At 45.4% G+C, this 121759-nt stretch overlaps 1 protein-coding gene across 3 annotated transcripts; it reads right to left on the bottom strand.

Moving 5' to 3' along the window:
• Nucleotides 1-4908: 4908 nt before the first annotated feature.
• SLC35F4 (solute carrier family 35 member F4) lies at nt 4909-120614 on the bottom strand. 3 transcript variants are annotated; one of them, XM_059848196.1, is made up of 8 exons: nt 120419-120614; nt 28020-28208; nt 23142-23439; nt 16046-16265; nt 9027-9152; nt 7614-7806; nt 6225-6314; nt 4909-5212 (listed from the first exon to the last, which is right to left on the bottom strand). In XM_059848196.1, the coding sequence occupies exons 1-8, from the start codon at nt 120519-120521 to the stop codon at nt 4971-4973; spliced, it is 1461 nt and encodes a 486-aa protein (XP_059704179.1). In that variant the 5' UTR covers nt 120522-120614; the 3' UTR covers nt 4909-4970. The 3 variants fall into 3 exon arrangements, with proteins under 3 accessions (XP_059704179.1, XP_059704180.1, XP_059704181.1); XM_059848197.1 differs by having other exon boundaries at nt 23142-23436; XM_059848198.1 differs by lacking the exon at nt 120419-120614 and adding an exon at nt 39436-39511.
• Between the last annotated feature and the right edge of the window lie 1145 nt (nt 120615-121759).

The raw sequence follows: 121759 nt of genomic DNA, 5'->3' as shown, positions 1-121759 counted from the left end.
GCTGAGATCCTGGTCAGGGATGCTCATCCTCTTGAACATTTTGCATTAAAAATTATTTAATGCAAAATGTTATTTAATGCAAAATGTTATTTTATTTGTCTATCTGTGAAGTTCAGTGAAATTCCTGAGTGCTGTGCTGTAGAACCACGGGGCTGGAGGAGCTTTGGTCCCATTCAGGGCCTTTAGGGATGGCCCACTGTCCCTGCCAGGAAAGCTGGAAGAATTTTATCCCCTTCTCCCATTTCATTGACTGCTTTAAAGTCTCTCCCAAACTCAGCTGTAACTTGTGATGATGCTCTCACCAGAACTGGATTTTTCAGCAAATGTATTGCAGTGAAAATGAAATAATTGACTGCTAAGGGCTCTGATGCTCTTGATTTAAGGAAGATACTGGAAGAGCTCCAGGGCAGGGCAGTGCCACGACTCGGGGCAGAGTTTGTTACTCCCCTTCACACAGGCAAAGGTGAACCAAGGGGAACTGAGGCATTCACATTCTCTGAAAAATCCCTTCTCCCTGGATTTTTTGCCTGGGAAGCTGAGAAGCCTCAGAGAAAAAGGAAAACAACTCTTATCTCATTTGCTTCTCCTGTGTTTTGCTTGTGTGGAATGTGTTTGGAGATTGTTTACCCACAGGTGATTGTTCCATTGGATTCTGCTGTGAGTTGTTTTAACTCATTGGCCAGTCAGGGCCAAGCTGTGTCAGGACTCTGGAAAGAGTCAGGAGTTTTCATTATTATCTTTTTAGCATTTTAGTAAGTGTCCTTTCTTTATTCTTTAGTATAGTATAGTATAGTATTCTTTAATACAATATTAGAAAATATATATATTTTAATATATATACTATATTATATTAAATATATATTTAATTATATTTTATATACTATAATATATTATATAAAATAATAAATTAGCCTTCTGAGAACATGGAGTCAGATTCATCATTCCTTCCTTCATCTGGGAGCAATGCAAATACCACAGGGAACCACTCAGACACCCAACTGCAGCAGGGTGCCTTAAGGATTCTCCTCAAAAATGAATTTTAAATCACAAAAAAACGTGGGCAGAGGAGGAGATGGAAAGTGGGAGGGATGGATTTTTGCCAAAATAACGCCTGGGCTTTTCTGCCAATCCCCAGTGAGTGAAGCAGAAACAGCCCTGGCAATGCAGGCTGGTGTTTATCCTGCTTGCAGCACGTTCAGGCAGTGGCAGTGTGAACAAATGGATCAGCAAAGAGAGGAAAACATCCCTGGCTGGGACACAAACTGATAGAGCTCGTTGTTACACATCTGTGAGGTCAAGGAACACAGCTTCTTCCCCCTCTGCTGCTTTTGACAGGGGACATTGATCTTAGCTCAGCCCAGGCTGGGGACAGGGTGGTGCTGATAACGCGGCCCAGAGAGGGCAGGCACTGCTGGGGATGCTCCAGAATAGAAAAATAGAAGGATCAGCCTTAAAGGATGTGGATAATGATAGTTTGTATCGTTGCCTTTCAAGTTTGCAGCAGATTTTACAGCAGAGAAATAACAAATATTTTGTTTCACATCTCAGAGCACGTTCTTCGCTTCCAGGATTCTCAGAGGAAGGAAATGCAAGAGCAGATAAATGAACAATGACCATTGTGAGAGCTTTGCCAAACACCTTTGAACAAGCAACACTGAGTCGTGCATGTTTTCATCAAATGCAATCACAGATGCTTGCCCTGACTGTCAGCTTGTCAGGGAGGGATTCCAAAGAGGGATGTGTTCTCTCAGTGATTGCTGTGGAATGCCAAAGGTGTGACAAGCACCCCAATCCATTAAAGTGTGGCTACTTTTTTCCTTGTGTAGGCTGGAATATTGTTTTTATTTCTGGAGGCCCACCTGGTGAAGCAAATGCTTGCAAAAAGTGATGGCAAACATGCTTGGCTGTTCTCCTGTATGCAAGGAGACAAAACCTGCACCTGAAAAGGTGTCTGGTTATATATGGATATGTTTGAATTTCCCAAAAAATGGATATTTCGAGGTATCTGTTTGCCATAACTGCAGGCTCTGCAATCCTCGTGGATTGGCAGCTCCTGTGGATACAGGAGGTTGGAGAAGCTGACACATTCTGTTCTCCTTCCAGTGACAAGGAGAATCTGATAAGGCAGCTGCTGGATCCAAAGTGGCATTTTCCTTGGGAGATGGTGCCACAGAAATGGAGCCTCACATTGCTGGGGAGGGCAGAAGGGGCTGCCAGAGACACCCACAGCAGTGGAGGTGGTGATGTCTGACCCCTTGATGGGGCTGATTTTTGGTTTGCTGTTCCTCTGATGGATCACCAACAGCATCAGGCCAAAGATCCCCTGTTTGTTGTCTGATTTCTTGGGTTTGGTGGGGTTTTCTCCAGCTGAAAGACTGAGCTGTACTCCAGGGAAAATCCTTATGTCCATGTTTAATGAGGAATTTGAACTGGAGGTTGGGCAGAGGGTGAAGGAGGGGGTTTAGGCATTGATGAGGGGGATGAGCCCCCCTGGAAAACATTTGGGAGCAGACTGCCCCAGATGAGAAGCTGTGGCTGCCCCTGGATCCCTGGAAGTGTTCCAGGCCAGGCTGGATGGAGCTTGGAGCAACCTGGAACAGTGGAAGGTGTCCCTGCCCATGTCAGGGGGATGGGACTGGCAGATCTTTAAGAACCATTCTGTTGGAACCCTGGATGCTGAGAATTCCAGAATTTCTGTGCTGACAGGCACTGACCCCCAAGAGAACACTGCACTGACCTGAGGCCTTGGAGAAGCTTCCAAAATTGATTGATATGACTGGGATTGTGGGTGTGGAGTTTGAATAGAAGTGTGTAATGTCACATGGTGGAAAACTTTGAGTTTGGGGTTTTAGAATGTAGTAATATATATAAAGCAAGATGGAGGTTTTAGGGTGGAGACTGCTCCTTCTTCTTCACTTTTTTCTCCATGGGCTTGGGTGGTTTTGTGTAATTGAATAAAAAAGTCCCCATTGTGGGCACAGGTGGTTGATTTTTGGGTTAAAAGTAAAAATAACTGAGGTGTCATTTCTTAATTGGACAGTTTATCCCTAAAGGGCTTTGTAGAGAGAGAGAGATGGGGCTCCATTTTTGGTTTGTAAGAGTGAAGTGCTGAACTCAGGGTTTGTGAGACTGTAACATAGATAAGAACTAATAAACATCTGAGTCCCAACAAGAAATTCCATCTCGAGCATTTATTCCCAACCCTGACAAAAAGAAGCAAAGAATTCACACACCTGAATCATTCTGAGAACATCAAGCCAAAGCAGGGGTGCTGTGCTCAAGCCTTCCTTGCTGGGATCCCAGTGTTTTTAACACCCTGTGCCCCTGGCCATGGAATGTGTCAAGCAGGGGAAAGCTGACTCAGACCATGAGATTTCACATGATTTTCCCTGCAGAATTCTCAGTGAGGTTCCTTGAAGGATCCAGTCCCGGGCCTGAATACGCTGCCATGAGGCTGCTTGCCAAAAAGTCCTCATCAGTGCATGCTGAAAGTTTGTTTCCCCCATGTGTTCAGTTTGGCAGGAGCTAAAATTTCAGTAAAACACATCCCCAAAACTATCTAGCAATGCAAATGAATGTATCAGCTCCCAAACTGTGGGGAGAGGCCAAGCTGCCATGTGCTGGGTGCTTTCAGCCCATCAGTATCTTTATAATTAACATTTTTGGAATGTTTTTTGTCTGTCTCCTCTCAAAAGCAGCAGACTTGGAGCTGTGAGAGGCTTGTGTGTGCATGCAAACCTTATATTTCTGGGTTTAGGACACAGGGGACACTTGGGTTGGTTTTTGCAGCCCTAATTCTGCAGCCATTTGATGAAAGAGCCCAAGTTTGTGGGTTTTTTTAAATACACACAAGTATTTTTTCTGCTCTACTGGCTGCAAGGAACAGTTTAGACATGAACACTAAAAGATTTTAAAAGCATCCAATAGAAGAGTCAAATAAAAAGAGCCAAATAAATTATTATTTACATGACTGTTTTTCCCCTGGCAGAAACACCATCAAAAACCACCCCTAACTACTTTTCAATTGGTTTTTTTCTTCCTTCAAAAAAAAGGTTTGTCTGCCAGTCAAGTGCTCTCAAATACAGACAGTGGTCAATCCCAGGAATGCTGTAAACCAGCCTAAATTACACAGCAGCAGGTCTGGGGAAGGGATTGGGAGGTTGGTTGGTTTGATTTGGCTTTTGAAAGACTTTAAGACAGTAGAGGTTAAGAAAAATATTCATTTGTCCCAATGCTCTAGAAAATAGGAAATGGCATTTCCCAGGGACAGTGGCAATCCAGGGGATTCCATCTCTCCTGAAACTCTGTAGCTCAGCTGGGAGTGCAGCTTTTCTGGGAGAAAACAAGGTAAATAAAGCTATTTTTTTGCTTTACTAAAGGCACTCAAATTCCAGCACCACTTCTAGAAAGGTGGTTTTGGAAGGAGGCACAGCTCAGTGTGGTCTGGGAGGAGAGGCCTCATGTTCTGCACACCATGGAATATTTATTCTGATCATAATTGGGAATATCAATGTGAACATCAGAAATAAATTCTCCAAAATGCTAGGAGAGGGTTGAAATGCTTTTCCAAAACTGCTACCTCGCTGAAAGGGCACTTCATTGAAAGTAAGTCAAGATGTTACATTTTGAGATTTAGCTGGAAATATCCAAGATTTGTATCCTCCAAAATGACTCTACCTCTGCCAGCAAAGAGAGATAAACGATGTAAACTTGATCCACGTTTTAAACTCACCAGCTCAGAAAGACACAAACTTAAACATTTGTTCATTACAAAAGATTTTATTGCAGTTATTTACACCCGTTCCTCGTTAAGTGTATAAATGTAAACATTTATTATAGATGTACTTCTCTTATCTTACAGTTCATCCCCTGCTCAGGTTAGATGACATTTTTTGAAGCATACAGGTGGTGAGGAAAGTTAAGCTATATTCACAGAATATACATCTGCCTGCAGGGAGACTCCTCCAGCCCTACGCCAGCGGGATGGACACTGTCCCGTTGGCTCTGCTCCTGCTCCTCGTGTGCACGCTGGATTCCGTGATGTCCTCGGAGTGATCCTCGCTCTTCTTCTCCTTCAGGCTGTTGATGAACCTCAGGGTGATCTCGTCCCACTCCTCGGGCAGCAGCATGAGCAGGAACCCCATGCAGATGATGATGGTGGCCCCCAGCCGCACCACGCTGAAGATCATTTTGTGCTTCAACAGGTCCACGGCTGGGAGGAGAGGAAACAACAACAGAATCAGAACAGCAGCAGGATGGAGGATGGCACCAGGAGCCATGGCACGTCCCTGTGACCCTTTGTCACACTCTGGGGGTGACACTGGCCGTGGGGCCCTCAGATCTCCCTGAGCTTTGATCTGACAGCGCAGTGCTGGAGGTGCCACAGCTCCTTTGTCCCTCACTGCCCTGGGCAGGGTCCGAGGCAGCCTGGAGGGGCTGGATTAAACCTCAGGAGTTCCATGGTGAAGGGGGCTCAGCCTGGAGAAAAGGAGGCTCAGGGGGGACCTTCCTGCTCTCTGCAAGAAGAGGGTGCAGCCAGGTGGTGTGGCATTCACATTCTCTGGGGAAAAATCCCTTCGCCCAGGATTTTTCTCCTGGGAAGCTGAGAAGCCTCAAAGAAAAAAGAAAACAATAATTATGTCATTTGCTTCTCCTCTGTTTTGCTCATGTGGAATGTGTTTGGAGATTGTTTACCCACAGGTGGTTGTTTCATTGGTTTCTAGTGTGAGTGTTTTCACTCTTTGGCCAATCAGGGCCAAGCTGTGTCAGGACTCCAAAGAGAGTCACAAATTTTCATTATTATCTTTTTAGCATTGTGTAAGTATCCTTTCTGTATTCATCAGTATAGTTTAGTTTAGTATTCTTTAATATTATATAGTATCTTAAAATAATAAATTAGCCTTCTGAGAAGATGGAGTCAGATTCATCATTCCTCCCTTTGTCTGGGGGGAACCCAAATACAATAAGGTGGGGCTCAGGCTCTGCTCCCAGGGAACAAAGGACAGGACAAAGGGAAAAGACCCCAAGTTGGGACAGACTGGATATTCAGAAAAAATTCTTCTCTGAAAAATTGGTAAGGCACAGGCACAAGAGCAGAGGTTGTTCAAGACTTCAAAACAGGACTCTGGAGTAAATTTCCACCCAACCAATTATTTAAGCAATAAACTGCTTTCTGAGCTCCCCTGGGCTCATTTTGGCAGCAGCAGCAGCTGTGGCACTGGTACCTGCATTTCCAGGGACGCTGAGCACGGTGCCGATGGAGATCAGGATGGGGTAGGTCAGCACCACCCCAACGTTAACCAGGATGTTGAAAGCTAGGGAAAAACAGAGAAAATAACACATGAAAATGGGGGGAAACACCAGAGTGAGGCATTTCTCCTCCACCTAGACCCTACAGGTACAGTATGTAGGTATTAAGTATCCACACCACAAGGAGGGAGTTGTCACAAAGTGATTGATTTTGGGTTTTTTCTGGATGAACATGAAATTAGGGGAAATTATTCACAGGGGAAAGGCTGAATGGTTTTTCACAAACCACAATACTGAGGTTATCATATTCCATGGCTTTTCACAGGCTTTAATCAGGTACAAAAATACTGATCTTTTGATGTTTTGGGGTTTTTTTTGTTACATGACAGCACTCCCAAGAGCTCCAATTTCCTTGAAAGATTAAAAAAACCCCTAAAGTTTGCTTAAGTTTAACTTTTCCTTGAAAGATTAAAAACAAACTTAAGTTGTTGATCACCCACCACCCAGTCCTGCTGCTGAGTCCCCTGCATTAGGCTGGGTTTAGACACTTGGGTGATAAATTATCCCTAATTTTGGTCCCTAGGAGCTCACAGGGCAGCTGCAGGTGTGGTTGGAGCAGCTCAAGGTGCTCCCAGCAGCTCAGCTGCCAGCCTGGCCACATCTCAGGACAGAATGAGCAATGACATTCTCTTTGCTTCCATTTAATAAACACTAGTGAGACAAAAACCTCTTCAATAATGGAATACAAGAGACTTTACCAAAGGAAAGGATGTTGTTATATGTGGAAATTAAAATGCCCCAGGGCTGAATCTAACAGATATTTTACTGGCAATTCTGGCTTAGAAAGAGGGAGCCTTATGTAAGCCCTGCCCAGAGCCTGCAGCCCCCCCAGAAAGGTGCCCCAGCACAAACATCCCCCAGGAGCTGACTGGGAACAAGCAGCCCCTTGAAATTGGATTTACAGCAGTCAAGCTGTGCCAGAGACAGGGGCATTGGTGTAGAACTATGGAAGGGATGAAAAAATGGGCAATTAGTAGTGCTGCTTCATGTTTACTCCCTGCTATTACTGTTAATTATTAATTATTATTAATTATAACTATGCTTACATATCAATTATTAATTGTATCTCAATTAATAGTAATGTTTCATGAAGTGTAATGAAAAATATGAATCATTTCTAAGGAGCACCAGTTTGCACTGGGACCAGGATTAATCTGTGAGAGAGCTCTGCTGCTTAAGGGGACAGGGGGAAATAGTTTGTGCCCAAGGCCAATTTTATATAGGGTTGGAGGGGTAAAATAAATAAATAAATAGTTTTATCACTTACCTAGTAAAATAAATAAAGAAATAGTTTCCTCACTTACCTAACCAGAGGCCAGCTACTCCACACAGGTAACCCCATGGCACAGCAGAGAAGGGGTACCAGTACTCCACTTTTGTGAAGTAGAGGATGATGGGGGTGATGGAGATGAAGATGAAGTTGAAGAAGCCCAGGGTGGACACAAAGTGAGCTGCTTCCCCGAAGTTTGCACTCCCAAGAAACATTTTGAACAAAACCTGGAGAGGAGAGAGAGAGGAGGGGTTCAGATTCCATGCTGTCACAGAAGCACTCCATTCCCTTGGGGAGAGTGCAGCAAAGGCCAGCTTGCCACAGCCCAGCCCTTTTCCCACACACGTCTTGCAATGGGATCTTTGGTGGGATTTCTGCCTTTCCTGGGTTTCAGCTCCATGTCTTTACCACGGGGATGGCTGAGTCTGTATAACAAAGCTTTACACAAAATGCCACAAGGAGCAAGTGTAGAACAACCCAGGAAAAACCAAGAATACACCAAGAACTCAAGGACACACCATCCATGCAGTAAGTGTAGAGGATTTGGGCTGAGTGTGGCAATGCTGGGGTTTGGGAGGAGGCTCCTGTGACTTCCACAGCATCACCCTGCTCTGAGAGGAAATCCAGCCTGGAAGAGCTCTCACTCTGTGAGAACCTGTCCTCTGTGAGCCTCAATTCATGGATTTTGAGTGACTTTTGAAAGGCCACAACCAATTTTTGAGTGAGATGAGCAAAGTCTAAAGCTGCAAGGGCAGCTTCTAATCCTGCCACACGCCACTCCAAACTTGACACACACAGCTGAAAACAAACCCAGCCATGCTCAGCCCAACCTGTTCCTGAGAGAAAACAAACCCAGCCATGCTCAGCCCAACCTGATCCTGAGACAGAAAACAAACCCAGCCATGCTCAGCCCAACCTGTTCCTGAGACAGAAAACAAACCCAGCCATGCTCAGCCCAACCTGATCCTGAGACAGAATCCCTGCCTTTCCCAGCCCTCACCCTCCAGAGCAGCCACTTCTTCCAAGCAGAAGGGTCTCTAATGAACAGCCTGTGCCAGGCTCACACCAGGGCTCTGAGCCCAGCCTGTGCCAGGGGGCTGCAGGGCAGACCTGGGATGAGTTGCCCAACCTGGCTCTCCTCCCTGCTGCACATGGAGAGCCCCTTTGAAAAGTGTGGATAAACTCTTGTTGCCATGATTTTATGATCTTAAACTCCTCCTGGCTTGGCAGTGGAGATTTCATTAAAGGCTGATCAAGAAAAGCCATTCTGGGTAATTGGCAGATGACAACTAATTACCCTCAGGGCAGATTTCCTGACATTGTCACAACACCAGTGACGCAGGAGTGAGGAACACAACACAACATTTATTTTGCAGCCACTCTCTTTGTATTTGTGTCTTTTCAATGTGAATGAATTTAGGAGTGCCAACAAACAGCTGTGACCTACCTTATAGAGTGCAGACGTGGAGGCTGATCCCACGGCGTAGGCCACCCCAATAATTGAATCACCCTGGAAACCATCTGCATATGCCATCATTACAATTCCTGTGATTGCCATTATTGCTGCCACTATCTGCACAGACAAAGCAAAGCAGTGTAAAGCTGAGATCATCACTGGGAGGGGCTTCTCATGAGCATCATTACCCACTTGGTCTGACCTGGAGCTTTCTTGTTTTCCCTTAAATAGGAAAGATTGTGGGAGATATGGAAAGCAAAATGAAAGTGTGTGCACGCTGACAGGGATGTGGATCTACAGCACTGCAAATTCTGCTGGGGCCTGCTGACAGAACATCCATCATTAGGGATTTTGTCAGCTAAACATCCACCTTGGAGAGGCAACTGCAAGACCAAGAAATTTTAAGGCATCAGGCTGTACTGTACAACAAGAAAAATATTTAGCAAAGCCACCAATTTGACTTGAAATGCAAACATTAGATGGCCAAACAGCCTGGAAATTAGTCCAGGGGAATGAGCCCTGTATTTTGGAATACCAGGATACCACAGGAAGCTCTTCCAGCTGTTTTGGCTGTGCCCTGACAGGGTTTTTTGGACAGACAATACCAAATTTCTTCATGAAGTGTTCATCTGTGCTTAGGTTTTTGGCCTCATTTGAAAATCCCAGAGAGAGCATTTAAGGAGCTTCAAAGAAAAAGAACAGGAATCATTAACTACACCACATCTGAAATCCTGGACTCCAAGAACCTTAAGGAAGTGGTAGGGAGCCCAAAGTGTTTTATTCTTTAAAAAACTCCCCCTCTCCACTAATTGCCCTCAGGTAAATGTGGAGTGTGAATTTCAAAGACACTGAATACCCAACTTCCACTGAGTGTCTCCTGAGCCAGGGCACATCTCCTGAGCCAACACCAACGTGACATGGGCACTCTGCCTCTTGAAAACCTCCCTGAACTTCATCTAAGAAATATTTAGCCCTGGATTTAAAACTAAGCTTCAGCCCACAGACTTCAAAGACTTCATCTTGATCCAAACATGTGCCCTCCTGTAAAAGAGCCTTTCAGAGCTCACAGTTTTGCCAAGAGTCTCAGGAAACCACTGACACTCATCCCAGGCAATGTGAGCCAGACTGAGGCAACAAGCACGAAAAATCCCACAGGATAACTTCAGCAGAGCCAGTCAGCAGAGCAAAACTGTGTTTCAAGGGACACACAGGACAGGGACACACAACTGACTCGGGTGAAGCTGTTCCCACACAGGGGACAAAGAGGAACCCAGAATCACCTCCCAGGGCAGGGCCAATCTCTGAGACTCCAGGTAAAAATGTCAGTGGTCCTAAATCCCATAGGCATCCAGACCAACATCTTCCCAGGAAAACTCATCTCCTGGGTGCAGCTGTGAGTCCTTCCCCCTATTTCACCAGCCCTTGAGGCACACAGGTGCCCCCTCACATGGCAGTGGCTGTGCCAAAGCCACAAACCCCACTGCAAGTCTGTGTCCCACCTTACTTCCATGTAAAACACCCCAACACCAGGACACAGGTCAGCAAAACCTGAGGGTATCACTGATACTCAGATTCACCATGAAATGGAGCTGAAATCCAGATCCCCCAGGGCTGTGGTGTCTTAGGTTGGAAATGGGGGTGTTCTACTGCCATCTGTCAGAGGTGGGGCAGGTTTCTTTATCTCTCCCACACCCAATCCTCCCTCCAGGAGATCTCTGCTGTCCATGGCCACTGAGTGTCCCTGCAGGGCTGATCAAATTCCACCATCCCACGGGGAGATGCTCAGCCCAGGGGAGGAGCCAAGCATTCCTACCTGGATCCAATCTGCCCTGGGAACAGCCCAGCAGCCTTTGCCCACTGCATTCCCAGAGGAGCAGCTTTCTCCTGCCCTGCATTCCCAGAGGAGAGCAGGCCCATCTCCAGCAGCCCTGGAGCTGCAGAGGAAAACTCCCCCCTTGTGCAGGATCCCTGCTCCAGCAGAACCACAGCTGGCACTGCAGGAGGGCTGAGCCCCCCTGGGATGGGACTGTGCCACCACCCTGAGCCCCCCTGGGATGGGACTGTGCCACCACCCTGAGCCCCCCTGGGATGGGACTGTGCCACCAGCCTGAGCCCCCCTGGGATGGGACTGTGCCACCACCCTGAGCCCCCCTGGGATGGGACTGTGCCACCACCCTGACACACAGGGGGCAGGGCATGGTCTGGCTCTGGCAGTGGTATTTGTTTTGGTTTTATGTTTTGGTTTGTTTTGGGGTTTTGTTTGGTTTTTTTTGTTGTTTGTTTGGTTTTTTGTGGGTTTTTTTGTTTGTTTGTACAATTACATTTGTATTATTTTAGTTTTCCTAGTAAAGAACTGTTATTCCTATTCCCATATCTCTGTCTGAGAGCCCCTTAATTTCAAAATCATAATAATTTGGAGGGAGGGGGTTTACATTTTCCATTTTAGGGGAGGCTCCTGCCTTCCTTAAGCAGAACCTGTCTTTTCAAACCAAGACACGTGGGCTGGTGTCCCCCCAGTCTCTCAGTGGTGTGAGGAGATCTGGCAGGGTTTTAGCAAGAGGGCACCAGGAGGTTTCCCCCTTTTCCTCCCCAGGATAACAAATTCCAGCAGTGGGGCCATCCTGGGAGACACCACAGAAGTCCCAGCCTCAAAGCATTGCCCAGGGACAGCCAGGGGACAGTCCCAGCCTCAAACATCCAGGGACAGCCAGAGGACAGGGGACAGTCCCAGCCTCAGACATCCAGGGCCTCTCCTCTGGGTGTGCAGAACCCCCCTGCCCTGCCTGGCTGGACTCACCTCAGGCTGCCCTTCACATCCTGCCCTGCAGAGAAATTCAGGATTTCAGCTGCCAGCTGGAGGATTTCCAGCAATGTGTCAGTCTCAGAAGGCAGAACAGAAGAGTCCAATGTAGTAATGCCCTCCTTCCAAGGGCAAGGATGGAGATTTAACTTTTGGTGCCCTCACTGCTCAGACCTTTCCTTGTGTCAGTGAAAATGAGTAGATCCATCATCCCCTTTCTTCCTATTGTGAAAAACTCACTCCCAATCTCTCTAAACCAAATTTAGAAAGCCAGATCCCTAATTTAATCAATTATTTATACAGCCAAGTACTTTTTTCCCCCCTGAAACGACTAAAATGATGGACACATGGAGCATCAACACCTCCTGAGAGTGAAACCAGCAAAACCATTATTTAAATGTCATGCTCAAGGCTCCTCCTGCATGTTACATACCAGGGCATCAGCACAGCTGACCTGTGCCTGCCTCAGGTGCTGGCTTTAGAAACCTGAGCTCACATCTGCAGGCTGCTCTGCAAGGTCACAGGGAAGCACAGGTGGCTGTCAGCTCATTAAATGGGGCTTTTAATTAATGGAAGAGTGTAGGAACTTTCTTTTGGAGCCTCCTAAGTAAGGAATGAAATTAGCTTGCCTCATTTTTTTCCTTTTTTCCCTGAAAGAGAGCAAGGCCAACCAACAGTTTATCAGAAACATTTTTTTTTCCTATGTGGAGCACTGCAGAAAATGAGGTGTAAAGAATCACAGAATGGTTTGGGTTGGAAGAGAACCTAAAAGATCTTCCAGTTCCAACACCCTGCCATGGCAGGGACACCTTCCACTAGGCCAGGTTGCTCCAAGCCCCTCTCCAGGCTGAAGTCAACATTTTCAGGGGAGAAAAATGTCCCCAGACTACTCTGCACCTCCCTAAAACACATTGATTCAACTCCACACCTGAAGCCCAACCAAGGGCTTAAACATGCAAACATATAAGCAAGTGTCTAAATCTAAGCAGCACAAGCCAGCAGAACTACTCAAATATGTAAAGCCTTTGAAATATTTGTGCTTGCTTGGAGGCAAAGCTGCCTGGACTTCCCAAAGTGTAACATGGATGTGTTATCAGTTTGAGAGAGAGATGTTCAGAAGTGTCCAAGCGAAGGTCAGGGTGCAGGCAGGGATGGTTTTGTGTGTCCTTGCCCAGGGCAGGAGGTACTTCATGGTATCTGAGCTCTACCTGCACTCCTTTTACAGGTAAATACAACCAGAGAATTGTTAAAGATGGAAAAGACCTCACTGAGTCCAACCCTTCTCCTAACACAGCGAGACCCACCCTAAACTATGCCCCCAAGCACCACATCTACACATTTCCTGAACATTTCCAGGAATGGTGACTCCACCACTCCCCTGGGCAGCCTGTTCACCACCTGGCCACCCTTTCTGTGAAGAAATCTTTCCTAATACCCAACCCAAACCTCCCCTGGTGCTTTTCTCTCTTGGGTGGGTGCTACAGCTTCACCACTGATGGCACGAGGCTCTCCCTGCAGAGCACACAACTCTGGTGCCTCCAACACAGCCACAGCAGCTGAAACTTTGTGTGCAGCCTTTTGCAGGGCTCCCACAGGTGGGACTGTGTCATTCCACAGGGTGGCCAGCAAGACAGGTTTGTCTTTGGATGTGGCATCTAAAAATCCAGCTCTGCAGCCTGGCTGGCAGCTGCTTTCAGGTGTGCAGGAAGGGTGCCAGGGGATCACAGGGATGTCAGGCACATCCCACATGCCCGTGGGCATCCATGGCCAGTCTGGGGATTGCTGCAGCCACACTGGGCAGACAGGGAGCTGGGAATGTGCTGCAGAGCCACTGCTGCCCCAAGCACTTGGAACACAAACCCTGTGAGGAATGACTGAGGGAGCTGGGGGTGCTCAGCCTGGAGAAAAGGAGACTCAGGGGTGCCCTCATCACTCTGCACAGCTCCTGAAAGGTGCCTGTGCTCAGCTGGGGCTGGGCTCTTTCTCCAGGCAGCCCTGACAGAACCAGAGCACACAGCCTCGAGCTGCACCAAGGGAAATCCAGGTTGGATATCAGGAGAAATTGTTTTACAGAAAGGGTGATAAAGTTCTGGAATGGCTGCCCAGGGAGGTGGTGGAGTCCCCATCCCTGGGTGTGTTTAACAAAGCCTGGATGTGGCACTGGGTGCCAGGGTTCAGCTGAGGTGTTGGGGCTGGGTTGGACTCGATGACCTTGAAGGTCTCTTCCAACCCTGGGATTCTGTGAATTCTGTGAATTCTGTGAATTCTGTGAATCCCCACCTCGATGTCACCCGGATGCGCTCGATGGCCCCGGAGCTCTTGGGCTGAGCTGAGCTGAGCTGGGAGCTGAGCTGAGCTGACTGAGCTCCTTGGAAAAGCTGGCTGAGCTCCTGGGTGCAGATTTTTTCCACAAAAACATGGCTCAGGGTATAGGATTTGACCTTCATTTTTCATGTCCTCACTGCCCAAATAACCCAATTCCTGCTGCTCTCCGAGGGGCTGCGGGCGAGAGCAGCCGAGGCACTCAGGCACACAAAGCTGGGGCTGTGCTGCTCTGCTGTACTTTAGCTCTCCAACACTCTCCTGCGTGGTTATTAACATAACTAAGTGTTATTCTGTCAGGAGAGCTGCTGGAAAACACTGTGAATTACCTCTCCAGCAATGGGCATCCAGGCTCTGCCAGGGAGCAGTGAAATCCAGTTTATGTGCAGGATTTGCTGCTCACTTTTCCCTCCAGGCTTTTTCTGTGTGAACCTCATGGTGTTTACAGAATTCATACTAATGCATATTCATGGCAACCTTTTTTTAGTCAGTGAAAAATAATAACTGAAACCAGCTTTTATTTCTACGTTTCTTAAACAGAGCAGGCCAGGAGAACACAAGAGCTGTGCTTGCTCTGCCAGAAAGATGCTGCTTTGAGATGAAAATTAGCTTAAAGGGTACAAAATGTTCAATTTTTTTAGATGATCAAGGGGCAGAGGAGGGTAGTTATTGTTCCTGTTATTTCTGTAGAGAACTGAGGGTTTTACACCCTATTTATTCTTCAAGTCAGTCAGTGGGCTGAGGGTGGGTCACATTCACCTGATCCTTCTGTATTTTCAGCTGTGTAGGAAATAGATATCCAGGTGTCTGGCTTTACCTTCAAGCACTGGCTCACCTCCTCAGCCTGGCAAGCACACTGCTCTACTCAGTGTCCTGGTGGCTGCTCCAAAAGCCAGATGAGATACCTGTTCAACAGGATGTCTTTTGCTTTCATTTCTGAACCCTTCTATCACACTATTAATCAAAAAAAGGAAAAAAAAGAAAAAGCTCCTGTGCCCATTTTCAAAAACCACACTGACTTGGATGAGTGTCCTGATCCACCATGCTTTCCATGGAACTTAAATCCAGCTGCTGCTGGTCCCTTCTGGTCACAGCCACCACACCTGGCCTCAGCCAGTGCCTAATGAAGTTCAAGGTTTCCAATAATTAAGTCAGGACTGTGTCCAACATGACCTTGAGCCATTTCAGAGGGGAATCTGCATCAATGAACTAGTAGAAATCCTCCCTACTCCTCATCCAAGGTGTGAAGCCAGCAGTTTAAATTGCTGCATGTTGGGAGATGGAAAATTACAACAAGTTTGCTTTCCCCAGACCCAGGGGCACAACATTTTGTTCAAGTTCTGTTTTAAAATTTTGCAGGTCCATTTTACTGCCAGTGAGTTCTGTAACACTTCAGTGCCAAATGCACCTCCACACAGGAGAGCTGTGTTAGTTTTAAAGCAATTTTGACACCAGCACATGTAAATGTGTGTGTGAAAAGTGACAGGGTAGCACAAGAAATATACATCACACATTACAAACATCTGTCTATCCAAACAAGGAATAAAACTGTTTTGGTTAGAACCTAAGCATTCATCACTAAGTTTAAAATAAAATTAACAAAATTTCAGCACAATAAGCCAAGACAGAATAGGTTTCTATGAAACTGGAAGTTCTTCTATTGTAATTCAACAAGTTACATTTGGCTGTAATGGCTCCTTGAAATTCCCACACTGAATTCCCTCTGAAGTTCTGAGGTCTCTAACTGATCCTGAGGCTCCATCACAAAACTGAATGAGAAAGGTTTTCATGGTGCCCCAGTGCAGCAGTGCTGTGGCAGCACCATGGCTGATGGGTTAAAGTGCAATTATGAAAACATGAGAGAGTGGAAAAGGAGGCACGTTCATACCCTTGCTCCCATGAACCTGTCTTTGAGCACAATCCAAGAAAGCAAGAAGACAAAAGCTTTGTTACAACAGAACAGGGCAGAGACGTCTGTGGCTGTGAGCTTCTTTAAAGCCAGTAAATACAGGTAGTTAGTCAAAGTCCACAGAATAGAAAAGGGAGCAGTCCTTTTAAGAAAGAGTTTCAGCGTCAGACCATCTTCACCAAAAATCCGACTGCATTCCCTACGGAAAGAAAAGAGTTTCAGTCTCAGCCAGGGTTTTCCTTACACTGCAGCACAACAAACATTCATTAGGCTTTTATCCTGCTTTTCCTAACTACTCCACACGCCCAAGAGAATCCATTATTGAATTCACATAGGGAAAACAAGGCACAATCTTCTTAAAGCAGCAATTTTGGAAGAAGAAAAGATGCAACTTACCTGGAATAATCACACTGTGCAACAATAATCCCAGGGACTCACACACAGAAATGAAGGTTATCTATAATGTTCTGACAGCTCCCAGACTCTGCCTTCAAGGCCATTAGCACAGGGATTAGAATCACCATTTTTCTCTGCAGCTTGCCAATTTTCTTCTTTTTTTGTATTGCTCCAAGCCCTGTTTTCGTTCTTGCTGAAATATATTTTTATGTATGGCCAAGGAAGCTTTAAGAATTGCCTAAAGATATTCAAAAAGACTGCCAGACACAGCGTGGTGGGGAAGGGAGCCACCAGGCAGTGGGAGTGAGCCAGGCAAACAGGAATGTGAGAGAAGGAAGGGAAAGGGAGGGGAAGGTATTTAACAGCTTCATTTTATTGTACAGTGAAAAGCTGTGCTTTCTAGGAGACATCTCCTTGAGAATTAAATTGCAAACAAAATCCCCAGGTTCCCAACCACTGTGTCCCACACAGCCCAAGTGAGCTGTTTGCTCCTTGGGATTTCAGGAATCCCAAAGTGGGAAGGATATTTTTTAGCAACTCCACTGTCTGCACTCTTGGTTGAAGGCATTCCTGATGATAATCCCAGTGTGCTTCACTTCTTGGCATGGCAGGCACCCTGGCTCTGCTTAAAACATGGGAGGTCCCACAAGTGACCCCAAAAAGCAGTGGGGTGACCCAAGGCACCCTCAACCTGCAGCACTTTCCTTCCTTCCAAGGAAAGGGACATGGAGGGAATAATCCAAATGCCCTGAGGCTCCAAAGTGCTCACAGCCAAACACGGCTGTGCTTGGAAAATTGCTAAAACACTCATTATGCAGAACTAATTAGCAACTTCAAAGATTGAGCTGCAATGGGATGTCAAAAAAGTTTGTTATTTGGGGGTGGTGGGGGTGGTCTGGTAACTATCCTGATTTGGAAAACAAAATTGTTTTCAGGGCCCCTTAACCATTTTTACTAATTCTTGGGAATTTTGCTGTTTAAGACATTGAAGGTTTTTTCCTCTTAAGATAGGAAACTATCACTCTCATTTTGAGGAAATCAGAATAATAACATCTATGTAATAACTGAGATCAGCTACATCTTAATTTTAATAGCTTTATGATTCAGCTTAATAACCACTTGTTTCTTGATGCCACTAAGGCAGCCTGGTGTACAAAGCAGTCATTTCTGGTAAAAATAAATTCCATTCTCAAACTCTGTGTACTCAGGCTGGTGGATCTGCTAATTATCTCCTTCACTCTAGTTGACCTCAACGCTCTCAGGAGTCCTGTTCACCAAAGATCAGGATAAAAATGTTTAAAATACAAAAAAAGAACAGCTACTGGTGTGCATCATTTATCTGAGCTGCAAAGCAAACACTCAGAGAAGCACATAAATGAATGCCTAAATTTGCAGGCTTTTGTAACTCTGATTTCAACAGGAGTTAGAGGTGACAAGGTTCCCTGTGTGAGAAGGGACTCACTGGCAGCACTTCAGTGTTCCTTGGCATGCAGATATAGCAGTTTACCTTTATATATATATATATAAAAAATTCTAAAAAAATTAAAATTATATATGACAACATAAATTATGTATTGTTATATTATACTATATTGATATGTAATATATTATAATTATATGGGCTGTTTAAGCAGGTGGAAGGGCCTCCATCACACACAGCAGTGACCAGACAAAACAGGGGCTGGAGGTTCCTCAGCTCTCAGTGAAGAAAATACAGCAAAGTCTCTGACAGGGTTGGGCTGAGTGAGGTAGAGACTTGATGAATTCACCCCTGTGCCTAGGAGAGCTCCATGAATAATGCTCAGTCAGTGAAGAGATTGGGAGAATACTTTATTTTCCCAGTCAGATTGCCTGAGGCTTTGTGAGGGTTGGTGGCTCAGTGGTTAACTCAGCCTTTCTGACATGCAACTAAAATTAAACTTGCAGGAGTCTTCAGACATGACAGTGATGAAAACCCTGGGCTCAGGAGAGGGGGCTCCCTGGAACCCTCCCCACACAAATAATGCTGCAGGCTGCTGCCTTAGAGGCACAGACACATCTAGGGACAGCTGACCCTGAAACTATGACACAAACTATTTCCAAATGCACAAGAAGTCTATTTAAAACCTGCCCTCTAACACAAATAACTCTTTTTACTTGCAGGTAGTCTCAGCTCTGGGCAGTGTGCCATGCTCTCAGGAATTACAGCACCTCAGGGCAGTCGTGCAGCTTTGCCTCTGGCACCCACTAAACAGCTCTGTGCCCTCTCAGTTATTCTGATGCCAGGCCCTGAACAGGAATGGGTTTGTTCCCTCCTCTGGAATGAAATCCAGCAGCTGGTTTTAAGCAGCTCACAGAAAAAAACAGCAAACAGGCAGAGATCTGGGGCACAGGAACACAGGGAATGCAGTGACATCACCTGGATTAGAACTTGGCACGGCCACAGTGACATGAGGGCAGCAAATAACAAAGCAGCACCTTCTGGGAGCACAAATTCAGTGCTTCTGCCTAAATGATGGCATCTGCAGCAATAAAATACCTCCCAGCTCCACTGCAGGGGTGTCCTGGACTGCCAAGCAAATTGTATTCTATTTGCCATCTGGATGGCAGTGGTCTTCTCTTCAGTGGGCAGTTTTCCTTATCTCTTCCACAACCACTCCTCCCTCTGGGGGGACAACTGCTGATAACAGGCTATTGAATGGCACTGCATGGCTGAGAAGAACTACAGCATCCCACTGGGAGATGTGAGCCCAGAGGGAGGAGCCAAGCTTTCCTACCCGGATATAATCTGGAGATTCTGGAACACCAGCACAGCTTCTCCACTGGATTTCCCAGAGGAACAGCTGCCTCTTCCACTGATCTTCAGAGGAAGACTGCACCTTTCTACAGGATCTCTGCTCCAGCAGAACCAGCCCTGGCACTGCAGGAGGGCTGCAGCCACAATTCCAATGGGACTGCTACCAACACCCTGACCAGCAGGGTGTCACGGTGTGTTCTGACTCTGTCAGTGTTGGTTTACTGCATTGTTTATTTTATCTTTTTATTTTCTTCCCTAGTAAAGAACTGTTATTTCTGCTCCCATATTTTTTTGCCTGAGAGCCCCTTAATTTCAAATTTATAGCAATTTGGAGGGAGGGGGGTTACATTTTTTATATTTCAGGGGAGGCCCTGCCTTCCTTAGCAGTCACCTGTCTTTCCAAACCAAGACAAGGGAGCAGACACCAAACTGAGTGTGGCTGACCTCCCTGGTGAGTTGTGTCCCCAGCACTGGCTGAATCTGAGCTGGCAGAAAGGGCCTGACCAGCTCAGTTTATCTGCTGGAGAGCTGCAGCAAAAGGAAAGGGGATCCTGCAGAGCCTGGCTCAGGAATGCTGTGTCCCACAGGAAGGGTCCATGGAAGGCCAGCTCTGTGCTGATGGTGTTCCTGATGTTCCCCCTGAAAAGCCTCTGCAGAGCAGGTCTGGGTCTGCTGCTCCACAGGTGGCTGAGGGAGCTGGACTGAGCTACTGCTGCAGCAGAGGGACAGGACTGCGGGTGACAAACTTGCAGGGACAGGTTTCATACACAAATACCAACCCATGGCTCAGTCTGCACTTCAGGAGATCCTCACTTCTCCTTAAACAAGGAGTCCAACTCTTCCCAGTGTGTTTAGTTCACATTAAACCTGACCTACCAATGCTTCCCCTGGCCAGTGCCCCAGGCTGGGAAGAGCTGCAGCTCCCATCTCAGCTCTCACACCATGGGTGGATCCTGGCAGGAAGCTGCTCAGTGTCACAGTGCTTGTCCTTGAGAAGCCAAGGTGCCAGATGGGGAGGGAAAATGTACTGACATTGAAAATTTCACCCACCTATTCCACAACACAACTGCATCAGGCTCCTAAGTCGAGTCTGTGCAGTGTCTTCTGCTGTGGTAAAAGCTGGCAGGGTTAAATTTTCTATTTCTGAGCTTCCTGAACTTCAGATCATCTTATCCAGCACTAATGCAAGGAGTTTCAAGCTCTTTATGAGGGACATAGCTTTTATTTACAATACTGAGGGGATACCAAGAGCTGTCTTCTGCCTCCAGACAACCAAGACACTTCACCTAAATGCAGCAGTGAGTTCATAACCATAAGTTATTTTCTCAGACCACAGGATTGAATCTCTAAGTGTGGAAGGTAAGAAACACACAATTTTTAATCTCAAATATTATAATAATAGAATGCTAGAGTGGTTTGGGTTGGAAGATACCTTAGAGCACATCCAGTCCCACCCCTGCCATGGCAGGGACACCTTCCACTACCCCAGGTTTGCTCCAAGCCCCATCCATGCTGGCCTGGAACACTTCAGGGATCGAGGGGCAGCCACAGCTTCTGTGAGCAGTCTGTGCCAGGGCCTCACACCCTCACAGTGAAGAATTTATTTCCAATATTTAATCTAAACCTGCCCTCTCAGTCTGAAACCATTCCCCTTCCCTGTCCTTGTCAAAAATCCATCTCTCTTGCAGCTCCTTTAGGTACTGAGCAGCCTAAACTTTCCAGAAAGCCAATCTAAAGTTGAGGATTGAGACTCCTGTCATTCCAAGTGGGATTTATTCAAGGAGCAGTGGCTCTCTGCAGCTTTGCCAGCCTGGGGCAGCACTCTGCAAGTCACTTCCAGGATCACTGATCTCTGCCAGGATGTCACAGATATTGTTTGTTCAGATCCACTGGGAATATCTGCTGGACAAAATGCCTGATTGTCTTTAAAGCTCCTGGAGAGTAACTACATCCTCCAGAAACATAAAGATAAATCACCTCTGGTCTCCAAGGAAAGCCTGGAGCTGCTGCAAATGGGTTTACTGACAAGAATTAGCTACTGCACAGGAATAAAACAGGCAAATGAAGCAGAAGAAATCCTACAAAATGTAATAAAAAGCCTTTTAACAGGAATATCAAGAATGCAAGTCAAGAAAATACAAAACCAATTAATGCAGGTTTGAAAACACCCCTGTTCTGGAGAGGAGGTTGGGTGAAATGACCTCCAAAGATCCTTTCCAAATTAAATCTGTCTACAAGTTAAACCTACAGGTTTTCAATCCTTTATGTCGTGGAGAGCTCATCCTGAGGAGATGCCCATCCCTTATCCAATCTGTAAGAGTTTGGACAGTTAAGTTGTAACACAGCACTGACCAAGCAGTTGCTCTCTCTGATGAAATCATTATTTACCAGCAGTTACTTCCTCCTTGAGATGTGAGTTCCTGACATATCTGGAATAAGAAATACTCTGGGAAGATTCCCATCACCTCTAACACTGAGTCCACACAATCACTGACCTCCTGCAGAAATTCCTGTGGCATTTCAGATAGTGTCCTCAATTCTTAACAGCTGGGGAAATATATAAATGATTTAAGCACAGGAATTGTTTTATGCATTGCCCCAAAATGTTGCTCTGATAGAGATATGATCAATGAACCAACTGCAGGGGATTTATCTGCAGGGATATTTCTTCTCACCTTCTTCCTTATGTGCTGTGCAATTGTTATTACTTCACCCCACATGCAGAAGCCAAGCTGACACTGTTCATGTTCTCACAAACACTCCAGCAGAAATCTGAATGAGGCATCATTAACAGACAAAGCACCAGGGTTTGCACAGAAGCACTTAATTAAGTGCAACTGTTCAATTTCAGTCACACTGATTTGACAGAAATGATAATTTAGGGCCAAATTACATCCCAAATCCTGGCAAAAAGCAGCTGAGGGAAGAGTTTGGCCCTGCTGCACTCCAGCCAGACAGTCACAAATGGGATTCCCTGTGTGCTCAGGGACAGCAGGAGCCAGGGACAGGCCCCACAGTGGGTAATTCCTGCTGGAACAGACAATTCTGCTGGATCAGGCAGGTTCTTTTCCAAGCAAGCCTGCACTGGAAGAACAGAACTGGATCCCAGCCCAGAATGACCCTGTGAATCTCTTCCCTCCCTGGGCAAGGTGTGGTGTCTCTTGGTGAGCTGAGTTTTGTCCTGTCCTTTAAAGCAGCTCCCATGTCACTGTCAGATCAGTGGAATAACAGAAGTGGAGGAGAAACTGTGAAATCAGTTGTGACAGAATGTGAGGTACTTCCAAGCCCTGCAGGCAGATTAGATGTGGTTTTCCTCAGAACTGGCTGAGGTGAAGCTAAGCTGCAGCACTGGTGCTTGTACTGGATGATTTCTTTGGGTTTCCCCTTAACCTTGTATTTCTCTGATTTCTCAGGAGCTACTGAAAAGGGATTTACACATTTCCAGCAGGAGGAAAAGGCAGTTTGCATCCTGCTGTACTTGCTCAGCACAGAGAGCAAGCCATGGTCTCCCACATGGAAACCACCTCCTCAGCTCTGAGCATCTTTCTTCCCAGCTAGGATCTGGTTTGGTTGTACCCAACACTGCTATTCTATCATAAATGGACCAGGACAGATTCACTGATCAAGGCAAGAACACAAAATATAGAGATATTAGACAACATAACAGCAAGATTATAAGCAGATTATTGACCTTTTCAACTCATTTCAAAACCCCTTTAACAATCAAGTACCCATTTATTCAGCTCACATCACTCATCTGTCAGCCTCCTGTGAGCTATTTATGAATGAGGTTTTCTGCAGCATGACCTTTATTCTGACACCAGGGGTGGAACTGAGCACAGCAGTGATCTCAGCCCTCAGGAATCAGGTTTTTAAAAGGGATACTGCCACGATAAAGCCTACCTGAATTTTTTGATTGGAGACTGCTTTTCCTGTGCAGTTGCAAGGTGCCCGGAATAATAAATGGGAAAAATCATAATGTTCCAGTTTGTTGAGAACCAAGTCATGAAAAAGGGACAGTCAAAGGTCTCAAAAGTGATTTTGACAAACTGTGTGGTCCCAACCCAGGAGGAAGAGACGGACAGAATGATCAGGAATCTCCAGATTAGCTTGAGAAATGTGGATGTGCAAGACTGGCATCGTGTCTGTCCTTCAGCTTCTTGGCTGCTGCTCTCTGTGTGCGTTTGTGTTCCTTCTTCTCCTGAAAGAGAAAAAAAAGGAAAAATAGAAAAAGAGTTGTACATGTAATGAATGCATTCCAAATAGTTCTTGACAGAACCCCCCAGTCTGGTCCAAGTCACAAATCATCCCTTGCCTTCTCCCTGTAACTCCTCTATGTCCCATAAATACTGAAATCCTGAACGAAAGTATTTTAATAATACCAACTCTGTCACTTCAAGGAGGCAGAACCAAACACAAACACAACAGTGAGAGCTGAGGTAACAGCATTACAAATAAGCTGTTGTCACTATTTGCTTGATCAGCCCTTCATTCCCTCTGGCAGCAAACTTCCAGAATAAAATGTTACAGAGGCAAATTACTGGGCATGTGTGCAACAGAAGAGCTCTCTGAGCCTGCAGGTCTGGAGACAGCACCAAGTTCTTATTCCTCAACACTTTAATTCCACAATCACTTTATTTACAAGCTGGGATGGGGAGGAAAGAAATAGTTTGGTTTTATGTACCCAAGCAGAGAAAGGCTTTTTGCAGGAAGGTTGGTGTACTTACACTTCTGAAGTTAACAAAGGAAGCTGGACAAAAGTGAAGCTTGGCATGCCTGGAAATGAAACCTCTGCACACCAACAAGGAGCAACAGGAGAGTTGGCATATCCCATTTCAGCACAGTGGTTTTGGTTTTTTTCCAGTGGTTTTCAGACCCAAGTGCACATTTTCTAACACAAGTGGGGAGAATTTCATCTCACTGACTGGCGATTTGCTCTCCAGAGATGCAACCCATGCTCCCTGCTTTGCTTCCCTAGATCCCAGCTGAAAACAAGGAGCACTAACACTGCTGGTCCTGGGAGCTCACAGGGCAGCACTGAGCTCCAACCATTCACCCCGTCTGACCACATCACAGTTTGGGAGAAAAAACAGGAAAATCTTCTAAAAATCATGGCCTGAAGCTATTCTTACCTACTCCCATCAATTATCAGCCACATTAATACATGATGTGATGTACAGAAGAAACAATATGATTTTGAGAGAAGTTAAAGATGCCCTGAGTGAGAGCATGCACTGTCCTACAGCCAGCTTTTATGTGACAGAGGTATCCTTGCACACTCAGGTACAATTTCCTTTTATATTATTGGGTTTGCAACATTAGCCATAAAGAAATGTCAGACTGGGGTTCCAAGCTATTGCTGTAAACCAACATTACGCATAAAAAAAGATTTATCATAGCAGGGAGTGCACTTGGAATCAAGAATTTTCCTAACTAGGACATGGAGCTTTTTGCAGTTGTAATTGTGTGATGTGGTTTTTTCCTAAAAATAATCTGTATTCAGTGGCTCCATTGTTTAGTGGTGAATCAAGAATTTAAATAAAATTACAGGTTTATTAAAAACATGCAGAGGATAATCAGCCACGGGTCTGAAAAGGCAAGCATCCTTTTAGCATTCTCCTTGGCTGCTGAGAGAAAGTAGATATTTTTATGGTACTAATAATGACTGACATCTATTGAAAGATAAATTACAGTTTATTTGCAAGTTAGAATGGCTTAAAAAGAATATATTATAGTAGCATCAACTTGCAGGTCTTCCTGCCAAGTAAAACTACTATGCAATTAGTCCTTTTTCAACTACCACTTAAAATAATCACACAATGATAGAAGAAAAAAGCACTTTTAGCCATGCTTTCTATTTTCCAATTACACAATAATGATGCAATTGGTGTCATTATGCATGACACCACCATCAGCATTTGATTTGGTTGTTACAGTCCCAGGTCTGAATGTCAGGGAAAGGCACAGAAACACACACTTGTTGCAAGACCTACCTTGGATTTAAAGGCCTGTGTAAGTTTTAGCCTGAATAAATGCACAGTGGGGAGTTGCTGTAAGTTTTTAATCAGTGGGATTCATCCCATGTGATGCAGTTAGCAAATAACTGTGTATTCAGGATGAACATGTTGTCTGGGGCCCCTTTATATTTAATGATAATGGAAAGGCATGGTGAGAGGGGAGCTGATTCCATCCTCATATATCTACATCTATCTACATCTAGGCTCACTGGAGGCACTTAACTCTAGACCAGATATTTGCAATTAACTTTAGTGAAATTGTGATTGATCCTCGTGACAGAGTAGCTTGTCAACTGCTTTCCAAATCCATGGGATGTGCACACCTAATTCCTGGCCAAAGAATCAAAAGGACAAGATAAGAAATAGATTTCAAAATAATGACAGGGAGTGAGCCACAGGGTGAGCAGGCACATGGTTCCTGTTAAAGAGGTTTAGGGATTTCCAAGTCATGGAGGAAGCACTTGTGTTTAGACACCAAATGATAATGAGGAGAAAACAAACTCAAAGTGGCTGGGAGACAGCATTTTACAGCTGGCAAGGTAGCAGAAATCCTTGGGGTCTGCATTTGAATGGGACTGGAACAAACCAAGAGACTAATCCTGGGAAGAGCATAGAAACAAGGCTGAAAGTACAGGTAAGAATGCAGATCACACTGCAGGTGACACAGGGAGATGGCACAGGTAAGAATGCAGATCACACTGCAGGTGACACAAGCACTGGCCAATGGCAAACTGTGGAAGGCAGTGAGCAGAAACAGCCCTGCATGGTGCCTTGGTCCACAGTGCAGTTCTTTCTGACAAGATGGTCACAGAAGAGCCTTCTGCTTGCCGTGTTCAGAGGAGTGAGATGAGGAAAATCAAAACCTACAGCTTTTCATTGGAACTCTTCTGGCTATTTGGCACCTAGACCCTGGAAAATTGTATTCTTTGTATTTGTTTATCTATTAGGTCACTCCTAGCTGATAAGGATGGGAAGATCAGGATCAAAAGGGAAATTATTAAATGCAAAGTAAGTGTTTGGAAGAATATGATGTCCAGACACTACTCAAGTGGCCTAGAGCCCTTTCTTGGAAAAGATGGATTCTGATTTTGGATGCTCCTTAGTGCCACCATGCACAGTTGTTTCAGCCTGATATTTGGAAAAATTAGATTTGGTTTTCTGATTTCTTAGCTATGATCTTAACTGCAAGGTGCTGCATCAGCTCCTGGCAGCAATGATCACCTCCAATACTCTTCTGAGGCTTTCCATCAAGAGAGTACTCCTGGAGCACGAGATCCCTCTGTTTTCCAACACAAGGAGGAAATGGGTGACTCTTGCTGCCATCAGAAGCAAGTGACAAGAGGAAGGTTCAGCTCCCCCAGGTCCAGAGTGCAAGGGACATCCAACGTGTTGTTCCTCCCCTTTTTGCTCACAGTATCTACACAGGCAGTCTTCCAAAGAACTTGGGCAATTAAATAATTTCCTTCCAAAATGTTGGACAGTTAAGTTATTTCACTCATTTTAAAGTCCCTCCTCCTCAACAGTGTGGTTTAGCAGACTCACAAGCCTGTGGCTGGGCATTGCAACTGCTCCCATCCCATCCCTGCAGCTGCTGGATGGACACCATGGTGAAGAGGTCAGTGCTCACCACACCTACAGGTTCATTTGAGCTAAACTTCTGCAGTGAAGTTCTTCAGCGAAGCTGACCAACGATCTGAGCTGTGATGGTCTTCCCTAGAAATCCTTCCACCTGCTGAGAAATCCACCTGCTGCTCCTTCTCCTCCTCTTCATCAGACCATCCATGGCGCAAGCTGAGGTCATCACTGTCTTTGAGAAGGAACTCCTAAGGGTTCTGGCATGTGGCCAGGCTGAAGCTGAGGAGACACAACCACCCTGTGAAACCTAACTGTGTGCTGGGGTTAACCAGCTCTGAGGATCTTCCATGCCTCGTGCTGCGCCGGGCACCTCACGCCCGTCGTGTACCTGCGAATCCCGGCCTTCTCCTCCCGTCTGTGCCACCTTCCTGGTGGAATTCAGGACATCCCTCTGGCTGTCCTGGATTGCTCAAACCCCTGCCACGGGGCTCAGAGACCTTGGCACAGAGCCCAAGATACCTGTGATTTTGATTATGACCCATGGAAAAAATTACCAATCTTATATGAGGATCTGCAAGCCACGAAAGTCTAAGGAGAATAATAATTAGTTTGTCATGGGGTGAAAAATAGACTTTTGGGGTTTTTAGAATGGGGTTTCAGGAGGCAAGATGGAGGAATCTGGGTGTGTCCAGTCTTTCTCCTTCTTCTTCTTGGCCCCCATCTTCTGCTGTGATGCTGGCACTTTTGGATTGGTTTAGAGTAGAAGCTCACTGTCTAACATAGGTGATGGGTATTGGGAAGTTATGGTAAATAATATACGTGTAGTTTTTATTTTTTTTTAGTATAAAAAGATAACACTGCCCCGAGGGAAGCCAGTGTGTCTCTGTCTGACCTGCTGAATGGACCTTGGCAGGCCAGGAGAAAGAATGTTATAGATAAGAAACAATAAACAACCTTGAGAACGAGACCAGAAGAGTTTTGACTCCTTCTTCAGCTGCCGGGCTGGGAAAAGAGACTTTCTAATGCATCTCGGGGTCACTCTGACCAGCAGAAGCCCCAAGACCTTCCCACTCACCCCCGGGCTCGGGAAGGCCCTGCAAGGGGCAAACCAAACCTCAGCATGCTCAAGCCCTGCCCCATCTCTGCAGAGACAGAGGGAAGAGCCAGGAGTGCATCTGTGGGTTCCTACCTGATCTGCTCTGCCTCTCGACTCTGCTGTGCCGACAGATTCCCGAGGGACTTCGATTCTGCAGCTCAAGAATGGGAGCAGCAGAATCTTCAGCCACAGATAGAGGGGAGAGCTGCCTAGTCATGCCTCTGTGTCTGCTGGGGCAGTTGCCTCCTGGCTTGCATTGGATGACAGATGATCGTGAGGCACCTGAGAAGAAAGAGTTTTGCATCAGTTTTGTCTGGAAAGTCCCCGGAGGAACACGGGGCTTTCAAACAGGCTGGCAGTGAAATGCATACAAAAGGAAGTGCACAGCAAAAAATGCAGGTTTCAGCTCTGCTCAGGATAAAGGAAATAAGTAAGCAAATAAATACTTAACTCTCTCCCCCCTTACAGATAAAAAGGTGCTGCATGAAAACCAGTCTTCCCCCTGAAGAAATGAGAGCCCCATGCTGCAGTGTATTCTCAGCCCCACGGCTCCGTCTGCAGGGCCTGCACAGTCAAAGGAATTTGTACTCACGTGGGGCCCTTCCTGAGCACTGACACTGAACCAGGCCAGAGGAGAGCTCACCATTCCCCTCAGGGTGGGAAGGAGGGCTGAGGAACCACTGCCTCCCTCAGCGCTGGGAGCCTCTCTAGAGGAGAGCTTCCTCTTTCCATCCTCCAGAATGATCCCTGAGACTCTCGTATGGAATGAAGCCATGGTCACTCACAGGTCTTCTGGATGAAGATTTCTGCTACAGGATTGAAGATGCTGATTTTAAGTGTTTACAAATACCAAATCAGAATCTCCATATCTTCAGAGAAGTTGTTTTTTCTTCTTCTGCTATGTGCAGACAACTCCAAGATGAGACATTTCACACGGAGGCTGGGCAGAGGCTTGAGATGGCAGGGAAGCCCCAGGTCCAAAAATCACCAGTGGTACCAGATGAGAAATTTTCCAGTGAGTAGGACACCATATTTAATGAGTAAGAGCATGAAGGGCTGGATTAAGAATCAGGAATCAACTGCAAGGAGCGCAGTGCTGGAATCCATCAGTGTGACTGGTGATCAATTGTGCAAGGACTGCCAAATTTACTGAAGGTATCTCTGTAAGAGGTCAACACATGAGCAGCACAAAAGAGTCTTCTTCTCCAGCAGAAAGTGAGGATGACAGGCCATTCTGGCCGATATAAATGTGTGTTCATGGCCAGCTAAGATCACCCACTGCTTGTTTTGCAGCTGCTACTCCAACTGGTGACCGTCTCACCTAAACTTGTGGAAGATACCCACACCCAAAGCAACCACAGACCTTGCTCTGACTTGGAAGAACTTAACATGATAATCCCAACTACTTCATACTGAAAAGAATACAAAAATAGACACAAACCCCATGTGTAAGGTGCCACAGGGGTAACAACTGTGGCAGAAATCCCAGAAGGAAACATTCTTTGTTGCAACACGAGCCATTCCAGTGCACTTTGAGCAAAACACATCAAACTCAACTACTACTTGTAAATATATTCCAAAGCAAGGGCTGTATCCAAGACACAAGAATTGAGACAGGACTCTTGCCACTGGGTTCATGCAATCTTCCATGGACTTAAAGGTGTGTTGGGTTCACCAAGTCTAACAAAGACCAATGTATAAAATATGGAATTATGCAGGGAAAAAAAAAAAATCATCTCTCAGCCTATTTAGAGCCTGCAAGGTTTATTTTTACCTACCAAGTAGAAAAGTGACTCAACCAGGAGCAGACCCCCTCCAGATGATCTTTCTCAGGATGCTCTTCCCTTTCCTCTCTGTCCATTATGAGGCAACCCTGACTCAAGGGGGGCACCCAAGTTTAGATTCCAACTGATGATGAAGTCCTACAAATCCAATCAATGCAGTAAACAACCCACACTCTATGACAGCAGACCCACAGACCCACTTTGAAAAATTAAGACCTACATGATGAGAAGCAAGCTAAGCAAAGCACTGTGTTGCCTCTCCTCAATTTTTGATGAGTATTACTTTCTAAAGAGCATTCTAGAGCCTAACAGATGTTTTCAGACCTTTCAAAAGCTATTCACAAATTTACTTTTGTAAAGTAAACCTTTCACCTTCACAAATTTACTTTTTAATGGAGAAAATAATGATCAAGCAGTCACACAACTCCCTGCTTGACTTTGTTCCACTTATTTCAAAACTCCAAGAGCTACCTCTCCCTCTCGTTTGTTGGTCAAACAAGAATAACATCACCTGCTTTGTAAGATTTAGTAAACATCTTGCAAGTTACTCTTACGAGTTACATCTTCATTTGTCATCTGAAAATTAGTCCCAGCCTCCATGAGGTTAATCCGATCACTACTTTGGGGGCAAAATGTTCAAAAAGGCATTTCTAATTTTTCAGGTCCACAACTTAAAGAGGTTTTATTTTCAACAAGTGTTTGCCAGCTGCCTGTCCTTGGAGAAGAAGTCACCGAGGTGGCTGGCTCCACATCACTCCTCATTTTGATATTCATCATTTAAAGAGATTTCATTATGTTGAAAGACACATGTTATGTCTCAATTCAGTTTAATTTCAGAACAAGATCCACATTTTACTCAGCAGAAGTCTAGCAGGTGACATGCAACCCAAATTTGATGGAAGCCTATTCTTCCTCACGGGCAAAAAGAGCTCTGAGTTATTTGTATCTGGTACAACAGAGAGGCATGAATCTTCTCCTGTGCATTGACAAACTCAGCAGGTGAGACCAAAACTGTAATTCAAGAGATTGCATTAAGCTGAAAGTCACTGCTTGATTTACTGAATTCTTCTTCCCTCATACCTGAAGCAATCAGACAGCGCAGCCATTTATCAATATTTCATTGTTACAGCTAGAAAGCCTGGGACACCTAATGCTGCTCAGTCTGAACATATTTTAAGGATATCTGTTGATAGGAGAGGTGAAGAGATAAATGCTGGGCTCACTTTCCAAACCTGGAGCTAACAAATCACCATCTGCAGAGCTGAGCAGTGAAACCTCCCAGGTGGGCAGTGCTGTCCCGTGGGAGAGGGAGGGAAGGCAGAGCTCATGGAACTCTGGTTCTCTGTCTCACTCCACAACTCTCAGCTGTGGAGCAGGGATCTGCTAAGTCCCTCCAAACTTGGAGGGATCAAGAGCAGCATCTTCCACTGAACTTCCATAGAAGGAATAAGAGAATCATAGAATGGTCTGGGCTGGAAAGGAACTTAAGAACATTCAGTTCCAACCCCCTGCCATGGACAGGGACATCTTCCACCTGATCTTCCAGGGTGCTCAAAGCTTCATCCAACCTGGCCCTGAACAACCACCCTGACCAGAGATGTCAACATGGGGTGGGAATTCTTACACAGTTTGTGGCTTAAGCGGGGATGAATCATAGGCTGAGAACAAAACTACATTTTGGGCATCATTTGCTATCTTAAGAGCATGCTACTGGGAGAGATTGGGAAAAAACAAATGAGAAAAACCTTGCAGACTGTCCGATCTTGCTGCTGGAAGTGTTCCTTGGAGGTTGTAACTGACTGTCAAAGCAAGACTCTGCCAATGGGATTGACCAAAGAGGAAAAGGAGAAATGGAGAAGTGGAAAGTACCTCACACGATTGTATCCAGCACATCTTAATGCACCAAGTCCACCTGGATTATTTTTCATTATTGGATTAAAAAAAAAAAATCCATGCTCTTTCCCATTTTTTTACAATTAATTTAGTAATTGTGATTTTTTTTACAATTACTTTTTTTACAATTACTTAGTTTCTTAATCTGTTCCAGCAAATCTGTTTCCTCACCCTGCAAATGTAGATGCTTTACAGCTTAAGAAGTAAGGCCATTTCTCTGCATATGGAGACCAAAGAGAAACCAGCAATGTGAACACTAACAAAGTCTGTCCCCATCTTGCACTAATTATTATACAAATATCCCAGTGTACTTTGATTTAGCAAGGTAATTATGCTTGTGACTAACCTAAAACATGTGGTTATTACCACTCAAGTCCAGCCTTTCCATGTTCTTTAACACCATTCTGAGTCCCAGCTGTGAGAGGAGGTGGCCCCATCTGCTGCTGCCATCATGTCCACTCAAGGCAGGGAGAAGAAGCACATGCTGGTCTCAGAAGCATTTTCACCACCACCTGTAAACAATGCACAGCTCCCTTGCCCCTCTGAGAGATGCAAGACACCACTTGTGGCTTTCTGCTCATGTCCAGGTTTCCGGATGCAGCTCACACAGGGAGAAAATGCTTCCTTGCCTTGGCTAGAAAAATCCCTTTGCTACTTTCCAGGGGGCTTGGAGAGAATGATTACACCCTGAGGTTCAAAACCAACTCTCTTCAGACTATCTTCAAGTATTTGACACCTTTAGCATGTGACAGCAGCGCTTGGAATAATAAGAACCAACCCATGAAATTGCATTTCAACATGTTCAATGTTTCTGATCTCACAGCTGCTGCTAAAAGCAGATCATGGAATATCCTGAGCTGGAAGGGACCTGCAATGATCACGGAGTCCCAGTCCTGGCCTTGCACAGGGCAGCCCCAGGAACCCCACCACGTGCCTGTGAGCATTGTCCCACTGCTCCTTGGTGCAGTGACCACTTCTCAACCACGCTCTGCATGAAGATCCTTTTATAACATCCAGCCTGAACCTCCCCTGACACAGCTCCACGCTGTTCCCTCTGGTCCCACACCAAATGGATTGCCAGTTAAATAACCAATGCTGCACAAAAATGCAGTCTTGGAACTAAATTCTATGGCCAGATCATCTTAGGATTGATTGTGTTCTTTTCTTTTCTTTTTAATCCAACTGCCCTGATGGAAATTTAGAACCTCTCAAACAGGTAACTGAATTCCATTCCAAAAGCCATCTGTGCATTCACGACACTGCATTACTGACACAAAGTGCTGGCTCATTTAGAGACAGCAACATCTGGCTTGATGGGATGTGCCCAAACACATTCTCTTTATTTGATTACACAACGAAATCGATGGTTAAACAGGTGATAGAAATGAGCTGAACAATTCCTGTGTATATATACTCCCAAAGCCCTGCAGAGCACTGGTCACCTCTGGCTACCACCACAGTCAGGAGAGAGAGCAGCTTTGACAAAAGGCCACTCAAGGCACCTACAATCTGCCTTTCACTCATTCAGTATTTAAACAGTCTTATTTTACTGCACCCTCAAAATCTCAGCTCCTGATTTCTCAATGTCTCTGTGCTGACAAAAGGATGCCTCCATTGCAGTGCCACAGAAACCATTGCTGGGCTTTGACAGATGAATGGAGGCAGGAGTGGGTCTGCTGTGGCACGGAAAACACGTCAGCTGAACCTTCCTGCTAAATTGGACCCTGAAGAAAGAATTGCCAACGTTCCTTTTACCCTGCAGTGGGACCTGCAGGAGCAGCACCCAGCCCAGTGATGGACCTGCTCACACCTCAGTGTCCCCACAGCCTGTGCACGAGCTCCCCTTGAGCAGGGGAGGGCAGGAAGCTCTCCCAGTGAAATTCTGCTCTTCCTGATGCACAGCAAGGAGAAGATGATGTGAGTTTTGCAGCCAGGGAAATACTGGGTGCACATGGAAAGGGTGTTGAGTGTTGCTGCTGTTGGAAGAGGTGAGAAGAACTGCTTCTGTCCATTTTACAACAAAACCTCATTAGGCTGGATTAGCCACAGCTTTAATTGGATTGTTAGCACACAGCTGGTAGCAGGGTATGCAACACCATCAATCCTCAGTGACTTTGGTCCATAGCTTATTTTATCCCAGCCACTGCCTGTAAAATCAAATTCTGCCCTTCACTGCACTGGTGTAAACCCACAGCACACCAGTACAACCAGCCCAGTGGTCTGAGGATAAAATAAGCCTGAGGATAAAATAAAGGGCACACACACTGACTAACTCCCCAACTTCTAACGTGTTCACAGCCAGCAATGTCACCAGGGATGTGAAGTCATGATTACATTTTACTAAAGCCAAGCAAAATCAAGAAAACAAGCACACATGCTCTGCTGGCAGCATGCTACACAGGTTTGAGGAACAAGCATTTCTTGTTCAGTGAAGAAAATTGCTTTCAGCATGTCTCAGGCATTTGGAGATAATGTTCTTCATTTAAACACTGCAATGCTCTCTGTGTATTATGTATTAGTAATGCACAGATGTCTGTTCAGAGTGATGCCTTGTTCATTTATTATTTGCTTGTTCTGGAAGTTTTCATGTTTGAAGGAGATGAGAAGGTTACAGTTTTTTGGTTTGTGGTTTTTTTTTTTTTATCCTAGGGGAAAAGATTTTCAGATTATAATGAAAAACAAATGACTCAGTGATGGCGTACAGCATTTCTCTTGTACTATGATTAACTATTGTCAAGAGCACAAAGCAGAAAAAGTAGATATTTTTGTTGTGGTTTACTAGTGACATCCATCAGCAATTTCTGCCAATTATCTCTTCAGTGTCTGTACACAGCCCTCACTCCAGATCAGCAGACAGCAACTTTGCTTACAACCAGGAATCTCAACAACTTCCACCTGTCCTCCCATCCTTGCAATAAAATTAACAAGGAGAACTTAAATTTCACATCCTGTACCTCACTTAGTGCCTGATCAAGGGATGTGCCACCCTACATCCTTGCACCTCATAACCCTTCAAGAGGAGCAGTTCCAGCCTATTTGAGGCAGTTCCTCCCAAAGGGGACAGAATCCAAGTTAGACAGTCAAAAAAATCCCCCCCAGACCTGCATCTCCTTGGCTTTTATAAGTGGGAAATAGTTGATTTCCCACTTATAAGTAGGAAATATAAGTGGGAAATAGCTAAGTAAGTTGCACAAAGGCATCTCCTCACACACTCCCAGACCCCCACAGTCTCTGAGATGGGACTTCTCTCATTGACTGCTCCAAGTTTGATGCCTCTATGTGCAACCCAGATAATTCCAAGCCTCTAAATGCATCTTTCTGCACATCAGCCACATGTTCTTATGGTGAAGAACCTGCTCTGAGGTGGAAGCTCTTGTGCCAACCAGCCAATGAGCTGTGCATGGTCTGCACCCAGTGCTGTGTCCCAAAGCCCCTGACCAAGGACAGCAGCACCAACAGGATCAGGCTGCAACAACCCTGGTGTGCAATACCTGCAGCTACTAAAAACAACAATAAAACCAGAAAAGTACTTTAGCAGGAAGGATGTGAACATGCTACAGGGTGTAGGCAAGCTGTGGACTGCCTTTTCCAGAGCCTTGGAGCCCAAAGGCCACTCTAGAAGACTTCTCAAATTCTGTTTTTCTGAAGTAAGTGGCTCCTGTATGTATTGGTCTGGATCAAGGCCTTTCCTCATAACATATAAAAAGAATTATTAGAAAAACCCAAAATTCCTGTTCAAATCTTTGTTCCATCTACATTTTATTGAAAGTTTAGTTTAAAACATTTTTTTTCTCATTTTAACAAATGTATCACTGCCTTTTTTTAAGCACAGACAAGGAATTTCATTGATTTGACAGCAAAAATAGCACACCAGCACCAGTGTGGGAGTGTCAGAGCAGACCATGGGAAAGAGGCTTTATTTGAGAACATCTGTGGTGGAACTGGCAGCTGGAATATGCATTTTGAAACACAGTGGATACTCATATTTTTAAGTTACTGAGCATGACAGCATACTTAAGAGTTTGAAGGAATGTAGAAGGGAGAGCTGCAAATGAAGAATGATTTTTATATGTTGAAATCAAAACTTCTACAACACACCATGACCTACCAAAAATAAAGAATATATACAACATCCATTTGGAGCAGAATGTTTTGGACTGAATTCTGCTGTCAGAAAACATTGATAAACACTGAAAAACAAATGCTGTGTAGAAATCTTAGAATTAACCATGACAGCTCTGGAGGCAGAACACACTGACCTCCTGTGGGGAGGGGATGGACATCTCCTCCTTCAGCACAGAACTGTTCCCAGGCAAAGAGGGGAACAACACCAGGACTTAAGACCCTTTGTCTCCTTCCAGGACTTTTTTTTTTAAAGTTTTTGCTTACAGAAACACTCCTCTGAGACCACCTCAGTGACAACTTCTGAGTGAGACCTTTGGGACTCACACATTCAAAGGGATATCCTTTGCAACATCAGACTACAGAACTTCCCCCCCACACCCCAGATATACCTGATACAACATTAATTCAAGCCAATCTCAGGATCAGACCATCATCCCACCACTCCAGCACTGACTGAACAAGATAAACACAAATCATTTGACTCAAAGCTGCACACCATCCCATAAAAACCCCCTCTGCTATAAATTTTGTAATGAATTATATCAGATGTGCTTCCAATTGTTTTGCAATTTATACACTCTACTCCAAAGCAAAAGGTTAACAATCTATTAAAAAAAATCCTCTGAAAATTAATCTTTTCATTGCTAGAATTTGGTGACATTTCCAAAAATAAACAGACACTCCCAGTTAAATTCTCACTTTTACTTTCACTGCTATAACTCAAGAGTAGCTTCAATGAAAGCCACGAGGCTGCTTTGATGTGAAGTTGTTGTGAAGGGAATTTACACCCACCACAGTCCAGATATCACTCAGATGTACCTCATTAATAAATAATCACAATACAGCTTCTACTTTCAAGAAACATTGCAATAAATCCAGGCTGGTTCATGGATGTCCCAAGATCCAAAAAGCAGCTGTGACACTGACAGACACTCAGCAACACTGGATTTGGGTTTGTATTTATTTCCTACACAAACTGTTGCCTCTGCTGGGTGCCTCCAGGGAGTGATTCATCCCAGCTCCCTCAGATACCAATCCTGGGAGGTGAATCACCTGCTGCAGGTGCCCAGCTCTCCCAGATTTCCCAGTACTTACCAAGGCTCACATTTGGATGGATGTGGGTGAGTCCAAGGCTGCCTCAGACTCAGGCTATGGCAGCTCTGCAGTGCACTGAGCACATGCTTCAATTTCCTTGCCTGACTTAGAGCCCTAGAGCCTGGAAAAGAATATTTTCCAGGTAAGCAGCTGGGGGAAAAGTAGGGATTTATCACTGTATTGCTGCATTTTGCAATCCCAGGAGATACTTCCATGTGTTTTCTCCACTGCCCTTGAGGTAATAGCTCTGAGAGGTCTCATCCCTGCCTTTCCATGATGGCATTTTTGGGATAGGTCTCCTCCAAGCAGTGTCCATGCCACACACCTGGCTGATGCTGGGGAGTGGGGGCTGCCCAGGCTGAGGTGAAGGGGTGTTCTCACAAGGATTTGGTGGCTGTGATGCCAGCTTGGCACACACCTCACATCCTCACACTCACCCATGTCCCACCACCCTGAGCAGCTCTCTGCTCCATTTCCTCCACATGAGCAGCACTTTGGACCACTCATCTCCAAGCACTGAGTGTACCTTCCCTACCAAAGGAGTCTTCTTGCCTGGATTTCACTCCCCTCTCCAGGAGCCAGCAGCTCCTGAGGTTTTATCAGGAGGGATCCAGGAAGCCACAAAGTTCAACTGTGTGAAAACTGCCCACCCAGAGCACACTGCTCCCCTGCTCTCCTCCCAGCACACAGCCCCACAGCCCCAGCTGCTCTGGAATCTCTTCCATGTGCCCCCCACCATGCTTGGGAAAGAAAGGAGGGACAGGTGCAGTGCTTTTGGGAAGCTGGCTGCCCTATCCCATCAGGATTCTTTGGGAATTCATGCTAAAATCTTTGCTGATCTGTAAAAACTGGCTGCACACATATTTAATGTATGGGTCCAGTATTAATTCAGCTTGGCCAGGTCCATCCTGAGCAAGAACCTTTCCATTTGCAGCCTGTTGGGTATGACAAGTGCTGTCATGTAGTCATTTCCAGTCTACTGCCCTTTCTTCCTATGAAGACTGGATTTTCCCTCCCTCAGAAACCAGGCAGGGCAGTTCTGGCACTGCAGCTGCAGCCTAGCATGGACAGAAGGTTGAGACAGGTCTAAGAGAGGCACCTGGCAGCAGCTGGACTGGTGAAGCTGAAGGCAACCACAGCTTGTCTTGGAGCCCTGTGAGGCAGGACAACCTTTAATGTTCTGCATTCCCCACCAGGCATGACAAGAGCCTGGTCTGAGCCCTCAGGAAATAAAGAGCAGCAAATCACCCCATTTTACCAGCACAGCCAGCTCACCTGGCCATAACACTGCTCCTAAAAAAGCAGGTGAGGGTATGAATCACAATATCACACATCCTAAAGCCTGCTGCTGTGCACCAGCAATAAGCACTCAGCTCCTCCAACTTTCCTTAAGGCGTTTTCCCCTCGAGGAAGAAACACCAGGTAACTACCAAGCCTGCAGAATTCTAAATATCACACACACAATTCTGAGAAAAACAACACAAACTCCTGCCTGCTCTATCAAACCCCAGCCCTGTCTGTAATTGAAGGCAGCCTGAGCCAGGTAGATCGAAGAACTGCAGGTCACGCTCTGCTGACCAGCACTGGACCGTGGCTCTTGCTTTGTTTTGCTCCTGGATGAATTCAACTCACAAAAAGGAATTACATTTTCATTGCTGGTTGGCTCAAACCACAGACAGTGCACACACCTTGCAGTTTTACAGCTCCAGTCCTCACCACACACACACCTGGTGGGAAAACAGCTCATTTCTGGCACAACAAGCAACTTGGGGAGGTACCAGGCAGCTCTTCAGAACATCTCACACTGAGGATTATAAACTCAAATGGTGAAGTTAAAGCCTCAGATTTCTACAGACATTCAAGTCAAAAACTCCAACCTGAACATCAGAAGTGTTTTTAAGAAAGCTTTCCCTTTTGACCTCTGATCTATACAGCATGTACATTTTCAGCACACTGACTTTTATTTGTTTCACTATCTCCTGCTGGACAACATCACCACATTCCCAGTGACTCTGAGGCGTGATGTGAAGTTGATGGGCACTCCTAAAGGAACAAGGTTCTCATGTCTGATAAAGAGTGTACAAAAGAATTCCCAGTTTCTATCTCGTATTAAAGAATTGCTTAAGAGCTGACACTTCTGAAAATGAAGGGGGGGGAAAAAAGCAGTTTAAGGGGACAACTGCTAAGCTGAGCTGAAGGACAGCAAGCACAAAAAAAGTTGGTGCCTCTGTCTTCATAGCAAAACCAATAAATCTAGAGCACCACAGTAAAATACTCCAGAAAAGCCAATAACATCACATGGACCTAATTTCACAGAATTTTAACAGCCAGAATTGAAGTACAACAACTTTATCTGTTGTTCACATTTCAACATCAGTTTCTTCACCAGAAATCATTCACACAGCAGTTGAACACAGGCAACAGAAATTTAACTGCCACTTATCCCAGATGATATCAAAGTGCTAAGAATGCTATCTGAGCATTAATTTAAAAACACACACAAACACACACGCAACATTCCTGTTACTCTGCATGGAACGGAGCAGGAGGAGCATGCGGAGTGAACTCCTGCCTAGAATGAGATTTACAGGGGGGCAAAAAAAAGCATTTACCGTCTGGCACAGGCGAGTTTAACTCGGGAACATTGTAAGATGGGAGCGGTGCCACTCTTGCCGAATGTTTCTTCATCCTCTGGAACTGCTCTCCTGCTCCGGCGCTCACTCTGGCTCACTCTGCATCGCCCTTGGTCCCGAGTACTACAGCAAACACGGGGCTATGGCTGGTGGCTGGATGTTGTTCTGGAGATGCTGCAGGAGCCTACGAGTACTGATTTGCTGTTTCCCTGGGAAACCATTTGCAACACGCTCAAACAATGCTTGACCCCTGCCAACACTTCTCTTTCATTCAATTGTGGAGCGCGGCAGATAAAATATAAATGTATCGGCGGCGGTGCCTGGCGAACTCGAAACTGTGGCAGCCCCTTTGCAGGAAATTGGGATTTCACATCAAATCTCTGCGCTGAGCTGGCAACGCAGACAGATCTCTCAGACAACTGCAAGGGAATTATGCAATGCAATTTTCTGGTTCCTTACGCTGTGACAATATACGGATGATTATAGTAATTATTTTAAGTAAACTTTGAATAATGGGACTCCTATAGAGCTGCTAAATCAGGAATGCCTTGGGCAAAAGAACAGGTGACATCCAGGTCTGTGTCTGATAATAAAGCAGTGGTATTGCAGGAGGCTCTTCTAACATCCTACAAAAATTGTCACAACCAAGACAGATACAGAAATATATATATATTATATATATATATATATAGGCTATGGTTAGTCTACATTTCTTCCTCACTTCCCCTGAGACAGCCAGGACATGTTATGTCCCTCCTTCCCTGACACCTTCTCTCTCTTCTACTTCCTTATTATTGCTATTAATATTTTTGGAAGTTGTTCACTTGGAGCAATGGAGAAGTTTCACTGAGTGAAGCGGTGTCAACCCACACAACTTTGGGAACTCTTAGAAGATCTCAACCCCTTGTGCAACCAGCACTGTGCTGGGAGCTTCCTTTGCCAGGAAGTGGTTACTGACACCTCTAAAGAGCTCTGGCTCCAGAGCTCTTCACCAAGAGATCAACTATCAAGTCTTATCCAAGAATTTGCAGGGAGAAACATTCACCATTTATATTCAAGGTGTTTGCTATAGGAACAATGGGAAATAAAAAGGGAATGATCAGAAAGGCAGCTTAGCTCTCCCAGAATCAGCTGGCAAAGTTGCTGAATTTTTAAGGGTACTAGATCTTTTATTTAAAATCTTTGTGCTTCTGACAGCAGCTGAGAGTGGAGATTCTCAGCCCAAGGCTTGGTCTTTCTTCCCCCACTTTCCCACCAAAGAGGGAGAAGCCACTTGCTCTAGGGAAGGCCAAAGAGGTTTGAATAGGATGAAGAATAGCTGGGTTAAGATTCTCCATCTTGGGCTTCCTCAAGCAGGGTGCTGGAATCTCACAGGATTTACACAATAATGTGCTATGGCTGGGGTGTGTGTGCAAGGACTGGTCCCTTCCCTAACCCTCAGGGAGGAGAGGGAAGGAAGCAGAGTCCCAGCTGGATCATCCTCAGGATGCAGCCACAGCAGAGGCTGGCACACAGGAGAACTGTCCTGTGGTATCCTCATGGAAGAGGCAGCCTGTGACTCCACTGTACCCAGAGGAGTAGGAGGGCATTCTTGGGTCCTTGCATCAACCCACCAGGACATGATCACTTGATCCTGCCCTGCACATTCCTGTAAAGCTGCTCTCTTCTCCCTCTTTGGGGACTGAGTGGCCTCACTTTTCTCTTGGGGCACAGTGACACAGCAGGGAAGACAGAGTGATCAACCCTATGGAAAGGAGGGACAAGTACCTCATCCCACTCCCACAGCCATTCCACCCTATGGAAAGGAAGGACAAGTACCTCATCCCACTCCCACAGCCATTCCACCCTATGGAAAGGAAGGACAAGTACCTCATCCCATCCCCACAGCCATCCCTCCCAGTGGGACACATCATGGAAGGAGTACAGGGAAGAGAAATGGTCACAGCTGACTGGTTTTCCAGCCAGCACATCATGTCCTGAAAGGCTTGGAGATCTCCTTTAGCATCTTCATTATATCCCTGGTGACTCACAAGGCTCTCTACCATGACAGTCTATTCCAAAGCATCAACTGCACTGCCTTGAGCTAACTGGCTTTTACTGCTTATCTGCATTCAGAGGATTTCCAGCACTGTGTAACAACCACCATTCCAAAGGAAATTATCTTCCCAATTTGCAGAAGGAATTTTATCCTCCTGTCCGAAGTGCTGAGAGTCAGCAGAGTTTGTGATAGAGTAATCACCAGTCAAGTAATTGCTGGCTCCACAATCACAAGGCTCCCTATTAATACATGTCTAGTCCTTGAGCATTTATACAATATAAACAACATAATAATATAACACAGAGATTGCTTTTAGAAAACCATTTCTGCAAATAGGGGTTTATAATGGAATCATTAATGAACCTTAACAATGGTGAGGATGAAACGCATGAGACAATGTCAGGCAATTCCAGACATTTCTTCCAGACAATTTCAGCACTAACAACAGAACGTGACTGAATCTAAGAGTTTCTGCCTTTTTTTATTCAAAGGAGACTCAGCCATTGTTTCAACACTAAGTCAGAAGCCATATTCAGCTCCTCAAAGCAATCTTTCAGATCGTCTCCCCAGCCACTCTGCTTCCTTTTCAGGAAGTTACACAAGAAATAAAGAAGATACAAAACTGCTTAAAACTCTGTGGAATTGGTACTTAGAACTTCCATCAAAGACTGAAGTTTGAAAAGCCTCAGTTCTCAGGCCACACAAGAGTGAGCTCTGGCCATCTATTTCTGCTCCTGCGTTTCTGCTCCTTCCTCTGCGCTCTCTATCTCTGCTCTACATGTGCTGAAGAAAAGAATAAAATAATATGGAGTGGAAGAGAGAGGAGGAAGCTCTGTCCCTCTCTGCAATCCACCCACAAGTGTAATGTGATGACTGACTTACCAGGATGACAAAAGAGTTACTCCAAGTAACTACTGCGAGACTGCAAGTCAATGTAAAATCTGCAGGCCTGTGCCACCTTACTCACCTCGAGTTCATGCAAGGCATCAGAGTGGGAAAATATGGGGGCTGCCCTCCAAAATTCAAGACTAAACTAATTTCCAGTTACCTTTACAACAGCTCTTCATATGTTGCTGTTTGCTTCAAGTTCTGTGCTTTCAGTCTGGAACATGTTTTAAGTTTTCTTATTCTCAGGGTGATGCTCCTCATAATAAACAATAAATAATAACAGGCTCTGGAGCACAAGTCTGAGGAGAAGCAGCTGAGGGAGCTGGGGGGGAACAGTCTGGAGAAAAGGAGGCTCAGGGGAGACCTTCTGGCTCTGCACAACTCCCTGACAGGAGGGTGCAGCCAGGGGAGGTTGGGCTTTGTTCCCAGGGAACAGGGACAGGACAAGAGGAGATGACCTCAAGTTAAGCCAGGGGAAGTTTAGATTGGATATTAGGGAAGATTTCTTCATGGAAAGACTTGTCAAGCCCTGGAGCAGGCTCCCCAGGACAATGAGTCCCCATCCCTGGAGGGATTTGAAAGATGTGTGGACCAGACACCTGGGGACATGGGTTAGTGATGAGCTTGGCAGCACTGGGGGAATGGTTGGACTCAATGACATCAGAAGTGTTTTCCAATTTATTCTTTTATCAATCTACATACCCAATTATTCTCCCTCAGGAGCCCCTATTTCTGCAGTGTGAACCACAATCACAGCAGTGTAACTACACTGTGTAAAAAATAACCCAGGCTGCAGGATTGCACCCTCCACAGCTGCTCCCAGTTAAGGCAAAAACTGATGGGGCACTCACTGAACTCTGGAGACAGACCAGCACCAGCATTATTGGGAAATCAGTGAATAAGGTGTGTCTCAGGACAGATTCCTCATGCCAGCCAAGAGTCCTCGTGCATGGAGGCCTCTGCTCCACATCCCATTCCCTCCTCCTCACAGCACTCTGTGTCCCTGGGCTCAGTAAATAATCATCCAGACAAGGGCAGGGGGAAGCTGCAAGCTTGCTGACTCACTAACCAGACAGCAAACCAGCCCTGGCAGCAGAGCCAGGACTGGGGAGTGCTGAATCACATCCACTAACAAGCCTTGCACGCTCCCAGCACAGAGGGGCTGATGCTATCAAAACTCACTCTGCTCCTTGGCTTACCCCAGCTCTGCTGGCACTAGTTACTCATACATATTTCAGGGACCAACTGCACAAGTAAAGGGTATTTACTCTTCTCTCTGAAGCTGCAATCACAGCTGGAGTTGAACTCCATGCAATCACAGGTTTTCTGATCCAGAGAGGATGACAGGTGTGGTGTAACACACCCAAGGAGGGCAGATCATCACAGCTAAAGGAAAACAGATGCATAAGTACCTGGAACAATTAATTTCCATGTTGATAATGAGATCCATCTCATTGGACTTTGGATGCCAAAGTTTGAACCAGCCATATCAACATCTTCATAAAGTGAGTGCTGAGGAAGTGGTAACGTTAGGAGACAACTCACAGCCTCCTCTTTTGCAGGTGTGTTATAATCTGGTATTAGTAACTCTGAAGGCACCCACTTCTTCCCCCTGGCTGTGATGGCAGTAATGTGACTTGCTCCCACCTGCTCATATGGCTTTTAGATACCCCGGGCAGGGCAGATGCTCCTAATGGGAAGCACAGTGTGGGAATGCCTGATTAAGGCATGAAAGTGTTTCTTTGACTTTACCTGATTTTAGAACAGTGCTCTCATCCAAAACTGTGCTGTTTGCTAGTTTTGAACACCACTAGCTACAAGATCCATCTAAAATCCACTTTGCATATGTCCCTGAAGCCAGCAGGTCAGTCCATTCCCAATCACTAGACTGTAAGACTCTCATAAACAAGACTTTTATTGGCTCTTCCAGGCAGAGCCTGTGTTTTAAGATGACAAGCTAAAAGGCCATTATCAAGTTCATTTAATCCCCCTGGAATACAAATTAGATGCAAGATGCAGAAGAGACAAACAGTCAAACTGAGATCAAACCAGATGTATCATACAAAGGAATTTTTATGTACAGTGAAATCAAGACTTGAGTTTGAACTTTTACTTATTTCTAGCAAAATCAGAAACATGCAGCAAATGCTACTTGAACAACTCAATCCAAAACAACTTCCAAGGCTCGCAGAGAAAAGAACCCTTCACCTCTCTGCTGTGCCCAGTCATGTTACATGGATTTTAAAGAATCAAATTCTCAAGTCCTTACTCTGTCTGAACTGGCTTAAAAACTGTTGGACATCCCTGCTCAGCATTGAGAATATGAGCAAAGCATTTGATTGCCAGGCAGGGGAGGGTCCTCCAGCCCCACCACAATCACACAGGGTGGGCAGGGCTGCTCACACCGTGTCCCTCAGTGCTGCCCTCAATCCCACTGTCCATGTCACCAAAGATGCTAAACCAGATCTAAAAGTGACCCCTCATAATCAGGTGTGATTAAATTGAGAATGTTCATATAGAAGGCACTCTACATTCACATATGTTCTGTTCACTGAGGCAAAACTGGACTTTAACCAGAATTTCCTGTATTTGGCAAGTGCCAAGAAGTAGAGCAACTCTCTAAAATCTCACCTAATGACTGCAAGAAACACCTACTAAACCTGAAGCCATTTGAATGCCCTTGGGGGCTGCATGTTTGTACACTGATCTCTCGTTGACATTAACGTGAGTTGCTACTTTCAGTGAATCAGCCCAAGAACTCACTCTTTAATACCCTGATTTTGTAACAGAAGAACACACTGTGATCTATTTTTAGCCTTCCCTAGCAGGCAAGTCCTGGAAATAAGATAAACAGCACCAGCTAAACATCCACTCCAAGATGACAAAGTGAAGATGTGCAGGGGTGCTGCAGGACAGCAGCTCCCACACCACTGAAACCAGTCCAAAACACTCAGATCACCCATGGGGATTTTGAAGGAATTTTGAATGAGTTATAGATGGGACCTCTAAGTTTTTAGATGATGTGATTTATTTTCTTCTCTTCTACATAGGCAGGAAGGGTGAGCTGGGCTCACATCTTCACTGCATGGCTCAGAAGGTCACAAGATTTTTAGTTCAAGACCTTTTAAGGATTTATTCACCAATAAAACACTGCCAACAAGGATATTTATGTTTTTGACCTAATCCTTAAATATTTAATCTTATGGACTCATGCTACAGTGTAAACTTTCTTAGCCAATCCTGTTATGACACAAACCTACAGCACTGCATTCTAAAGTCCTTGTTTACCTTTGTAACTACTTTTATTTTTTTCTGTATCTTAAACTCTAAACTTTCCTCCACTTAATAAGTCTCTGCTTTAAACTATAAATTCACATTCTCACTTCTAGCACCTAAGTTTGGAAGCCTCTTCCAAGGTCTCAGATCAAATCCTGGATTTCATTCCAAGCTTTGGCTTACAGAACCAAAGTTCTTAGAGTTTTCCTTGCATTTTGGATTCCAACAACCACCCACAGCCAGGGCTCTCTTGGCTACTGATGCCTTGGAGTAGAAGGCACCTAGAAAGGAGCCTAGAAAAGATTAAGAGAATAAAAGTAGGTATTTATTAAAGGCTTCAACAGGCACCCCTTGGGCAGGCAAAGCCTCTGAGGGCTGGATGATGGCCACGAGTTTTTCAGACAATTTTAAGTTTGATCTATTTACACATCAGGGGTTAATCCTTCAATTACAGCTTCAAGTAATGAAGTCATACACCCCCAGTTTCCTTCCCCTTAAAATTCAACTTTTGTTTATACTTTTGGGGCCTGAGGCAGAAGGGTGTCCTTGGATTTCAGGCCTAGAGGGATTGTTTTGTCTGACCAAAATGTGAAGACAGTTAATTAACACTTTATATGGAGTTTAGAGTAATGCAGCACAGAATTTAAAAAATATAAAAGCTAAAATCCTAATGTATCACTACCAGTGGCCAGGTCCTCTGTCACAGAATGGTTTGGGTTGGGAGGGACCTTTAAATCTCATTTAATTCAGCCCTCTGCAATGAGCAGAGACATCTTCAACAGCATCAGCCACATCACATGTTGGTGTCTCAGCCTAAGAGAAGTCCCACCTTGACAATTCTTTGTCCAGCCCCTTCCCCTCTGCCTCTGGGCCTGAGAAGATGCACCTGAAATCCAAAAATATCTGATGATCTCCCCACCCCCTCCCTCCACAAGCACTCAACTGACTTGGAAGTAGCAACATCTTCTGCTACAGTGCTTTTGGGAAGATTTTTATTTACTAAGTGATTTTATAGACCTGACAACTAGAATGTCCCTGGGAAGCACAAGGATTAAATTTTCAATTAAAATAAATCTCAGGTTTTTCTTAATCATGCAAATTTTGAAACATAAACCACCCACCCACAAGGATCAGGAAGTACATGATGATGTCTCCAGAGCTGAAAAAGCAGCTTCTTAGGCCATTTATTCTGCTGGAATATGGAAATATCATACAGCAAGAAATATTAAAGTTTTAATGCAATTAAAGACGGAAGGAAAAATATTAATTGTGGGCATGGAGAGCAATTCTTCAATTTTAATAAAAGTCATGCAGTGTTTCATGGAAGCAGCAAACACATCAACTTTGATGCATCTTCAATATTTTGCATCAAAGAAGGAAAAAAAATGTAAGAAAAAAATATATGGATGTACCCCAAGCAACCTGTGACAGTGGAAGGTGTCCCTGCCCATGGCAGGGGTTTGGAATGAGGTGAGCTTTAATGTCCCTTCCAACCCAAACCATTCTGTGATAATTTCACATTGAAAAAAATATTAAAAAGTTACCTCCAGCATTAGAAACTCATTCCTATTTACAGAAGAATCAGAAGGAAAGGAAAATTGCTCAATGAAAAACCAAAATGGAAATTTTTCCTTCAAGAGGAACTTTATTTCATGCGCACACTGTAACTGGCCTCAGAGCCTCTGCCAGCCTGGATGGCTCCTAATCCTGAAACACCAAGACAAAATGTGTTTAGTACCCCATCATAAATTTCAGCTTAGGGGCTTTATCCACAGCCTCTAAACTGAAATTAGGGGTGGTGAAGAGCAAGAAACTCATGGGGAAGACACAGAAATCTCACCTGGAGCGTGCACAGACTTCATTTGAAAAAGCAGAGGTCACCGGACTCCCTACAAGCCACCCCTCCTGCTGGAGGTGGGAGGATTTAGGGGACCTTTATGTCCCTTCCAGTCTAACCCATTCTCTGGTTCTGTGATCTGATCATTTGAGAAGCAGTGCTGGCAACATGGCAAGGCCATGAGCTTCTGAAAAATTCAAAATCCAGGCATTCCCCAACCTGCATTTCAAACTCTTTCCACGTTTAAGAGTTTGTTCCTGCTTCACCCTGGCCATTCTGAAACTCCCTGGCAGTAAAACACAACCCAAGCAGACAACTAGCACTCAGTCTGCTCAATAACAAAGCATAAATCGAGTATCCATTCCAAATATCCAATACAGCTTTTCCAGACAGGATAATAAAATCAGACGCCCAACACTTCTATTGTGTTTTTTTTTTTCCCAAGGAAAACAGCTTGGATGTAATTGCATGTCAGGTAATTATTTGCCTTCCCAATGTTTTATTAACAAAGCTGCCAAGAGTGAAATAAGCTGTCTCCATTTTCTGGTTCTGCAATTATGAAGTGCCTCTTCTTTACCACAAGAGAGCATTTGAGTTGAGAAAACTTCCATTTTGTGCTTGTCATCGTGACTGTAGAGCATGTCAGCGTGGCAGTAAATCACTCCTCATATTTGCTGAGTTTTGGGTAGCCAGCAGTTAATGAGATGGCTTAGGGCTTCTTTCAATACCATAAATCAGAATTGCATAGCAGGCTAGAAATCCAGGGCTGGCCAGTCCCAAAATTTAGCCACCAGCACATTCCTGTCTAGGCAGGTTCTGAGCTGAGGCAGGAACTTGCATCATCCAACACTGCAACCCCTACCACTCCAGATGGCTTCAGAAAGTTCCTTGGATGAAGAAACATAAATAATTTTTAGGGAAAATTACAAGAGAAGATGAAGTTTGTTGCCATGTTAGTTGTGCTGCATTACATTTCCAAGCCCTTCAGATTTTAAAGGCTGGGTGCAGAATTCCCAGAGCTTTTGAAGCCAGATCTGAAGCTTCAGCAAAGATGTGAAAATGGTTAAGAGCAACCAGAAGTCTTAAAAAAAACCCCACATCTGTGTGTGGGGTCAAACAACTTCAACAAGATAGAGGGGAGACGGAAAATCAGAGAACAGCTTGGGTTGAAAGGGACCTTGAAGATCACCTGCTCCCAGCCATCCTCATGTGCATTTTCCTGCCCAAAAGAAAGGGTTCATTAGGCATGTCCATGCAGACAAGATTAGGACCAGGAGGCTTTAATTGCATTAATGGGAAGTTCAGTGGGACAGCAGGTCAACTGTTCCACAAGGAGCACAGTGAAGCACTGAATGAGATGATGTCAGGCAGAAAATCCCCAATGCTGGAAGATTTTCAGCCCAGGATACCCAGGATGAACGGAGTTGCACAGCTCAGAGCAGGTCCATTTTCCAAAGGGCGCTCAGCCATGGCACCAGGCTGCTCAGGGAATTGGTGGAGTCCCCAGCCCTGGAGGGATTTCAAGGCCATGTGGATGTGGCACTTGGGGACATGGGTTGGTGGTAGGTTGGCAGTGCTGGAGGAGCAGCTGGACTGGAGGATCTTGGAGGTATTTTCCAACCTAAATCACTCAGTGACTCTGTGACTCAACCTCTATTCATGGAGCTAATAACAAAGAGGTGCTAATAATAAATGCCAGCTATTATTAGCTGGGCTGGCAAGAAAAACTAGGGTGAAGGGAGCCTGCTGAGAGCTCAGAATGGGTGTCAGAAGTAGAATGTTCTGTAGAATTCCCAAAGAAGCATCCCACCACTGCAGGTGGTGTTTTCCAATCTCTGCAGAACAGGGAATGCAAGACCACTGTTAAGGAAATGTTAGAAAAGCTGTCAGCAAGTACCATTTATTATTCATTATTTGTGTGTCTTCTTTGGCAGAAATGGATACCTGAAAGTCAAAACAGCCTCACACCCACCAGCACCAGATACTCACCAGCACCAGACACTCAATTACAGAAGATTCCTGAGGGAAATGTGAAGTCTTGGGAAAGGCTTTTATGGCAGAGCACCAGGGATTCACAGGGTAGGACACAAGCTCTGTGTCCCAGCCTGACACTGAACACAGAGTTGTAGCTTTTGAAGGAAAAGTGACCAAATCCTGATTCAGGCTGGTTCTGTTTAAGGCCCTCCCTACATTAAGATTAATTTTCAGTAGCTCTTGAGAGTTAAACATAAAATCCACCTCCCCTTGGTTTCTGCTATTTTATTTAAAAGTGTTTTAATTTTCCACTTTACGTGCTGACTTAATTGAAAGGCGCCTTTGCTCTGCAAAATTCCAGCTACATCAATTTAGTGGTGCTGAAATAACAGCCCAAAATCTCAGCTGCAAGACATCAGCCCTGCTCCTCCACAGCCAGGCCTTAGAGTTGGAGGTTGAATAATTGTGGTTATAAAGGCTCACACAAAAAATTTTCCAGCACCCACAGAGCCCTCTGAAATCTGTGATCTCAGTGCCAAAGTCCACCTGCTCTCATCAGCAGGGAGGATGCTCATGTGTACCTAGTCCAGCAGAGAGAGATCCCATGTGACTTTAATTTCCCCTCTTTTTTTGCCCCTCAAATTGACTTTTTGAAAAAACAAAACAAAACAAAACAAAAACAAATAAAACCAGATGACAAATACAGCTAGTAGCAGCCTGAACATAACCAGTGCTGCAGCTCAAGAGAATTCTTTTGAACAGTATCAACTTTTTGAATTTTCTAGAGGAAATTCTCTGTGAATTACTGGAAAAAACAGTAAAATCCTTGTGCTATAGAAATTAAAAATTTGGGTACTCAGAAATCTCCAACCAATTGTGAATGTTTCTTGTCTAATCTTCACATAATCCTCCTTAATACCTTTCAGTGTAAATCTCTGCTACGTGCAACATCTTATTAGCAAGACAATAAAGATAACACAAGAAAAGTCACTGAGCAGCATTAGGGGATTAAGGGAGGATTAAACAGTCCTGACACAAAGAAAATGTTGAAGCTGAGTATTCACCATAATTAGTCTGGTACCTCATACTCTCCCTGGGTCAATTACCCAAGTGTCTGGATGGACTGTGCTCAATGTGATGAGAGCAGGCAAGAATCAGACACTGTCTCATGACTGGTGATGGTTTCCCAATGTGAGAGAGGGACATGGACTCTGTTCTAAACATACATGACAATCTGAGTGAGGAGGGGACACTTAAACTGGATTTTACGAAGAAATTCCTCTCTGTGAGGGTGGTGAGGCCCTGGCACAGGGTGCCCAGAGAAGCTGTGGCTGCTCCTGGATCCCTGGAAGTGTCCAGGGCCAGAGTGGATGGGGTTTGGAGCAACCCTGGATAGTGGAAAGTGTCCCTGTCCATGGCAGAGATGGAAGTGGATGGTCTTAAAAAGTTAATTCCAACCCATTCTGTGATTTATATCAGAACACAAGTAGTAAAAGTGAAACAGGCTTTTCCTGGAAAGATCCTGCATTTCTTGAGGATGATTACACCTCCTAGTAATGTGGTTTTATGGATACATCTCTTTCCCAGAGAGGAACTGGCAGCCCCATGCACTACAAAACTCTTCCAGGGGTACTTGGACAGCTCACCCTCCCCACAGCCATCCCCACCCTGGGCTGGAGAAGCAGGCACACCTCTACAGCGACAGTGGAAGCCCAGTCAGACCAGATTTACCTGGTGGATATGGAAAGTATTTGTATGAAAGATCTCCCCAGGTCCTCAGGCTACTCACAGAACTGAGTGATGCTTCCAAACAAGGTGGTTCCAAGTGAAACTGCTCCCAGTAAGGAGTTCCCTGCTGCCCCCCAGTTCCCAGGGGAGATGCCTTGTGAAGGCTGACCTAGAACAGAGGCTAGATGGAGCTAAAGAATAAAGCAGGGATTTATTAGGAGGCTTCAATGGATCCACCCTGGGCAGCACAAGAGCCCAGCCAGGGCTGCACCCAAGATGAACCAAAATGGTCACAAAATGGACCACAGGTCATGGGGTCTCTCATTTTGAGAAGTTCTGGTCTGTTAGCATATTGGAGTTAATTCTCCAATTATAGCTTTAGGTTATGCAGTCCCATCCTTCTTGTTTTTCTCTCTTCAGTCCACGTTGTTTGTGCTCTTGGGTCTGAGATTTGGATCATTTGTCTTTGGTCCCCAGCTGGAGAAGGAATTGTGTTGTCTCCCAACTCTGTGACGAGAGCTCACCATCCCCTAATACGAAGATCAGAATTACACAGTAAAGCAGTAGGGAATCTGAAAAATATAAAAGCTAAAACCTGAGGCACTGGGGGAGTGATGTACCCCTGCTTTCACTGGCTCCCTGAGCAAGGCTTTGCAGGAGCTGAGATCTGCACCAGCAAGATCCAGTGGCCATCCACAGCCTCGAAAGGTGCACTCTACCCTTTTAAAAATCCACCCTGAATCCGAAATAAATTCTTACTCAATACTTAAAATCAAGCCTATTTACTGCCACAGAGCACAGTATTGATCTGGCCCTGGTTGAACTTGTCAGAGGTAAATCAGAGTCTGTGGCAGGATTCTGTGGAGTTGTTGCAAAGCCCATCTCTGATTAGGGAACGAGCTGTGCTCTCAGGACTCAGTCCCCAGCAATTAATGTGGCACCCGGGGGTTCCTTTACATCCCCTGCTGACTACTGGCACCTTCAAGGCCCTCTGCTCACAGTACCTGATTGTCATGGATTATCAGAGATTATTTGGCCAGAGCAGGCCAAATACACATTCCCTGAGAGATTCAGCAGGGGAAACACAACTTCCCACAGGCTGTGGGACAGAGCTGCTCACTCAGCTCTAATTTGTAAACACCTAAGGAGGGCTTGCCCCTTTTTTCCAAATCTTTCAGCACCTGAAATCCATGTCAGTAAAAAGACAGGGTCTTTAAAGACCTTTTTTCCTCCCCCTGATGACTGCCTGGCAATGTTTTACCCCAGCCTTGCAGTAAGTCAGAGCACAGCAGCTGAAATCCAGCATTTCTGAACAAGCAACACATCCTGCTCTCTGCACCAGTGCACAAAAGGTCTCCTCCCAGTAAGGGCTCTCTGGGGGACATGGGGACCATGATTAATCATAGAATAACAGAATCAAAGTCATTAAGGTTGGAGCTCTCATGGAGTCCAACCATTAACCCAGATCCACTGTGTTCACCTGTCCACAGGTGCCACATCCACATGTATTTTGAACATTTTCAGGGATGGTGATTCCACTGCTGCCATGGGCAGCCTATTCCAAATCCTGACCACCCTTTTAGTGAAGAATTTTTTCCTAATATCCAATCTAAACATCCCTTGTGACAACTTGAGGCCATTTCCTCTGGTCCTGCCATTTGCTACATGGGAGAAGGAACCAACCCCCACCTGTCAACAGCTTTGTGACAGAAAGCAGCACCCCAGGGATAATGGGAATGCAGGAATATGGTGCAGAGGCCCTGGAAGAGCACACAGACTCTTCTGCTTCCTACAGATGTGTCTTGACAGCAAGAAAACCTTGCATTAGTTTTTCCATGCACGTAAAATGCCTGCAGGCCTCTCTCTGCAGGAACTTGGTACAAATGCAGATTCCTGGCTGGCTCAGTCAGACTGAACACACTTTTTACTCTCTCCACCAAAACTTCAAGAGCATGAAATAAGGAAAAAAAAGGAAAAAGGGAAAACCAGATCTCCATGTGTCATGCTCACCTGAGCCTCCCCAGCTTGCAGCTCACCCAGCAACTCAAGTCTGTATTCAGTGGGCACAAAAACTGCTTTAATGATTCAGAGTACCCAATGAACTTTCCCTGAGGACCTCCAAGTCACCCTGTTCTGCTCCAGCTCTGTTACAAGTGGAGCTGGCTGACCTCCCTCACACCATGCTCTCTTTTGAACAGCAGCTTTTCCCTCAGGGATTATCCCACCTGTGGTATTTTGAACTGGTTTTACTCCATGATAAACCACACAGGATGGTTTTCCCTGCTCCCAGGAATCCTGTTCCAGGAGAGCTCCTCCAGCTCTCCTCTCCTAGGGTTTGAAGCAACTCAGCATTAACTTGTCAATTACTGCAAAAGGATGTTGCAGAGGGTTTCATTTCACTTGTTCTTTCAACAATCCTTTCTCTGTTACATGTGCTGCCCTGTCCCCTGCCCTGTCTGTTGTGGGATCTGGGGTGTTTAACATGACTCTCCTGGATGACAACAGCAATATGTAAAAGTACAGAAGAATCTGGGCATTGCTCTGACCCAGGTACAGCATCTTGCACCTGGTCTAGTTAAACTGTGTGAGATTTCCCTGCCTGGATCAGGTAACCCCAGAACTGAGGAGTGGTGCTGAGCTGGGCTGTGATATGGGCAAAAGGAAAGCTGTTTTGAAACTGATCCCAAATGACCTTGTGATGGCTTTGTTGGGGCAAGAGGGGAGCTGAAAAACAGGAGAAGAACAAACGGCTGAACATGCACAGCCCAGCCCTTTGGCATCAGGAACTAAGCTTGGAAACATCATGAAACACAGCCCTCATTCCTTCCATAGGACCACAAGGTCCTGAGTTCCAGGCTCAGGAACTCCTGGTCCTCACCAGACCAGATCCACCCTGAAGGATCCCAGAAGGAGCAGCAGGAGAGGGCTGGCAACAGAGGAAGCTTTCAGAAACCCCACAAGCCAAATTCAGCTTTAACCTCCTCTTTCTGTAATCTCTGCTTGCTTAAAGTAGCTGTGTAAACACTCTTCCCAAAGAGGGAAAAGCTGTGTTGGGAGAGGGTTTGGGAAATGCAGACTGAGGCAGCTGCTCTTCCTCCAGCAGAGCTCAGAGCAGTGGAACAGGATGCCAAGTACTTCTCTTGGCATAGGAGCACACAGGAGGCATGGAAGAAGTTGGAGGCTCTTGAGCTGACAAAGAAAACCTGTTTTGGATACTCTTTCTGCTTGATACTCTGTGTATGTTCAGATTTTGTAGAGCAGAGCCCTGGGTTACACAGCTGTAAACAGAGAAATGCAGCAACCATATCCTCTGAGGCTTTTAATCATCCTCTACCTGTGCCTTCCTAACCAGGGGCACAATTTAATTACAAAAGCACAGCTGCCAAAAACACAGTCAAAAGCCCAGAACTATTTTTCGTGGTGGCAGGTAAAGCAAGTATTTCTCTTTGCAGTGTCAACAAGCATCTATCAAACTGGCCCCTCTTCTGTCATTCCTTCCCTTCCAGCTGCAGCTGCAGCTCCCTCTTATTGTGCTCCCAGGTAATCCACACGTGGGTTTTTTTCCCTAAAGCACAAAGCAAATTGAAAGACAAAAGTGATGTCAGCACTCTGCTGAGATTTGGCCACTCCTTCCACTTGCAGAGCCCTTTTTCCCAACTTATCCCAGAGTAAGATGAACCCATAAGAGAGACTCCAGCAGAACAAATCCACCACCTCCCTTGATGATGCTCTGTTGCATGAGCTGCCAGGGCATGGGTAAAGTTGCCACAAGGACCACACTCTTTGATGATCATCCTTCTGTGTTTCTAGAAATTCCTGAACTAGAGATTAATTGTTTCCTGGCCCATTTCCCAATGCCTGCCTGGCTCAGCAGCCTTGGAAGCATGAAGGTGAGGGCAGGCTGCAGAGCTGCTGAGCAATCCATCCTTTGGTTCTCAGCAGCATGTGCTGAGAGCTCAAAACCAGGCTGGAAAGCACCAGGCAGGGCTCCTGTCCTGGACTGCCAAGCAAATTGTATTCTATTTGCCATGTGGATGGCAGTGGTCTTCTGTTCAGTGGGCAGTTTTCCTTATCTCTTCCACAACCACTACTCCCTCTGGGGGGACATCTGCTGATAACAGGCTATTGAATGGCACTGCATGGCTGAAAAGAATTGTAACATCCCACTGGGAGATGTGAGCCCAGAGGGAGGAGCCAAGCATTCCTACCTGGATACAATCTGGAGATTCTGGAACACCAGCACAGCTTTTTCTCCACTGGATTTCCCAGAGGAACAGCTGCCTCTTCCACTGATCTTCAGAAGAAGACTGCACCTTTCTACACGATCTCTGCTCCAGTAGAACTACACCTGACACTCCAGGAGGGCTGCAGCCACAATTCCAATGGGACTGCTACCAACACCCTGACCAGCAGGGTGTCAGGTTGAGTTCTGACTCTGTCAGTGTTGGTTTACTGCATTGTTTATTTTATATTTTTATTTTCTTCCCTAGTAAAGAACTGTTATTTCTGCTCCCATATTTTTTTGCCTGAGAGCCCCTTAATTTCAAATTTATAGCAATTTGGAGGGAAGGAGTTTACATTTTCCATTTCAGGGGAGGCTCCTGCCTTCCTCAGCAGACACCTGTCTTTTCAAACCAAGACCAACCAGCTCCCAGACCAACCCAGTCCCTCTGAGTGTTAACACATGGCACTGGCCACAGCAGAGTCAGAGAGTGGCACATGCTCCCTGTGTCCCCAGCCAGAGCAGCAGCATGGTTTAGGTGGCATTCTTGAGTTCCTCCACTCCAGGAAGGAAAATACCAGAGCTGCTGCTTCCCCCAGAATTTCCAGCTGTATTTTGGTTGTTTTGCAGCACAGGAGCAGCTCCCTGGAACCGGAACCAATCCATATGAAAATCTGCACCTCTAAAGTATTTCCCTTTGCACTGGTGCAGTGCTGGCTGGAAACTGTGATTTCAATTAGCTTAATCACGGGGGTAATGCCCACTCTTAAAACACAAACAGCAGCACCCCCCAGCTGAGTGCATTTTCAGGAGCACAACCAAACTGACCCTGTTCTGATTTGCATCAGTTCATTGCTTGTCAAAAATCAAAGACCAGGAATTCTCTCTGTGGGCATTTCTAGTTGTGCTCATTAGTGTGGTAACTCAGTGCTACACACTCGGCTGGACAATTTGATTTGAGCTGAAGACTAACCCAGGAGCCACCACAATATACCCACAGCTGTATTTTTCCATTTGCCTAAATTCCAGATTCTTATTTTAAAAAATCTCACTGAGGCTTCTGACCGAATTCTTGTTGTACTCCCATGGACAGCAGTACTTGCAATGACTGCAAGGGAATGGAGCTGGCACCACTTCAGGAGCATTACAGGGAGACAGAGTTCTTGGTTACCTCCAGCCATAACTCACCAGGAACATTCCCGCAGCAGATCTGCAGATGATTCCCTTTCAGCAATGTTCAGATCAGGGTAACAACTCCAGCCTACGACCACATTTCAAAGTGAAATGATGGATTTTGTGATTTGTGAATTCAAGAACTTGCCATTTGTCACCACAGGGATGTAAGTGACTCCACAGTCACCCATTGAGAACCTCATGTTACCCTTTACATACAGGAACCTCCCTCCCCAAATCCCCCACCTCACTCTGCTGCTTGGTAAGGCTCTGACCTGCAACAAACTTCCAACCTGTCCATGCCTTGATCTCTCCACTGACAACACACTTGTGGAGATCAGGCTCTTCATGCCCAGGACCCAAATATGAAAGTGACCTGATTTCCAGGAGTCTTGAGCATCACCAATCCCCACTGAAATCAAGGATAACAACAGGATCCAGCACCTCAGGAAACAAGGACAGGCACACTCTGAGGTGCCTGGGCACAGATTTAGAAGCGTGGCTGAAAATCTGGCCTGCTAATTTTACTTTCCAACAAACTGCTTCTTATTTATAGCTCAGACTGTATCAAGTATAGCATGTAGTATCCACCCAGGAACTGGGGTGAAAGGCAAGAATGAGGACAAAAATGCAAGAGGTGTTTGAAAAAGCTTTAAAGAAGAGAGGGGGAGGGAAAGCAGCAATTTTGTTCAAGTGAAGATACACTGGATATTTGAGAAGAAGCGCAGTGGAACACACAGAGCAGGGAATGGACCAGTGGTTAAGGGATGCAGAGCTCCAGAGCACCTGATAATGTGAGCAATGCTATTATCCAGAAAATGAGGCTGAGGCAGGAAATATGGAAACTGGGTATCTGCAGAGTTCCAAGAACTGGTGATAACCCTGGACTCGCCCAGCAGCTGATCTGAAGCCTCCAGAAAGCTCTGCTGATGGAGCTGATGCTTACAGAGCTTCACATAATGCAAAATTTAAAGGATTGCCTATTTATGACAGGGAATTACAGACAGGTGTAATTCAAAATAAACAGCAAGGTATAAGCAGTGAAGCTCAACACTAGAATAGCAGGTGTAATTCCACACATCTAACTCATATCTCCACAATGGCATCAGACTCAGGAACAACCACAGATCATTTAGGTTGGAAAAAACCTCTAAATCATCGACTCCAGATGTTAACCATCTATTATTTTTAATCTGTATTCCCTGTGGAAGATGTTTTCCTTCCAACTTCCTCTCCAGATCACTTAGGGTTAACCAGCAGCAAAACCACCCAGGAAGTGCAAGCACAGCAGATGCCTGGTCTGCCTCTCCAGAGGCTCCTGTGCTCCCAGGTTCATTCTCCTGCCCATCCACAGGTGTTTCCATGCCTGGGGCAACCCTGCAGCATCTCAGGAGAGTCCATAACTCCCTCTCGTGCCACTCAGGCTGGCACTTCTCTGCACCTGGACACCTGACCTTTGAGCACAAACACCCCTCCTGCACCACAAATTCCCTGGAAACCCGCTGTGCCTCCAACTCAAGCTGCACTCTCCTGTTTTTCTTGCCTCCTGCTTGCACAAGGCGCTCTCCAGGCTGCAAGTGAAGCCTTGTGAAGGCAGACCTAGAAGAGAGGCTAGATGGAGCTAAAGAATAAAGAATTTATTAAAAGGCCTCCATGGATCCACCTTGGGCAGCACAAGAGCCCAGCCAGGGCTGCACCCAAGATGAACCAAAATGGTCACAAAATGCACAACCAGGCACAGGGTCTCTCACTTTGATCAGTTCTGCTCCATTTACATCTTGGAATTCATTGTCCAATTCCAGCTCCAGCCCATGCAGTCCCATCCTTCTTGTTTTTCTCTCTCCAGTCCATGTTGTTTGTGCTCTTGGGCCTGAGATTTGGATCATCTGTCCTTGGTGCCCAGCTAGAGAAGGAATTGTTTTGTCTCCCTGCTCTGTGCAGAGAGCTCACCATCCCATAATATGAAGCTCAGAAGTACACACTAAAGTAGCACAGAATCTGAAACATATAAAAGCTAAAACCTGAGCCTCACAAGGTCATGGATCAGCATCTTCAGGCAGTGCCAAATGGAGCTGGGATGAAGTCAGCTTCCCACCGTGTGCTCTGGGGAAGACACTGATATATTTGTATCTGGATATATTTGCAGGAAGACAGGAAGAGTCTGCAGTGACATATTGCTGTAATTCAGCACCTGATGAAGTGGTTTGGTTTGGGTTTGCAAAGTACATTTGAAACCAGTCTGGGAGAATTGCATTTCTTGCATGTTATGAGCCTAAATTATTCATTATTCCAAAGAAAAGAGCAATTAAAAACAATATTTTAAGAACTAGGAACAAATTCAGAGAGAGAGAGAAATCAAAGGTGCCCAAAACACCCTTATTTGAAGGAAAAAGTGCTAATTATCCTGCTTTTTTTCAGCACAGAGCTGTCAGATTGCCTGACCACAGCTACACAACAACAGTGTATTTTCACTGGCTCTCCTTCAGTGAGGCTTTTCACTCACACACACACAGAGTCCCCTTCTAATACTGCTCTTCAGATCCAGCTGAATCATTGCCAGGATGCATTTGTATCCATTTTTGCCCATCTCCTCTCAGTTTAGAGCACTAACCAAGTGTTAGCAGAATGTATTCAATGGAATTATGTTGTCGTTGAAAGGCAGCAACAGAAAGAAAAGAGATTTATAGGCTGAGCTGTTCCTCACTGAGCAGACTGACTCTGATGGATTTTAACCAGGTGAGTCACCATCAAATGAAGCTCTTTGAATCACCTGGCCACACAGGTAAGGAACTCTGCTCTTTTGGAGCATCCTGGTCTAGAGGAAGGTGTCCCTGCCCATGGCAGAGGGTTGGAATGGGATGCTCTTTAAGAACCCTTTGAACACAAACTGTTCTATGACTCCATGAAAAAAATGACTTCACAACAAGGCCAGACTTTAAACTGATATTAAGTGACTTTATTTTGCTCCATCCTTCAGAATCTCTCCTCAAACAGGGATTATCCTTGCCAACTCTTTATTACCACAAGCTGTTTGTTATAGCTCTGGAGTATTTGGAAATTTCATCCTATTTCCAGGGCTTTAGCACCTTCCAAAACTGCTCCTTTTTAAGCCAATATTTCTCATGCTGGCATTCAGCCTGGAAGTGAATTTCTTTAGAGAGTTAAAGTAAATCTGTTCAGTATTTTCTTTATGATCATCAGCATGCACAGCAGTACAATCTCCTGGTGACGTATTTAATGCAGAACTGTGCTTTTTGTTTTGCTTTAAAAGGAACTCGAGCACAGAAGACAAGTAGGAGTTCTGGTGAGAGCAAAATCAAGACCTGAATCATACAAAATCAAGAGGCAAAGATGAAAAGCTGCAGCACCAGCTCCAGCTCTCTCCCTCCCAGTGTATCTATTTCATCCCTATGGCACAACAGAAGCAAGTGAATCATGTTTAGAAAAATACTAGAATGGGACAACACTCCTCCTCCAGGAAAGTTGGATATGACTTTCAGCTTTTAAATGAAATTTTTAAACTGTGATTTCACTTTTAAACCAGAATTTTTTAGGCACACATGCAACATGTTGGGCCACTGCCCTTAAAATATATAATTGTGAAAGAACATGAGGAGCACAAGCAGGGGGACGCAGCCACAATTTGCTCTGGGAATTGTTACTGAATTCCATGATTTTGTAGCAATTAAAATATTAAATTATTGACAGAGTCATCTAAATGGAAGTTTCAGACTCGACCAGAGTCTCAGGAGGTTAAATGATTATTTACCTTTCCTTTTCCCTTTAGGAAATTTTAAAGGGTGTTTTTATTTTACTTCCTTTGCACAGTGCTTAGTCTTAGCCAGAAAGCTGCTCTAAACTGCTAGTGTTAATTATTCATACATCATGTTGAAATTCCCTCGAGTATTCAGCTGACATTGAAAATTAAAGCAGAAGCTTAATTATTTCCAGATTTAGGGCTTTTCACTGGTCACTTAACCACTAAAAATACTGCATGGAAGTTGTCTGGCTCTGAGGCTGATCACAGACACAGATTGTGTGAGCCAGAACTTGTAAGAAACATTGGATTTGCACCTAAAGAGTGGAACAACACAACCACAACTCACCTAGAGCAGCCTTGCTGAAGGCTGAGAGCCAGCCCTGGAGAAATATTTAGTGGGATGACTTGAGCAAAACTATGTGGCAGATAAATTCAGAGCTCAGAGTGTGGATGTGTGGCCAAAACCCCAAAGTAAATGAGCATTTTAGGGATATGGAATTTTTCAGTGGTGATGATACCAGTGTGACAGATTTCACTTCAAGAGGAGACCTCAAATCCTACAAATCACCATAAAAGTGAGGTGAAACACATTTCACCTCACCTCTGCTGCCTGCCAGCTCTCCAAGGCATCCCTGGCGGTGGCCACCAACGCTGAGGGGATGGAGCTAAAAGGCTCAGCTTCATAATTCTCTCCTCTGACCCACCCCTGCTGCAGTCCACAACCAGACTAAGCCTTTAAGGGCCTTGAGGGCAATGCCTGCAATCTAATTTCATTTAATTGGACCCCCACCCTTGCCTAAAAAAAAAGTTATTCTTCAAAGCTACAGCTTTGAATGATGAAACAGGGCTAACAAGACACCTCCAGAGGTCACTCAATCCATTTCTCTGGCAGAGGATCCACTCAGCCTTGCAGGAGAATGACGTGAGCTTGACCTGCTGTTTAAACCCTCCAAAAGTGACTTCACAACATGCTTGAGAGATTCACTGCCCTGCAGAGATAACTTAACTCTGCCTTGACTGCAGCTCAAGCCTTTTGCTTCCTGTCCTGCTCCCAGTGGCCACCACAACCAGTGCAAACTCTGCCATCAAGCAGGATTTCCAGGCTTTGCTGACTGCTCCAGCATCCCTGTGTGTTCCAAGCTACACTCCAGGTGTGCATGATGAGATTAGAGCTAATTCTCTCACACCCACAGGCAGGATGTGGCTGCTCCCCACAGCAGCAGGACAGGGATTTCCAGCTGTGCTGCCAGGAGCACTGAAATGGATGTGGGGGCAAAATCCAGGTGGGAAACTGGCACCCTTACATGAACAAATAGGCTGGTAAAGTTTGACAAAGGTAGCTCAGCTGAGCCCAAAAGGAGTGTCCATGTGAATTAGTTGGTAAGGGAGGGACACACACTGAGCAATATTTACACACCCTGAAGACAGATTTCCCTGCATGTAAGACACCCCTGCAAGCAGTGCTCAGTCTGCTCTGGCAGCCAGACTCTCTGCCCAGTGGCTCTCTTGCCACCGGGCTATGCCCATCCAAACACCTCTGGACAGAGAATGCCTGTGGAAAGGGTCACACAGGACAGCTCACAGGGTCCTGCTGAGGCACCCTCAGCCTGTGGGCCATGGAGGGAGCTGGGCTCCTCTGGACAGCCCCTTTGGGATCAGCTCTGGAAGGGAATCATCCTGCCCTCACTCATTTTTATGTGCCTGATTACCAGCACAGAGACTCCCCTCCCATGCACAGCCAGCTCCCAGAGACACTGTTATTATTTCCTGGCCACTGTGCTTTCCACAAAGCCATCAGATTATCCTAACAGCCCCAACAGAGAGAATCACAGAATATCCTGGGATGGAAGTGACCCACAAGGATCACTGAACCCAAATCCAGGCCCTGCACAGACCCCCCAGCAATCCCAGCCTGTGCCAGGGAGCAGTGTCCAAACACTCCTGGAGCTCTGGCAGCCTCGGGGCTGTGCCCATTCCCTGGGGAGCCTGGGGGAAGAACCTTTCCTGGTATCCAACCTAAACCTCTCCCTCTCCCCACACCCACGATATATGTGTGCTTTTATCAGAGCCACCCCAAGTCCCCATTTGATTTCTTCACAATCAAAACATCAAAGTGCAGCACTCTGCTCGTTACCAGAGGCTGGAGCTTCACTCTGCCTTTCATCACCAAGGTTTGAAGGAACCTGGAGGTGCTGCAGCACTGACAGGGATATCTCACTATGGAAAGACTCTCCTCTGTCCCCCCAGGAAACCAGATCCTGGGTAGGACATGGTTCAAACCACTCATTGTCTCACGTACAGACCCTGTGACAGCCACACTACTGTGGGACAGTTCAGCTGGCAGAGGGACATATGGCTTTTATCTGCTTCACAGGGGCCTAAAAAAATCAGATAGCTGATTCCTGAGAATTGCTCTGAGATCTACCAGTGGACAAAGCCAAAACCAGTCCAACACCATCACAGCTCAGTCCCTTGGGAAGGAACTGAACATCAGCAGACTCCTGGAGATCAAGGTACCAGTGAAGTTATAAAGCATCACAGAGATGCTGCTTTTTGAAAATACAGCTCCTGAATGACATTAACCACCTACACCAATCCACTAATGTGCACACTCACCCTCTATTTATCACTGCTCTAAGCAATCTAAACTAAAGTCAGAGTGAACAGTTTCTTGCTGACTTTTCTGGCATTTCAGAAATCAAAGTTTATTGTTTTCCTTCCAGTTCTTCAGAGTAAGCAGCTCTGGTGCTGACAAACCCTCTAAAAGCCACCATCTCTGGCAGTCCTGACCTGCTCTGCTCCAGGGGCCTGGCTCAAAAGCCTTTCAGCTTCTGGATTCATTTGCTTCACTGATCTCTAAGCCAGGCAAGCATCAGGAGTGCATGAAACAGTGCCAGGTTAGGAAACTGTGATGCTGCACATGTTTTTTAAACAGGCATCAGAAATAGCAGCTAACAGAGAATGGAAAACGAGACCACGGCCTGAGATACTTTAAATTATTTAGGTTTTCTCCCCATGGAAAAAGAAAAAAATCAATAAAACATTTCCCCACTGAAAAAAATGGCTGTTCTAATATTCATCTTGCTGGTTTTAGAATTTGGCCCCAAATATCTGGGTGTAATGCCAGCCACTGTACCACAGCAGGCAACCAGGACTGAACTGAGGCCCCAGCTGCTGCCCAGTGACTTCATCACAAGCCTGTCCTCTCTTCCTCCTCCTGCCCTGATGTCTCAAATGGAAAAAAAAAAAAACCAAACAAACCACACCAAAACCACCCCCAGAACTATTCTAGTCAGTCTCAAATAGATACTTACAGTTTAAAGATCAGTGTGAAACTTAAAACTGTCAGAACAAGACAATTACAGCAACACCCAAGTGAGCCCTGTAAAGGCTTAAAAAATTCCATCCTACCCTCAGCACTGCTCTCAGTGTGTCTCATGACAGGCAAGAGAGACAAACTGCCTCTCCCTTGGCCATACATCCTTTATTCAAGCAAGAGGGAGTACACCCCACTTGAAGACTCCAGAAACTCTACAGACAACTTCCAATTCCAAAGAAAATCCAAATACAAACGCCCTGTATGTGAAAAGATAAGATAAAATCCTCTGTACTGGAGGCATCATTGAAATAATGTGATTGCAGTAATTAGGAGCACATCAGTAGGTAGCTTTGCAAGCAAGAATCTTTCACAGATGTCTCAAGGGATATTTCCTTAGCCAGGCTTTGTTTAAAAAAAAAAGAACAGCTGATTTGGAAGCTGTGCATTGTAAAAGCTGAAATGGGGCTGATAGTCAGGAGACAATGGAACTTTAATTCTGAAAAAGGAACAATCTTTAAAGTGCAATACCCCAAAAATCACCAGGCAGTTTGAGAACTTGCCCATGTCCAGTCCTCTGCTCCCTGTAAAGCCATAATGAGAATGTTTCACTCCTGTGGCCATGGGAAAATAAACCCATCTGTGCCCCAGCCCCACATTCCAAGTGCAGAGCACTCATCCATCCCTTCCAGAGACTCACAGCTCTGGGCACCACAGCCAGGGCAGGGGGAGGCAGCACAGAGCTCTGAGCTAGTCCCTGTTCCACCCCAGGCCAGATGCCTGCAGCCAGAACTGGAAGCATTTTTAAATCAACTTACACAGTGCTCAACTCAAAACTTTATGGATCAGTGCTCCCACAAGAAAAAAATCACAGCAGTTGTGGGGGGTGTCTATTCAAACCCTTCTGTTTATTAATTTCAGTGCTTAACTACCTTCAGTGTAGACTGAAGGATGAGAGCAGCTCCCCACACACCATTCCCACGGGTTTTGGCTCCTCCTGCCAGGGTGGATGGGAACCAGAAGGGAGGAGCTCCACGTTTGGCTTTTTGCAGATATTTTGAGTTGACATGAACAACAACTGACAGGGAAGTGCAGGAGGATTTCAGGTTTCAAGCTTGGAGGGAGGAGGGGCAGGGAGAGGAGGATCACCAAGCTGGAAGGGTTTGGGAAGGAAGGGATGGAGCAGGCAGGTCAGAGAGAGGTGACTGCCAGGAGCAATCCCAGGATAGCCACACTGCAAAGTCACAGCTCTTTTCCCCATCTTCCTCCTCTCTTTTCCCCCTCCCCTTCATTTCACAAAGTTTCCTCCTTGGCAGGATTCGATGCCAATATTTTCAAAGTCTGCACAGCTCTGAGCCCTGCTCTTCCAGCAATCCAAGGGCACTGGCCAGAGCCCCTCAGAGCAGGAAAACACCAACACACTCTGAGTGCTTTGACTTCAGCACCTATTTACCATTCCCAGAGACTCAAATGAGGCATCATGAACAAACATGAAATATTTCCAGTTGTTTTGATACTTTTCTCCCTGCTTTTTTATCTGTGGAAGCACAGCTAAGCATATGCAGAGCAGGCTGACAAACAGATGTGGCAGAATGATCTACCACAACATTCACTCTAGCAGACAAACGAAGTTGGATTTTAGGGTGATTATCCTGCAAACAAGGGCCAGCCTGCTCAGGTTATCCAGCTGAGAGATGTGTGAGTTTTCTTTTAGCAAACTTAGACCTGTCTTAGCTCCACGTGGGTGTCCCTGAGCTGTGCAGGCCTTGTTCTTGTGCATCTTGGCAAAAAATGCAGCTTTAGTGAAAAGAAAAAGACCCTCTAGTGTGTTTTTTTTCTTTTTTTTCATCATGGCCATGAGTTCCATAGGACCTGTATCTAACACTACAAATGACCAAAGCCACCAGGTCTCTGCTTCAACACCTTTCATGTACAGCACAGTCAAGAGCATCCCAGGACAGGACTTTTGTGCTGCTCCAGATGAACTCCAGACTCCAAAGCAAACAGACTCTATGATCACATACCACACGTCTGACAAGCCAGCACCCCACCGTGATAGCCATGGTCCAAAAAAACCCCAACTGGAAACACTTTTTCTTTCTGATTCGAAGTGTTTTGCATCAAAGAAGAAGGAATAGTTCATAGCAAGGCTTCCCCAGGGTGCCTGATGAAAAGCAGGAGTTTCAGGTCACTTCTGATGAAATAGAGTGAAAATAGAGAGTGAAAACATTCAGGAAAACTCACTTTTTAAAAACATTGCTGCTTGCTGTGGAAGTCACCCAGCCTAGCACTTCTGTTCCCACAGACAGTGAGAACAGAGGCACAAAGCAGAGCATCAGCTCAGCCCTGAGACACAACCTGAAGAGTTTGTCTTTGGGTATTAAGACTTGCTGTGGAGGTCTGGAGGCTCAACAGGAGACAAGGTTTTTGAGCAGAGATCTGAGAAATGAGCAGAAAGGATGTGGCTGCTCAGAGCAGTGCAGGTGACAGTGTGAGGGGACTTTGTGACAAGTCATCTTAAGCAGGCAATGAAGAGCAGAGGCAGCCAGGGTCATATGGAGAGGTCATAAGAGCAGAGCCCTTAAAAAGGCAAGCATGCTGAGGCAGAGGGAATAAAAGGAGCTAAAAAAACCAAAAATACAGCACCTGCACCATGCCAGGGCACTGAGCCTTGCTGCTGCAACTGGATTTTCTTACTCATAAAGTTGTTAGGTTCCCTCTCTCTGTCCTCTTGCAGAGCTGTAACAGTGATGGATTTCTGCTTTAGGCACATCATTGCTGACCCTGACCAAGGTTAGCCATGTTCTCTACTACAATTTTTCCCTTCCCCTGTGCTGCTCACGCTGGCAGAACATGACCTTTCTGCACCACAGTCCTACAGCCCTCCCTGTGTATGCCCCAGCTTCTTGCAGCCTATTTGTTCATGATAGACAAAACACTAACCTATTTGGCAGGCCATGATGAGCTTCCAAACGTTTTTCCCTGACAAATGTGAAGCTGAAGATCTCAGGGCTGACACAGTGTGCCTCTTGTCTGTGCAGAGGTTAAAGCTTGTTCTGCTCCCTGGCTGTGACTCTGAGGAGGAAATAGTGACAACTCTGGCACTGCTGAGCAGAGCCCCTGTGCAGGCTCTGGCTGCTTGGTGCATCTCTGCTGTCACACAGCAGCCACAGAGTGGCAGACAAGGTACCTGGAGAGAAAACACAACACCCTCAGACAGCTGAGAGCCTCCTGCAGCACAAACCTCCCTGCCCTCATCACGGGCAGGCAGTGTCCTAGTCTTGCCCTGCCTGCTGCCCAGGGACAAAAGGGGAAGTGAAGTTACCTTAAAAGGGATCAGCAGCAGGCCTGGGACAGCTCTGGGTTTTGCAAAAAGCCCCTATTTGATGGGCCAGCTTTGTACAAGCCAGCCCTAGAGATGATGGCATTCCTCCAGCCTGCACAGAGCTTTGTAAAGCCAAGGCAGAGCAGCTCCACTGTAATTAAGCAGCAGTGAATTGCCACAGGGAGGCCAAAGTTGTTGGCAGCAAACCCCAAACCTCCATTTAGCTGAGATCCAGTGATTGTGCTCTTCAGAGAGCAAAAGACAAGGTGACCTCCATATCATACAATCATAAAATCATGGAATGGCTTGGTTGGAAGGGACTTTAAAGACCATACAGTTCCAAGCCCCCAGCCAAGGGCAGGGACACCTTCACCTAGACCAGGTTGCTCCAAGCTCCATCTAACCTGGAGCACTTCCAGGGATGGGGCAGCCACAGCTTCTCTGGGCACCCTGTGTCAGGGCCTCAGCTCCCTCAGAGTCAGGAATTTCTTCCTTATATCTGATCTAAACCTCTCCTCTTAGAGTTTAAAACCATTCCCTGATCACAGGCTTCAGCCTTGCACAAAGCCCAGGGAAAGGTTCTTCCCCCAGAGGGTGCTGGGCACTGCCCAGGCTCCCCAGAGCCCCGAGGCTCTCAGAGCTCCAGGAGTGTTTGGACAATGCTCCCAGGTACAGGCTGGGATTGCTGGGGTGTCTGAGCAGGGCCAGGAGTTCAATTTGATGATCCTTGTGGGTCCCTTTCAGCTCAGGATAATCTGTGGCTCCATGGACTGAGCCCCCTTTCCCCATCACACTGAACATGATGTGCACATGTAGGCCATAACCCAAATACTCTGCCTTTCCACCTGGAGTCAGCAGAAAGAGCTGCCTTCAAATAAAAGCCACATCATCTTCTGGGAAATATCTGTGCCATAATCTGCATGAGCCAGAAATAGACACTTCAGTACTGTCAGTCCCCTGCTCCATCTCCTCTGCACTTCTCTGCTCACCCACCAGTGCTTCCCTCCTTGGCTGTCCCACGGCAATAGGAATGGGCTGGAATGTGTTTCTCACCCAACAAACCTGATTATATGCTTGAAATCGCTGAACTATAAATATTAAGAAAGATGCAGGAAATCTTAGGCAGCTCCCACTTCAGCACTGGTCTCTCAATGGGAATTTAATAGATGCCTGAACTTCTCTTTTCCAGTCACGTAAGGAGAAGGAGGGAATGCAGGCTGCTCCTTTCCACACCAGCACCATGAAAACACCAGGGAAGAGCCAGATTGTGAATGTCAAAACAAGAGGTTGGTTTTAAAATATGGGAAGAAGTTCGTTCTAATGATCCTAGCAGCTTACTTACTTATATAATGTGAAAAAAAAATATAAGAAAGCAACAAAAGCCTTTTCCAACTTTCCCTTGCTTTGGTGGGGTGATGGCAGACGTGGTTTGCCTACAAAACACACCCCTGTCAGGCCAGTCTGAGAGCTGGCAGCCTGCTCACAGCACAAACCACGGGCTGCAGCCGAAGGGAGCTCATCAGGTTTTTGTTTAGTGTCTGCCTCTACCCTCTCGACTTTTTCCTAAAAATATTCACCCCCCTGCAAGCTCCCTGCCTGCTGGAATGGAATGCTCTTGGGGCAGGAGCTGTGTCTAAAATTCAAGCAGAAGGAACATTGCTCCAGCACAACACACCTCACATTTCAGAAACGGCCTCCCAGGTGCTACCACAACAGAAAGCAGAGGAAATATTTGCTGTAATTCTTCAGCACCCTGGGATTTGAGCCTGTCAGATACTGATGCAAAAGCAAGTCAAAAAAAAACCAAACAACTGGAAGCCCCACAGGCTGTTCAGCTGATGGGCTCCCAGATTTGATGTCCTGTCCCTGTGGGAAGCCACTGAGCTGGCACTTCCAAAAGGCATTTAAACCTAGAGGGGGGCCAGGCAGCTGGAAGCAGCTCTGGCAGCAGGGATGGGCCAAGCAGGGCTGGGTTTGGTTCAGGAGCTGAGTGTGAGCTCTGGGGAGCTAAACTGGGAGCTGACCAGTGCTTTCAGTGAGGAGGATATGGCCCCTGCTGAAGGGTCACACCATGCTGCTGCCACAGGACTGGTGGGGAAAATCACTCCTGAAAAGCAGCCTGTCCCTGTTCAGTCACCTGCCCAGGAAGAAAAAAACTATCCTGAGAGCCAGGGGAGCAGAGGGACTCTGGGGTAACACAAATCCAGGGATCTGAGAAGGAGTGACTCAGTGACTGCTGACAAGGTCACTCGTATACCTGGGACCAGACAATGTCCAGATGGCCAAGGGCACTCCTTGCACAGCTCACCTGGGGGTCAAGGTCTCACCCAAAACAGGTTGTGAACTGGAGGGCCTGGAAATCAAAGCCAAGAAGGTCAAGAAGCTTTTGGAGCCCAAGCTAAGGATGGGGAAATCTGAAAAAGAGATGCCTTTACTACACTGGAGCAGTAAAGAGGGTCCTCAGTCACAAAACACAGCAGAGCCATGGGACAGGAGGAAGGGGAGGGAGCACAGGTTGTGAACAGGACCTGCCTTACTGGGTAAAATTACAGCCCATTCTCATTGTTTCTTGTAAGCCCAAACAGGAACTGACCTGGGCTCACAGGACTCTGCAGAAAGAATTATTTTCCAAAATTATTTAAAGTTTTAAGGGTAATTTATTTTTCTGTTTAAATTATTTTATGTAATTCCTTCACTTTCCACCTAAGCAGTACCTTCCTTTTGAAAACAGAACTTCAGAATATATTTCATTCATTGATTAATAATGGAGTTAATTAGTCTTTACTTAGTTTTTGCTTAATGACCTAGCAAAGGCCTCGGAATTTGGCTTAATAACAGTGCTGCAAGATCCTTCAGCTGATGAATTATAGCATAATAATTAACATCCTTGCAGTTGTCAGGCACAAAGCCTAGTGATGTACAAAGCCTCTGCACACACAGCATACCAATGATGGCAGTAGCCCACAGTTTGATGTGCTTATTGCTGTCATATCATAGCTGATATTCAGCATATCTGTAAAGTACACAGAGACTACTCTTTTTTTTTTCACTTATAGAAACATATTTGAGCTCCAGAACATCAACAACAGATTTGATACAAACTGTTAGGAAATGAGCCCTCACATAGACAGTTCTGTCTCAGAAATCCATTAAAAATATAAATTTTGCTTCCAGAAGAATCTTCTTAACGTAAATCAGACAGCTGTTCTCAGCTCCACAATTCTCTAGTCATAGTTGATCTCAGCCTGACCTAAGCCAGAGCAATTAACAGCAATTAAATGGCTGCTCTAATTTATGTGACCTGGTGTGGTTCTTCAGGGAGCACCCACCAGCCCAGCAGAGACATCCAGCCCCTGCAGGTCCTGCCCAAGCAGCCCTGAGTGCCTCACCTCCTCCAGCTTTGAACCAAACAGCCTGTGCTAGTGTGGAAAACTCCATTTTCAGAAAGAAAGAACAGCTCCATCTGGAAGGACAGAAATACAACACACTTGGACAAATCCACCTGAAAACTCAGCCTACTTGGGAAGCTAATCTAATCTAGGGAATCTAATTCCCTACACATGGAACAAGCAAACTGTGGAAGCAGAAGGCAGCTGCTGACCTCCCTGAGCATCAGTAAATAACAGGAGACTCCAGTGACTCCCAGTGCTCCAGCACTTTCTGGGGAATACTCTTGGGAGCTGTGGGCAGCTGATGATGCCCAGAGCTGTAATTTATCTGGCAAAGCAAAGGACTTCCCTGACCAGCTTCTCCACTCCACTTGTGACAAGGACTGCAGGAAAATCCACTGGGACCAGAAGCTTCTCAGCTGCCACAGCAAAGCTGCACCTGGGTGGCTTTATCCCTTCACTGAACAGCACAAGTAAAGCCAAATGTGGCCCAAGTTCCACCTAAATTCCAAAGAGACCCCAAGACCTATTCAGTCAATAAGAAAAATTACCACACCAGTGCAGCCTAAGCTGTCTGGATGTCTGGATACAGCCATAAATATTAGAGCAGGAACTTCTCCAAAGCCCTTCAGTTTCAAACACACAACCTTCACTCAGGTGCCAACACATCAATCAAGCCTGTTTGAAAATCTGCCCTTAAACAACAGATGAATGTGCCCATCTTCAATAAAAGAGCAGCACATAAAGCCCATCTCAGCTAGAAAACAGATGGATATGTGCCCTGGCTGGGGGGCCTCATCAGGTGTGCACCTCTGAGACCCCTGAACACTGCTCTCAGGAGGAGACAAGGGGCAAGGGGCTTTTGCAGAGCCGCTGACAACTCTCTGAGGTCTTCTGCTCACTCATCTACCTCTTCTGAGACAAAGAACCTGTGAAAGTGTCAGTGGGAAGGGGGAATCTAGAGCAAATGCTTTACCACAGAGACACTGAAATCCATCTGTTTTACTGAAAGCAGCAAAAAATGAGGAAGGCAATAACACACTTCCTAGAAACCAGTTCTTCTGGAGTGTTAAGATACCAGTCAAAGCTTCAAGACAAAGCTAAAAGAAGGGAAGGCTTGTGCTGTGACTACAAAACATATTTTTCTGGGCAGGTTTTCCATCACCAGGTTAATGGAGTTCTCCATGGCACTGGTGTAAGTGCCTACCTTGGCTCAGTAGAGCAGAACCCATTCCCAGGAGCAGCAGTGCCTGCAGCCACCTTCTCCTGAAGAGAGGTTTCAATTCCAGAGTACAATTTCTGGAAAAACAATTACACAGGAGCTCTGCAGCAGCTCAAGCTGCTGGGGAAGCTGTCAGCCCTCAGAACACCCTAGCACAAGAAATCTCTCCAGCTGCCAGTATGAAACAGCTGCCCAGCTCTTGCCTTGCCTACAAAGAGGACTCCTTGGTGTTGGCAGGAATCACAAACCTTCAAGGGCAAGATAAACTTGCTGCACAGGCTCCACCAGGTACCTGATGGCACTTTGGTTTAGTTACTACTAAATTTATGCACCACTGGAAGGCAAATGGAAGATTTGTGAAAAGGCTTGAATTTGGAAAAATTCAGATGGTTTTGAATGCTCAAGACTGAGCTAAAGTATCATATCACAAAATCACAGAATCACAGAATGGCTTGGGTTGAAAGAGACCTCAAAGATAACCCAGTTCCACTCCCTGCCATGGGCAAGGACACCTTCCACTATCCCAGGTTTGCTCAGAGCCCTGTCCAGCCTGGCCTGGAACACTGCCAGGGATCCAGGGGCAGCCACAGCTTCTCTGAGCAATCTGTGCCAGGGCCTCACCACCCTCAGAGGGAAGAATTTCATTCTAATACCTAATCTAAAACTACTCTCAGTTTGAAACCATTCCCCCTTGTGCTATCACTCCAGGCCCTTGTAAAAAGTCTCTCACCATCTTTCTTGTCAGTTCCCTTCAAGTACTGCAAGGGCACAGTTGGGTCACCCCAGGCTCTCTGATTTCTTAACACAAGTCTCAGGCATGGAAAAGGTGTTCCAGCAGAGAAGGTGATCCAGTTTGGGTAGCCTTTGCTTCACTTCAGCAGAACATTTAATCAATCCATTCATGCCAAGTGATGGTTTGCCTGCACATGCAGAATTGAAAGGACTTTGGTTTTAGGCTGGAGTGGTAGAACTTCAACCTGACAATGAGAAACATCTCAGTGATTTAATGACCACATCATTTTGGCCAACACAGCAGTCTGCCTACAGTGTGTCTGTAAAAACAGAGCAGATGGTCCTAAGCTTTCCTGCAATGATTTTTAGAAGCTTTAAGTGTGCCACATGGCAGACTTCAGGCCCAGGAAGGGCTTTAGGAAAAGACAGCTTTACAAAGCTTGTCTCAATGACTGTGGATTTAATCAGGGAGTGATTGCAAAAGCCAGCACACAGGATTCATAGTACTTGGTGAGGATGTCAGAAAATACCAGAGTTTAAAAGGAGGCAAAAGCAGAGATACCACAAAAAGTCACTCAAAGGCAGGTGAGAAACAGTGGAAATTGGCATGGAAGAAGAATACACAATAAAAGAGGGAAATTGGAAAGGAGCAAAAAGGCCAGAAGGGTGGTCAGGCACTGGAACAGGCTGCCCAGAGAACTGGTGGGGCCACCATGCCTGGAAGTGCTCAAAAGCCATATGGATGTGGCACTTGGGGACAAGGGTCAGTGGTGGCCTTGGCAGTGCTGGGCTCCATTTTAAGTCTTTTCCAACCTAAACAATTCTGTGATTCTATTACTCCAAGAGAAGGGCAGGACAGAAAGATGAATGCCAGTGAATAGGGACCCCCTTGCTGCCAGGATGGAGGGCCAAGATGTAAATCCACAGAAGAAAATCTCTGCATTCTCTAATGAGGCCTCAGAGGAGATTACCTGTGACTGTCTTTTGGGAAATGCATGAGATTACTCTGCAGGTACAGAAATGCCACAGTTTGAAGGCTTTTAGAAGCTCTAAGCCCTCAAGAGACTTTCAATGAAAGGGCTCAGTATCTTTGAAGGGCATTATTTTGCCAGGATGCTTTGTAAGAAGGGACAAATTGAAGACCCAAAAGAATGTCCTAAAAAAATGTCAGGTGATCAGAGACCTCACAGCTCTATCAGGTGCACTGCAAGAAGTCCATGGAGAATTCTGTGACCATAAAGTTCCTATAAACCTCTTAGCAACAGCTCTGCCTCAGGTCAATGCTGGGTTCAAAGAGGAAACAAGCACCAAGCAGCAGACACGGGATAGTTAAAACTCCTCAGAGAGAAAAATGCAAAATGTTTTCATGCTGCAGCACAACAAATGACAGGAGTCGTTTTTCAAGAAGAAAATGCTACTCTGCAGACAACAGGCTTATCATGTGCTATTAAGTGTAAAAATTAGTGTAAGATAGGCTGCTAACATCATCACTCAAATCCTTCCTTGGAGATATGCTGCAGCATAATAGAATTTCTCCAACCCCAGATAGGAAGAGCAGGCAGCCTCCTCTGCATGAAGATTAGCTAAAACCATGGCTTAATCTTTCATTTTGGACTGTTAAATCTATGCTTGTCTTCAAGAATCCAGAAGGCAAAGTTAAATGTAGATAAGGTCGCTGTCAGCACAGGCAGGACCTGGGAAGAAAAGCCACAAACCCTTGAAAGTATCTCTATTTATCATAAATCACTGAAAAGTGTTCAGCCAGTTAAGGTGGCACAGACTACAGCTGGCACAGAGACACAGTAGAACACTTTCCAGGCTGCCAGAAGTGTTGAGTTCATATGGAAAAATTATAGAAAGGGACAAGCAGGGACACTGTCACTTCTTTTGCTTCTTTTCTCTGCCAAGGTCAGGATTAAATGCTTGAGACAGTATTTCTTGTTGGGACTCAGATGTTTATTAGTTCTTATCTCTGTTACAGTCTCACAAACCCTGAGTTCTACAGCACTTCACTCTAACAAACTAAAATGGAGCCCCATCTCTCTCTCTACAAGGCCTTTTAAAGATAAACTGTCCAATTAAGAAATGACACCTCAATTATTTTTACTTTTAACCCAATAACCAACCACCTGTGCCCACAATGTGGACTTTTTTATCCAATTACACAAAACCACCCAAACCCATGGAGAAGAAAGTGAAGAAGAAGGACCAGTCTCCACCTTAAAACCTCCATCTTACTTTATATATATATTACTATATTCTAAAACCTTAAACTCTAAATTTTCCCCCCTGTGATATTACACACTTCTATCCAAACTCCACACCCACAATCCCAGTGCTATCATTCCATTTTGGAAGCTTCTCCACAGCCTCAGGTCAAAAGCAGTGTTCTCTTGGGGGTCAGTGCCTGTCAGCACAAAAAGTCTAAAATTCTCAGTAACCAGGGTTCCAACAGGACACCTTGGCCATGAGCAGAAGAGAGTCACAAAAGGGTTTTCCCAGTTAACCTGTGGGAATAAACAGAGGCAAGCTCATAGAGCAGCTCCAGTCAGTGAAGGAGCAGACAGCATCCTCCAAACGGAGCTGAGAAAGATCCCAGCCCATCAGGAACCAGAGAAGACACACTCAGCTGAATGTAGTCACCAACATCTGCCAGCCCACAGTCATTCCCCATCTAAAGGAGGGAGGAGAAATGTTGCCTAATATTTGCAGAAAGCTTAAGAATATTCCCAAGGTCACACAAGGAGTTTGTGGAACAGCAGAGAACTGAAACCAAACCTCGGACCTGTTTTCAGCCTTAACCCCCAAATCACCCTTGTCTCCCCTGCAAAGGCTTGGCTGGATGGACTCGAGATCATTCTCAAGCTCTAAATAGAGTACAGAGAATGGAAAATAACTTCCAGCACTGACAATATTGTCCCTATTTAGCTAACAAGTATTGATTTCTTCCCCAGCCACTCCAATGCAGATGAAAGCAGCACAGATTTGGTTCTTTTGTTTAATTCCCTGAGTCCAGTCAGTTTTACTGATGCTATCACCAGACTCTGAGGAATGATCACCCATGTGCTATTTAAAGTCAGAGAGGTGCTTACATCTCATTTTATTTGGGACCAGTGGGAATTGTAGGTTATGCAGGAAGTTTTAACTTTTCTTCCCTTTTTTTTTGTTTGTGGTTGACGAAGCTCTCCCATGTGAAGGGACAGATCTCTGTCAAAACAAGCTGTTCTCACAGCAAGAGAACAGATGATGCCTTGTTCTTCTACAGATTTATCCCTTTTCTACACAAGTGCAGAAACACTGCTTCCACTTCTGCCACAGTTCCATCTCTCCAGGAAAGAGAGATCTGGAGGGCTGGGCACTGCCCAGGCTCCCCAAGGAATGGTCACAGCCCCAGGGCTGCCAGAGCTCCAGGAGGGTTTGAACATTTTGAGACACAGGGTGGGATTGTTGGGGTGTCTGTGCAGGGCCAGGAGTTGGACTCAGTAATCCCTTGCAACTAATGGTATTCTGGGATTCTGTGGTTCTGTGATTCCCCTTGTAAAAGCTCTTTCCCTGTCATTTCAAGCTGAAGGAGCTCAAGTGGTCTACACGAGCTGCAGCTGAAGTTTCCACCTGTGGCTGAGAATAACAGAAAGCAGTGGGGTAACAATTAATCCATGTATCATTTATTGCTTCTCCATAGGTAGATCTTCCCTCTCTCAATTCAGATGCAATGAGCACAGAGCACTTGCCTGCAGTCTCACCAGTTGTCTACATCTGTTGTGAAGAGCTGTCCCAATTGAGATGACAATAAAATATGACAATTTATGAACTGCCAGCATTTCTGCCAGGTTTGCATTAAGCAAAAAGCCCCAGAGCCTGCAGGCAGGAGGGTCATGAGGCATCACTCCAAGCCTCACAGCTGAAGGGCAGAAATAAACTTCAGAGATTTTTTACAGTGTTTACAGTCTTCTGCATTTAAAGCCAATCCCATGGAAAACCCACGCTGCAGAGTGAATTTTCACACAAAAGAGAATCTGATTCAGAACCTTCTGCTTTAGTCCAGCTTTGGTTTTGTGTTGCCAAACTGAGGACACACAGCCCTGATATCAAGATTTCAAGTGACAGAGAACTGCAAACTAGGCAGCAATGTCTGTGTGACTGCAACATCCAGATCCACCTGGTATCCCCATATTCTATGCAGCCTTATCTACCAGCCACACTCATTGCCCCTCTACAAAAACCCTCCCCAAAAATCTCTTCAAATGATTGCTAGTCCATTCCTCACTTCCAGGTCACCCTGCCAGGGCCACCCTGGAAGTAAAGGCATGGAGCTCCCAAACACAGCTCTCACTGCTGCTGCAGCACCTCTGCAATTTCCACAGCATCCTTAAGGAACAGGGATCTGGACCACAGCACAGCAGAGGCAGAGCCATCAGAATTCTGTGCCCATCACCACACTTCTTTCCAGCAATTGTAAATCCATTATCAAATACACTCTCAGACACAAGCTGGGACACGTGTCTGGCACACACGGCGCCAGGCTATAAATAGGCAGATATAGACAATCATACTAGCTATAACAAAGATTATTTGATTAAGCTGGGGCTCTGCCCTGCTGAACAGCCTGTGATCAGCAGAGAAACCTTGTAGGAGCTGGCTCAGAGCAGCACAGCCATGTCCCAGGAGCAGGAGGATGCTGGAAGGCTGTAGTTACACTCCATGCCTTCACAGTCTCATGTTCATTTAGCCCACATGACCAGGGTATTTCTAGGGTTCCAGTAAAGCCTAGATGAATTTTCAGAGGTGTTTTTCACTGCTCCCCACCAGTTTTATTTGGGAAGTCAAGAGAAAGTTGCTGCTCACTACTACACTCAAAAAATACTTGGCTGGCAAATGCTTCTTCTAGTCCACATGACCAGGGTATTTCTAGGGTTCCAGTAAAGCCTAGATGAATTTTCAGTGGTGTTTTTCACTGCTCCCCACCAGTTTTATTTGGGAAGTCAAGAGAAAGTCACTGCTCACTGATACACTCAAAAAATACTTGGCTGGCAAGCACCAGTAGGGAGCACTTGAGTGTTTGCAGCTGGACTTCCTAGAAGGAAGGCAGTATAAGGTCAAATCACTCCAAATACACATTATTTTCACTTTATCCAGTCTCTCTGCACAAACCCCAGATGTTTAGCATCAGGGGAGCTGCATTACTCTTTTAGAGCAGCCACAGCTCATATACTGGGCATGAAACTGGAGCACATTTCCCCAACAGGAAGGCAGCAGGTCCTGCACTGCTGAGGTGATGTGCAAAGCACTTCAGAGCACAGCAGCCTCAGCTTCAACAGGGCAGCAGGCACTCTTCAAATGCAGATAAATCTAAGCACATGTGCTGAACTAACTCTTTGTATCTCACCTGTAGGCTCACCTTCTCAGAAACACTGACAGACAGCAAGCTCAGGGCTTTGGATTTGCCATAATCACCCACATCCTCACAAACCCACACTGGGCTTTTCTTCCAAATTAGATTATCCACACTTGACCCCTGCTTTGGTCAGGTGGGGCAAGTTTTGTGAACCACATGTTGCAATCACACCCAAAGGCTCAAGAAACTAGTTTGGATTCTGTGTAGAAGAGGAGAGTTTGGAGCCTCTGGACCCTGTGTGGGGAGTCCAGAGCAGAACTTCCACCACAGAGCTGTTCCCTGCTGCAGCTGACAGCCAGCAAGCTCCCTGTCTGAGAACAAAATAAATTTCATATAAACCAAAGTACCTGCTGGGAACATCTGAGAACTGTGGTGCTGCTCTTTCCTCTGAGTCACCAAAATCCATTTCTGAGGCACTGAGTGATGTTCACACAGATACTGTCTACTATACAGTCATGACAAAGCTTTCACCTCTTGCTTCCCAGCTGGGAGGAGACCTATTTTGAGTGCCTGGACCCTCAGCCATCCCAGTGGCTCTGCAAGACAAAACTCCTGAGGTCCAGCCCTCAGCAGCCTCAGGCTGAGCTGTTCTCTAGCTCACAAACAGCTCTTGCAAAGCTACTGGATCCAGAGAACCACATCCAACCCTGAAAGTATAAAACATAGCTGAGAAGGTAAAGAAAAAATTAAAAGAATGTTTGGTCTTTGCATTTTATGGGTTTACGGGGAGGAGGAAAGAAGGATATGACCCATCTGGTTTTCCATATTTCCTCAGTACACACAAAACCCACAACAAGCTGAAGCACAGGACTGACAGGGAAATAACTGTGACAGAGTAAAACAAACAATTTGGGAAAACCAGAAATCCTGGTTTCCTCAGTGTTACCTCCTGCAATGACTTGGCTTTGGTAGCCAAGATGATGAATACTCAGACTTCAGAACTGCAGCAGTGGATAAGGTCGTTGTTGTTGTTGTTCTCCTTCTCCTCCTTCTTCTTGTCCTTCTTCTCCTCCTTCTTCTTCTCCTCCTTCTCCTTCTTCTTCTTCTTTACTTCTTCTGATTCTTCTTTTTCTTCTTCTTCTTCTTCTTCTGATGTCTAGGAAGGGTTGAGCTCATACAACACTTTCCCAGAGTTTCTGAGGAATTATTTCCTTACCCTGCCTGCTGCAGGCCCAGAACTAGCAAAAATATTACCTTTCAATTTTAATTCAAATGAGATTGCAAGAGTTTGGATCTCTTTAACCTTCTGGATGATCCAAAAGGTTCAAAACTCAGAAGAGGACGAGATGAACATCACACACACAAAATGACAGCAACTCTCAGTGACTGCCTGGTACCCTGAGAAAATGAGTTCTGAAGGAGGATTATAGGAACTTGTGTCTGAAATCTGTGAATGAACAGCCAGCAATGTACAGAACAAGATGGAAGGGTGAAAGGCCAAACCAGGACTTATTAACAACAAAATGGACTTGTTTTGAACTTGTCAGAAATGAACAAGAAAATGAATCCACACCAAGTAGATTCCACCACCTGTAATCCCTGCAGGAATGTGTCAGAATTGACCTCCACCTTCTTATCCAGCAGCAATGAAACAAGAGAAGGGAAAGGGACTGACACAAGTGATGCCACATCACTGATCCTGTAGTGAAAACATCCATTATTCTCAGGAGAGAAGCTGAAGCTGGCAAGTGAAATGGGATTTTCTGTCCCCTGGAGAATCCCAAAGCAGCCAACAACATCACACTCATTCCACAACATTCCTCACTGGAGATAAATTCATTTTGTAAGAAGCTGCAAATCTTCTGCAGGCACAGCTTGCTTTTAGGGAGAGCTACTGGCTTTCATTAGCCAAACTGATATATCATCATTAAATCTGACACTTAAGCAATTCCAGCTATGAAGGGCCAGGGTTATTTTTAAAAAGTAGTATTAATCCAGAAGGAGAAGTTTCTCCAGCAAACCACAAATGTCTTCAGTTAAAGTGGCTCAACTGCAAAGACCAAATTCAGCTGGAGAAGTTTCTGTGTTTCAGAGTAAGAGTTTTCCTTAGTGATTAATTAGTTTATTGAAGGCTTAGTGATTTTTTTTTTTAATTTTATGCAAAGAATTATCTGGCTTTATTGTGTTCATAATATGTTTCTGAAGCTTAACAAAATCTATGTCCTATTCCCTAAAAAAAAATAGGTTGTATGCTTTCTTTCTAAGGACAACAAATTGAATTAAACTGTCTGGGGAGCTGAATTCTCTTGAGAATTTTTATTGGGGATTTAATTTGAAATATTGACTTTTTGCAAGTAGCTCTCAATGCTTTTGTTAGAAATTGAGGAGAGAAGCAACATTCTGGAGATGGAAATTCATCTGTAGACAGCCACTGGCTAATTTGAGATTTTAAAGAATATTTTGGAAAACAGCTCTGGTGACAATATTTGTGGGGAGCCCCCCTAGGCTGAGCTGTGTGGTCTGGGTGACACTGGTCACAGGAGGTGATGCTTACTCCAGTTTAAAACCTCCAGGACAGATCACAAGGAGCAGCTGAGGGAGCTGGAAAGGGGCCCAGCCTGGAGAAAAGGAGGCTCAGGGGGGACCCTGTGGCTCTGCACAACTCCTGACAGGAGGGGACAGCTGGAGGGTCGGGATCTGATCCCAGGGAACAGGGACAGGACCTCAAATTTCACCAGGAGTGGGTTAGACTGGATATCAGGGAAAATTTCTTCACTGAAAGGGCACTGGCACAGCTGCCTAGGGGAGTGGTGGCATCACCATCCCTGGAGGGAGTTAAAAGCCATGTGGATGTGGCACTTGGGGACATGGGTCAGTGGTGGCCTTGGCAGTGCTGGGGGAAAGGTTGGGTTCAATGATCTTGGAGGGATTTTCCAGCCTAAGTGATTCCATGATCATTACTAGTGCTAGTTTCTACTGGCATAAAAACTATTAATAGGCAAATATCTGCTATAACAATGTGGGAATTCCTCCACAGTCAAGGTGACAACAAGTGCTACTCTTGGAATATTAACACAGACTTGGAGTACTAAGACAGCATCAGTCAAACAAATCTGCCCTTTATTAGTACAGCAAAGAACACAGGTCCCACCTCACCCTGGGGTTTGCTTGCTCCTGTGAAAAACACCAATCACACTTTTAGAATTTTAAAAGTTTAATAGTAATAAAATGGTTCTAAAAATAGCAATATAATTAGAGTAGTAAAAATTTGAACAATTAGGATTAGGACAATATGAGACAATAGAAACAAAGAGTTATGGACAGTCCAGGTACCTCTTTCTGGGCAAAATAAGCCTGAAAAAGGACAAACCACAAAAAAAAAAGAACACACATTAACAGAGCATTAACCCTTAAAAGCAACAGCCTGTTGTATATTCATACACCTCATACATGATGCATAAATTCCATTCAAACACAGGATTCTGTCTGGGCAGTGTCAGCTTCTTCCTCTGAATCCTGATGGCATCTTCAGGACTGAGCAAGGCAGGAAGAAGTTCATTTCTTCTGATAATGGAGCAATAAATTCTCTTTCTCTGAAAGATTTAGATGTCCTGTGGCTGCTATCTGCTGCAAGTACCTCATTCCTTTCTTTAAAAAAATATCCCATGTACATAATTTCTATTTTATCTACAAAAGTTGCATTGTAACTACAAAACTACATTTACCTTAATATTAAAATGGTAATACAGCACTACTAATCAATATAACATAATACATATAGTAAATATCTGCATAGAGCATTATAATAGGCACTTTTCACACTCCACCAAACAGTTAGTAAAGTTTTACACCAAAACCAGGCTGATTCACACTAGATATTAGCAAGAATTTTTCTGTACAATGAGGCAAGCAAGGCACTGGCACAGGTTGCCTGGAAAAGCTGTGGCTGCCCCATCTCTGGAATGTTCAAGGACGGGTTGGACAGGACTTGGAGCAACCTGGGATGGTGGAAGGTGTCCCTGCCCATGAGAAGGGGTTGGACTGGATGGCCTTTGAGGTCCCCTCCAGCCCAAACCAGTCTCTGAATCTGTGATTCTAAGACTGACAGCACAAAGACCATTTCTTCCACCAGACACTTGAGGCCCTGTGCCAGCCCCTGTCCTTGAGAACTGAGCACAACTGGAACCAAGTTAAAGATTAAAATCCCATTAAAGTCTAACACAAGGTAGAGAATAAACCCCAATCTCCAGCCCTACACAGTACCAGCCCTTACACAAATCCAGTCTTGTGCAACCACCACAGACATTCCTCTGCAATGGATTCACTGTGTTCTCCTAATCCAGAACTGGCCTCCTTAGCAGCTGGCAGTAAAAAGAAAGTGCCAAGTCATCTATTTCCACATTTGGGGATGATGAAAAGCACTTGAAAATGCTCAGCACTTCTGCAATAATTATAACAAGCACTGTACTTGTTTTGGGAAAGTATAATGTATTCTGGGGAGCAGAATCACATCAAAGAGGAAGCTTTCAGACACTTCAAGGAGCAGAATATGAAGACATATATAGAGAGATATAATTATCACCACAGTCACAAGTCCCTCTTAGGCAAGGATCACAGGAAGGAGAAGCAGATAAGTGAAGCATTGTGGACACAGAGCTAAGGCTGTAAGCTGATGTAACATCAGTTCTCTCTACCTGGATATGGCACAAGCTGGGCTGCAGCACTGCATTTGCAAGATTTTCCAAGATTTGCAAGATTCTCCTACCTGAGGATGGGCTGTGACTACTGAAAACCCCCACTCCTTCTCTTGGAACAGTGCCCCAAGCCATCTGAGTTCCCCACAGGGCCCAGAGCTGGTCAGCAGCCCCAACACAACTAATCACAGCCTTTTCAAAAGTGAAAATCCCTGTTCCTTACTGCCCAACCTTCTTGCTACACCTGTTTGGGTGTCTGTACGTGTCTGTCTGTCTGACAGATACCTCCACCCCAGCAGCTGATGGGTGTCAGGACGTGTGAAATAAAAATCCATGTCTGCAGTTTTGTCTGTACCCCAGGGTGGCCCACTGCAAAGGAAAGTTTGGCCAAGTCTTCATTGTTTAGTTGTCAACCAAACTAGGGACTCAATTTAATCAGCATCAACAACTGCTCAGAAATCTCATGTGGGACATGCAGCAAGATGCACACATAGAATTGCATGGAAAATTACTTTTCTTTCAGTTCTGGCAGAATCGAAGAAATAGGTGGATATGGCCTCATTTGAATGTAAGAGGAAGAAAAATTCTGGTGTACCAAGTTAAAAAAAAAAAAAAGGTGACACAAAACCAAAATCCACTTGAAAACCTTCCTTGTTGTTTTTTTTTTTGGTTTGGTTTTTTTTTTTGTCTTTTGATTTCCAGTCACTGCTGGACTCTGTCTTACATGGAAATAAGTAAATCCAGAACAGCAGAGCCAGCAAAGCCTGGCTCTTCAGGATTTCCCACTCCACACTGGCCTCTTGTATCAGTTCTCTGAATTTCAGTACTAAATAACAGAATTAGTTGGTATTGACATGGAAATTAGTCAGTATTGTAATGGAATTTATAGGGTCCTAATACTAATAATTAACTGTTACTCCAGTTTGAATATTTGTGAATTCAAATAACCCCAAGATCTGTATAATTTGCTTCAAATGGAGAAATGGGGTTCAAAAGTTACTAAGAAAAACCAGACCCTCACCAACACAATATAAACTGCTCTCCAGAAATCATGCTAAAACTCAGCAAGAGGAGAAATTCTTACATTTTTCATGCACCTGAGGCCAGGATCTATTGAGAACATGGTGCAGTTTCTATGATGCATTTTCCCTGTAACATTTCCTACAGCAACCTGGTATTTTCAGGAAAGAAGATTAAGAACTGAGGTCATTTGCTGAACACCAAGGCTGGCAGCTTTGTCTTGTTAGTCAGCCACAGAAATCCTTTGCCTGGCAGGGTGCAAGCACAGGAGTGCCAAAAATGTACAGCAAAGATGGGGCAGTGTGATCTTACCTGAACAAGAGGAAGGGGAAAGTGAGCACAGAACAGCTACTGACATATTTCCATAAACAAAGAGCTCAACTCCAGACGCTCAAGGGGCTTCTTTAGGATTTTAAGTCAAGGATTTATTTTTTTTTGCTATCAAACCTTGGCAGTAGAGAGGCTGAGATGATGATAGCACCATCTCAGGCTGAGTGCAGCAAAGAGACACATCCCTCCCTCCTGCCTGCCCAGCAGCTCTGCTGTTCCCAAAGAATTTATGGTGACCAGCTCCAGGATGAATCACACCTCCCACCCTTACCTAATGGCTCTCCTTAGGACAAGAAGGTAAATCCTGCTCCCCACACTGCTGCCAGCATTCTTATTAAAACTTTACAACTTTCATGTTTCTAGAAGGCTGAGATTCTTCTCCAAGGTCCTTGTGAGACCCCCTTGACTTGCACAGTTAGAGGGGAATTTTGCACTGTGCCTATTACTGGGAAAGGTCTCTCCATGCTCCTGCTCCTGCTCTTACTTCCACAGCAATCCTGGTTTTGCCTCCAGCCACCCAAGCTCGACTCCCTGCACAGCTCATGGTGTTTAAAATTGCAAGTTTGGAAAGCTGAAAGAAATGAAGAGAATATTTGTGGTGCCTTCCCCCCGCCCCCTCTTTCTGTGTTTGTTTTCTGCCGTTTGTGGGAGTTAAATCAGCACAACGCACCCAGAGCCTGTGAGGGGTGAAGTGGGAGCACAAAGCTCAGTTCCTGCAGCCTGACTCACAGGGTTCAGTGCCACAGACTGATAATGCAGCAAAAGTCATCTCAGGAGTTTTAATTTTGGGTTCTGTTGCAATAGGACACAAAACAAAATGATGTGGACACTGGAACTAAGAAGGGGAATTTATTTCCTGACTCCAATATTTACAGACTTTCAAAAGTGACAGTGGAATGGAGGATGACAGTGCCACCTCTCCAATGACACTGGCCTAACTAACAGTCCATCAAATTTCTCCTCCTCCAGAGAGGAACGTAAAAACAATAATTATTTACATAAAAGTGCATGAGCCCTTACAAAAATGTAAACATCAGAAGGCTTAGAAGAACTTAGAAGAACAGGGTGACAGGGTTTTTTTTCCACAAGAACCTTCTTACAATGAGAACTATCCCTTTAAGCCCAGATGTTGAGTTCAGGGTCTCTCTGAGCACCCTGTATACCAAATCCTTTAAAATTTCCCTGAGGACAGCACTGCCCATTCCATCCAAAAGCCTCTCAATGCTTCATCATCAAACATGGGCACTGCAGAGCCTGGCCTGGCTGCTACCACATGTACCAGGACATTCCCTTCCCTCTCTGTCTTCCCATGAAGCAGGATCCATCCTGTTCACACAGCCACCAGCACTGGGTGCCCCACAGTCTCCTCCTCAGTCAGTCCCACTGCTCCACATGTTTTTCCCTACCAAGTCATGGGAAAACATCTCTAGATAAAAAGCCAAACTCCCTTTCATCAGCTTGAGGCAAAATACATCTTGCCCTATCCACAAAGGTCCCAGAGAACAATTTGTCCTGTCCTTCCTTCACACATTTGAAAGCTCAGGTGTTCCTCAGTGCTGACTCACCAGGACTTAAAAACCCTGAACTCTTGAACCCCTTGATACTCCAGGACACTGATGCCAAAAAAATGAGCCTGATGCTTCCCTCCACAGCATTTTCACCACATGGCTGATGTGGGGTACTCAGAAAATTTTTTGCTGCACAGATTTGCCCAATTAATCTAATGGGAAGTGTCTGTAAGGGAGAGACATGGAAAAGGAAGAAGAGAAGTTTATGCAGCTCCTCATTTGTTATGTCAGAAACACAGAATTTGCTTCATGGCACATCCTCGGAACATTCCAAAAGGAAAATGAGTCACTGAAGGAGCAGAGGCCAGTTTGGATAGATGGTATGTCCACAGCAGTGACACAGGCACAACGATCAGCAGTGCCACGGCATTCCTGAGATAAACAAGGACCTCATCAGAGGAGAAGAGAGTTGGCTTCTGTGGCTGTCACAGACCACTGTGACAGTAAGCCAACTCTTCCAGGAAGAAAAATATATCAAGAATTTTCACTTCCTCACCTCAGTCATCCATCAATAAATAAGTCTTCTAATTGGGAAGCAGCAGAAGCAACTGCCTTTGACCTGATGCCATAAATGGGCTTTAAAATCAACCAAGCAACAATATTCCCTTCCAAAGCAGAAAATTCCTCAGCATTCCTCTGCCACATACTTTGTAATGGCTTTGTCATCAAATCAGACAGACCTTGGGTGAAGCCAGGTGCTTCATGAGCATCTCAGCTGCAGCTGGGCACTGACAGAAGGAGCTGCTCAGTGGCAGTGCCACTTTTGGGCCAGCAGCAGAGTCACTGTCCCTCTGTGGAACCACCAGCATCCCCCCAGCCTTTCCCCCACCCCTTGCCCAATGCCAGTGAGATCCAAGGAGCACATTTCTCATCAAGACACAGATCTGGAACCAGTCCAGCCCAGCTGGAGCATCTGCTCTGTATTTGCATCACTTCACAGGATCTTTCCATTGGTTTCTTTGCTGCAGAGATGAGAGCAATTAAAAAACCTCAAGCTCATGTCTGCTGTTCTCCCTGTCTTATCTCGGCTCTCTGATTGTCATTGAAATAACCACAACAAAAATTGGAACAGAGACCCAAAATCTGCTCTCAGTGAAATCATCTGCAGGCTCAGAAAAAACTATGGGCTTAAGAGCTTTGCTGTACCAAGCCCTAAATAATAGAGGTGGGAAGGGAACAGAGCCCACAGCTCCTAAAGCACTGGGAGAAGTTAAGGGAGACTTTACATGAACAGAGAAAAGACAGAGAATCCAAATGTAACCACCTTGACACATTCTTAATCAAATCACAAAAACCACTGCAGAGCAGGACAATGCTGGAGCAAAACAGGCAAGAACATGGGATCAGGGGTGCTGGCAGCACAGCACACCTGCCCTGCCAGGGGGATTCACCTGAGCATCATAAAAGCAGACTGCAGGAGACCCACCCTCTGCCTACTGAGAAGCAAGGACAGAACAAGTGAAAGAAGCCAGATGTTTTCTAGTCTCAGGTCACAGTCCTTGCTAATATGTTCATCAATGGTGGAGGGAAAAAAAAAGAACAAGCTGTTCATTTTAGTCTCTCTTTTTGGCCATATCCTGGATGACAAAGTCACAAGCTAAAAAAAATGAGGACACCTACATTCTAGCTCTCAAAGAAAGGCAGAACTGCAGCATTGCTTTTCCTGCCTTCATCTTTCAAGAACTTCAAGGTATTTTCACCCCACACAAGTCCTGCTTCCTTATCCACCACTGACCAGCAGCTGCTTCACCCCTTCAATGGAATGCACATCATCCTTTAGAGTCCTGGGGCACCTCAGATTTGAGGATTGCTCATCCACATCCCACATTCCTGAGGTGAAGCCAATCAGCCACGTGGGACTGGCCCCAGAAAGGAGACTCCAAGATCCAAAGCAGAGGAGGTTTTCCATGGATTAAAATACAAGAGGACCTTCAAGCAGGCAGGTTGCAACTATGGACTGAGGAATATTATATGGGAGAAGTATTTCAGAGGTGACTTTGGCATCCATTAGGATGAAACCACACAGGGAAGTCATGGGATGGGAAAGCAAATCCTCCTGAAGCATTAACATCTGTGAGGGACATCTCTACCACACCCTCTGGAATGACTTTGCTCTGGAACCAGAAGTCAGGTGGTGGGTTCAGGCTACATCTCTTCCAAACATGAACACTTGCTGCAACATTTTCAAGGTAGCACTGGGCCAGAATTTCAAGAGGGACTCACAGCCAGCCATTCCTAGCAGGAATTTGCCAGGCTCCAACATCAAAGGAACAGTGAAGACAGGTGGCTACTGTCTCTGAGGACACCTCACTGAGCCAATTCTGACATCACCTGGGCCAAGGCTGCTGTGGATAAATTACCCCAGCATTTCTAACAAAAACAGCTCAGGGAACGGGCACAGGGCTCAGTTTGTCTGAACACACGAGAATAAGGAAAAATGGAAACAAATTTCCAAGGAGAACACACCATACCCTTAAAAAGAACCCAAATCCTGTGAAATTTCCTCCCAGTCTGTCCAAAGCACTTTAACAACAGTTCCTCAATGATGCCCTTGCAGCCATAAATCCAACAGATACAAACCCCTGAGCAGAGAAGCTGCAGGAACAAGGACGCACAACAGATGCAATGCAATCCCGGCTGCATTGGAAGCAAACAGAGCTCAGCTTTATTTCCAGGAACAGAGAGGGTTAAAGTATTATTTTTTCTTTTCCTTAGCAATGTGGGATGAGTGTAGAAAGGGCTCCTATTCTAGTGTGAGCTGTGCATGTCGCAGGGGACACCAGCACAAAGGCAAGAGGCCAAGTGACAGCTTTGGAGCCAGGAGATGAGAGAGATGACTTCAGCCTTTCCTGTGAATACGAGCTGGAGCTAATTAACTCAGGAAGAAGTGTGGGCCAGGGCACAAAACTGGCCAAACTGCCCTTGGGCTCTCTTGCTGGCTGGCCTGTGCAGGGAAGGCAAATCCTTTTCTTTGTCCATGTGCCTCCGTGCCCCTTCCCACATGGGACAGAGGCTGAGGAGCTCCCTTGCTTTTCCACAGGAAGCACTGAAGTCATGTCCCCAGCCTCTGTAAGAGCACAGAAATAATTAAGTAAGATAATAAAGCATCAAGCCCTAAATATAGAGAAAGCCTCACCAGGAAAGCACCTTCTCCAGCCCCATCATTTAAACATCCACAGCAGCAGAGAGTGGTTATGAAGCACTTAAAAGACCAAACACCCTGGTGGGTTGAGATCAGGATGAGAAACCTCATCTCCACAGGTAATTTTTCACTAAGTTATAAAGCAGGCAGAACTGCGACTTTGAATGAAAGAGCCAGCTCAGCTTCCACTGGAGCTCCAGTGCTGCTGTGCCAGCATAAATTTTAATAAAATACCAATATAAATTTAGTCCTTTTACCCCTTGAAATGTTGCTCTATATAGAATGAGACTCACGGGCCTTTAAATAACAGTCTATTCAAGCATCACAATGAGCTATTTTGCCCACGTAAGTAGATACTTTATTCCAGCAACTTGACAACGATTCAGAGAGCTGCCTTGCCCTGCTCTGAGCCATAAAGCCACTCCACATCTCCACAAATTGATTTGTAAGGTGTGCTAATGCTACAATTTCTTCTTTGGCCTGTTGGTCTGTGCCCTTTCCACCAAAGTGCTCACAAAATCAAAGCGCACACTTCTACTCTAAAGGAACCTCTCTGACACAGCACAGACTTCAACTGAGATCAGCCTGAGAGATGTGTATATTCCTTCATATTCAACGTGTGTGCCCAGTGAATCCAGCTCCAGAGCAGAGCCAAAGGCTCCACAAGATCCTTCACTGCTTGCTGCAGCTGCAAGCAAGGTCTGTGCTACAGAGATGCATCTTTATAAGCCTGTTTATTTTTAATACCTTTAAATTATGGCACTGGTTTTACAGCTGAGGTAGGAACTGCCATTACTATTTGTAAGACATTTATTTCTAACCTGCTCCAAAAGGCTGCTTTCCTCATGAATCTCCACTGCATGCCTTTATAACCCATGCAGAGCTTGGCTTGCAAAGTCAACCATAAATCAGTCACAGCAAACCAGAGGTGAGATACCCTTTTACATGAACACATCACCCTCTGAGTGCTGCACCTCAAAGAGGCAGAGCCCAGAAACCCCAGAGCTGCCTTATTTACAGCTCCTAGGAGAGAGACAGCATTTCAGAATTCAAATTCTGGGTGGTTAAAAGAAAGATATAGCAGCTTCCAAACAAAAGCATCAGCTGGTTTTGCTTCCTGCTGACATTAATTTATCTGTGGGGTTTGCATGTTATGTGAGGCAGTAAAATGGTGCTGAATGACACAAGACAAGCTGGCATCACCCCCACAGGGAACGTGCTGAAAATACAGAGTAAAGGAAAAGGGGAGAGAGCATCACTGAGCAGAACATGGATAACCTCTCCCCCTCAGATCAGGCACACCAGTGATCTCCTCTCGGAATGGGAAAGAGGGATGTGTTACATAAAGGTGCAGGATTTTTATATCCTGTCTCGTTTTTCTCAGCATCCCCTGGGCTCCTCACAGTACCAGCACTGACTGTAAGGCAAGCAGGGAAAAAGCTTCTCCTGACTTCACCCCAACGTGGCAGGGAGGGGAAACGATGTAAAGGCAAACAACACTACAGAGGAAAGTCCTCAGACAGAAAACCAAAACTACTCAATGCTACAAGCAGGGCCCACCAGCAGAAAAAGGGACAGGGCCTCCTGGTCAGAAAGGCCACCTGGATCAACCACTGCTCAGGGCAGACAAGGAACAGCTGTCCTGAACATCCCTGTGGCAGAAGGCAGCCCTGGCACCTCCCCTTGCTGAGAAGAGCAGATTGTTTCCAGGACAGAGCTGGCTTTTGTGCCGACATCACAAACCCACTTCAGAGGCCTGAAGTGGAACAGCTTGTACTCCTGTCCATGGATTTTCACAGCCCTGCAGCCTCAGGAGCTGCCAGGCTGTGCTGTGATGGATGGCCTGGTGTCCAACACGGCCTCTCTGGAGGACAGCCATGCTGTTTTCACCAGGACAGCTGCAAACCTGGAGAAGGGATGATGCAAGGAAGAGTGGCTGTGCCTACTGCCCACTTCCACCTCGTGCCTGGTGCCATAAAGGCAGGAGCAGTCAGACATCCCTTCTGAGCCTTTATGGCTCTGAAATGAAGAGTCCTCCAAGCAGCTGAATCAGCTCCATGGATTTTAGGGAACACCACTGATGTGTGGAAGCAGCAATCACTGCTGTCAATGCATTATGCTCCCACATATGTGAAATAACCAAAACATGCACAGAAATGTGGCTGGTGTCAGTTTACCCTCTCCTGGTGAAAGACAGATCCCATACTTGGCTCAGCCACAAAGAACATCTTCCATCTCCTCTCAGCCAAAGGCATTGGAGTGACCTTGACAGAACACAGAAATTGATACTGACTGGCCCAAAGTGTTTAAATTTTACTCTGCAGCAGCTGGGATGTGATTCTCACGTGCTGAACCAGAAACAGACTGCAGCATTTGCTGAAGACAAGCCTTGCCAGAGGCTGCCAGGCTGGGAGGGACACTCCATCCCCTCCAGCTCATTGTGCTTTCCCACAACAAAACAGTTCTTGGAAAGATTTCTCAAATTTCAGGCCCAATGTGAGCATCAAATTTACTCCTTTTAACTCAGAGAATGTCTCAGAGCATCACAACTTTAGGATGAAGCTTCTGCCTTCCCCTCTGGGCCCTCCAAGCTGTCCAGGGGATGGAGTTTGGCAATGACAGAGTAACTGAGGCTGGAGAGGACCTCTATGTGCTTGTCCAACCTGCTCAGGCCAGGGCCCCACATCACAGGTAGGTCAGGTAGCCCAGGACCTCACCCAGTTGAGTTTTTAATGTCTCCAAAGATGGAGTCTCCTCAACTCCAGTGATCCCCATTTCAGCACTTACCTGCTCTCAGGGTGGATTTCACCCACCCTGACATCCTAAATTCCTAAAAATGACAAGTCTTGAGCTCCAGCAGCACAGCCCTAGCACCACAGAACTGGTTATTCCTTTTGGTCAGAATTTCTTCTTTGACCTGTAAGATGTCCCTCATTTGTCAGTTCAGATGCAGCATTCCCATAGGAATGCCATGCCTCCTAGAAACTGCCACCATTTCCTGGCATCTGTCAGCTGGAAAATTCCCAGCTGTGTTTATGTGATAAATCCACTGCTCCCATCAGAGATCTGCCCTGCCTCAGCTGGCTGCCCTTCACACTGCACTGCCCAGGACATGCATTGATAAAAATACAGGACATGCATTGATAAAAAATCTGATACAGGCTGGGAAAGGAGGGAAAGTTGTAGCACTCAGTCAACAACATGGACACCTTCCAGCAGCAAAGCAGGGCCTTCAAACAGTGATGGATCACAAGCAAGTAGAGCCAGCTTCTGATTGCTCTTGCACTAAGGAAACATTACCAACAAAAATACAAAGAAAAATAAAGGTAATAATAATTTGAACTTGGCTTAGGCTGTGTGTCTTATATGGACATGCAGGCAAACAAAAAGGAAAACACATCAAGTAATTCGAGATTGCACATCTATAACTTAAGGCTGAAAGAAGAGGTCAAGTTTTAGCATTTTTGCCACCTAAAAGCAGGGTGTGACCACTATAAGCAGCTCATCTAAAACACATTCCTGAGTTTCACAGCAAAGTTCACTGTACCCTCACATTCACTAGGGGACCAGGCACAAAGGAAACAGAGGGACTTCGAGTTCAGATTGCCAATCCAAACAACAACAGGAGCTGTAATCCTGTGTCTGATGATACTTCCAAACACAACCATACACCCAAAACCTGAAACTGAAGTATTTCATTCTCAAGATCAGCTGAAGAACTCTGAAGCATTGAGGTGGTCTAGGAAGAAGCCTACCAAGAGCATAACCATTTCTAAATCCCCTTGGGCTGACTCCAAGTACTTAGATAAATAAGAAGCATGGACAGATGCCAACCTCCCCCCCACAGGCAGAACTCTGCTATTTGGGCAAAACTATCCCACAATATCCAGAACTGTCAGAGGTGAAGGATGCTCTCGTTTCCTGGCAGGGAACTTTCAAAGAGAATCATTAAGCTCCACCTCATTCATCCCTGGCAGTGGATGTCCCATCCCTGGAAGTGCCCAAGGCCAGGCTGGATGGGGCTTGAAGCAGTCTGGGATGGTGGGAGATGTCCCTGCCCATGAAATGGGGGTGGAATCAGATGGGCTTTAAGGTCCCTTCCAGACCAAACCATTCCATGCTGATTCTCTGATTTCACTCTGCAGAGTTGGACACTGCCCTACACAAAGGGGGTAAATGTGACTGAACAAGTGCCAAGCTGGGGTGCAAGAGCACTCATCAGTCTGCACCTTTAGCTACTTCTCCTGCCTGGAATCTCTGTCTGACACTTCTTTCCCCTCAAAATATGCAAGGTGCTGGCCCCTGTGCTCCTTCCTCCTCAATGCAGAGGTTGGGAAGGGCTAAAAAGTTGGTGTTGCCCTCAATTTGAGATGCTCTGATTTACTCCAGAAAACCCCAAGAGCAGACCTGGACTTGAGTAGCCACTGCAGGAAATTTTATCAGAGACTGAGCAGCAGGTCTTCAGGACACAAGAATGACTCCTGAGCATGGAATGGTCCTGAAGTCACCTCAGACATTTTGGAGTGCACCAGAACCCTTCAGTCCATTAAAACCAGCACATCTCAGTCTCCACAGGCAGCAGCATTGGGGCCTTGATCATACAACAAAAAGGAGCCCAAGCAAAATGGGACGTGCATCTGGTTTATCATCAATTAAAAGCAGGAAGCTACAAATCACATTTTAGAGCAGCAGGAACAGAGCAAAGCCTGCTGAATGCATCCCTGGGAAACACTGGTACCCTCAGCAAAATTTGCCATTCTTCAGCAATACATTTAGTGGAATTATCTGAGGATCAAAATTACTAAATGTTCCATGAAGACCCTGGATTATTGTGCTGTGGTGTTGTGTCAACAAGACAGAGAAATAAAGTATCAGAAAAAAAATACCCTTCTTAGAGTAAAAGGAGGATTGTGCTCTCACCTGCCCTATTACTACAGCTCCAAGTAATCAAACATGGATATAATTTTGCTGTTCCTTAAAATGAAGCAGTTCAGCACTGAACAAAGAATGGCTTCTGCTCCAACCCAAGGTGACAAATCCAGAGATGCACACACCAGGCAATCTACTTCGTTACTGTTTCAATAAAAATGATTTCATGGGTTCTTTTTTTCTTCTTCCCCTGAGACACCAGCATACTGGTGATTACTTAGGATTATAGCAGTACTTATTCCATGAAGCAATCCAATTCACCAGGCATTGCTGATTTAGACGTGCAGTTCCACAAAAGGCTTGGTACTGCTTGCTCTGTGTTTCCTAGGAAATGTGAGGCCTAAAGAATTGGAAGCAGAGACTGGGAAGCTCCCATCACCTGGAATGCCTACACAGCCTGAGGACTGAGATCCTGGGAGCAATTCTCTGCTGGCATTGATAGGAAAAATCTGATCTGCCAAAGTCCATGGAATGGAGCAAGGGAAATTGTTTTCAACCTGTGCTATTGCTATCCAACAGAACAGCACGGCAGGTCTGAGGAAAGCAGTGAGAAAGTGGTCCCTGAAATAAATGCCAGGACATGAGGGTGTGTTTGTCACCACTGCTCACTGCTGCTCAGATCCTCTTCCCATTTTTCAAATGTTCAACACCAAACCAAACTCCATGGAAGAAGTCTTCTTGGATGTTATGTTGTATGTTACTGCACATCCAAGTCGCCTTCTGAAGAGAACCACAAAGTTCCCATTAAAGGTAAAGCAAAGCAATGCTTTTATACCATCTTTTATTTCATTTAATCACAAGACAAGAACAGCTTCTACAAATGTGCTTTTTCTAGAAAATGTGCCTGTTTTTTACCAGCCAGGGCAAATCACAGAGCTTTGTGCTGACCTCAGTATCTCTTCTACAGCCTACAGGAGATTATCTGCTCCAGCAGTTAAAGAATCTTCCTAAAGACAGAAAAACCTCGTCTTTGATAAACAAACACTCTGTTAGCATTCCAGCCAAAGCATAAGAAGTTCACTGCAGAAGCTGGATTGATTATGTAAGGCATTGATTCCTGCCTCACACATTTTTTTTTTTGCTTTATAATAAAGATGTTTGAGAGCCAGAAATTCAGCAGCTGCAGTAATAGATGAAAGAGAACTTACTATAACTAGCAGACAATCTAATCCCAAACTTGATTTTTTCTTTCTTTCAAAAGCATAATTAAATACTAGGAGCTGAAATAAATCTATTTAATACACCCTGAATCATTTCACACCAGTATAAAGCAAAATTCAAGGGACTGAGGAGAGATCAAAACAGAACCTTTGCCTGCATCATCCAAAATTGACAGCAGCACTATTAAGAAAAGCACCACAGTAAAGCAAAGTAATAGTCTTAATTTACTGCTGAATCTTTCAGTTCTGTTTCCTTTCCTTGCCTTCCTTGGAAAGCACATGTTTTATTTATGATTAGAGGAACTTATCCCTGAAGGGCACATCTCACCAAGCTGATCTTTTAGGGGACAAAGTAAATTTAAGATGAACTTGGTTTGCTTCAAATTGCCAGAATGTTACTTGAGCCCATGAATTTCTATCAGGTTCTCTGAGTCAGTTGCTGTGTCTGGGTTATCAAGGAAGGAGCAGGCTCTGCTGCTGGGATTAAGAATGGTTTACTTTCACTCAATACTTCCTTTCACCATCAAAGACTCCTTGCAAACATAATAACAGACTCCAGAGAGACAGGAAAAGCTCCCTTTACTGATAAACTAAGCCAAAGCTCTGCAAAAAAAAAAAAAAGCTGAGCAAAAGGAGTTAAAAATCCATCCACTTGTCTTTGTCCCATTTCATCCTACACAGGATTTCAAGGGACAGATCATTATCAATGGTTCCAAACACACTTCAGAACAACAAACAAAAATTAACACAGCACCACACACGCCTCTAACTCCAGCACTCCTCGTTCCTTATTCAGCTGACCTAAAACCCTTTCTGGGTTATCCTAGAGCCCTTGGAACTGGACAGCTTAGGAATGTCAGCCTTGAATTACCCACCCACACACAGCACATTCCTGCTCCACCCCTGGAGATCACACAGGATCCTTCTCCTCACCCCAGCTTGCACGTTTCCAACGGGAGCAGCGGACACGGTCTCTTGAGCAAGCTCAGGCTTATATTTAGCTCCAAAGTACAGATTTGACAAGTGTTTATATTTAGATGGAGAGTCAATAAGCTCCACTGGAGGCTGAACATTTGATTTAATTGGCACTCTTTGCACCTATTGTAGCAGGATTCTTCATCAGCATGGGCCAGACCTGAATGAATGTTACGAGGTTTTAACTTTTGTTCCTCAGCAAAGAGATGGATTTGGAAGGAAGGATGACAAGGATGACAAGGATGACAGTGTATTGCTCAGTACATCAGTTTGTTTGTCTCCTGCCTCCAGCAGATGAAAGGAATCTTACCCTTGCCTGATGAATAAGTAGTTCAAGGGAGAAAAAAAAAAAAAGAAAAGCCAAGGATTAGTCCTATGAAACTGCCCTTTCTGGAGCTAATCAAATCTTATTTGCACTAATTTAATCCTTATTAGACTTTTCAAGGAAGATTTTCCCCGGGCCATCTAAAAAAATTTCTTTTTTTATTCCCATGCTGTTTGGAGGATGAGAACACATTTACATACAAAAAGCAAATGATCCCCAGATTTTGCAGCAACCCTGAGATGCTGTTTGCACAGAAAATCCTCTGAAAGCAAAGAGACCAGGACTGAGAACCTGCTGTTGCCCTAACTGCAAATTTTTGTTTAGCTCTTCCTTAGAGTGTTTGTTCATCCCATTAGAAAACTCTAACACTTGCAAATAATTGAAGTCCCTGCCAGGACAATGCTGAGTCAAATGCTTCACTATACAAAGCAATTTTCTAAGTACTCTTCCAGATATTTGCATCAGACTTTACCTCCAGCTTTCTCAGCTTTACCACACCTGCTTTAAGTTCTGCCAGCTCTATGAGAAGTGAACACTCGAGTGTCACAAAACAGCCTGAAATGACAAAATAGAAATGCCCATCAAAAGCTACAGGAAGTTTGTTATGGTTTGTTATGAGAGCCCAAATTTTCCCACATTACACAGCTCTGAGAGGTCTGATCTGTGAATATGAAAGATGACAGCTCATCATAGCTCAAACTTCTCATCTCAGGACAGGGCACACATACTTGTGGAATAAGGAATAACACAAGTAAAGAAAATATTCCAAGCATGAAGAATCAATTGAAGCCCAGCTCTCTGTATTTGAAGGATGAACAGAGGAAAAAGTGCTTCAGATCCTGGAATTTATTCTGGATAAAGTAACATCTCTCCTGCCCTGCTGCCCAACTCCCTGTGTGGAGAGAAGCAGGTAAAAACTAGAAAAGAAAAAAAAACATCACAACACAATAACAATGTTTCTCAACAGCAGAGATATTGCTGGAAACCCACAGAGTGCCAGGCATTAATTAAGCACTGCTCATCAATCAGGCATGGATAAAAAGCAGCTGTTCTGCAATAAGGGCATAGAAATGTTGGAGATATTTCCTCCCTTCCCACCAAACTCTTCCTCAAAGCGGTACCAAGACCAGCATCAGATCAGGTCAGCCATGGCTTTATCCAGCTGAACCCTGAGAGCCAAGGATGGAGTTTCTGCCATTCCCAGGGACAGCCTGCTTCAACAGAAAATACCAAAAATTCCCCAAACAAACCTCCCAAGCAGCAACTTGAAGGACAAGGGTGTTGACCTTTTTCACCCTTTTAAATCAGCTGTAGGGGTGCACTGTTATTTTCACTTCCAGCAACAACTTCAGAGGTTCTCAGGAGATGTAATTGCAGCTTGTAGCTGCTGCAAAGGTTAATGCCAATGCAACCAACAGAGCAAGCCCACAGAGCACTGAGTTTCTTCAGGTTCCTCAGCTCTGAGTGACTGCTAGAAGGCAGAGGAGAGGTTTGAAAGCTCTCAGCAGCATTTTGTATCATGCACAGGAGGACAATTCGGAGATCTACAGGCAATTTACAGAGATTTCTACAGACAGAATTCAAGCATCCCACTAGTATTGGCTTGCACACACACTCAGTGAATGGTGGAGGCAGATCAGCTCAAAACAGGCCAAAGAAAACACCTGGATGGACCCACAGAGACCCTAAACCACCCTCTCTAAAATGAAAAAGTCACAGTTCAGGGCAGACTCAGCGCAATTCTTGTATCTCTCTCTTAGCCATCACATCTGGGACAGGGAAACATCATTTAGTTAATGAAGATGTGAGGCTGGGCAGCATGGACTGAGGAAAACAGACATGAGGGCTGCTCCTGTTCCTGTCCCTGCTGAAGGCAGGTTTGGGAGTGTGCCCCATCCTCATTGCCACTCCCACCCTCTCACCTCAATAAAGGGGATGTTTTCTCTATCCAGAGATTGTCTCTCACTTTCCAACTGGAATCTCCAGACATTTCCATAAACAACTCACAGGTCACTACTGCAACAACAAAACATCTCCACAATTCCATGAAAAAAAGGCACCATTCTACGAAAAGCACCAGGTATTTTTGCTTCAAGAAGTTACTGGTACCACACAAAGTGCAAACTTCTTTTTTTTTTTTTTCCCTCTCCTAAAACGAACATTTCTTAGGCTTTGAAGCATGAAATAAGCAAGCCCCATAGAGAATGGTATTTTTAGCCTCCAGGATCATATGATGTGCCAATGGATTCTGTCAGGATCATCAGTCTTGCAAATTTAAATTGATTGAAGTAATAAGAGTGCTTGGCAAACATACCAAGCTGAAATATATGAAAGGCCAAAACTTCTAATCAGACAGCATGAAGTAAATGCAGTTCTCTTTATAACACTTCAAAACAATTCATAATTGCTGGGAAAAAAGCTTGCTGTGTTAGAAAATTATAAAGAATTTTTGTCTTGTTTTTTCAATTCTTTCATGACCAGTTAATTTTTTTGTCATCACTCTGTCCTTTCTTTCCAAGTGTTTATATAAATCAGTCTGATCCGCATTAAGAACTAATTAATTCAATATCAAAAAATAATTTCTACAACAAACAAACAGCTGGATCCTTGCAGTTATCCTTGCATTATTCTTATCCTGGATGGATGTGCAATGCAGTGTGCTAAACAGACAAAAATGTATGATGAAATACTCTTATAAAGCTGGATTTAGACTGATCAAAGGCATAACAGCCAAAGAAAACCTTCAAAACTTCTCATCTTTGGTGTGGTTTTATTGTTTGTTTGTTTGTTTTTTTATTCACTGTGATCAAACTTTAGTATAAACCCCAGTGGACAGAGATTTTGCATTCCCATGGTCAGACATCCATCACCATTCCAACTTTAACTCAAGGCCACAGCTCATGAGTCCCTCCTACAAACCCTGGAGAGGATTAAGGGCAAGAAGAGCTGAAGTGAACAAGGATAACAGAAGAACTTGTATTGGTCAAGGTCAATGAAGTTAAAAATGAAAATCTGCCAACCTGCATTGTCTTGCAGGATTTTAGGTTTCTGATTTAATGATTTTGTGCTCTGGGATGAGATGCATTGACTGAAACACAAGATGTGTTTAGGAAGAAACAAGCAGAACATGGGCCAAGTTCTCTCAATTGCAGCAGGACAAATCCCCAACAATTCCATTAAAATCTGTGGGTTTTCACTGGGTAAGACCAATGGAAAGATCTCCAATAATTGCCACTGTTATTCATGAATTACAGTGCAAAGATAACCAGAACTTCTCATGAAGGCTGGTACCTTTTTATATTTAGAATATGAAATCAAAACTTCATTCAGAGAGAGAGTCTCAACTAAATCACATAACTATGGTCAAAAGTAAGTGATAAAGGAGGGTGAGTTATGGGCAAGCTCTGCTTGAATTCAGGAACATACCAAGGATGAGGTGTTACAAGAAGCCTGGACACTAGGAAACAGTTGGCATTTAATCTCACCACTAAAAATAACTGTCCTCCCTTTCCCATTGATTACTATCTGTAAATATTCACTTTGAGCTTGCAATGACTTTCCCCAGAGCAGGAACTGACCAATTTCTGTCCAAGCATGGGAGGCTGGGAGCTAAGCATGGTGTCCAAGTTCACAGCAAGCTTCAGGCATAAAATTTCATGTTCCCTCACTAAGATCCAGAGACTGAGTCCAACCATACCCACAGATTCTCTAGGGATTTCTCACAGCTTCCAGAAAAATTGGCTGCTGTACTATGGTTTTAATACATTTGCATTAAAATTATATTACAAAGTGTGTCTTGGTTTATCTAGCAAATGTTAGACTTTATAATAATGGGTATTTGTATATAAGGTAATACAAAAAAAAAAGAGGTCGGATTAACTTTAATTGTCCCTTCTGGCCTTAAAAACATCTATCAGTCACAAGGCTTTAGGAACACTCACAGAGACCCAGCTGATCCAGCTGCCAGACAAACCCAGACAAGGAATCCTGACCAGGCAGGATCAATCACTGGAATCTAAGTATGGCACTGGTGGCAGCAGAACCCAGCAGCTCTGGAGGTTCTTCACAGCCTGCTAGGAAAATTCCAGTCCAAGTAGGATTCTTTTTCACTGGTGCAGGTGAGCACCAAAAGTGGTAAAAGTTGAGCAGAGCTTACACCAAAGGCATTTTTAATTTTTACTTTCCTCATCTTGGCACATCACAAAGCTCAGATGTGAAGGAGACATCTGGAGCCAAACTACCAAAGCTAATTACTTGAGAAGTGATTCCAAGGTAGAGCTGTCCACATGAAAATTCAGAAAGACCTCAGTGATAGCTACAAGGCTCATTTCAGGAGTTATCAAAACTTCTTTTCCCACATGCTTTCCAAGCAGACACATTTGGAAATTTAGATGCATTAGACCTGCATGAATTAGATCAGACAGACAAGGAAGGAAATCTCATAGAGGAGAAAATGTAGAGCTTGCTTTTATTTAGATATTTATCATGTTTTCTTTAATTTGTCGGATCAGTGAGGAGTAAAATCATTAACAGAAGATTCCACAGAGATGGAAGAATGCAGGATACATTTCATTTCTTCTCCTAGCCACCCCAGGAGATTCATCTGCAAGTTCTCAAGAATTCACAGAATGGTTGGGGTTGGAAGGGACTTTAAAGATGATCTTGCTCCAGTCCCCCTGCCAAGGGCAGGGACACCTTCCACTACCCCAGGTTGCTCCAAGGCCCATCCAAGCTGGCCTAGAACACTGCCAGGGATGGGGCAGCCACGGCTTCTGTGGACAGCCTGTGCCAGGGCCTCAGCACTCTGAGTAAAGAATTTCTTCCTAAAATCTAATCCCAATCTCTCTTGTCTTAGTTTAAAACCATTCCCCCTTGTCCTGCGCAGATAGCAGACGATATTTTTGTTCAAGGCCAATTTGAACTCCAAGTTACCACAAAGCACTCGAAAAGTGATCTCTGTTTCTGAAGTGTTTGTGTATCCCAAGGCTCTGATCCCAGTTACATCAGTGTGAACCTGAAATAAATTCCCATGCTGTAAAGGAGTTATTCATAAGCAGCTACTTCAGACTGATCCCAAGCTCACAAATGGCCACATTTCCCAGCCTGGAGGAGAAGGTGACAGCTTAACAAGGCAATATTAAAAAAAGCATTTTCAACTTGGGCAAACTCTGTGTATTCTGCATCTGAAAACTAACCTGACTGTCCACAGGAGCTTATGTGTCAGATGCTCAAAATCTGTGCTATAAATAGACTCCAGCAGTCTTCTGAAAGCACTGAGACATGAGGATTGTCAAACACAGACAGAGCACCTAAATATTCAGTGATCTAATTTTGATCTCACAGAAGCTATTCACTAGTGTAACGCAGTATTGTTTTTAAATGGAGAGAGGATTCATCTAGACACAAGTTTACTAACCTATATTTATTTCTATTTTTAATCCTTGTGGTTAATTATTTATGTTACATGGCATGTTTAAGATAAGAACATATTGCTGCTCTTTCTTATTTTCTTTTATCTGGGAAAGCAGGCTTTCCTGCTTTCCCAGATAAAAGAAAATAAGAAAGATACAACCTCTCTAATTTCACACAACAGTTCTGTCTTCCTGTGATCACTAAATTAACAGTGCTGCAATCACTTTGAAATAGTATATAACATTTAAAGTTATTAGTCAGCTGTTTGCTTTTCTACAAAGAACTCAACACACTCCACAAAGCAGCAGACAAAACCTGAGCACACCCAAGTGATCTGCTCTCCCAGCTTGAGTCATTCTAGCCTGCAAGTTAGATCTGCAGAAATGGCCATTGAACAGGGCAAAAGAAACAAACACAGGCTGCAGATAAATACAGGCCAAGATCAAAATTAACTCATTTTCTGCACCAGCAAGTGCAGTCAATTTGCAAGCAGATTCAAGCAAGACAAAATGCAGCAGAGAGGAAAAAACAGACCAAGGGCTACTTCTGCAGCCCTGACACCAGGCAACATTGCCATTCCTTCCAGTAATTTTGCCTGAGTCAGAAACCCAGCTCTAGGACCAGACTAACACCTGAATATCCAACCCACAGACAACTCTGCCAGAATCAGAGCCTCTCTCTAATTCATGTAGCAGACAGCAGGACTCTGCTTTTCATCAGCTTCTTCTCCATCTCCCAAGACACCAAAGTCACAAAGGGTTTGTCACAAACATGCAAAACTCAAGCTTTGGGACTGAATGAAAAAAAAAAAAATAGATGGTTCTAGGGAAGACAGAAGTCACCAGGCAGATTATTTGAGGCAGCTTCTCCACACCATGCAAAATGAGAGTGGGGCAGAGAAGAATCCTGATCCCCCTTTGAGCTGGGCAAGGATTTGGAAGCTTAAACCAAACTTGAATCATGAAGAATGAAGCACTTCAGTTACACAGAACTAGGGGGGGAAAAATACTTAAAATATTAATGAGTCACACGAACAAGAGACACATTGCAGATTATGAGCTTAAAAAATATTCCTCATGCATTTCAGAAAGGAATGTGATGATGACCTTTCCAGCTGGGCCTTGGAATGTGGCAAAGGATGAAGAGTTCAGCTCGTTGGGTCCTTTCCCTGGGTGGCCATAAGGAGACACTTCCTTCTAGACTCTATTTCTAGGTAGGTCTGCCATCAGCCTGATCTAAGCTAACCCCAGGAGTCACTGCTCCCTGTTCTTGTCCTTTACAGCCTAATCACAGATCATTCAGAATTTTCAGCCATGGGCTAGGTGTTAGTTTTGAATTCCAGCCCCTTCACCATTCAGACCTCCCATGGACACAGCTGCAGCTCTTGGTCCAACTCAGCAGCATTTTCATGCAGTGGTGAAGGGGGAGATGTTTGGCTGGTGGGCCAATCTGCTGTTTAAGGGATTGAATTCCCTTGAATTCCCAAGGTACAGGCCAAAAGGGAGTAGGCAAAATGGCCTGGATTAAACAATCTCAAACAATCTCCTGAACACTCACAACACTACACAGTACTTCTTTATCAGGACCATTAAATACATTTCCTCTGGTATTTAAACAGCTTCTCCTTCCTGATTCCTTTTGTCTCCTGTAATTTTTTGTGTAGGTGAACCTCTCAACCTGTGCCAAGGTCGGGGTAGTGTTTACAACGCATTTAAATCTAACTCCAAAAGTACCTGAGCCTTTGCTTGCCATACACCACATCTAACAATGTCACCATCTGTGAGCAATATGCTGACATGACTTCACTTCCCAAGCAGTGGCAAAATGCTGGGAAGAAAGATAACAAAGTTGCAAAGATCATTTCAAAGTCACTGATAACTTGGCCAAAAATCTTGTTTCATTATCTGCCCAGCTCTTGCCTTGATCTCCTCATAAACGAAAGGGAAAAGCATAATTTTATCTTAATATAACATATATGTTTTTAATTCTTAATGGAGCAATGAAATATTGGATCTCTAATGTGCCTCTGCAGCCACTGGTCTGTGGAGCAGTAAATCCTGAAGAGTAATGAGGTGGCACCAAACCAAGGCCTGTCTGGAGCTCTGGGATGAATTTCACATCAACAACTTGGTCTGGTACAAAAGCACCCATCTCAGTTTTGGGAAATCAATGGAATTTTTAAACTTAGCTTAAAAATGTTACAGGGATCTTCACAGAAACAAAGAAGTGGTTTGGAAAGGACCTGAAATACCATATTGTTCCAGGCTCCCACCATGGGCAGGGACACCTTCCACTAGAGCAGGTTGCCAAAATATCTTTGACAATGCTAGGTTGGAGAAAGAAATTGGAAAAGAGTGGAAAAATACAAACTTGAATATATAAAAACCAGGAGCAGTCAGATGTAACCAGCAGCCCATGTCTCTGCTCCCATCAAAATACCAGACCAAATAACCAAGCAGGATACATGAAAAGGAAACCAGGAAAATGCCACTCAGAGCTTCCTTGAGACTAAATCCCATCAGAGTAATGTCATTTCTTTCCATGACAGAATAACAGGTTGGTGAATAGTGAAGGACAGGAGATATTACAGATCTTGATGCCAGGACAGCTCCTGACACTGCCCAGCATGACAGGACAGGGAAACAATTTAACCAGGAGGAAAAGTGCTTGAGGGTACTTTTAGCATTTGTTCTTTCCATAATAGGGAGCTTAATCATTATGCTTAAGTTATATTAAAGAAGGCTCCAAGTACATTAAAGAAAGAACTGGAATGATTTTAACAACATGGAGAAATCACCTGGATAAAGAATTATTTGCAAAAGTGAAAAGTTATTCCCACCTAAGCGGAGAATCAGCTGTACAGACACAGTTCAGGGAACAACTGCAGTTTTCCAGAAGAGGACTGGGAGTTTAGAGGAAACCCCAGGCTGAAGCTGCATCACCTTTTATACAGCTGCCAAAAATTCAGACACAGAAATGAGATTAACAATCCATTGTACATCAAGGACATGAAGTAATTCTTCTCTGCAAGGCTGCACAGGTAAGATCTCAACTGAAGGAAGACCTGGGTCCAATTTGAGGAATGAAATTTTAAGTAAGGTGATGGCTTACTGCAGAGACTTCAGATGATAAAGACAAGAAGCAAGTTTCCAGAAAGAATGACAACACAGAATGAGTGGAAGAATTTGGGTTTTTTAGTAAAGATGAAGGAAAACAAGAAAAAAGGGTTCTGAGATCTGTAAGATATTGCTGCAGAGGAGCAGACCACTCACAAGGTACTAGGACAAGAACTGGGTCTGAACTAGAGCAAGATTTAGTCAAGAGAAAACCACAATGAATGAAGCACTGGAACAGAATGCCTGGAAGGTGAGCAATCCCCACCACAGATGTTTTCAGGATGGATTAGACATATATCCACTGAGAATGATCCAGGTGACCCTGCCCACTAAGACACAAGCTATTCCTCCACACCTCTGCCAGCTCTGCAATCTGCTTACCAGATGATCACTGCTCACATCACAGAGCTCACCAATGAGCACCAATTTTTGTAAAAGTGGCCAAATCCCAAACACTGTAGACAGTCAAAACTCCCAACTCTGGAACCTGCATTGATGGCAAAAATATCAAAGAACCAAGTCAAATTCCACCACTTTTCACCATGTAACTTCATTGGAGGGACAAATCATTATTCAGCCTGGGGAACATCCCACTTGAGAAGGAAGATCAGGGCAGACTGACTCACAATTTGGATGCCTGTCCATGATTTTGCCAAGATTCAGGACAGCCTTTGTGGCTTCACACTTGCATCTGATCTCCCCAATTACTTTAAAATGTTCTGCTGTAATAGAATAATCCATAATAATTATGGAAGGTCAGGGAACAAGCAGGCATAAATATTCTGTTAGCTCCTCCTGATACTTCATGATGGGGAGCTTTATTAATGTGTCTGGGACACGTCCCCCTGCCCACTCCAGAAATGCCAAGGCTCCCTGGGGGATGGCACTGAAGGGATTCACAGCTTTGCAATGTCTCTTCAAAAAGATAAAGATGATGAATGTCCAAGAAGTCAGAGGGAATTGGAAAACTTTCCTCCAAAATCAAATGGGAGCACACATAGCATTAAAAATAGGTGCTGAGGCAGTAGAATTAAGACATCCTTTCACCAGCCTTGAGGCAAAGGTTAAACTTGGTCTGGGTTTGAACCAAAGGCTGCATTCCAAATTATTCCAGCTCTGAGCAGCTCCTTGCTCACACAGCTCCAAGCTGCTGGATATAATATTAGCCACTCCTTATACTGCTCCTGATGTAGTGAAGATTATGGGCTCTGCTCTGCTTTAACTTCACTCATCCAGTTTGAGTGAAATGTCCCCACAGTCAAAATCCCCAAAACTGGAGAGGAACATTTCAGAACTTTCTCTGCTTATCTCACAAGTCCACGCCAGGAAAGTGAAGCTCATGAGCTGGTTGCCCTTTTCCTCTGATCCACTCCAGCCACATGACATTTTACTTCCTCTGTTGTTTCCACTTTTATGTTAGGATGGAGCAGCTGCCTTCACATCTCCACCCCCTGAAGATCTTTCAGAGGGCAAAGGGATAAACTTCTGGTAGTTTATCTGGTACTTCCCATTATCAGCACATTTATGAAGAATATACAGAGTGTGAATAAGTTGCCAGTTATATCTGTAACCATCAAACTCAAAAGATCATCAAATAATTTATGAAAATCTATAAAGTCATCCAGTGATATGATCCCCATCACCTGTTTATATTTCTGTGTTTATAGTAAGATGAATCAACTGACTAATTTTATATTTAATTATTGCTTTGCTCAGAAATGGAGGGATGAAAATTTCTCTCTTGGACAATTAATTCCCCTGTTTTTGACACCCTTCTCTGCCACATTACAAGTGATAAGTCACATATGATCCCAATTAACATCCAACCTTTAGCACTTTAACATCATCTCAGTATCAGCCACTTCTTTGAACCTATGCTTATAAAAGCCAAACTGAATTTTGGATTTTGTCTCCAGAGCAGAGCTGTCCCATCCAGCAGCATTACATAAACAAGCTTCTCACCAGTGGGAAGAGCCTAATAGATTTTGTAGGTCAGTGCTTCTGGCAGATGTTTCTCTAAAGACTCCTTGGAGTTCAAGGGAAAAAGACTTTCAACTAGATTTTCGAAGGCACAGTCCAGTAAAATTAATTAGAGTGGGGAAAACACAGGAGAGGGAAAGACCTCGACTGATCTGAAAATGTTTCGAAAATTCAGGGCACGTGAGGACAAAATAAAAAATATTCCACAGAGAAAAACTCAAAAATAAAAATAGCAGCTGTGGCTAAGAACAGCTCTTCAAAGGGATGTCAGACTTCACAATACTTTGTGCAGCAGCGGTGACTAAAAAGTCTTCGTGTTGTCGCCACATGGTGATATTAGAAACTTGCATTCATTTTGGGGAAAATAAATAAATAACAACAACACATACAGCAGAATAATAAAATGCAGTCATGGGATGGGTGCTTTAAATCCTATTTTTAAACCCCTAGGGCATATTTTCTTGCTCAGTGCAGTCACCACAATGTCAAACTCTAATTTGCAACACAGGTCACAAATGTCACAGCTGGCAACACGATGGATGGCATGAGTGGTAAAAACAATTCTTAAGGGCTTACCCTTTAAAATAAACAGAACTGGTGGCATTTCTTTATTGCCTGTTTTAAACCTCATCATTACACTGAACATTACATTCATCAACAGAAAAACTTTTAGGCCTTATATGAGCCCTCTTGAGCACCATGTTTTCTGTCCCTGGGCTCTGAAATGTCTGCAGAAGCCTCTCCCTAACCTGCAGGAGAAAGAGGGAGAAGCTTACTTTTGCTTCTCTGGGTACCATGACATACTTGTGAGCCTAATAACATCCTTGCAAAGTAGATAAAATATTAAATATTATCATTACATTACACCAGCAAAGAAATAAGGGGCCAATAGTCAGCCACCAGTTTTCTACAAGTACAAAACTGACCTTGGATTTATTATTTCAAATAAGAGGAGATGATCATCATGAATATTTGATAACATTTTCTGTAGCCATAATAAAACAACTCCATTCTCTCCATTTTTTAAAACTGCCAAGTGTTCACAAGCATTGCCTGCATTGCTCTACAGATCTTTACCAACAGCTGTGGTTCTCCAAAGTAATCTTTCATTCATTGAATTTCAGACCAAAACCTGAAACTGTCCAGTGGCATCATTTCATGGTTTTTCACTGCATCACCTCAAAGTCCCAAACAAAGGCAGGTGTACCCTGTGAGGCTCCTGGCATCCCACTACAGCCTGAGGAAGCAGCCAAAGCCAATTTCTCTCCCAGGATAGTATCTTATCTCAGTGCTGGAAGGAATTATGAAATAAAACATGTGTTAGCTCCACAGGATGTTTATTCACAGTTAACAGGCCAACATTTTGTTCTTTTTCCCCTCCTGTCTCTCCACAAAATCAGGGGGTGGGGAGGACCTGCCTCCAAGATTTCATGGGAATCACCCTCATTCCTCAGCAGAAGAGCCACACCCAAAGAGCCCGCAGCAACAGAGAAAAGAAATCCTAGAACAGCAAAATGAACAAAGTTGCATCTCTACAAACTCATGGAAGAAATAGCCACCAAAAGCTACTAAAATAGACAAACACCAAGAACTTCCCAAAGCACAGATCAATGGTGGATGGAAACACACCAGGAACCTCCATTTTTCTCTTCCCTGCACAGCTCCTGTTGGTCACTGCCTGAAGTTGGATGTTAACTAGATGTGTCTTTGATAAGATGCCCAAAAATTGTATACAGCACATTTCATCTCCAGGAAGAAGGTAATCCTACATCTTTCCCACTGTGGGAGAACCAAGAGCCCCTATTTCTAGCTGTGTTTTTATAAGGTCCATCAGGGCTTCATGCCTTTTCTGCTCTCTAATTCCTGGTAATTTTACTTGGATTTGGCCATCAGATTTAAAAGCTACACGGGGAGGGGGTAGGAGGGAGAGATGGTGTTCACATAAGCCTTGTTTCCTTAAGAAACCAGGTTAAAAAAACCAACAGCTGAGGAGTTACAAGACGTTCTGTAATCTGCTTTTAAAACACCCCGGAATGAGGCGCAAAGTCCTAACGGAGCATACGAGGATGTGTTTGACAAGGAGCAAGTGCTTACATTAAGGAAAACAATATCATCCTTTAAAAAATGATTCTGTGATAAAAGAGAGACCCAGTAGCAACTCCAAAGAGAAGGAGAAATTATTCCATGATAAAAGAGACTCAGTAAGAACTCCAAAGAGCAGGAGCCTGCTCGGTCACAGACCTACCAGAAGGCACAGGACAATTCTTGCCTTTCTAAATCATCCCCTTTACTCTCCTGCAGACCTTAACAGACTGCTAGAAAAATACCATGAATTATAGAGTATGAATGATGTCAAAGCCTGTTCTCAGAGGAAGGCTGGAACAGCAATCATGTATTCTTCAGTTTGGGAATACACAGTTTGTTCATAGCCTATAAAGAAAAAAAAAAAAAGGCTCTGCACATCAAAGGCACCAAATACATTTCCTTTCAGATGATCCCTTCCACCAGCCCAGTCTAACACACAGACACGGAGAGAAGGGAGGCTGATAGGAAGAAAAGGAAAATCAGGACCATGGAGAGCGGCTTAAGTCACCAAAATACACAGGAAAAGCATAAATACAGCAGGAAACCCAGTGTCTACACAGCCAGTTCAAACTGCACTGTGCAATCCCAGCTGTCTTTCAGAGACACCTGAACATGACAGAAGATGGCTGTAACCCTCAAATTAAGTCTTGTGAATCTTGTCTTTGTGTGCAAGGAGGATATTTGGCAACTCAGACTGCTCTAAACTACAGTTTTCTGTCCACAGTACCAAGTAGGGAAACAGAAAAACTTGGGGATCATGAACAGAATGAGGTTTTTTGCTTTAGGCAGCCCCACACCATCCATCATTCACAGGGAGGATGTGAAGGGCAACAGTCATTAAAGCACCAGAGGCTTCTCCTGCCCTAAGATGATCATTTTCCAGGTATCACAATGCTTCACCGTGGAGAGGAAGAAAAAGGACATTGAAAATTATCAGAACCTTGACATTGTTCTCCAAAGCCAGAAAATCATGTTTAAAAGGGCTTAAGTTTTGTCTGCAACTAAACCAAAAACACCCTCAGCTGTGAACATCCCACGTCTGGGAGCAGCCTTGGAACTAAAGTAAATCTGAACCCAGCCAACTGAGTTCCTGTTCCTACAGCAAACCTGAGATTCCAGCTAAAATAAGAGACCAAAGCCAACATGTGTTAATAATGTGCAAAACAACAGTGACAGATTTCTTTTACCCTCCATTCCCCTACATAGGGCAAACCTGGGAGTTGGACCACCCACTTTTCTTTGCCTTCTTAAAGCAATAAACTATAATGAATCTCTTACCTCCACAAAGTGCTACAAAACTTCACTAAACTGCACAAATATTTTATACCAATAACAATTAAGGTGCTCATTTTCAAGGCAGTGCCTCTAAAAGTCAGGCACACAAAATCTGACAGCACTGCAGCTTCACACTCACTCCCCAGTGGTATTTCCAGGTCTGCCCAAGAGCCTTTGGCTCTCAGAGGAGTCACTGCTGTACCTGTGCATGGTGTGAATATCTAAGTTTAAGGAAGTTCTCTTGATTCTGCCCAAATGCAGACACCTTTTCTTCTGGCTGCCTTCTCTGAACCCACAGCCGGGGTTGCCTGTCTCCACCAGGATGCTCAGAACAGTTTCTGAATTTACTTCAAAGCAGAAGTGCACAAAAACACTGCACAGACCCCAGCTAGAAATAGAGTTGCCCTAATTTGATCTAATTAACCTCCTTTCCAGCACTGAAACAAACAGGATGCCTTGGAAAACCCAGTTAAGCAGCCTCCTCACCACTTTCCCCTGGTGCAGAGCATTTATGAACTCCTAACTCTTTGAACAACCAGTCAGAGCTGCATCCCAGAGCAGAAGGACATAGGAATTTGTATTCCTGGACACACAGCTCCATGAGGAGGTCAGAGGATAGCTGTGCACTCCCCTGAACACTGAGATCAGCCCAGTGCTCCCTGCTTTGTGGAGCACAAGCACAGCCAAACCCGTGCCTGCTGCCACAGGGCCCCCCAAGAAGAGGGACAGAAGGCAGGGCTTGTAGGGATGAATCACCTCGACAGGACACATATGGCTTGGCACACCAACAACAGCTCAGCTCAGTCTTTCAGCTGAAAAATGCCTTTTATTCCTTCCTCCAAGGCTTGTTTTCCAGTGCATGGGAAATGTGGCACTTCTTTAGTTACATGTCAGACCTCAATTCTTTTTCCTCAGCAGAAATGTTCTTGAAATATTTCATTTTCTTTTTATCTAATTCCTCACCTTTTTTTTTCCCCCATTCCATCCCACCCTGGAAAGAAGAAAAAAATTGATAGGAAATTGGGAAACTTCATCAAATATGTCCCTGGTAAATGCTAAGTTCAATCATTTTCCACCTGGTCTTTGTGTTAGCAGCCCATCTGAGTAGTGAGCATTGAGCAAAAGCTTTCTCACACACAGAACCAACCCTCCTCAGGTAGAAGTCCATACCATGGTGCAGAAACACCACAGAAAAGTTCACCTTTCTTTTATCCATGCTGTCAGCACTGAAGAATTTCCTCTGGTGAAGCACTTTGAAGCATCCCACTTGCACACAAGCTGCTACAAATCCTAGCCCCTGTAACGTATCACACAACAGGTTATTTCTGGCACTGCAGAGAAAAACCCCAATCTGCACCCACACAATTCCAGGGCTGCACACTCTACATGCCAAGATCCATCTAAGAAAAGATTTTAAAGTTCCAGGATTCAGATATGTGAAAAAAAGGGTTGCAATGACTGTACTTGTCCACTGCTTTGTAACAACTCTGCCATCTCACTTCAAGATGCAGAATATAAATCACACCATGAGGACTGATTTTCTCTCCCCTGACAGAGAACAAATGTTCCAGCCCTGTTTCATGCTTATCTTACACAGGCACGGGTAATTCCAGTGCTGTCCTCAGAACATTCAGGTGTATGATGCCCATTAGCTGGAAAGTGTCTGCAGAGTTGTGTTCCCAAGAATCCTAAAAAAATCAGTCCCCAGCAGGAGAGTATATTTTTTCATTAAGTTGCCAACTACTCCATTAATAATAGAGGTCTGTTAGCCCTAGAAGGTCCCCAGAAGACTCAGCCTCCACAGGAGGAGGGGGAGCTGTGCTGGATATTGCTTCAGCAGGAAATTGCTCAAGAAGTTCAGTGCCATAAGCAGCAAAAAGGAATAGAACTGGAAGAGTCACCAGGCTGGCCTCAAGCTACAATGTCTCTGACTCTGGATGGAGAGCTCACTGCCAGGACTAAAACTGGTCTGAAAGTGGATCTGGGAGACCTGTTTTAGTAGAGTTTTACTGACTCATGAGCTGCCACGCTGGTGGCTTGCCTCTCCTTTTCCCTCTCCCCAAAATGGCGTTAGAAACTTAAGCTAGAATCAAAACAGGCATGGGAGCTCTTCTTGTATCAGACAAAAGAGACTGGACAGCTTTGAGACAAGGAACAGATTTCAGATTGCCAGAAACAGCAGGAAACATCATCTTCCACCCTGGAGCCAAAACCTCTTCATTTGCCCCAGAACAGGAGCAAACCATCTTCTTCTTCTTCTTTGCCTCCACAAAAAGCACAGCAGAGGCTCCTTTCTCACTCTCTAACTCTACTACCCCTGATCCAGCCCAGCTGAATGCAGGAAAGGGCAAGTCCATTTTACCAAAAGTATTTGGAAGGGAGGTCTAGGAAGAATCAATATGTTTTTACAGGACTAACAGGAATGTCTTTGTGTGGCAGACACACCAAGTCCTGTCACTTGAGCACATTCTGCATGCCTTGGAATAAATTCATTGCTGGCACTGGAAGGGCCAGGCTGCTCTCACTTACAGCTCTGTGAAAGCCATACCCTGGGCATTAGCTCAGCAAAACCTCACAGCTCCTACCTCCCTGCAGTGAAATCTGCCACTCTGCACAGGGCCAGCCCAAACCTTTGGCCACCAGGGAGTCTCACTTCACCTCACCACAAGGAAAAACAATTTTCAGTCTCACTAAGTAAGAGCTGGTCCACTTGGTAAATAATTTAACCACTCAGTTAAGCACTTTACTTTTTGTTCCCCCCACCCTATTCTCACATGTGCCACAAAGAGACATTGACTTTTTTTTTGCAGGCATTTTCATTATTCATTGCTGTGATCATTCAGCAGCATGTTTATATGAAAAATTCCTGCCACCAATCCTTCCACAAACAGTAAGTTCACTTTCATGGGTGAATTCCCATGCAGGCAGTTGAGCAAAAGCCCATCAATTTCCAAATGTGCAGAAGAAATAATTGCAAACCTTTAGAGCCACTATTAAAAAACAGGAATGCAAGCACTGGGGGGATAAAAGTCTGCCAGAGCCATCTGCCACTTGGCAATATCATTTTACCACATTCAACCAGGACCAAACATGCTGCTGTCTGCCTGAGTAGATGGGGAAGGCAATATCAAGGAGACAGTGCTGGAAGGACAACCAAAATGAGGGGTATCCCTTCTGTGCACTCCAGAAGAGCACAGAGGAGCTCATGTCAGCTCCAGGTCATGTCCCCATGGGCTGTGTGCTGCAGCCACACTTTTAGGCAAAGCAAGAAAAGGAAGTGCAGCTCCTTGCATCCACGATGATGTCATGTTGAGCGAGGTTCAAGCCACCTCAGGTGAGGCAGGAGGAGGCTGGGAGCTGTGCCACCGCCCCGGCCAACACCCAGAGGGCCAGGCAGCCAGGAAGACTTTCTGTGACAATCACAGAATCACTGAGGTTGGAAAAGACATCTGAGATCAAGTCCAACCTGTGAGCAATCACCACCTTGTCAACCAGACCAGAGCACTGAGTGCCACATCCAGCTGTTCCTTGAACACACGACTTCACCACCTCCATGGGCAGCCCATCCCATTGCTTAACAACCCTTTCCATGAAGAAATTCCTCCTGATGTCCAACCTGAACCTCCCTTGGTGAAGCTTCAGGCCATTTCTTCTCACCCTGTCCCTTGTTTCTGAGGAGCAGAGTCTGACCCCCCTCAGCTGCATCCTCTTGTCAGGGAGTTCTGAGAATGAGAAGTTTCCCCCTGAGCCTCCATTTATCAGGGTCAAGTCCCCCAAGCTTTCTCAGCCACTTATTATATGACTTATTCTTTAAATCTTTCCCCAGCTCTGTTTCCTTCCCTGGACATGCTCCAGCCCCACAATGTCCCTCTTGTCATGAGAGGCCCAGAACTGGACACAGCACTCGAGGTGTGGCCTCAGCAGTGCCCAGCACAGGGAATGGTCACTGCCCTGGTCCTGCTGGACACCCTACTGCTGACCCAGACCAGGTGCCATTGGCCTCTTGTCCACCTGGGCACACCTGGGTTCATGTCCAGCCTCTGTTATCAACACCAGTTCCCCTTCCAGCTTTCCAAACACTCTACCCCAGCCTGTAGCTCTGCATGGGGTTGTTGTGGCCAAAGTGCACGACCTGGCAACTGGTCTTGCTGAAACTCCCACAACTGTCCTCAGCCCATGGATCCAGCCTGTCCAGATCCCCCTGCAGAGCCCTCCTGGCCTCCAGCAGATCCACGCTCCCACACAACTTGGTGTCATCCACAAACTTACTGAAGGGACACTCAACCCCTCACCCAGATCATCAAAAAAGTTATTGTTGGGCCCAACACTGCACCCTGGGATCACCAATGGTGACCCAGAATGAGCAGAGAAGGGCAGAGGAACTCAAAAGCAGGCAGAGAGCACATGTAGAAAGCTACCAAGTTATGGAGAGCACGTCCTCCACCTTTAGCACCAGGCCAGCTACAGCATCAGAATTGCTGTGCAGTCACCAGTGGAGGCAGAGATCACTCCATCAAACTTATGGCTTGTTCTGAACAACCTCTGGCAAATTAGCATCACTCCCCCAATCTTACTGTCTCAATTTTCCCTGCCAAATAGGGGTAATTTTTCTCAAAATCTTGGCAGATGTCTTTATGAGGCATCTTTAGAGCTTGGGAAATAATTCTTATTTAAATACATAAGACTGTGCAAGATTTTTGGCCATTACTCTCAACCTTCTGCTAATTTCCAGCCTTAATTTATTCATGGCCTGTTCCTACCCATTTGCCTGTGTGCCAACATGCAATTTCAGCTTAAATAACTCTTCTTTCCTACATTTCCTTGTTCATCCTCCCAAGATGTGTTTGAAGCAGCAGCCCTGTTTCCATCCTGGCATGGGAAAGCCCAGCTCTATCAGCCCCCATTGCAAGGATATGCTCTTCACTGCCCTGCTCATCATGGTGTCCTTCCCAATCTGGCTTCATCCCTCCTGCCCACAGATGTCCAGAACTGTGTCCATGCCCAGTTTCACAGCTGAGCTCCTCAGGGATTTGACCCCAAGGGGATGAATCAGCCCCTGAGGGAAGGGGAGAAGCAGTTTCCTCTCCTCCCAGGGGCTGAGAGCCCTCGACTTCCACTGAAGTTCCCAGGGGAGGGGAAGGTCCCATATTCCAGCTATCAGTTCAAGGCTGCCAGGCCATCCCCTTCCAGCACAAACAGAAACCCACACAAAGCCTGGCCCTATTCCACTGAAGAAAACAAACCTGGTCTTGCCAATATTAGTCAGCAAAGGAGTATTTATAAAATCTGTTTTGCTGAAAGAAATTACTTCATAAGTTATGCTACCAGTGCTGACATACAGCCATACTTTTTTTCACCCAGAGACAAGTCTGTGAGAAAAGGCAACTATGACAGGACTGTATCCTGTGCCATGATACCCACTTGTGCCCCAGAGTTGGGGAGGGGAAACTGCTAAATTGAAAGTTTGCAATCCAGCCCTCACTGCTGCACATCCGCCAGGGCACAGCCCTCCTATGGAAAAACCCTGTCCAGTGGGGAAAGGGAAGGCTTTGAAATAAAGCTCATTCCAGGCTAGCCTTGCATCTGGAGTCCCTGCAGCCCAAATGCTACCAGGTGGCACAGGGACACTGCCACAAGTGGTACAAGCCAACACAGCCCTGAGGCTCCAACTCACACAGAGATTCAGACACTGCTTCCTCCCTCCCAGACCCCTCAAACTCAGCTCAACAAAACCAGCCTCATCCAGCACAAATTTCAAAGCACCTTTCCTGGAGTTCCCCTTTCCCAGCCTCCCACTGTGCCTGACCAAGGGCTCTGGGAACTGCTGGAGGAGCAGCTGGGTGCCTCCAGTGAACAGAGGGAGACTTTGTTCCTCTGGCTGGAAGTGACAAGGCACCAGGAGAGCAGGGTGCTCAGTAAGCACAGAGATGATCTGGGTTTGCCATGTGATTTGTACTGCAGCAGAGCTGCTGGCACAGCTGCTGTGATAACCAGGAGAAAATTCTCTCCAGTGTTTCAGGGGTAGCTTTTCCCTCCACAGCCTTTTCCTCCACACAGGGAACAAGAACTGAATTGTTAAGCCTCTGATGCTGGCTCAGCATGCCTTAATCCCAGCCTTATTAAGGCAAAGCAATTAAGCAGGGACTTAACTTTGAACGCATTCTCAAAGCCCCGTGGCTTAGAGCAAGCTCAGACTTAAGTAGGTGCTTAAGCTCAGATTGCTGACTTGAGGCTGAAGTAGCCAAATTAAACCTCAGACCTTTGCTAGAGCTGTTCTGCAGGGGAGCAGGAAAACACACAGCTTGCTCCTGACAGCCACTGTGCTCATGGCAAGGACAGGTTCAGCATCTCCCCAAGCACTGCTAAGGTCACACGCTGCTGGAAGGGCTCTTCAGCTCCCAGGCAGACACCAGCAGAGGCATGGTCACCCAGTGTCCCACTGTGAGCCCAATGTCACAGCCCTGCTGCTGCACAGCCATGTGACAGCACCTTCTGCTCCCAGCAGCTTACACAACTCCATGGTTCCAGGTCAGGCCTGAAGGAGGGGAAAAGGGGAGATCCAATCAGCAGGGGATTAAAGAACTCATTTGAAAGTCCAGCAAGTGCCTGAAAGAGATGGGTGTTCATAATCTGCAGGGGTGAGAATCAAAGCCTCCAGCCACAACTGCATGTTGAGAGAAGCTCCCCAAGCAGGATGAAAAGGAGAAGGTGATGGCTCATGTGAGGAACTGCTGCATTTTCAGTAAAGTTGTTCTGTGCTTGAGAAAGCAGCATTACAGAAATGCAGAGCATCCTGCAAGACATGAGGCTTTGTGGATAGTGGGAAGGGCTCCATCAGAAAGACAACACAGGCAGAAACTTGATTTGGTGAAGCTGATGAAGATCAGAGATGAGAAACTTTGACTGGAGCAGTTTTAATTCATCTGAAGGCACAGAAGAGGTGTTAGGACAGACTTGAAGGAGAGGAACTTTGTAGCATGAAAGTAAAAAAGGTTTCAGTAATGAGATGAAAGGCAGATGGGTGGCAGTTGGAAAGAATGGGGGAAAAAAGGAAAGAAAAACAAAAAAACAAAACTCAAAACCCACAAAAAATCAAAACCCCATAGATACTCTTGACCCTGGAGACACTAAACATGATTGTATTGCCAGCAGAAAAGTCAGAGAAGAATGAGAAGTCACAGCAAAGGTCAGGAGAGGGAACAGAGTCTCCCACTGGTTGTGTAGATGATAAAGTTGCATCAGACCAAATGACATTGCACACATGGAAACATGGAGACAAGGGGAGCTTACATGGGAGCACCATCTGCAGCCCCAGGTCAGAGGATGGAGCATCTGATCTACAACAGCACCATGCCCTGGAAATTATGAATCCCAAAGAAATTGGCTGGAAGAGAGGCACAGCCTCCCTCCTTTCCCACAAAAGTCAGATACCTCATACAGAGTCTGCACATTGAAAATGCAAGAAGTGAGGGATCAAGCCATGAATTCCAAGGTACAAGTTGACTGGGATCAGGAAGCCCTTTGCATCTCAGTACAAAGTGGAGGGGGAAAAAAATTGTGTCTTTTTCTTTTTTAGGCAGGATACAGGATTTTTGCAATAGGCATAGATGTAAATACCAGACCAAAATACATTTTTTCTGCTCATTCAGATGATTTGCAGAGAAATAAAACAGATTATTTTCCTTCTCCAGTGACTTTTTAAAAGATAAATAAAATGATAAAAGTGCCTGACTTAAAATTAACAAAAGAATCATCACATGCACACCCCAAGTCTGAAGTAGGTTAATGCACACAAATATGGATGATGAGGCACAAGTCACTAGAAAATACTGCAGTTCTTTGTGATAACAGCTCTTGAACACCACAGTGCTTTAACTTTAGATTTCATGGCTATTTGTGAACAGTCCTCAGCCTTCCCACACAGAAACCACGGCGTGATCTCCTGTTAGACCATGGAACACAAGCCAACGCACTCAAAGAGGGATGCAAATCACCAGCACATTTCACAAAGCCTTGGGCTTTCCTTGTCATCTTCCAGGTACCCCCCAAGAGTGAGCAGAACAGCAGCCACCCACTGCTGCCTTCAACATCCCTCTATGCATCCTTCTGTCCCCTGCTGGGCACTGCAGCCTGGGGACAAAGAGGAGGCTCAAGGAAGGTGGTGACCATCAGCAGGCTGTGACCACCCAAATCACGTCCCCCTGTCCATCTGGTGCCTGGCCAGCTCTCTGCTCAGAAGCAGAGAGCACAAAGCCATCCTGGGGACAACAGCTCATCCTCAGGCAGGCTCCAGAACCAGGCAGGAGCAAGGTGACAGCACAAGCAGGTGACTGCACGTACAGTGACAGGAAAAGGGCCCCTCTGGCACTGGGGAGGGTACGGACACAACCTGCCTGGAATTCTGAGCGTGCTGAGTGCCACCAGCACTGCCCACCTGAACTAAAACTGAGTTTGGATAGTGGTGACAAAAATCGTGCCCTCACCGAAATAAACTGAGATACCAAAGCCATTTATAATTAGGGCTACAGACTCCCCACCTTGCATGTTTACAGTGCTGCATCTCTGTGAACAATTAGCCACCACAAGAACTGTCAGTCAACAGAACTTTGAAGGAGCACCTCTTAAAGGCAATAAATTGGCCAAGACACAGGAACAGAGTAAGAACTCCAAGCCAGGATGACTCTTGCTGAGTGCCAGGGGATGTATGTTCATGATGCCTGAAGGATGCCTGGTTCTACCTTGGGTAAGGCAGAACATCTTTGTAGAAGCATTCATAAACTCAAACCACACAGCCAGGGGGCTAAAGCAGTCATGTGCCAACTGCAAGCACTCCAAAAATCATGATGATGGTTCCAAAACTTAGGAGATTGCTTTAAAAAGCAATCACAGCTTAAAAGGGGTTCATGTATTTCATTTACCCAAAAGGCACTGAAGTTTTGGAATACCATTGATTTGCACACTTGCAGTTTTCCTCTTTAAACATGACAACCACAAATTTTACTTTTCTTCAGACAGCAAAACATGAGCTACTGATCATTTTGTTTTGCCTTAGCACCCAGCCAGAAAGGCACAAAAGGCCAAGAGACCTGCAGTAAAATCCCAAGAGTCAGCACTTCTGAAAGCCTTGGCCTCTCCTGGCATGCTTTTTCTAGTTTTCAAGCAGATGCAGTTTGTAGCATCTGCAGAACCTGGTCTAAGAGAGCTTTTCTCTGCCCAGGCAGCACTCTCCTGCCATTCCCACTGCACCACACAGAGCACTTGGATTGACAACACAGGAGTCAGATCTACAACTTGATACAGAGTGGGAGTGATGCTGCAGACTGAAAAATTGCATTCTGCCACCCAAGCAAACTTGCAAAAAACTATTAAGCCAGAATCCTCACCCTTCTCTGATACATCACACTGTAGAGATACTCTGGAGCCACTACAGAATTTGGGACACAGGTCCCACCTGGCTTAGCTAGTCCCTGGACTAATATTTAACCATACCCCCAGATTGTTCAGAGCTTCTTCCCCACTACTCTGCAGATAAAACAAGTGACCTCACCAAAAAAATGCCCATAACACCTGTCATGCTGTTAGCATGCCACAAATAACAGATGGATAAAACCACTGGGCTTGACTTGGATTTTTCAGCTGATTACTGCACAGAGGAATTTTTATTTATTAAATGGCTCCAATGCATGGCTTTCCTCCACCATAAAAAGCCCACAGATGTGTTTTTCTGATATTAGCAGTTTATTAATAGTGTTTTGATTTATTATTGCATTGGAGCTGGAGAACACTGCACTGGCTGTTCTGGAAAGCTGAGTATTCCAAGGGAAATATGCAGACCAAAGTCTGCTCCTTAGTGCTCACATCACCCAGGTGGGCTCCTTGCCTTTCCTTTATTATGCCCCTCACTTCCTCTTCTGTTCATTAAGCTGTGGCATGTTATAGTTTTGCCAACTGCAAAGCAACTACTAATACAATAAAACCTGATTGCACACATTTCCTTGGTGGTAAAAATGTATAATTTCTTTCATTAGCCAAACTTTTCCCACCAGAGTGCTGGGACTGCCAGAATTCCAGAGAAACCCACTCAGGCTCTCCCAGCTGCCAGAAACCCGCTGCTCCTAATTAAAAACTTCAAAAGAAAAAAAAACTAGGGAATTTCTGCAAGGACCACCTGCTTTATTTTCTGCTTCTTCTTCGTTGAAGGGAAATAAATAAATAGAACACGTTCCAAAGAAAGGAAAGACCCCAAACCAACAGCAAGCCCCGAAACCTCAAGTGTCTGGCATTACAGCACGAAGGAACACCCCATGGTCGATAACTCCCCACTTTTCTGGAAAAATCTCACTCGTTTCGAGAGGAAGATGAATAATTCAGGAGCAGAAGCGCCCGCCCGGGGGGACCCACCGAGACCGAAACTTTCCCGGTGAGGCGGGCGCGGGGCAGGCGGAGAGCGAACCCCCCCACCCCGGCGGGGATAGGGGTGGGAGGGGTGGAAATGAAAAATAAACCCTAAAACGCCAGCCCTGAGAGGCTGGGAGCCGCGAAGTTCCGCGGCCAAGCGCCGCCGCCCCCGTCTCCAGCCGCAGAGCCGCCGCGTCCCCCCGGGGAACAGCGGGCACCCCGCGCCCCACACTCACCCCGAGGGATGGGGCAGCACTTGGGGGGGGCACGGCACCCTCAGGGCTCTGCCGACACACACACACCCCTGAAGGGCCGGGAGAGGCTGGAGGGAGCCTTACTTTTCTGGCTGGAGTATCCCGGGTAATATCCATAGTAGCCGGTGATGCGCAGGATCCTGTCCTCGATGGTGGCCACGCCGTTGGGTGCTGCCTTCCCATCCATAGAGGGAAGGAGCCGCGCGGGGCGGCCGGGCGGGACGGCGAGCGCAGAGCCGGGAGGGCAGAAGCAGCAGCAGGAGCAGGAGGAGGGGGAGGAAGGAGAGGAGGAGAGCAGGAGGAGAAGGAGGAGGAGGAGGAGGAGGAGGGGGAGGAGGAGCGCGGCCGCCGCAGCTCGCGGTGCCGGCGGGGCGCTCGCTCTGCCTCCGCCGCCTGGTGCAGGACGGGCTCCGCAGCGCGGCCCCCGCCCTCCGCTGAGGGCACGGAAGGCAGCGAGCGGCTCCGCCGGGCCTCAGGCGGGGCGGGATGCGGGCCGGAGGGTCGGATCCTGCCCCCGGCACGCTCAGGGGTCTCTGGTCCCCCGGGTTGGGTCGCTGTGGCTGTGTGAGCGCCGCTGTCACCCCGCCATTCCCCAGAGCCCCGGGGGCTGAGCGGGCTCACCCCGGCACGGCCAGCGCTGCCCCGCGCTCCGGGAGCTGCGGGCTGTGGGGGACGGGAGGGTGTCCTGAAGTGCTCCTGCAGGATCAGGCCCTCAGATCTGACCCCCCAGGGGCTGCACACAGGTGTGGGAGGAAGGAGAGAGTCCTTTAATTCGGACCCTGAGGGGACAAGGTTTCAACACTCCATGCTGTGCGTGCCATAGAATGGGTTGGGTTGGGAAGGAGCTCAAAGCTCATCCAGTTCAACCCCCTGCCATGGGCAGGGACAGCTTCCACTATCCCAGGGTGCTCCAAAACCTATCCCAGCTCGCCTGGAACACTTCGAGGGATGGGGCAGCCACAGCTTCTCTGGGCACCCTGTGCCAGGGCCACCCCACCATCACACGGAGGAATTGCTTCCCCACAGCCCATCTAGCCCAGCCCTCTGCAGGTTGAAGCCATTCCCCCTTGTCCTGCCACTCCATGCCCTTGTCCAAAGTCCCTGCCAAGCGCTGTTGGAGTCCCTTTAGCCCTGGAAGGGGCTCTAAGATCTTTCCAGAGGCTTCTCTTCTCCCGGCTGGACAGCTCCAGCCCTCCCAGCCTGTGCCCATGTCAGAGGAGCTCCAGCCCTCTGGTCTGACACCTTTGTCACATCCCTCCAGAGGAGCCCATCTCTCTCTGTGTCACTTGGAAACGCTGCCTCAGTGGTGGCAGCTCTGCTATTCCACACTGGGAGAGCTCAGGAAGAAAAGGGATATCTGCCCTCAGCTACCCAGACAGGCTGTACACCTGCTTTAACATCTCTCCATACAATGTCCACAAAATC

The sequence above is a fragment of the Haemorhous mexicanus genome, chromosome 6, assembly GCF_027477595.1.
Source record: "Haemorhous mexicanus isolate bHaeMex1 chromosome 6, bHaeMex1.pri, whole genome shotgun sequence".
Classification (NCBI taxonomy): domain Eukaryota; kingdom Metazoa; phylum Chordata; class Aves; order Passeriformes; family Fringillidae; genus Haemorhous; species Haemorhous mexicanus.
The sequence above is the reverse complement of the archived record's forward strand: the minus strand, read 5'-3'. Positions and strand labels throughout refer to the sequence as shown.

Excerpts from the sequence above, each read along its gene's own strand:
- SLC35F4 (XM_059848196.1), bottom strand. The coding sequence starts at position 120,521 with ATGGATGGGAAGGCAGCACCCAACGGCGTGGCCACCATCGAGGACAGG. Across the intron at positions 28,209-120,418 it reads GGGATACTCCAGCCAGAAAA|GTGCCTCACGATCATCTGTC; the intron begins GTAAGGCTCCCT and ends CTTTCTTCTCAG. Across the intron at positions 23,440-28,019 it reads CGAGAGGCAGAGCAGATCAG|GAGAAGAAGGAACACAAACG; the intron begins GTAGGAACCCAC and ends TTTCTCTTTCAG.